General features: G+C 38.4%; 1 protein-coding gene across 1 annotated transcript; it reads right to left on the reverse strand.

Annotated features, from left to right (window-relative positions):
* Nucleotides 1-6,506: 6,506 nt before the first annotated feature.
* LOC124720360 (zinc finger protein 492-like) lies at nucleotides 6,507-70,259 on the reverse strand. The gene is made up of 5 exons (XM_047245691.1): nucleotides 70,235-70,259; nucleotides 61,675-61,737; nucleotides 51,984-52,076; nucleotides 31,771-31,808; nucleotides 6,507-8,925 (listed from the first exon to the last, which is right to left on the reverse strand). The coding sequence occupies exons 1-5, from the start codon at nucleotides 70,235-70,237 to the stop codon at nucleotides 6,945-6,947; spliced, it is 2,178 nt and encodes a 725-aa protein (XP_047101647.1). The 5' UTR covers nucleotides 70,238-70,259; the 3' UTR covers nucleotides 6,507-6,944.
* Nucleotides 70,260-144,179: the final 73,920 nt, after the last annotated feature.

Below are 144,179 nucleotides of genomic sequence, written 5' to 3' on the forward strand. Positions count from 1 at the left end.
ATTGTTAAATACATTGGCTACCTGTGTACTGTTGATTAAGATGGTCTCATTCTCTTTAACAGTAATACTACCTACCCTGGTGGTTACTTTTCCTTTCTCCCTTGTAACAACATTCCATATTGATTTGATTTTATTGCTAGAGTTGTTAATTTCTTCTCTAACATATATATTTCTTGATTTCCTTACATTTTTTCTCAGTGTGTTACAATAATTTTTATGGTGTAAATCTACTTTTGAATCTTTACTAGTTCCTGCTGTCTCATACAGTTTTCTTTTTCTTTCTGAAGACACATTAATACCTGCAATAATTCAAGGTTTCTTTGAAAAGTTTGTAGTGTTACATTGAGCAATTTTCTTTGGAAAACAATGTTCAAAAAGGGATATAAATTTATCAGGATATATGCTGCCTTTATCATTAGCATTTGGCTCATTATATACATCTTCCCAGTTTACATTTCCTAAGCTTTCTTTGAGGTGATCTATAGATACACTTTTACTTAATGGTTTCTGAAGTGTACACCTCTACATCTACATGACTACTCTGCAATTCACATTTAAGTGCTTGGCAGAGGGTTCATCGAACCACAATCATACTATCTCTCTACCATTCCACTCTCAAACAGTGTGCGGGAAAAACGAACACCTAAACCTTTCTGTTCGAGATCCAATTTCTCTTATTTTATTTTGATGATCATTCCTACCTATGTATGTTGGGCTCAACAAAATATTTTCGCATTCGGAAGAGAAAGTTGGTGACTGAAATATCGTAAATAGATATCGCCGCGACGAAAAACGTCTTTGCTTTAATGACTTCCATCCCAACTCGCGTATCATATCTGCCACACTCTCTCCCCTATTACGTGATAATACAAAACTAGCTGCCCTTTTTTGCACCCTTTCGATGTCCTCCGTCAATCCCACACCGCGCAGCAATATTCTAATAGAGGACAAACGAGTGTAGTGTAAGCTGTCTCATTAGTGGACTTGTTGCATCTTCTAAGTGTCCTGCCAATGAAACGCAACCTCGGGCTCGCCTTCCCCACAATATTATCTATGTGGTCTTTCCAACTTAAGTTGTTCGTGATTTTGACACCCAGGTACTTAGTTGAATTGACAGCCTTGAGAATTGTACTATTTATCGAGTAATCGAATTCCAACGGATTTCTTTTGGAACTCATGTTATGTTTTATAAGTTAATCAATTGTGCATCATGGTCAGATAAGATAATCCATTTACCACAGGGTAAGCATGTGTTTGTTCTATATCCTCTTGCTGTACAAATACATTATCTATTAGAGTACTACTGTCCTGAGCTATACGTGTAGGGAAAGTGATCAGTGCTTCTAAGTTATATGTTGTTAACTACACTTCTAGTTCAATTTTCCTATCAGAATCGCTTACAAAGTTAACACTGAAATCACCACAGATTAGTAACTTCTTTTTGTCCGACAGACAGCATAATGGGGAGTCAAACTTTTTTATGAATAGCTCCCAATCTCCTAGTGGAGACCTGTACACTGTTGCTAGTATCAACACAACATTATCTAACGGAAGTTCACATGCACAAACCTCAAAGTGCTGATCAACACAAAATTTGCTTACTTCAACAGTTCTGTATTTATACCCTTGTTTTATGAAAATGGCAACTCTTCCTTTATCCATACTAGATCTACAAGTGTAAGATGCTAAATTATACCCATTTATACTGACATTTTCCATCCCCAAAGTTACATGGTGCTCAGACAAAGTATATCAATCTCATTCTTATTTTTGAGATCATCTAAACACATTATCAGCTCATCTACTTTTTTTTATTCCTCTGATATTTTGGTGAAGTAAGTTGATACCACCCTTCACTTTATCCCTATTTGCTGTGCATGAAGTTTCTTCTCTTCTATTTTCCTTGGTTGTTGTCTGCCTGGAAATTGGCTTTAACCTAAAAAACCTGTCTGCCTGGTCCCAATAACCACAGGGATCGCCCCCTTGTGTGACTGTGGCCCCCCTTACAGTATCTGCTAATAGAGAAGCTAACTTATCTTCCCCCTTCCTAATAAGGTGCAGGCCATGTGTAGTGCAACCCCACCTACCAATAACATCAACTGGAACAACAGTCATGTGAGACTTTGCCGGTGCCTGGAGCATCCCATTCAGTTTAGTTTTAACACTCCATACACAGGGCTGATCATGGCACTGAAAGATCTCCAAAAACCCAACATTTGTGTGCCCAGTTTCTGCTCCTGTTTTATCCAGGTCACTCCTAATATTATTATCTTTGATTCATAGCCAGGCTGTTTACTGCTCCCCCAAATATAATTACCTGACCTTCCTTCTCAAAGTCCTTGCTCAGCTGACCTAAGTTTTCTGTCATCCCGCTAAGGCTAGCACTTGGTTTCACAAAACTTGTGACCTGGTACTCTGTCCCTAATTTCTCCTGAAGCTGTTGGCCCACACCCCTCCCATGACTGCTACCGATAAGCAGAATTTTTCTTTTCCTATTCTGGTTTGATCCCGACCTGTCTTTTTTCCTTTAAGCTAATATTCTGCTTCAACCTACATTCAACTAAATCTGAATAAGGCCCTTCCTTCACTACTTCAGATAGGATGCCAAACTGATTTGCTAAGTGAATTTTATAAATTTTATCAATTGTTACCCTTTTTCGCCCTTTGTTATCTACCTTTTCCTAGCGCCCAAGAGTCCTTTTCCTCCCTTAGCTTACATTATTCCAAATTCGCGATTTCTAATTAAGCCTAAGCGACTATTGGCCTTTACAAAATACTTCCTTTTCGATGTAATTACGTTTAGAAAAGCGAAACCTTCAGTAGATTGATTAGATAAGAAGTAAATGCACTAGTCTAAAATGTAATATTAACTAACTTTTATACTACAAACTGCAGAGATTATAGGAAAAGTAATGAATCATTAATATTATTGAGCAAGACCTCCTTTTGTATGGAAATAACCAGCCAGCCTTCGATGATGCACCCATTTGATGCAGTGTTACAGCTTTTCATGATCTGCGAGGCTAGACCTTCACAACTAGTAACAACATTTGCTGGCCCCAATGCTGTCATTCCGAACCACAATACTCCATCACTGCCCACTGGCATCACCATTGCACCAGCTTAGCCGCTGCCCAGCTGATGTATCTTGGCAGACCTCATACTGTCCCTGCTGACTCAGTACATGGTCGGCACACCTGTTGCCTTGGCACCACCACCACACCACCGTATCAGCGCATCATTCAGTTGGCTGCATATATTTCTACAATAGCCAAAATTATTTCTACAATAGCCAAAATTATTTCTACAATAGCCAAAATTATTTCTACAATAGCCAAAATTATTTCTACAATAGCCAAAATTGGCAATCCAAACTCTAAATTATTGTACTATTACTTGTCGCTTCTTAAATACTTTGGAGTTTTCTATTCCTGTCCACTTTTTTTACTGCATTTTGGAAATTATTTGTTTCCCCTATTAGAACGTTGCATCCCTTAGCAAGAACCACCGGTCCAAAGGAGCATTTTCTAACATTAAACTACTACTTTTGTAATTTTGAAATAATTAGCCGGCTGGTATGGAGGGGGAGTGAAGTCTGCATGGTAGATTTGATGGACTGAGTGGGGAACACTTTATGAAATACGTTTCACTGCAGAGCTGTGGTTAGGCAGCGGCTGGTTCTGTATCAGTTACCACTGTATATGCGTTGTTCACATTCATACCTTTCTGACGGTGAGGATGCTGATGGGGAGACACTTCCAAGAAGCATCGCTAGTGAGGGAAACCACCTAGACAACCATCCAGCAACCAATCAGACCGCTGTTAATGGTCACATGGGGCCATACAGCATAGCTGGGATCAATTAGGCTCACTATTGGCAACCAGCTTTCAGTCTGATCAGAGGTGTGCTTCTATCCCATTCTCCAGCACTATGACCTCAGTCTGTCAGTGGCCTTAGAAGTAAAGTTCTGATGTAAACACCAGTCAGTTGTTTTAAAGTACTCTATTTTCTTTAAACAATATGCTTGATTACCCTGTGCTCCTGGATCCACAACCTACAACTGACTTGTCCTTGCCAACTCTTATACAATAGTTTATTCTGTAGTTATTAGCTTAGGTTATTATTTTAATACGTGCAGTTACACTTTTAATTTATGGGTATGTACTGTGTTTATGTAGACTCAGTTCTTTGGGTGGTTTTCCACACAACCACTGAATGTGCTTATTTTCTGCTTACATCTCGTGTACCAGAGAAACACCATATGACCCATCCATAGCTGATGCCTATAGATATTCAGGCCATATTGTGTAGCTTTCTTAACATTTTACTACAAATTTTACAGTTTCTTAGAGATTCATAAATGTATAGTCATCACACTTTGTAGTACATTTTCAGATTCATCTGAATATAAGGCTATTGTCCAGAAACCCCGTTTTTCTTTCCTTTTATTGGAAAATAATATTTAATACAAATTTAATATTTAATACAAATGTATATGGATGTTTGCTATTATGAATAACCTATACAGCAGTTGTGGATATACTATCATGAGAAAGATGGGATACAATGTAATCACATCACTACAAAGTGTCACAGCTAAAGTGTAGCAACACAGAACAGTGACAATCAATTACAACTATCTCCCATTGTTACACATATAATGGAACATACTAAACCACTTTCAACAATAACAAATAGGTAGAAAATTAAAAACAATCGTTCTGAAATTAAAAATGAAGCGTAAGTACAGATTTCCAAAAACCTCATGTATATTTACACAAATTAAGAAAAATACCCACAATGGAAACATCTTTGAATATAACAAGAAATATTTGGTGCTCACGTTCTGAGCTCTCCAAAATGTTGTTCTTGTGTATACAAATAACTGGAATCAAATCATAACACATAATGTTTGTTTACCTATTTCATTTTTTTTGTAGAACTTACACAGTATTAAATCGTGAACAAATAATTAAGAGCTTTGGTGCATAACACTTATCTACATTATCTCTGAATCATGTGCAGAGCTTTGTGAAACAAAAATATTTCACAAAAAAATGCAGCTATTGTGCACTGGTGTAAATGGCAACCAAGCATGACGAATTTCTTAGATTACACAGTTTCGCATCTGACCCATTTACGTGAAGATGTACTGATGGGCAAAAATGTCATGAACACTGCCAATGAGGAGAATGAACGCCACATGTGTGCACATGATGCAGTAAGCAGACTACAAGTATATAAGCAGACTAGAGATTTACAAGGAATTGTTCTACCAGTTAGATGGGTTGCAAACATGTAAATCCAATGACATAAGTGACTTTAGCAAACGTGAAGTTACAATGGCATGGCAACTGGAAACTAACAGCTCAAAAGTGGTGAAGCTGGTGGGCTGGATCTATGATACTGTTGTGAACATCTGTGGATATGGCTGAAAGGTGATAAATCCATAACCTTATGAAATGATGTAATACATATACACTTCAACACCAATCATGGAAGTCAGATGCTACCCTGCTCTGTAAAGCTGGACATGAGGCAATATGTGGCTTATCTAATGAGGGATAACAATGCTAGAGCAGCCATACACGTTTTTGAACAGACAATTCAATGTACATGTACATTGTTGAACATGGGGCTCTACAATATATATGGTCACTGTATGTTTCCATATCGATCCACCAAAATGTTCAATTGCGACTGCAGTGGGCAAGGGATCACTGAGGCTGGAATGAAGGTCATTGCAAATGTCAACTATGAGGATAGGTGACATTTCCTGTTACACCAGGTCAGTTGTACATCCAGATATGCTATATAGGTGAATGGCACCAGATGGAGGGCGCATTATGCTATGGGGCAGTCACTTTGGCTCCTTTGGGACATTTGGTAGTAATAGAAGGCATCATGATAGTTGCAGACTATGTGACCTTTATTGCAACTGCATTCCTGGTGAGCTCTCCCATGCTGAAGGCATCTTTCACAGCAGGATAATTGTCCATGTCACACGTGCAGAATGACTCCACATTGGTCTGAGTAGCATGGTAACTAACACCGATGTCTGGACCACACCATTTAGCTGATCTAAACGTGTGGATTACAACTGGTGCAACATAAACCCAGATACATGTAAATGATGTGTCAAGTACTGTGTTCCAAAGGTGGACAAACATGCTATTAAGCAGGTTGCTATATTTGTTGTTACGCGTACTTATGCAGGATTAGTACTAACAGAACATAAATGTACACACTATTAATGACACAGCAAATCTCTTGAGAAAACATGTCCGAGTAAAACAATTATTATAATTGTGTTTCTCCAGTTTTGAGGTTACCGTTCTGAATGAATCAAGTGCCATGAATATATTTTTACTGTCACTGTTTCCAAAATACAGAGATACAAGTACTACATGATGACTTTGTTTGGAATAATAAACAGCAAGTCATAACATTTCCTTGGCCTTATACTGAATATTGCATAGTACTTACGATTACTGACAAATGTAAGGATTTATCACAATTCACAATCTTCTTGTCTCAAGATCGATGGGAAAAAGCAGCAGTGCTAATGACAAAAACACATTTGATTCATGTTTCTGGAGTATTTAAGATTACCATTTCTTGACATGTAAAGCGGCAGATACGGATTTATATATTGTCACATTATTGCACATTTTTTCACAATCCTACCACATTTTAATTTTATTTCACAGGCAATACAATTTACTGTCACCCTGCCACATCCATTGTTTTATAGGCCTTGAGAGCACCAACCAGGAAAATCTATTTGTCGTAATTTCTTTTTGATGTGAAGTAGTGCATGTGTCTTGAGAGTTCCCACCTGAATGAAACTTTTGTCACATCACATTTGTGAGGTCTCCTCCTAATGTGTTCTAAAGTACGTGTCTTGAGATCACCTGATCTAGCAAATGATTTGCCACAAATCTTAATTGTGCGGTTTCTTTAAAGTGTGAATTAATATGTGACTCTCGAGATGACCTGACTGGGCAAAAGACTTCCCACAAATCTCACATTTGTAAGGTTTCTTTCCACTGTGGATTATTGTGTGTGTCTTGAGAGAACCTGATGTGGCAAACGATTTGCCACAAATATCGCATTTGTGGGGTTTATTTCCAGTGTGAATTAATGAGTGTGTATTGAGATCACCTGAGCTAGAAAAACATTTCCCACAAATATCGCATTCATGGGGATTATTTCCAGAGTGAATTAATGCATGTTGCTTGAGAACGCCTGACCTAGCAAAAGATTTCCCACAAATCTCACATTTGTGAGGTTTCTTTCCAGTGTGAATTAATCCATGTTGCTTCAGATGAGGTGACTGGGCAAACGATTTGTCGCAAATCTCACACTTGTGAGGTTTCTTTCCAGTGTGAATTAATACATGTGTCTTGAGATTTCCTGACAAAGCAAAAGATTTCCCACAAATCTCACATTTGTGGGGTTTCTTTCCAGTGTGAATTAATATATGTTTCTTGAGATCACCTGACCTAGCAAAAGATTTCACACAAATCTCACATTTGTGAGGTTTCTTTCCAGTGTGAATGAATGTGTGTATCTTGAGATCATCTGACCTAGCAAAAGATTTCTCACAAATCTCACATTTGTGAGGTTTCTTACCAGTGTGAAGTAAAACATGTCTCTTGAGAACACCTGACCCAGCAAAAGATTTCCCACAAATATCACATTTGAGAAGTTTCTTTCCAGTGTGAATTAATGTATGTCTCTTGAGATGGTGCCCCCTAGCAAAAGATTTCCCACAAATTTTACATTTGTGAGGTTTCTTTCCAGTGTGAATTAATACATGTTTCTTGAGATCACCTGACCTAGCAAAAGATTTCCCACAAATCTCACATGTATGAGGTTTAATTCCAGTGTGAATTAATGTGTGTATCTTGAGATTGCTTGACAAGGCAAAACATTTCCCACAAATCTCACATGTATGAGGTTTAATTCCAGCGTGAATTAATGTGTGTATCTTGAGATTGCTTGACAAGGCAAAACATTTCCCACAAATCTCACACTTGTGAGGTAACTTTCCAGTGTGAAGTAATACGTGTTTCTTGAGACTGCCTGAGATCGTGAAAGATTTCCCACAAATCTCACATTTGTGCGGTTTCTTTCCGGTGTGAATTAATATGTGAGCCTTTAGATTACCTGACCGGGCAAACCATTTGTCACAAATTTCACATTTGTGAAGTCTTTTCCCGGTATGAATGGAACAATGTCTCTTGAGATCACCTGACCTAGCAAACAATTTGCCACAAATACCACATCTGTCAGTTCTGTTTGCAGTAAGTAGATCAGCCTGGGCACTTACATTAACAGCTATAGACGAAGTTCCATAATTACTTTTTTTCTCTCTATCATTTGTCATGTGTGTGTTACACATGTCGTTAGAGGGCTTCTTTGACACTTTCCAAGTTTCCTTACATGAAGACTGCTCACTGTGCTGTGTGACAGAAACTTCTGGCTCGCTATCCAACAAGGTACTGCTTTGACGCTCATCACTATGGCCATATCTTTCATGACCATCAGCAGTTAAAAATTGACAATTCTCACTCATTCTCATATGCTTTTTCAAGCCAACATTACTGTCAAATACCTCACCACACCACTTACAAACATACAAAGGTGGTTGCGTACCACCAATGTGCGTAAACACATGCATTATGAGTCTGTATTTGGAAGGAAAGCTTTGTAGGCAGAAATTACAGCTATATACATGAAATTCCTTTTCCCTTGTACTGCAGTCATATTGGGTGGCAACTGAGCATTCCTTATCAATAGTCACATCTTCTGTATTGGTACTGAACCCATGTGTTGACTTCTCCATGTCTATCACCAGTCTATGGTGACAAGTTTCCTCACATGATACGCTGCCGCTCCCACCAGTAGTCTGAGTAAATCTGAAGAGTGAGGAGGATAATGTTAAATAAAATATACAACAAAGAAACAATATTTGAGTGATCATAAATTCAGTACTATAGGCCACAAATCATAAAAGTGAATAAGAAATTACATATTCAGTAACTGTTACTGATGTAAAATTACAATATTCCAGCAGAAGCTAAAGACCGATGAGGTAAAAATGGTTTAAAACGAAAATAACCAGATGGAATTCAATAATGATTAATCTGAGTCACAGCCTACTTGATCTGAAATTTTTAGATGAGAATTAAAATACTTCACTTTCACGTGTTACAATCTTTCTAAAATACAGTGCTAATAGTTAGTAATCTACACCAGTTAATTAAAGGTATCAAAAATGTATCAGTTACAAGTTTTAATTCAAAATTCCTAAGTTCAAGGTATTTCAGATTTGTTTAAGAGAAATAATTTTTAAATATTACTCTTCCATTATCTTAGCTCTGTAAGTGCATTCTCTTTGTTTTGTCAACACTTTCACCATTAGAAACGATAGATTTATTTCACCTAGTTAACATTTTTTTTTTTGTTTGATTCCCAATAGGTCAACAACTAGTGCAAGCATCAATATTTTGATTAAGTATCTAGAATGGATGTTGAGCAGCTGGATAATGACGGTTCATGAACAAGAATCAATGTCACATCAATCAAGGGAAAAATTTGCATACTGATGAATCAATGTGAATGACACACTTGCAGTTAATCTAAAACTGTTTTTGGCACTGCAACTTATATGAAGCCTTCCACAAATGGAAATACTGTCTGAACAGATGGAAATGGTTGCAAATTTTCCAGTTCACTTGGAGTGAGCCTTTTTGAAAATTTTTACATATTAAATTTTTACATCTTCCCAACATCTTGTCACCTAGCATTGCAGAGAACTGTTGACTGAACGATACATATAAATGGCCACATCATCACCCATCAAACAATGAAGGCTAACACTACATATTGAGAGGCGGTGATAACAGCTGATGCATGAGCTACACCTGTAGTATCTGGGTTTCGTTATTATACCTGCAGTTAAACCGTTTCCCACAGAACAGAAACGTGTGATGCATTTCAGGTCCCCGGTATGTACATCGTGTTGGACATGAAAGATTAAAAAATACTGAGGGCCTGCATGCTTCAGTGGTTTCCTTGTATTCTGATTGTGACATCTGAATTTTTTTTCAATGTGTTTGATGTATAGTTTTGTTTGGTATGGTATCTGACAAAATTCGAGTGTTTTTAACTACTAACTGCGATCACACGTTTTTTTTTCAAAGTAACTGGTATTATAATGAAGTGACAGATTCCAGAACTTAACAACCGTAGATGACAAGGGGTTATTTTTAAGAAATACAGTGCGAAATTGTGATTTAGTGAGTTTCAGTGCACGATGTGCCAGCCTCACGGCAAACAGCTGATGAAGGCCAGCCAGCATGTTATGCAGGTGACACAGTTTTGCAATGAGCGTCAGTATGTGTGTACGTACGCGGCAGCCATCAGAATGCAGCATTAGCAGAATTACGCAGGTGCGGGCCGCGTGTGGCGAAGTTGCATTAGCCAACTCATCAAGAACCCTCTAATGAACACGCCGCTGTGTAACCAGCCGATTCAGCAGTGGTCTACACTATTTAAGGACATCAGAGGTGGGCGTCGGCATTCGGTTCGACCGATTGGGCGTTTGGTTGCTGTTAAGACGTTATCAGTGATGCTGTCCATGTCCCTGTCCCTGAGGACCGGCCGCCGGGGGGCGTTGCCTGCTGCTGCACCGTCGACTCCCGGCGTCATCACGAGCCACCGCGTCTGCGAACTGGGCCGTGCCTCGTGCTGCTAATCTCCTGCCCGCACAACTGCTGACCAAGCACAGTGTCGCATTCCCCGGACTGCAAGCATCAGCACGTCTCCACCACAACACAAGCAGTGGGGCTGAGCTACCGGAAAATGTATTGGAAGAACCAAAATAAAGAGGAAGATTGTTAAAAACAGCCACCTTCTTCTACCCAGCCACGCCCTACAACCCTGACCATGTCACCCGCTCCAGTCATCCTATAACAAGTGGTGTCAGTCAGGCAACCTGCGTATCACACACTCCTGTTACGATTGGTGACAGTAGTGGTCTTCTCCCTGTATTTGCACGAAATTGTGGTTGGTAATCGACGAGGGTATGTGGCATTTGAGAAGGGCAACAATGGATCAGCAACTCCTGCAACATGACAAGTGCCAATTTTTCGTTTGGTGGTTTGTCTGAACCTGTAGCATAGTCCGTCTTCACTTATTGTTCTTCTTTCTGGGCTTACTGTAGTCTTGATTCGATAGCTGGTAGTGATGGAGCAGTCTGTGTCAGCCGAGGTGGCTATTCAGCAGCTAACTGAGTGAGTGTCGGAATTAGAGATAGAGCTTGCTTGGTCTAAAGAGGCGAGCAAAGAATGGTTTCCTGTTAATGCAGTAATTCTTGACACTAACGCTGCATCTTTGGTCACTCCTTTCTCAGGAAAAGCTGGGGAGGATGTTATGATTTTTTTTTGAACCATAGCACGGCCGCTAAACTGGGGTGCAAAAACGCTTTTGCATGTGGCTAAGTTGAAAGTAACTGGGGATGCCAGAGTGTACGTTACATGCCATGAAGCATTAAGGGATACTTGGACATTTGAAGTATTCAAAAAAGGGTTGCTGGAAAGATATCAGAGGAAAAATACGTCTAAATATTATCGGGAACAATTGAATAGAATGTATCAAAGGAATGGGGACTCCATAGAAGCTTTTGTAGATCGAATTCGAAAAATTAATGTTAATACCTATGAGCTAACGGATTCTGATAGGGTTAATGAAGCCATTCTCCAGGAAGCTGAGCAGAGGTCACTAGACGTATTTTTGCAGGGAATACAACCCGAAACCTTCCACAAGATTAGGATGGAATTCCCTAAGACTTTCAAAGAGGCAGTCGGAATCGCTGTGGCGTTAGAGGAAGTTGAAGCAGTAACAAAGACGCAGGACAGGAAAGCAGTGTTTAATGCAGAAATAAAATGTTTTGGATGTGACCGGATGGGACACATTAGACGCGTTAGACGCGTTTGCAAGGAAGTGCAGTGCAGGAAATGCAGACGTTGGGGTCGTATGGAGCGTAATTGCAATGGGTCCTGGCAGAAACATGATAGGAAACCGCAAGGTGGGCCTCACCCCCCTCAGTTAAATGGGGCATGGGGCGGTGTGTCCACTGTGCAACACCCCCGGTAAGAATTAATGCTAGTGCAGAATCAGTGGCTGACTTTTTTCTGACCGGCTTGGTGAGGGGCAGACCATGCAAATTTTTATTGGATACCGGGTCTCAGGTATCTGTGGCGAGTAGAAATGTACTCGGTACAGTAGAATTAAAACCACCACGCTGGGCGTTAAGTGGCGTGGGTGGGGGACAGGTGAAGTCACTCGGATCAGCGGTGTTAAAATTCCAAGCGGAAATGAGGAACTTCCAGGTGAAGGTAGAAGTTCTTCCACCTGTTGGCAGCAGCCACGATGTCTTACTCTTATTGGATTTCCTGGTTGCGCATCATGCAAAAGTTAACCTGGAACGGCGTACAGTAGAACTGGATGGAATACAATTTTGCCTAGGTTCTGAAGCCAAAAAACCATTACTGTCAAAGGAAACGCCCAGACGTCGGGTGGGCCACCTAAACTACGTACAAGGTCTCTTAGGGTTAATTCGCGGGATACTATACCGAATGGTACAGGGAAAATAATCTGGGCAGATGTTGGAGCTAGCGTGCCGGTAAATTCGTTGTGTGTCGTTGAACCTTTGAGATTGAGCCACTGGATAAAATGAAGTGTTTCACACGCCGTAGCATGACCTCTGAAGGCAAAAGGTTGCGACTGTCAGTATTGATAATTTTGGCCTTGAAGAGGTGCAGTTAGCATGGGGTACTGTAACAGCGAATCTGAAGATAATAGGGGAAGTTGAACTGGATAAGGATTTCACAGCAGATTACACAATGCCGGGATAGTGTCAGCTGGTCCGCACTGAGGGATAAAGTAGCACATTTAGAAGGGCAAAACAGAGAAGTCATGGAGAACCTTTCGACAGAATATAAAGAGTTATTTAATTCTCATGGTCCACTGCCCGTCATTCAGCATTACATCTCCACTGGGAATGAAGCACCTGTGTAAACGTCCGTATAGTGTTCCAAAAAGTTTACAGCCTGTCACAGAAGACTTTATTAATCAATAGCTTAGGGATGGGATAATAGAAACCAGTAGTAGTCCCTGGTCTGCTTCTGTCGTAATAGTCGGTACAAAAATCACCTGATGGGGGGCAAGGCATATCATTGTGGTTATAGTTTCCTGAGTCAAAAGACTGTATCGGATGCATACCCAATGCCTAACATCACTGAAACTCTGGATAATTTGGGTCAGTGTCGGTACTTCATGACCTTGGATCTTCGAAGCGGGTACCACCAGTTGGTGGTCTCCCCGAAAGACCGACCGAAAACAGCTTTTTCAACACCTACAGGTAATTTTCGTTGTCGGTGATTGCCTTTCGGACTCAAAAATGCTCCGGCAACCTTCCAATGGTTACTACATAGCGTGTGACGAGGGCTGAAACCTAATCAGTGTATGGTATATTTGGACGACATAACTGTTTTCTCAAAGGACGTGCAAGAACATGTGCGCTGTTTGCGCGAAGTTTTCGATCGTCTGAAAGCAGTGCAGTTAACTCTTCATATGGAAAAATGTCATTTTTTGTTGCACGAAGTCCGTTATTTAGGTCATATTATAGGACAGGAGGCCGTCCGCACGGACCCAAAACTTGTAGAGGTGGTAATGAATTTTCCGACACCTACAAAAGTAAAGGAGTTGCAGTCTTATTTAGGTCTCGCTAATTTTTACGGGAGGTATATTCCAAAATTTTCGGAAATTGCAAGGCCCCTCACGCAGTTGTTGAAGAAAGGAGCAAAATTTCGCTGGTCAGCAGCATGCGGAGAGGCTTTTCAAAAGTTAAAAAAGATGTTACCATCTAGTCCGGTTTTGGCTTTTTCAGACTTTAGTAAAAAAGTTTATATTATCTTGTGACTAGCAATTTTGCTTTGGGTATAGTATTACCTCAGGAAATAGATGGGTAGGAGCACCCGATAGCATATGCTTCCAGACATTTAAACAATGCAGAAAAAAAATTACTCAACAACTGAGAAGGAGTTATTGGCATTAATTTTCGGAATAACCTATTTCCGGTGTTATTTGTATGGACGACGTTTCACGGTGATTACTGGCCATGCAGCACACATGGTTTCATACATATGAAAGTGAAGTAACTGAACATTAAGAAGGAACAAAAAAAATCCAAGTAATATGCAAGTAAGGTTTCAAAGAAATATTTTCGTATGTTTCTCAAAGTACTACAAATAAAAATTTTTAATTAAAATTGTTTTACTGTGCCGATCTTTCTGGGAAACTTCAAGGATAAATAAATTTTGATGTTAATTATTTATCAATTGTTTGAGAGACCTCCATGTAGGCATTGTGTAGGTACTGGGTACTTGTGTCATATCCTTAAAATTTACTGCACAGCATTTCGTGTGGCAGGTACATTGATAAACTATTCATCTACATCTACGTGATTACTCTGCTATTTACAATGAAGTGCCTGGCAGAGGATTCAATGAACCACCTTCAAACTGTCTCTCTACCATTCCACTCTCGAACAGCACACTGGAAAAACGAGCACTTAAATTTTTCTGTGCGAGCCCTGATTTCTCTTATTTTGTCGTGATGATCATTTCTCCCTATTTAATTGGGTGCCAACAGAATGTTTTCGCAATTGGAGAAGAAAACTGGTTATTGAAATTTCATGAGAAGATCCTATCGCAACGAAAAACGCCTTTGTTTTAATGATTGCCACTCCAATTCATGTACCATGTCTGTGACACTATGTCCCCTATTTCGCGATAATACAAAACGGGTTGCCCTTCTTTGTACTTTTTCAATGACATCCGTCAGTCCCACCTGATGCGGGTCCCACACTGCACAGTAATGCTCCAGAACAGGGTGGAGAAGTGTGGTGTAAGCTGTCTCTCTAGTAGACCTGTTGCACCTTCTAAGTGTTTTGCCAATGAATTGCAGTCTTTGGTTTGCTCTAACCACAATATTATCTGTGTGATCTCTCCAATTTAGGTTACTTGTAATCCCTAAGTATTTAGTTGAATTTAACGCCTTCAGATTAGTGTGACTTATCACATAATTGTAATGTAGCTCATCTCTTTTAGGACTCGTGTGAATAACTTCAGACTTACTTATTCAGCGTCAATTGCCACTTTTTGCACCATACAGATATCTTATCTAAATCATTTTGCAAGTCGTTTTGATCATCTGATAACTTTACAAGACGGTAAATGACAGCATCATCTGCAAACAATTTAAGACGGATACTCAAATTGTCTCCTATGTTGTTAATATAGATCAGGAACAATAGAGGGCCTATAACACTTCCTTGGTGAACGCCGGATATTACTTCTGTTTTACTCAATGACTTTCTGTCTATTACTACGAACTGTGACCTTTATGAAATGAAATCACGAATCCAGGCGCACAACTGAGGCGATATTCTGTAGGCACACAGTTTGGTTAGAAGACGCCTCTGAGGAACAGTTTCGAAAGCCTTCTGGAAATCTAAAAATATGGAATCAATTTGACAACCCTTGTCGATAACACTTATTACTTCATGAGTATCAAGAGCTAGTTGTGTTTCACAAGAACGATATTTTCTGAAACCGTGCTGACTGTCAAATCGTTTTTCTTCGAGGTACCTCATAATTTTTGAATACAGTATATGTTCCAAAACCCTACTGCAAATCGACGTTAGTGATATAGGCCTGTAATTCAGCGGATTACTCCTATTTCCCTTTTTGGGTATTGGTATGACTTGAGCAACTTTCCAGTCATTAGGTACATATCTTTCTGTGAGCTAGTGGTTGTATATAATTGCTAAATATGGAGCTATTTTATCAGCATACCCTGAGAGGAACCTGATTGATATACAATTTATTAAGTGATTTAAGCTGCTTCGTTACTCCGAGGATATCTGCTATGTTTCTCACCTTGGCAGTTGTTCTTGATTGGAATTCAGGAACTTTTACTTCGTATTCTTTGGTGAAAGAGTTTCGGAAAACTGTGTTTAATAACTCTGCTTTAGTGGCACTGTCATCAGTGACTTCACTGTTCTTATCGCGCAGTGAAGGTATTGATTGCGTCTTGCCACTGGTGTGCTTTATGTATGACCAGAATCTCTTTGGGTTTTCTGCCAGATTTCGAGACAGAATTTCGTTGTGGAAATTATTGAAAGCATCTCGCATTGAAGTACGCGCCATATTTCGAACTTCTGTAAAACTTTGCCAATCTTGAGGATTTTGCATTCTTCTAACTTTGGGATGCTGTTTTCGTTGCTTCTGCAACAACGATCTCACCCACATAGTGTACCAAGGGTGGTCAGTACCATCACTTATTATTTTATGTGGTATATATCTCTCAATTGCTGTCGATACTATCTCGTTGAAAACATTCCACAACTTTTCTAAACTTACGTCATCAGATCAAGGTTGGAGACTGTCTTTTAAAAAGGCTTAGGAGCATTTTTATCAGCTTTTTTAAATAGATATACGTTGCATTTCTTTTTTATGGTTGCAGTAATGATGGAAGTGAACATGTATTTTATCAACACACATACTACAGCCTGGACAGTAACACTGCTGATGGTTTACACCACATCTGTTAAAGATTTTGGCATGATAGCTATTACCTCTATTTTATTCCTTCCTTTGTTCTCTCAATTCTCCAACTAAAGAGCTGTCAGTATGAACAAAAACAGTCTCTCATATTCGATCTATCTACGCCGGTAACCTTCTACCCAACAACTAGTTGGGTTGGGGGAACAATGGGACTTCCCAACCTTTACTCAGTCTTTCGGCCAAGGCTGGTTGCGATGTGCCATTACATACAGGCTAGTATTACGATGGGGTCGCCACTCCCGAAGACATGCCCCTCCCCACCTCGGGGACATAATTAGTGTACCCAAACTGTTTGCACCTAGTGTAACCCATTGTAAAATGCGAATGTTTGCAAGCTGTGTAACTGAGGCAGTATATGGGGACCAGCCTGGTATTCACCTAGCAGGATGTAGAAAACCACCTAAAAACCACATCCAGGCTGGCTGGCTGCCACACTGGCCCTTCGTTGTTAATCTGCCAGGTGGATTCGATCCGGGGTCGGCACGCCTACCGGAATCCACAAAGTAGTGCGTTAGTGCTCTCCGCTACCCTGGTGGGTCGTTTCTTACATTACCATGAAAATATTACATCTGGTTCCACCTACTAAGGAAAGATTGTCAATGCACTTGAGGCCAGGGTTGGAGACTGTTGTGAATACAAGCAAGCCTATTAAAGCTTTTTCTCAGAAACATCAATATCATGCAAAGAAGGTACATTCTTTTGAACATTTTTGTATTATCAAGATTTTGTTTCATCACTGTTGAACCTCATCTAAAATACCTTCAAGGAAAAGTACACCTGATTTCTAGTTCAATGTCTCGATTCCTGCCCAACGCATTACCACTAGGTCACAGGGCAGGAATCTGCAAAGCAATGTCATATTGTCTAGCATTAACATTGCTTGGATTGTGCATTTATCCACTTGAGTTTCCCCTACCATAAAAGCAGGAATCATGGTGATATGACTATGCTCTCTGTTATCATTTCCACGACGACCACTACTACCACCACAAAGACATTTTCTGAATTTGTATCACCAATTTCCATCATGTAATCTTGATGAATATTACTACCATTCACAACTTCATAAATCAATTATCCAAATTTACGTTGAAGTACAGTTCTCTTACTCTCGGAATTCATGTATGATTCTGATGATGATGATGGCTTTGTCAGGCACTCAACTGCATGGTCAAAAGTCCTGTTCCTCACACAGTCCTGTTCCTCACACAGTCCTGTTCCTCACACAGTCCTGTTCCTCACACAGTCCTGTTCCTCACACAGTCCTGTTCCTCACACAGTCCTGTTCCTCACACAGTCCTGTTCCTCACACAGTCCTGTTCCTCACACAGTCCTGTTCCTCACACAGTCCTGTTCCTCACACAGTCCTGTTCCTCACACAGTCCTGTTCCTCACACAGTCCTGTTCCTCACACTGTTCTTTTTCACACTGTTCTTTCTCACACAGTACTTTTTCACACAGTCCAATGTAGCCACTGTCACGAATGATGATGATGATCAAATGATGAGGACAATGCAAACACCCAGTCATTAGGTAGAGAAAGTCCCCAACCCAGCCAAGAATCGAACCCAGGATCCCATGATCCAGAAACAACAATGCTAGCTACTAGACCATGAGCTGCGGGGCAGAACTCGTGGAGAATAATAAGTCCGATCAGGCTGGTTTGAATGGTTACAGAGACATGGGGCACACTGCATATTGTAAAAGACACTGACAGAGGTCACCATAATTATTATACCTAAATAACAATAAACAAAAGCTGTTGATAAAAAAACGAGTGTGGTATCTGCAAGACGTCATAGCAACTTTATTATGAATTTACTGAGGGTAAAATTTTTGAAAAGCACCCTGTTTTCATAACAAGAAGTCGATCCAAGGTGTTTTAAGTGATTATAATTAAACACAGTGTTGCAGGTGCTATAGTGTGCGCTCTATACATTACAGGATGCTGTAACACTGTAGGATGTATATTAAATGTTCTCACCGAGCATGCTGAAAAATAATTTTTCACTTTCCGCCACCAGGTGAAAATATGGGCTAAAAGGAAAGAGAATGAGGTATTAGATAGGAAAAGAGAAGAACCATAGTGCAGGTAAAATAACCGAGGTTTAGCCTGAAAGACTGAACAATCTACTTCTAGAATATATAAATTATGGTAACTAAATGGAAACATAGATCGATTACGACTGTTTACAGCTTAAGCTGGTGAAGAGAATGCAGATCACATGAACAAAACATTATCGATCTTACCTAGGCTTCGAAAATTATGCATTGTTGAGTAACTGTGGAGAGAGTTGTTCATGAGCTTTACAGACCTGCATGCAGAATATATCTGATAATACGAGGAATGGATTATGCATGGCAGGCTGATCGCTTGGATATGCAAAACTACTTACTATCACATAATGGCTGCAAGTACGATCTCATAGTCACAGACACATACACATTCCAATTTCGCTTGGGCCTTACCTTTGAATGTAAAGACAGGGAAGGAGGTTTGAGAGCTTTCTGAACAATTGTTGCAGACAGGACTAAATCGACTGTCCATCAATCTTGAAGGCATATGATGGAAGTGAATTTTACGATAGACATTTCTAAGCAGAATTCGAGTTATGTGGGATAAATCACTATTCAACATTCTCCCATTTGGAAACTAGTATTGTCATATGGTTGAACTGGGCCATCAAAAATGGAATGTGGAAGCAATTTAATCTTCAACATATGTTCAAATGTTCAACATACAGCCACAAATCATTGACGAGTATAATCCCATTATTCACAATAGAATTAAGAGCAAACCTATTGAAGTCACAAACGAATTACAGGAAAGCTTTGAACCCATTATGTTCCTCATAGAGCGGGTCATAAAATGTCAATGGAACTGGACACTGATGAAATGGATTAGTTTCTCATCAGAGCTCAACAGCTGTGTAAACACCCAGAAATTGCTATGTAATTCGAAAAGCAAAGCTCAAACCGTGCAGTAGTGTGAGATGAGTGCTAGGAAACGTATCAAAAAAGTTGGAGGTGGTATTCTCGAGAATCTGCGATCAGAAGTTTGTATCTCTAGATACAATTTCTGTGGAGCTGGAACAAAATTGAAAAAGCACCTAGCTTATGGTGACAAGGGTTTTAATGCATTGGACAATGTATACAAAGTGCACACCATTGCCTACACTACAGATAAAGATCACCATATTGCAGGTATTTCAAGGACCAGATATTCATGTAGCACAACCTATTTCTGAATATGTGGTTGATAAGGCAATGTTTGCTAGAACTTAAATTGGATACTGGACTAACCTTCAACCAATACTGAATGCAGTTCACTGTATTCTAAAGAAGAAGAAAAACCTATGGGATGTTTAAAAAATTGGTGACAGCTGCAAAAGGTACCTTAAGGAAAAAAGAAGAAAGGAAATGATGTGTTAAAAAGCCCAGGTTCCTACAAATACCAAAGACATCTGGTGGAATAATTTTGTTTCTGATGCCTCCATTTGCTGGGCTGTCAGCTACTGCTTTCATTAAGAAAGAGAACTGATATATTTCAAGCAGTACAGAACGCCTGAAAAAGCGAAAAGTAATTACAAAGCAGCTAAAAGGCATAATATGACCGTGGAGGCCATCGCTATAGGTAAATGCCTATATTTACAATACAGGAAATGGCTTTGGTTGTACATAAAAAAGCCCCACAGCAATGGTACTGGAAAAAAGGATTAAAAACACAGATTTGGCAAAACTCGTTAGCAAACTTAAAATCATGAGATTTTACAGTGTCTTTATGAACGGTATGCTGCCTGAGAATGTGGAAATTCAAGAAACATGGAACTGTCAATTTAGATGTTGTTCGGGGTATGGAGCTATTTGTGATTTAAGGCCACCTGAAGAACTGTGTTGTCACTTCACCAATAGGAACCAGCTGCTGTACAATGTTCGATGCTCCCATGACTTCAGTTCATACCTCTGAGGATATTTCTGCCTGATATTTTTCCTCAAAATTGCATAAAAACAAGCAGTATGCAAGTATCCACGTCATTTGAAGCTGCGATGTAATTATGTTCACTCTAATCCTAATTGGTTTAAATTGAAAGCAAACTACTTTCCTCCAATATATGAGCAGGGGGTAGTGATGTACAGCATTGACTGGCTGGAAACACATGAAAGCATAGCTAACATCACTGATTTAATAATACATTGAATCTAGGAAATTGGGAAGTTGTGTCAATACCTCCTGGCACTTGCAACATTGACAATTCATATGTATACTTGAAACGTTTTGTTAAGGGATTTGAAGTATGGGGTCCACGCAAACGTTCATATGTTTAAATCAGAGATAGAAAAAAAATACATTGAGGACTTCAGTCACAAATATTTAATAGGATGGCTAATAGGTTTCTCAGAGGGACAAGTGATGGTGCATAATACTGAAAATTTGAGTTATCAACTGGTGAACCAACTGCCAGTCAGTACAATTCGTGTAGAGTGTAATATTGCAACGAATTTTGTACCTTGACGACAGATTGGCCCATACTATTAATGTATTTTTTCCTACAGTGGGTCCTGCATATAAAAGTGAAGAAAATGAAGTCCACAATGAACATGGGTTGCTACACGAAGCTAAGGTGGCGAAGGGTTCACAACCATCAGGAATGTGGCAGGTACTGTGAAGTTAAGCTGCAAAGAAGAAGCCAAAAGCAAACTCCAAGAGGTAACTGAGATGAATGGCATGACCTGTACTAGCAGGCTGGGGAGTAATCGAGTAAGAGGGAATAGGATGAGTGGTGAAAGAGAAATGGCATACCTATCCACTGAGGAAGATGATATGCCAATATGACTAGTTGTGCAGCATCTTCTGCATAGACTCTAAACCGGGCTCGGGTAAAAGCCACCAGTGGTGAAACATACTCCATGATGGTGGAGTGTGTTAAGACAGCAAATGATGGACAGAGGTGCAGAGGAATGAACTGACCACCCACAGTCTAGTTATGAATGGACATGGGACTTTTTTTTAAAAAAAATGGAGGAGGGTTGTCTGAACCACTCCCCTGGAAGTACCACTTAGGAGATGTAGGACACTGAGGAACTGGGTACCATGTACAGCCAAGTAAGAATACATGGGAGGACCAAGGAAGTTTCCTATCAGACATGAGCCCCAGGAATTTTCTAGTTTCAATGAATGAAAGAACAAAAGGAGCAAGATGTAAAGATGGTGTAAGAAACTCATTACGCCGCCAAATATTCATAGAAAAGGTTTTGGCAGTGGAAAATTGAAAACCACTGCCCATGTTTCACGAGAAAAGACGATAGGAACGACGCTGAAGACGCCACACAAGGAGACAGGTTGGTGTGGAACTGTAACAGACTACAAAATCCTTGGTGAAAAGGAAGATGCCTATTGGGTAATTCCATAATATAGGCAATGGGGATAGCAAAGACAATGATACACAGAACGAGCATTCAGGCACCCCGTTTCCCTGGATAAATGTGTGTGACGAAGTCAAACAATATAAACTTTAAGAAAACTTTGTGTTTTCAAAACTTCCTCTAGTAAATGGGGCAGATGGCCTCTAAAGTCCCACATGTACAGACTACAGAGGATACCAGCCCTCCAGCAGATGTATTAGGATGTGGAGAGCACATCTCTGCAAGTGAATCACATCGCTGCATGCCTCAGTCCACCAGGGACCAGGACACGCTACAGTAAACTTGAAGTGCACGGTATGGAACATTCTTCGGCGGTAAGGATAACATTTGGAAGATACTTTACGTGGTCATCACAGCTGTGTAAAGGTCGTGAGGGAGAGGTAAAGCCCCCAGTCGGCCTTAGAAAGCTGCCAATTAAATTTGCCCTCAGGTGGGGTAGGAATTGGCGCATGGATAGCACACAGGAAGTGATCACTTGAGTATGTTAGAGGGAATGGGTCATTCCAGGTTGATATGGCGTGCATTGCTATGCTGTCATCTTGTTTGGAGCGCGTGCTATAATCGGTTATAGTTCGCTGTTCTGGTGCTGGTGACACTCCGGTGGTGATTTGCTATTAAGTCGCTGGCGTGTGTTCATGGTGGCTGGTGGAAAGCGAGATGGTAGTCTGTTTCCGGGTATTGCATGGAACGTGAAGTTCGCTCTGCTGACCTGCTGGTGAATAGCGCTAAGGTGGTTGTGCCTCGCAATATGAGCAAAGTGGTCTGGGGCGGAGGCGCCTCGCCACTGTGCTGGCCATGCGATGGTGATTAATTGGAGTCGGTGTACTTGTTCTGCCTGCCTGTCTTACGTGGAGGTCCGGTGGGGTCCTGTGATACTCTGGCCCGGAGACAACTAGTTGCTAAATTTTGGAGTCGTCTGCCAGGTTAGGGTATGGGCTCGGTTGGCTCTTCGTATTTTCTGCTGGAAGCTCCAGCAGCGGTTTCTGAACTTCATTCTGATGTGGGACGGCGTTCTTGGAAGTTTTTGCTTTGTGTGTGTGTGTGTGTGTGTGTGTGTGTGTGTGTGTGTGTGATGTTACGATATTTGTTGGTACTAATTTACTTGCTCAACTGGAGTATCTTATGGTTATCGTGCTGAGTGGGTCGTTACCCACCCGATCTGCTCAGTGTAACCTTTGGTGGTGCCTGTATGATCCTTTTTGAAGGAATTCACGTAGGTGGTTCCTTCCTGCCCGGGGTTGCTTTCACCAATGGTATATTTGGCATTTGATGTGTTAGGTAAAGTCTGCGTAAGAAAAGCAGTTTATCTTGTGTTGATATCTGTCGTGTGTTACAGAACATAACCAAGGTGCATAAGTGATGGGCAGATGTGGGAGGCATGTCAAGGAGCTCTCAGCGTTTATTTTGGGGACCGTTTCTAGTGGGAAGCCTCTGAAGTGTTGAGAGCTCACTCATCTGTGATTGCGTTGGGAGTTGCCCTTGCCTTTTGTTCGTATCAAATTATTAATTTGTTTGGAATACACATGAAAGATCAAGCGACAGATATTGGGAGCGGCGTTGTTTTAGTTGCAGATCGTGCGATCATCTTATTCGGGCCCGTCCGGTGCCGTGGACACCCCGTGATGCTAAATGATGCAAGGGGAAGAGGAGAAAGATTCGGAGATGCAGGAAGATAAATTGGCCGGTTAATGGCCGGGCCATTCGTGTTGTCTCTCGCCCCTCCTCTCCTTACATTTGTGTGAAGATTGGGGATGAACAGATTTGTGCCCTATTGGATACTGGTAGTGCCCATTCTATAATAGATACTAACTGGTATTTTGAATTTAATACATCGGCCCGTAGTTAAAATTTGCTTCTTATTGAGGTAAAACATCGTGCGGCCAATCGACAGTTGTTGCCTATCCTCGGGGAACGTAAGGTTAGCATATGTGTCAAAAAATTTTCTTGGCCGGTGAAGTTGTCGGTCGCCGAGCGGTTAAATATCCTATTGATCTTGGGATGTGATTTCATATACAAAGCGGGTCTTATTATAGATTGTTCTAGAGGCACATTTCATTTTCAGTTCCGACCTGGAACGAAAATTGCCTTCTGTGATTGTAGACAGGGAGGAGGTTGCCAGGTGGTCTCTATACAGGAACAACTCCCAGTTACGGCCCATTTAAACCATACCTCACTGACGCATTACAAGCGTTGTTGATGAATTACCCTGAGGTGATGACTGATAAGCTCGGGGTAACTAGCTTGATCCAGTACAAGATCCGACTTATTGACAACACTCCTGTGTAAGACACCGTATAGACTGTCCCCTCTGAAGGTGTGCATTTTGAAAGACAAAATTAATCAAATGTTAGAAGTGGGGGTCATTCATTATTCCACATCTCCGTATGCTTCGCCTGTGTTCTTGCTCCCTAAGCCAGGTAAAAGCGATAACCGGGTCGTGGTGGATTATCGTCTTCTTAATCAGAAGGTTATATTAGAGTTGGTACCCTTGCCTGATCTCCATAATTTTTTCACCTGGTTTTGCAGTGTGAAAGTATTTACTGTAATAGATCTAAACCAAGAGTATTTTCAAATTCCCCTTAGTGAATCTTCTAAAACCGCCATGGCATTTACCACTGATTGGAGCTTATTTGAGTTTAATAGAGTTCCATTCCGTTTGGCTACAGGTGCCGCTGTTCTTTCTGGACAGAGTCTTGGGTGATCTGAAGTTTCAGTGCATTTATAATTATTTAGACGATTTGGTAATTTACAGCGTGTCGTTTGAGGAACACCTTACACATGTGCAGTTGGTATCTGAAAGATTGCATAATGCAGGTCTGACGGTTAAGCCTTCCAAAATAAGTTTGTGTAAGACTAGTATTGTCTTCTTGGGGTATGTTGTCTCTGAAAGAGGTGTGAGGTAGATCAGGTACGGACACGAGCTATTAAGGAGTTTCAGTCTCCCTAAGATGAACAAGGTGTTGCCCATTTCGTGGGTATGTGTAATTTTTTTCTTAAGTTCGTCCCTGATTTTGCCTTGTTAGCGGATCCCCTCAGTTACGAAAGAAAAATGTAAGTTCCATTGGGGCTCAAAGCAACAAAACTGCTTTTCTCGCTTTGAAACAGGCAATCGCTATTCCTCCAGTCCTTGCAGTACCCGATTTCAATTCGCAATTTATTGTGCAGACTGATGCCTCCCGGGGAGAAATTACCACCTTATTACTACAAGACCAAGAAGGTAGTCGACGGCTATTGCTTATGCATCGCATTGCTAATCCGATCCAGAACGAAAGTACTCTGTTTATGAGTGCGAGACTTGGGTGGTGGTGTTTGCCCTCGAAAAATTTTCATTTGACCTGGAACATCACCCGTTTGTACTGGAGACCGACAATCAGGCTCTCAGTACGGTGGGCAGTTCGCATATCTGCCTTTTGATTCGAGGTTAGACACATTTGTGGTGCGGATAATACTGTCACGGATGCTCTCAGTAGGATGTTCGTGGATGGGGAAACAGAGGAGGGAACTGAGATAGGAGTGGGGGCCTTACTGACGGAGGTTCTGGGGTTATTTTGGGATGTACCCCAGAAACAAATTGATGATCTATATTGTGGACCGTTATATCAGCGTCTTAAAGAAGGTGAAGAGGTACTGGGCCTTCAATTTCGCAATGCTATTTCATGTAAACAGGAAAAGGGTTCTAGGGAGAACAAATTGTGTATCCCTAAGTAGCTAGGAACTATGGTTATTAAATTTTTCCATGACACTGTGTCAGGAGACCTTAAACCACGTGTGAGAGCATTTGTACTGGGCGGGTTTGTATACGAACGGTAGGAGTTTTGTTGCGAAATGCAACGAATGTAAGTGAGGCAAACCTGATGTAGGCCCCCGTACTGGATTTCTTCAGTCAGAAAGAGAGTCCAGTCCCATGGAGCGTCTCTATTGATTACATCGCCCCCCTACCTCGAAGTAGGAAAGGTAATAAGTACATGTTGGTGGTAGTTGACATATTTTCGCATTATTCCTGGTTGTTGCCGACCAAGGGAGTCATGGCAGATATTACTGTTCAGCCATTTTTTTGTGTTTTTTTCTTCGTTTGGCCCTCCGAGGATCTTGGTTAGTGATAACGCCCCGGCTTTCTTGTCACGGTGATTTAAATATTTTTGTTTCTCTCAAGGGGTAAAACATATAACCACAACACCGTATTATCCCAAGGCCTCCTTTGCTGAATGAGTCAATCTTAACTTGAAAGCCACCTTGTGCATTTTTCATACTTGTTCCCCTAAAAGCTGGGACACGTCATTGCCATAGCTCAATCAGGCGTTTCACTCAGCGTGTCACGAGTCAACCGGCAGTACGCCTAATGTGTTGATGTTTGGGCATTCGATAAATTCCCCCGTGTCTAATTTGATGAATATTAATGATTTACTGCCCAGGGAAATTACTCCAGCACGTCTTCGTGAGAACTGGGGCACAGCGAGGCGTAACATTCTGCGTGCGCACAATAGACAACCCAATCAGTATAATCGTGGTAGATGCCCCTTTGGAGGGAAGGTGGAGGGGCTTAGTTTTTGTCCGTAACGCATCCTCTTTGGGACATAATTAGATAAAAGGTAAGCCGCAACCTCCTTTCTGTGGGCCCTATTGAATAGAAAGGATTTTAGGGCTCGTTAATCTTTTGGTTAGGCAGTTGAGTTCTCGGAAGTTCTACTGCATCCATATAAGCCAAGTTAAGTTGGCTAGGGAACACGTGTAGGCTTGGCACAGGCGTTGTGTCAGAGGGAGCTCCATTCTGGACATTATTGCTCCCCCCCCCTCCCCTCGCCAGCCCGCCCGTGGGTTTTTGGGGGAGGAGATTGATATGGTGTGTGATACTATCCTGTGATCTTGTTTAGAGTGCACGCTATAATCGATTATAGTTCGCTGTTCTGGTGCGGGTGGCACTCCGGTAGTGATTTGCTATTATGCCGCTGGCATGTGTTTGTGGTGGCCGGTGGAAAGTGAGAGGGTAGTCAGTTTCCGGGTATTGCACGGAACGTGAAGTTCGCTCTGCTTGACCTGCTGGTAACTAGCGCTAAGGTGGTTTTGCCTCACATTATGAGCAGAGTGGTCTGGGGCGGAGGCGACTTGCCGCTGTGCTGGCCATGCAGTGGTGATTAATTGGAGTTGGTGTACTTGTTCTGTCTGCCTGTCTGATGTGGAGGTCCATTGGGGTCGTATGATACTCTGGCCAGGAGACAACTAATTGCTAAGTTTTGGAGTCGCCTGCCAGGTTAGGGTGTGGGCTCGGTTGGCTCTCCATATTTTCTGCTGGAAGCTCCAGCAGCGGTTTCTGAACTTCATTCTGATGTGGGATGGCGTTGTTGGAAGTTTTTGCTGTGTGTGTGTGTGTGTGTGTGTGTGTGTGTGTGTGTGTCGGGTTACGATATTTGTTGGTACTAATTTGCTTGCTAAACTGGAGTATCTTTTGGTTATCCCGCTGAGTGGGTCATTGCCCACCCGGTCTGCTCAGCGTTACCTTTGGTGGTGCCTGTTCATTTCTTTTTGAAGGAATTCATGTAGGTGGTTCCTGTTACCCGCCCAGAGTTGCGTTCACCTATGGTATATTTGGCATTTGATGTGTTAGGTAAAGTCTGCCTAAGAAATGCGGATTTAGACAGTATATGAATAGTGAATTGCTTCTGCTTGGTATATATGGTCTTCTGGGACCTAAACAACATCATCGCGTCAATTTGGTTTGTGTCACAGCATTAAGTGGTATGTTCTGTATTTTTATCTCACTGTGTTATTATTAACTTGGTGGAATAGTCGCGTTTGGTGTCGTTAAGGCACTTCTAAGACTGTGGTTTGACCATTCATGTGCACTTGGCTTTTATTGTTTTGTTTTACGAAGTGAGAATTGCTTATTAAGATTTGTATGTGTTGGCTTCTGGCACCTGTTAAGAGCACCTGAGTTCATGTCACCATGGTTATGTTCTGTCAGGATGTTATATTGTTATTTGATTTTTTAATTTTATCTTTTGATATTATCTGTCGTGTGTTACAGAACATAACCAAGGTGCAGAAGTGATAGGCAGTTGCGGCAGGCATGTCAGGGAGCTCTCAGCATTTATTTTGAGGACCATTTCTAGTGGGAAGGCTTCAAAGTGTTGAGAGCTCGATCGTCTGTGATTGCGTTGAGAGTTGCCCTTGCCCTTTGGTTGTATCAAATTATTATTTTGTTATTATGTTTATTGGTTGTGTGTTGTGCTTCTTTTATTTTATGGCGCCAAGTGCCATTATCTTTCTCAAAGTTCTTTTATATAAATGATTTTAAACTGTAATGCCAAGTTAACTTATTATTGGATCTTGGTCTGTGGTGTAAAATCTTTTAAAGCGCCATTGTAATTTGTTCTTGCTGAATAAATTTCTCTTATTTTATGGTGCCAAGTTGCCATTATTATTATTGTTGTGTCTAGACAAGACAGCCTAGACACAATGAGAGGAAGCCGAAAGGCACGTGCTTAAACTCACGCAGGCCGGTGTGAGGTCTGAAACAGGATACGTAATGAATGCTATAAAGAGAAGTACGTAGCTTCTGGAATACTTAACTTTAATCCACATTTGTAGAACATCGCTCTTGATGATACATTAATAGAAACTCAATATCAATTGAATACGGCGCCTTGCTAGGTCGTAGCAAATGTAGCTGAGGGCTATGCTAACTATCGTCTCGGCAAATGAGAGCGTTTTTGTCAGTAATCCATCTCAGGCAAAGTTGGCTGTACAACTGGGGCGAGTGCCAGTACGTCTCTCTAGACCTGCCGTGTGGTGGCGCTCGGTCTGCAATTACTGACAGTGGCGACACGCGGGTCCGGCGTATACTAATGGACCGCGGCCGATTTAAAGGCTACCACCTAGCAAGTGTGGTGTCTGGCGGTGACACCACATTTATTTTCTTTTTTTAGTTTATTACTGCTCTTAATGTTTCCGATTTTATGGTGCCAAGTGCCATTATCATTCTTAAAGGTTTTTGTAAATGATCTTAAGTTGTATTGCCAAGTTAACTTATTATTGGATTTCGTCTCTTGGGTACACTCTAAAAGCTGTTTGAATATTACTGGGTGGAAATCCTTTGATAGTTGTCCTATAAGAACACACATCCAAAGATGACAGGCGAGCTGGACAGTGCAGAACGAGAGGTCCAAATGGTAATAAATGTGCATGGAATCTGAAAGGAACGTGGGTGCTCCAGTGGTAAGAGATGATTCAGAAGGTCAGCTAAGAGGGAACCTCTTGGACAGGTTCTCTAAGAGCCCCAAAGCAGGTGGTGGGCAGTAAAGTTGCCAAGCAGCAAAAAGGAGTGAGGGAGCTGACAAATGAGGTAGAGTAAGTCCAACTTGGTAACAGCAAATGATGGAGGGGTGTAGATGTTGCAAAGAGAAAGGGTGAAATGAGGAAGGCAATGCTGACTGCAACAGCTAGCAGTCGCATGTTAAATCAGATGGATGGCCAGCATGGCTACCACGTGAGGTGGAGTGCCGTCATTGGGGGTAAAGGTCACAGAGGACCAGAAGGAAACATGAAAGGTCAAATGGGTTGGGAGGACAAATTTTTTTCTTGGAAGCAGAAAATAAGCGGACACTGCAATTCCAAAGAGCAGCTGTAATTCCTCCTTGGATCTAATGCCATGAATGTTCCATTGGAGAAGTCATCATGGGGATTGGGGAGGAGGGAACAAATTAAGATTAGTCACCTTGGTGGCTACTGAGTGACACCCCTCAAAAATTCACTGCTACAGGGGGAAGAGGCAGCAGAATCCTGTTCCATGAGATCTACAAACATATAGGCACTCTCCCTGGGTCAGTCGGAATACTAGGGCAGAAAATCGGTAGGCAGTGGGCACCAGCAAAGTGGAGGTCAGCCAGGTAAGGGTACATATGCCAACACCACTGAAGTGGATCTCCAAGTCAGGGAAGGAGAAGACCATTTGTTTTTGCTTCAGTTCTTAGAACTTTCTAGTTGACAGATGAAGACTTGTTTTTAGCTGTAGAAAGTCTTTGCAGGAGTACCGCTTTTGTCCTTTCAGCCTGACAGTTGTGTAGCAGGTTATTTCACCACCAAAGGTAAAGATTTGATGGCTTGTTGCGTAGCTGTAGGAGGGGACAGGGATGCTATTGTGACCTGTGTGATTTCACTACTGCAACACTGAATTTGAGGTCAGGAGTCTGGGTGAGCATATCCTCCATTATACATGGCATTGCAAAAGCGATACTGTAAATGCCAGCTGGTAAAATGCACGCATTTTGACTAGCTAAGAACTGCAAGTGACAGGGTGGGGTTTGGTGTCCTTCACTCAGATCTGCTGGATGGTGTGCTCATGAAGACAGCAGAGAGGAGGCAAACAGCTGCCCTCACGAGCATCTCTGCCAAAAGTAACACACTTGGCCATGTTTTTACAGGACACCCATTTTATTATAATGTTGACACTTGTAGGAACTCAACTGGTTTGGAATGTATGGTTGGACTGTGTTGACTTTATAGCTTGCCTTAATCTTTGAGGCAAAAACTACTTGAGCAAATGGTAGAAAATGAGTGCATGTGGGCATTAACTTTGCATCATTCTTTTTCATAAATCAGAAAAAAATTTCACAGAGCCTCCAACTGCAACACCTTCCAGAATAAAGCACGCATTAACCATAGTAAAGAACTGACCCTCTGCAATATGTGATACCACGAGGAAACAAGGTGCATTTGGGAGGGCCTTCAAATTTATAGCCTCATTCTGTTTATGTTTATTGACACACACTAAGGTGGTGATTGATACATTGCAAAAAAATCACCCATGACTGCCAGCATCTCCAATGGCATGCTCTTTCCAACTGGGAACCCCCCCCAGAGGGGGATTCACCTACCGTAAATGATTGTTCACACATCAGGTCACACCTTCCGAACTCCTTTCAGAGGGACCAATTGGCATTTGGGAAGGTAACAGTTCAGGCACTCGCCCTTCTGGGCCTGACCTGTATCAGAGGGTACATGAGAACCTTACCCGTTGACCTGGAGCTGCCAATTATGCATTACCTTGTCACCTGTAATGTGTCTAATGAATGGGACAGCCTTCAGGAACACACCAGGACTAAGGAGAAATGGAGATAATGAGGATTCACCAGCTAAATCTTCACAACCTTACTGAAACTGGCGCCATCTACTTACGTTTTTTCTTGACGGTGGCCTGTAATGTCACCACTACAAGCTTGTGTGTTACCTGAGCACCGCTGTGGCACCGCATTGAAATGGGTGTTCAACACTATATTCATTAATCTGTAAGGCTGGGAATCATCTCCAATTTTTGGATATATAACCACTCACCCTTTCTTCTTACTTTTTCTACTGCAGTATATCAGCTTGTGCCCATCAATACGAATCTGTTCAATTTGCAGTGATTTTCATGTGACGTTCTGCATTAAACACAATACAACTGCTGATATGCCACCTGAACTTTTATTTTCCTGTATGGATATCAGACGTTTGCTCTATTTATCTAGGAATAGTCACACAATGGTTGTTGCAAGGAATAGTATTAATGAATAATTACAGTAGTGCATTTTATATCTGAAGTACTCTCACAGTTAATAAACAAAAATTTATATTTCTGAAAAAGTTCTGCAGTGAATTATAAAAACTTACCTTGCACTATCAGATGCGAATTTTGTTGAGGTTCCCACCTGAAATATTTGAAGAAATGGCCAGTGATTTACAACTGATGAGACAGTAAATAAATAGAATTCTATTAACGCCCACCAACATGTGATTAGTCCACAATATGCTGTAAGTTAGGCTTGAAAATATCATTAAAGAGGACATGATAAACTGTTGCAGTTAATGAAACAGAATGTTAGTAAGAATTCATTCTCCATTTTCTCACTGTGTTCAGTACTGTAACTAACTACACAAGCCAGTAATTTGTTTGTAGCCATACTTCCTACTAGACACTTCACAAAGGAAAGTGACCAATAACATCTTTAACCTGTCATACACTTACGCCTTGTGTAAAATTTTCTTTCAGTTTCTTTCCATTATGAAAACTGCCATTCAATGACAGATGAATCCATCATCATAAGTGACACATTTGGGCCTTTGTGATCTGGGCAGCCCAGACCAACTTGCAGAGGTGAGGAGTGACTTCTAAACTGAACCTTAAGTTCACAACCGGAACTACATACAGGCTTGGACCATTAAGTATACAAACATTAATAAATATTGGCAAACTCAAAATAGTTTCAAACATTGTAAACGCACAACAAGTTCAAATAGCATTACAAAATAACACATTCACAGATGAAGAAATACCACAATCAGAAAACTGTAGATTCTTAACGGAGAACACATGGAAGAAATTCGCTTAACTACTCCAGAACTAGGGTCTGCATTCATAAATGGCAATTATGATGCAAACGGTACCAAATTTTTCATTACCTCTGGAAAGTCTCTCTTCCCTGCAATAATTCAGTATTTAGGTGAGAGGTACACAATAATTAATGCACATGCACCAATAAATCAGGATAACAGGAACAATGCAGAAGGTAAAACAGTCCTCAGAACAATGTTGAGAAGCATCTGATGAAGTTCCAGAGGAAAACACACAAATTTTATTAAACTTCTGTCCTCAGACTGGTACAGAATGGAGACGAGAACATTTTCTGCCTAGACTGCTATTAAATGTATTTATTCACAACTGGAATTTTGACTTTATGCCATTCTCAAATGACAGCACACTATGAACTAAGTCAAAGTTATTAAATGCCATGCATAGTGCTTGGGGAGTGGATATTAAGATGTGCAGTATGATATGACTGTGACAGAAATTAGTACATGAAGTACTACCATTGTCTAGGCATACAGATTACGAAGATTCCCATCTTGTAATGAATATGGAATTTGTAAACAATGTTAACACAAGGAAAGTATTACCTCAAAAGGAATTATAAAGGATTCAGACATCACACTGAGCTACCACTTGAGAATTGTACAGCTGCCAAATTAATTTTGAATAAGTACATTCCGTAACACTCCTGGGAGAAAATGTTTTCATTTACGAATTAAATCCAGCCTGACTGGATGTAAGAAAAAAGGAAAATTGACAAGAAAAAGACATTTAGCATACACCACTAAAAAGATATGAGGACAACAATAATATGATTTGAGAAAAATCAGACAGCTTATGTGCCAGTAGCAAAGCACAATTCCAAAAAATGAAGAATTCTAGAGTCAGAAATAGATATCTGTTGAAATTGACCATTACCACTGAATAATAAAAGTAAGATTCCTGGCCTAGAATAACTGATAACCATGTGCACGTAGGATTCAAAGAAATTCCATGGAAAGTGAAAGGAGAAAACTACAGCAGTAATTCTGATATACGAGATATATCAGAGATGGCTTAGGGCAGAATGGACCTGTGGAGGCCAAATTGATAAAGGACTGAAGGAGCAAAATACTATTGGAATACATGTGTAAAATTTTAGAAGACCTTTATTCAAAATTCTTAAAGAATCTGAAATACAGAAGACAACACAGGTCATCTTAAAAGAACTACAGCCTCATTTGAGATAAGGACAGACTTTAGCCAAGGCAATGTACTAACTCCATTATTCTTTCAGACTATACTAAAAAAGTGAATATTGAACAGATGGAGCAGTTGTCAGAATCTAATACCAGAAGTTGACTACTACTTGGTTAGAAAATGGACAATGTCAAAATTGTTTGTTCAACTTTTGTAGATAATTTAGCAATACTGACAGTGTAGAAAAACCACAGAACAGAGAGAAAGAAAGACAGTAGGAAAAGCATGACTACCCATCTGTTCTGATAAGAAGCAGTGAAGCAGTATTGGGTAACAACAGGACTGGGAGGGTCAGGGGAAGACAAATTTAAGGATCTATGAGAAGTCATATAGCCAAATGGTGGGGAAAATGGAACCACAAGAGGAAGACTACGAAAGACTGACTTTGCATTTCAGTTAACAGAAGACATTTATAGTAAAAATTCATTCTCCAAAATTGCAGAGCCTCCAACTTGCAAGGCAATCAGTTGGCCAGAATACACATCTGTATCACAAATACTAGCTTTAGAATCAACAAAAGATAGTGAAAATTACGAAAAAGAAAAGATATTAGGAAACAGAACACCAGCACAAACATTTAAATTCAGAAACAATACAGAAGTATAGATAAATATGCAGGAAAATAACTGGAGACAAAATTTGGTAAACAAGGCTAATGAGTCTTAGCATACTGAAAAGAAAAACTGTGCAGCAGTACTAAAACCATAAAAAAAGAACTTATTGGCTTACAGGAGTGCACAAAGACCTATAAGAAACTTGTATAAATTAGCAAGATATTTAAAACCAAACCAAATCCAGAAACAGGATTGAGTTGGTAAATTGTCCACAGCATAACAGTTCCAAAAAGAGAAGATAGAAACGGGACGTCAGGTGCGTGGAAAGAAAAATGTGTACAGATGAAGGAGTAGCATAAATAAATGTAAAACCTTAGCTGGACTGTAACTGATCAGGAAAAAAAAAAAAAATTGTTGCACAGTTGTACCTTCTCAGTAAAGCATAGCAATTATGTATGTACTGCAAACAAGTTGCAGCAAGCAGGTCAAAGAGTCTCTGCAAATATGCAGATAACAGTATTTGGAGTCCTCAGAAATATTTTGCAGTGGTGGTGTTATGCTGTCAGTACTGCTTGCATGCAGTCACAAAAGAGCAATGCATGTAAGTGTCACTCCATCAAGAGCTGCATGCTGCTGTGGTTATATATCTAGTGAACAAAAAAGATCATACAATAACAATATAAGTATATATTCCTTTAGCTTGAAAGTATGTAACTTGCCTTGATGGTATGGTATCCATTAACTACTATGACTGGGGTATTTACTCAGTGATTGTTTACTTGTAGAGAACTAGAAGTATAGCAAAACAACACTTGCTTGATGTGAGACAAGCTGTTTTGCATGTCTTCAAGATTGGGAGGTAGCAGTGTAGTACTTCTAGGGACTATGGCATATCACAACCACAAACAAGTGTGCATAGTCAACGGCAAAAACAGGAAACAAAAGTAACCAATAAGCCAAGGTCAGGTCATCATTGAAGAGCGATGAGGAAGGACAAAATGGTTCAAATGGCTCTGAGCACTATGGGATTGAACTGCTGAGGTCATCAGTCCCCTAGAACTTAGAACTACTTAAACCTAACTAACCTAAGGACATCACACACATCCATGCCTGAGGCAGGATTCAAACCTGCGACTGTAGTGTCGTGCGGCTCCAGACTGTAGCACCTAGAACCGCTCGGCCACTCCAGCCGGCAAGGAAGGACAGAATGATTTGTAAGCAATCAGCTGCTGCTCCAAGAGAAACATCTCAACAAATCAGAGATGACCTGAAGCAACATAATGGACTGATTTGATGCACATCTACTGTAAAAAGTCACTAAGTAACAAAAGATTTACATGATAAATGACATAAAACCATTCATAAATTTAAAAAAATAAGGACAGGACAGAGTTTGCAAGGAAACCTCAAACTTGGAATGCCAAAGATGAGTCTAAGATTTCATGGAGTGAAAAAAATTAATTTAACATATTTATTTCCTGATGGTGTCCAGTATACAGGGTGAGTCACTAAGAATTGCCACCAAGAATAACTCTTGAAGTATGGTAGGAGTTGAGAAGTTTGTGGAACAAAAGTTTCACGATACAACAGGGCCCATAATATGACGGTTTTTACTTGCTTCAGAGATATAAAGGTCAACTTTCTTTTTTTAAATGAGATGCTATAGTTTGTTACATATTTACTGATAGCGGCTATAGATACAAATCCAATGATGTGTAACAGTAAGGTCAACAAAGGTCAAAAAAGGTGGCATGAACGTCCATTTACAGACGGTGTTCAAAGTGATGATCATTGGTATGAATGTAGTGGCTGCAATCTTCTTATCATGAAGTGAGTGGTATTTCTTATCACATTGGCACTTATCGAAGCACATCCTCTGGCAATTCTCTCTCACATATCTTCAGGTGTAGTTGGAACATCGTTATAAACAATGTCTTTTACAAATACCCACAAGGAATGCTCCAGAGGCATCAAGTCTGGTGAACCAGCTGGCCATGACACATCACCTCCATGTCCAATCCAACGATTTGGGAACTGTCTCTGCAACTCATTTCTAGCCGTCAGCGAAAAATGTGCTGGGCACCCATCGTGTTGATACCACATAATGTTCCTTGTTCCTAAAGGTATTTCTTCCAATAACATAGCTAATGTTTCTTGCAGGAATGTGGTGTACTTCTTACTACTAAGACTGACTTCGATGAAATAGGAGCGTATAATTCTGCCCTCCAGAATCCCACACTGTATCATCACTGACTATGGTTTTTAATGGGCAACTTGCAGCATCCAATATGGATTTTCAGTTGCCCAATAATGCATGTGATGCAAATTAACACTTCCATGGTTCATGAATGTAGTCTCATCAATAAATAAAATTAAATCAATAAATGTGTCATCCCTCTAAATCTGAAGTTGAGCCATCAGTATAATTTAATGTGACACAACAATCCGTACTAGATGATTGTTGGTGAAGAGTGGTATGGTAAGGATGATGTTTATGGCAATGCAGAACACGAAAAACACTACTCTGGCTCATGCAAGATTCCCTTGTGATTTGACACAAACTAGATCAAGGATCTCTAAACACAGTGCAACAGTACCAGCTCACTGAATTTCGTTGGCATTCTCCGTAAATGAGAAGCATATCAACTTGTTCTTCAAAGGAATACATCATTCACATTTGCTTGATTCGATGCTAGTCTTACTGTTACTGTTAGCGTTTTATTGCAAAACCATCGAAAGGCTTTTACATGTCAGTGGTATGTTAGATGGATACACCCTATTTGGCGAATATTTACTATTAGTACGAGATAGGAGAGAGAATTGTAAGAGCAAGTGCTTTGATAAGTGCTGATGTGATATGGAATACCACTCAATCCATGATAAGAAGATTGGAGCACTGCACTGATACCAATAGCCATCACTTCCAACACATTCTATAAATGGACATTCGTGCCATCTTTTTGATCTTTGTCAACCTTCAAAGACCTTATTGTTGCAAATCATTGGATTCACCTCAATAGCCGATATCAGCAAATAAGTACCAAACTATAGGATCCTACTAAAAAATTAAAAAACAAAGTTGACCTTCATGTCTCTGAGGCAACCCAATATAGCAACACAACACCAATGTCATATTATAGCCCTCCATTGTCCCAGGCAACATTTGTCCCACAAACTTTTCAGCTACTCTCATATTTTCAGTTATTCTAGGTGACAGTTACTCACCCTGTATACATCACAAAAAAGCTAAAGGGGCAATCAGGTACAGATCACTAAGCATGGTATTTCACTGTAAAAATACAGCAACCAGCTACTTTTTAATGCGTTTTATTTATGCCAATATGCATTTCGGGTTTGCACCCATCTTCAGCTGGCAAATTACATGGATCTTCAGTTACTACAGTAGTACAATCTCAACAGCAGTTTGGATGCTGCAGCAGGCCTGTGCAAAAGCAACGATTCCAATCATTTACTTTAATTTTGCGAGTTTAAAGTTATGCACTATGAGTTGTTCATTTTACTTACATTCTCCTCTCCTTGTTTTTTCTTGGCTTTTCTTCTTTTTTGCAACAACACAAACACTTTTTATCATGCATTTTACACAGGCGCACTGCGTTATCCGCCATGTTGTCGACTGACAGTTTTTGTTCACATACAAACGGTTTATCTATGGACAGAGTTATATTTTATGAAAGTTTTGAGGTTCTAAGAGAAGCTACTGTTTTCCAAACATTGACTTGGGTGATAGAAGTATTCTAAGTACGATGTATACTTTTTTTTTTGCAGCATTGAAGATAATAAAGTAACATAACACATTTATACAAAGCAGTACTTCATACATTTACAATATAACAAAAATAGAATTCAGATTTTTATGTTTTATATTATTACATGCATTTGTTGGGTTTATATTAGATTATGATATTTCTTGATTGTGCTTAGTAAGTGGTTTGATAAGTAGAGTGTGGAAGTTTTTCAGAAATATTCGGTTTGGCAGCTCTGTTTGGTCGTTAAGTATGTCAGAAGGGGATGCATATTTATGTGAATAAATTTCGATTTCTTCTAGGATGTTCATCCTTTTTCCTTTGTTGGCTAGGTGGAGAACTAGTACGTTATGGGATATGTCTGTTACTTGATGTTCTTCTTCTGCTACATGTTGGGCGAATGTGGATTTATTTAAGTTTTTTAAACAAAGAGCATCCATGTGTTCTCGAAACCGTATGCTGAAGTTTCTCCCTGTTTGGCCTATGTATGTATGTATAAAATGGACAAATTGTTACTAAGCATGGTGGTGGAAGTGTCATGGTGTAGGGATGTTACCTGTACAGTCACATTTTACGAAAAAATACGATTCCTTGCAGGAGAGACAATATGTCACATAATTGGATATTTCAGCTGGTCCACAATTTGAAACACACCTCTGTCTATTTTCTAATTCTTTTCAGACCAAAACTGAAAATTTTTGAGTACCTAAGCCGGAGCCTGTGTCTAAAACCAACTGAACACCTCTGATCTGTGCTGAATTGATGTGTTCATGGTAGAAGCTACTTAAACAAGGATCAATTTGCTGGTATCTCATTGGACCCATGGTCTGAACTCCCAATTAACCTGTAACAAAAGCTTGTAGATTCAATGGCAAATTGATGTGCGGCCGTGATCAAAGCCCCTAGGTATGCAACAAATACCAATTTATTCTTCAGATCCCAAAATAGTTTTATTCTTATATACTTAGACCCACAAATTATTTTTGACTCAAAAGAAATACTTCTCTCTTGATGCAACATAACCTTGTTTAAACTTGTACTAAATAGATCACGAATTCATATTTTTGAATTACCTAATGGCAGCTTTTTCTGTTACACACTTACGTTTACATAATTGTAATTAATGCTTCCTATAAAACATTTTTGAGTGATACTGTAATTGGACTGTATTTAGATGCATGGTGAGATGAAAGGAGCAGATAGTAAACAACAGTGGCAGAGTACAAATACTGTTTTGTTCTGCAGATCACTATATGCAATCTGATAACCCTCAGGGCAGCAGCAACAATTCTTAAGTACAGTGTCTGATGTGAGCTCATCAGATCAAATCAAAATGCATTCAAAGAAAACAACTAGCATATTATACAGACTGTAAGGTGCACCTTAATTTTCAAGCTATTTTTAAGGAAAGTACATTTTTATAATTTTTTATTAGATTACAAAGTCCGCATAAAAATTTTACTTTATTACCAAAATGACCTTTAAAATCACTGAAATTCATTATCTGAACCGTCCTCTTTCCTCAGCATCATTGTCCTTTTATATCTAAGATGGTCTTCACTACCATTAAGAGCATTATTTATGCTGACCTATTAAAAGATTTAACAATGATATTATCTCTCAGCCTACATCATAACCGCTTTGTTGACTGACACCTGTTAGTTTCTAGATCATTTTAGAACTCCCTTTGTCATGAATTCTTGTTGGGCTTAAACCATCATCCATTTGTTCCAATCCTCTTCCATAAGGAATTTAAACACACTGAAGTGCCATGGAAACTGGTATATGCATGCATATTCTAAGATAGAGATATGTAAACAAGCAGAGTATGTCACTGCGGTTGGCAATGCCTATATAAGACAACAAGTGCCAGACAGTAGATGTATCAGTTACTGCTGTAACAACAGCACATAATTCAGATTTAATCAAGTCTGAATGTGGTGTTACAGCCAGACCATGAGGATAAGACACAGCATTTCTGAGGTAGCAATGAAGTGGGGATCTTCCCATATGACCATTTCATGAGTGTATAGTGAATATTAGGAATTTGTTAAAATATAAAATATCTGACATCGCTGTGGCCGGAAAAAGATACTGCACGAAGGAGACAAACAACAAGTGAAGAGAATCATTCAGCATTATGGAAGTGAAATCCCTGTGCAAATTGCTCCAGGTTTTAACACTGGGCCATCAAAAAGTATCAGTGTGCAAACCATTCAACAAAACATCACTGATACGGCCTTTTGGAGCCAAAGGACCACATTATTGAGTGTATCAGCGATGTCTTGCAACAAGCTCTTCAGAAAAGATTTCCACTCCCTCATACGCTTTCTGAATTATGGTCAGCACTGCAAGATTCATGGTATCAATCCTCCCCCAGCACTACTTCAGACGTTAGCCGAGTCCATGCCATGTCATGTTGTGGCACTTCTGTATGCTCACTGGGGACCTACATATTAGGCAGGTGTACCAAATTCTTTGGCTCTTCAGTGTCATCTATTTGTCAAGACATCAAAAAGTTGCAACTGTGTAGTAAGCCCTCCTGCAATAACAGCAAGTTCTGTATTTAACTGTCTCAATTTCTCTTTCACCGAATTTTATAAATGACTACTAAATTGATCTAGCACAAGAAGAGGACTCTTCTTCAGTGAAGTGATTTTCCTTTGCTTCAACACACATTTAATCCTTAATTTCATACCAGCCTCATCCATCCAACCTTCGTCACATATGTTAACAACATCTGGCAGTATTTCATAACGTTTTGACATTGTTCAGCACTTGGAAATGATCACTGGATTAAGTTTAGTGCCATGAACACAACACGAAAGAACAACAATGTAGTGCATTTTTTCAAGTTCACTGTTTTTATAGTTCCTGTTTTATCACCTTTCACGACAAAAAATTTGTTACTTGGCACATCAAGTCTTTATTCACTATTTAAATTAGTTCCACATTCGTTTTCTTTCAATGTTGTATAATAATGTGATCGAAACATAATATTCTCTCTTCATACTCTTATGGCATTTTATGAGATGCTTGGGTCTTGGTTCACATGCTAAGCCCATGACGCTTCGTAAACCTGTAGCACCAAACATTTTCACCCTCAATATCTGTTAAGTTCCACTGTAGCACTAGCCTACAAGCATATATTTGAGTAATTTTTGTAGTAATTCCAACACCATTTAGATGGTGTGCTTGAATCCATTTCAATACATCATCATCTAGTTTTGGCCATTTTGTATTCAGTCCTCTAATGCACATTTAGCCTTGCTCATGTTTCTCAGTTCTCCGTTATTAGCCTGCCAATAGCAAGTGGTTTTTTTCTGTTGCTGGAGGACTGAAATGCTGCTCAGTTGATCTGTTTCCACGTTGTTCAGCATTTGCTATTACTTTCTATTTATAGCCTGCATCATATGAATAACTTTTATTTTTTCCGTTGTGAAACTAGCTACTAAAGAAAATATTCTTCTGTTGCCAATAACACAAATCACTTTCAATTCAAGTTCGCTGGCACTGTGGACTGCCATGACACATCACAGGCTAGGCAGTGCTCTGCGTTTGTGATTACTGGGCATGTGGGAGACACTGTTAGCAAGCTTGTGAATCCCTGTAACATGTTCATTACACTGGTGCATTTCTTCTGCCAATTGAATCCAATGTTACTAGATAGAAATAGATTTCCTGCAGCATTGAATATATGGCCATTTTTAAGGCAACTGGGAATTTTGACTGAAACACTGGACTTGTTATATTAAATTTGAGTATAACACACCTCAATTTTGGAGGTAATTTTTTGAAGAAACAAATCAATTTAATAAACTGTAATATATGGTATCAAGTCTTTGTAAGCACCACTGGAAATTAATTTGAACAAATAATTAAGGTAACTGAAAATCTGTCATGCATTCAAACTTTCAAATACTACACGTGAGATAGTAATGTGAATCTACCATCAAATGCACAGGATTGATTGACATTTAACATTTCCCATTTAACATTGAAACACAAACATCTATACATTTAATATTTGGCTCTGGTGAATTATGTTCCTCCTAAGCCATGAGAATTGCACATAACCTGCTATCCATTGGGAATACTTGCCTGTGAGGAAAGGCAGACAACTGTGAGGCAGTATTTAAATTCACATTCATATAACTTTTGCAGTTGCATCTTTGAGCAATTTTAGGACTTTCCCAAGGTCGGTGCTATGATGGCAAGTAGAATTTTTGTCACACATTTAAACTTAATCATAAACTCAATGACAAACAAAAGATGAATGCGGCCAAAATAAGAGAGGGACAGCAATAAACAAAGGATGCAACAAATCAAATATTCTAACTCTGCTGACTGATCTCTCAAAAAATCAGATGCATAACCAACTGCTAATTTTTCACTTTCCAGCTAAAAATTATTATTCACAAATATTATATAGAAAAACGCTAAAATTGAATTCAACAGTACTATTTCAAACTGTGCAGCCCACCTTCAGGAGTTAAATAGAGCCCTGTATAGTTTTTCATTAATTAATTTTATAAACACTGATTACAATAATGCTAAATAGTACTACATGTAAGCCAAAACTGCCACAAGCATAAACAATACATCAAACTGTACAGTGAATACATAGTTTGACTGGAACTCAACTGGATCCAGGGTATCTACAATTTGATTAGAACTACTCAATTAATTTGACCAGAGCTAAATGTACTCCACAATTCCATACACCAAAAGACAGCATATTTTACACTACACCCTTATCCTTATCAAATGTGTATTAGACACTTTTTTGACAAATTAACTATTATGCAGTGTGATCAAGATGTGTCGAGTTCAATTGGTTGTAATTCAAACTTGGTAAGTGCTACGTAGTAACCTAAAGCACCATGTAAATGAGCAGGAAATTACGATCTCATCTGATATGACACATTTGTCTGTATAGAAATATTTCCTTGTATTTACTTACTGTAACAGTTGCATATGATGGCAGTTAATCATGTTTTCGCTGATATTTAATGTAATATTTATCTCAGAATGTTTCGTAAGGTTCTAAAGTGACCAGCATGGGAAGGTCCTTATCTCAACCCAGGCTTCACAAAATCCTCACTAGAGTACCAACTAATCCAGGAGGTACATTGAGGAAGGAGGGTGGGGAATATACAAAGACAGCACATGAGACACTGGAACTGCTCCTCAAAACTCATTTTCCTCAATATGCTCTGGCAGATAACATAGACCAGAATGCACCCCTGAAAGACAATGGTTCTCAGGCACTCTAAGAGAGGACTGGGAATCGGCCAAGGAGTGTGTCAATTTCAGTAAAATCCAGTGGGCGGTGGGAACATTCCTACCGTTCAAGTTACCTTCCCCAGACAGAATCTTTCCAGTTCTCTTGAAACAAGCACGAGAGAATCTTATAAGAGTCCTGTGCAGGTTATTCAGGGTTAGCCTGGCAGTGAAGGTTGTCTTTATTCCAAAGCCAGGGAGAATTGATCATACAAAGGCCAAGGATATGAGACCAATCAGTCTGGTTAATGTACATGTTGGGGAGAGGAGGCTAACTAGGGCTCCTCTACATTCAAACCAACACTCATAACCAGGTAAATCAAGTGAGACAGCTCTCCATCTATTTGTTGGAAGGGTGGAGAAAGCACTTTGCTTTCAAGAAATAGCCCTCTGCATCTTCCCGGGCACCAAGGGGGCTTTTAGTAACACAACCTTCAGTTCCATGGTTAGGTCCACAGAGGTGCACCCTAGTGACAACTATATGTAGATGGACTAGGGCCATGCTTAGTGGAAGGAGGGTAGGGGCTAAATGATGAATGAAAAAATGGTAATTAACACCACTAGAGGTTGTCCACAAGTAGTAGTTTTGTCCACTTTATTGTGGAATCTAGTGGTGAACGAACTCATTGAGAAACTAAATTCCAGACAATGCTTTTGCCACGGATACGCAGATGACCTTGTCATAGTAATACCTGGCAAATTTGCTGACACGGTTAGGGATATTGCACAAGGTGCACTGGACATTGTGAAAGATTGGTGCATTAAATAGGACCTAAACATTAATCCTAACAAGACTGTTGTGGTACCAATCATGAAGAAGCATATCAAACACTAAAGCTGGAATCTAAAGCTTTTCAATGAAACTCTATCTGTGAAGGGGATAGTGAAATATCTAGGGGTAATCTTAGATGAGAAACTAACATCGACCCCTCACATTAAAAGCATCTGCACCAAGGCGAATTTTACTCTAGTAAGTACCAGAAGGCCTTGTGGCAAAAACCGGGGTCTAAGATCCTGAAGTATGCAGTGGACACACGCAACAGCGGCTAGATTTAGAATCTCCTATGGGGCCGTAGTGTCGTGGAAGAAGGTCCAACAGCAGGTTGCAGCTAAGGAGTTTGCGAAGGCGCACATACTGGCACGCTTTGCCACAACAGGCAGAATTAATAGCACACCAACAGCTGGGATGTAAGCCATGCTGGACATGCCTCCACTAAATCTTTGGGTTAAGATGAAGGCAGCAGCTGGTGCATACAGACTCAAAACTGGTAAAAACTGGATCGCGTTGGGATATCCAGACACACACACACTAAAATAGTGAGGCAAATATAGAAATGGCATGGGAAATGCCGCCCGACTATGTAACAACTCCCAACTGTTTCAACAAGCCTCACAATACAATAATTGGAAGCAGGGAGCAGTGAGAAAACAGTTCGACACCATACAGGGGCGTTGTCTAGTTCACTGATGGGCTAAAATCAGACCAAGGTGCTGGGGTGGGGTATACAGGGTTCAGCCAAGACTGGAGGGCTTCATCTCTCTAGGAAAACTGGCCTCGGTATTCCAAGCTGAAATTACTGGAATCGAGGTGTATTTGGAGGAGAATATATATAGGTGCTACAAGGACCGTAGCATCTACATCTATTCAGACAGCAAGGTAGCCCTGAAATTATTGGGAGCTCCTGCAACACAATAGAAGATTATTGCATAATGTCACAGGGCTCTGGTGGAGTTAGGGGATTCAATAGCGGAAACTTAAAATGGGTCCTTGGTCACTCAGGGATCAGTGGCAATAAACAAGCTGACAGATTGGCCAGGATGGGGGCAAAGACTCCATTTAGTGGACCGGTACCTGTCCTGATAATCACCAATGCTGTGATCAAACTAGAACTATGGAACTGGCTTAGAAGCAGCACATAGAATACTGGACCAAGGTCTATAAGCAAAAACATGGTAAGGTAATGATTCCAAAGCTGTGCTTTAAAAGATGCTCTGTAACCCTGGGCCTGAGGAGGAAAGAGATTAAACTCATGGTTGGACTGATGATCAGTCATGGGAATTTAAAAAAACACCTACATACAATGGGTATAACGGAAGAAGACCGTAAATGTAGCATCTGTGATGGGCGTGAAGAAACTGCATCACACCTAATCTTCCAATGCGTGATATTGGAGAGCAAAAAGAGACAATTTTCAGTGCAACTAGAAGTGAAGAAATTGTGTCTAACAAACAACTGGTAGAGAGACTCCTTGCACTATCTAAGGGCACTGGTTGGCTTTACTAGATATACAGGGAGCAATACTGCACAATAAACTGTTTTAGTGCGAGGTTAGACCAAAGCTGTCTTAGCTTCTCTGCCAAAATCAAATTAAATCCATCATCCTTAGTGAATTGGTGTTCAGGTATTTTTGACAAATTAACTATTATGCAGTGTGATCAAGATGGGTCCATGGTATGGTTTCTGGAGGTTTTAAATAAGCAGTGCTGCTGTGCCTCATAGTCTTTGGTAATGTATGTGTGTTTCTCACATAGTCTGGGCCGGTGAGCTGTTACTGTTAAGTCTCCATAGGTTTTGACAGAAGTTGAATGGAAGTCTCTGGGCAGCCAACCAGTTGTGCCATTTCAACTCTCTAAAACTGTATGGATGATAAGATTTTGAGCAATACGTGAGGATTTTGACGTTTTATCACTACATTCAATTGTTGTATGTTTTTGTGACTGACGAACTTTCACTCTATGCAATTGATAGTTCTGTTTTGTACTTAGCTTTGATTGACAGTGACAGAGCATCACTGATGATTAACACTCAGTTGGAACGTAGATTTTAGTTCTGATTTCACATTAGCTTATGTAACTGGGGAATCTGTCAAATATTCATAATTATTCACATAGTTGAACTGCATTATCTTCAATCTGAAGTGTTCAACCTTGCTATGTGAGCCTATATAATTCAATTTAATGATTTTAAGTATGGCCATTTCTATTTTTGTGTCTTAAATTGACAGTACACACCATTCAACTTAACTTTGCCACTGTGTTTACATTTCCTTATTTAGTTTTCACTGCATTTAAATTCAGTTTAAACAACATGTTTAAGTATACATTAACTATTGCAATATATGCCTAACTTTATACTTTTAGATGTTGCTTGACTAACAAAATCTATTGTAGGCAGCTGGTGGTTTTAACAGGGTAGATACTCAGTGGTAGATGGCATTGACCCGTGCATGGGACTGCAGAGATACATTCCGAAATCAGCTCTGTTCACTACCCTGAAACTCAATACATCATAGGACCAATTTCAAAGCATTAAAATTACACATCTTGATTGAATTTTCACACTAAGGAATCAGCTCACAGTGTCAGTAGCTGGACTGAAATCACTTTCAGTTGCCCTATTGTTACACAAACTGACGATAACAGACAAAAGGCCAAATATTCAATTTTCTCTTTCAAATCTATTTGATCGTGGAATATTGTAATGGAGTTCCTCCTTTCAGTACTGGCATCAACATCAAAATGACAGATTTTGAGATGATCAATTTTTGTTGATTTTGTACTGTGTAACCACTTAATAAGAAAAAAGGCACCCGGGCGATATGAGATGACTGTACAACACTACTCATATTACACTAAACTTGTTCCTTCTCTAACAGCAGCATATCAAACATCTCTCAGCCCATGGAAGTTTCCTAGTGGTTGGAAGAAGGTACCAATGAATCATATTCTATATTAGTGTCACCTGATAGATGCACATAATCATAGCAAAATGAAGCATGTGCATGAATAATGCTGTATGGCACATTTCCAAGTTTTTAGGAAATCGACACAAACTGTTAATAATAAAGTAATAGCAGATATTTATTGTTTGCAGATGCAGACTGTTGAAAATAGTTGGTTGGGCTTTTTTAAAATTGCACTAAGGATAGGTTTTAGAAAATACATAACTATTAAAATGGAAAAACAGCGTATAGCAACTGATATACAGCATTATTGTATATCACACTCTACTATTACTATAAGGTTGCCTCGAGTCTCAAAGTTTTACGTAAAAATATTATAACAAGATACAAACTAATATTTATAGTAAACTGATTACTTTGGTCTTAAAAAAGTAATAGAACATGAGTTTGTTATCAAGTTGAGACCGAAAGCTGGCACATTAAACTTAGTTGGCACACTGAATGTTTTCATAAAATGCCTGGATTTTGATTCCCTGTATTTCGTCACATCCAATAGATTGCCTTTCTTCTCCTTACAAGTTTCAGTACCCCACTGTAGAGCAACCAAAAATCAAAATGCAACAGAATTTCTTTTACTTCATGTTTAAAACCATGTTTCACAATACAATGTCTTTTACATGGATGAAACATGCTTATGCCTTGAGGATCATCACTGCATAGCTTCAACCAGAGCACAGCAGTAATTTTCAAACTAAGTGGCATTTTGAGAACCAGCTCAATGGATCCAATGCTCTTGGAGTCTTCCATGATCTCCTAAATGGTAAACTTTGAAGGTTCTACAGAGGCCTAAGCAATGACATGCTTCCATTCTAAAGGAGCCATAACTTTTGACACTTTCTTTCCTCAATCACTGCGAAGTTCCTGTCACAAGGCAACTATGACTCTAACATAAGAACTTTTTATGTATTTCTACACAGTACTTGCAGTTGACCAGACAGAAATATAGTGCTAAAATTCTCCAGTTATTGTTCTGCCCAACATGGTGGTCAGACCATGTAATTAGTTTGTGTCCCATACCTTCTTCAAGCATCACAAATTTAATCAGATAGGAAACTATTTTGGCTGAACCAAACCTTGCACCAGATCCATCCCCTAAATTTACCGTGTTAGTTAAGTACCAAAGTCAAGAACCATTAAATTATATGACAGCAGCTGTTTCTGGCAGAATGCCACGGAATGTGCCAATGTATGACAAAGTAGAACGTCCACACATGTAACATATATATTGTTGTTCCGTTGTAGCCATTTCTGTGTTGTTTTTTAGCAGTTTGTATGCTCAGTTTGCTTTTGCATGACAACTGACTAAGTTTTATGTTGTGCATTTGTATCTCGTCTGAAGCTGCGATCATAAAGAATCATTAATTTCTGCACAAATTGAGATTGTGGTACAGATATTCTTTCGAAGATTTATTCTTACTTCGAGAAACTCAAACTGAGTTCTTGAATCAGAGACCTGTCATTTGATAGGACATGTGGCCTACACAAATATTTTCCTCAACCATCTTCAGGAGTGGTCACTCCACTCTACAGTTTATGTTGAAGAGTGAGTTTTCATTGCTGGGTGATGCAAAATATGTCAAGGAATGTTTTGTGACACACTTCTTTTGACTGGACTTCATACTTTAAAGTAGCTTGTTTCAATGAAGTACTGTCTGTCTTGCCTTCCTTTTGTCTGACTGGCACACCTATTTACATGGAGTTTATCGAGTAAATTGACTTTTCATTGTGCATCAAGGCATGGTATTCTTTGTACAGCCTTAAATTAATTTACATATTTATGCCCTAGAAACCTCCTTTTTAACACACTTCTATATTGCACACATGGTCTTGAATCATTCTGTCAATATAACTACCCAATATTCAACTGAATTATCATACTCCACATTCTCTTTCAATAATATAGCAGTGTGTATTCTACTTTTTCATCACTGATAAAGACAGAACCGCAGTTAGTTTTATTCGTGGTATTAGAATTATGGGGCAAATTTCTATGTCAGATCAACAACAAGTAATGGAAAATCTGGGAAGGAATGTAACAATATTATAAAGAGCAAAGTTGATTGGTTGGTTTTGAGTATAAAGGGACCAAACTACAGGGTCATCAGTCCCTTTTTTCCTGACGGAAGCAAGACTCAAGGTACAAAAAACTCAGCACCACACCTAAAACGAAAATGAATGGAATGAACAAATAATGTGGGAAACACAAACCACAAAGAAAAGCAGAAGAGGGTATTAAAACCATAGAGCATATGGTCTGCACTGGCTGATCACAATAATAAAAGAGGATGAGCCAGCCACTCTGCAACAAATTAAAACGTTCACCTCAAAAAGACAAGGCGAGATTAGCACATGTAGGGAAAAGATGAGCACAAAGACAAGCAAATGCAAAGGAAATGTGACAGAGTTACAATGGAGGGAAGGTGGCGACCTCAGCTCTGGCTAAAGATGGGGCGTGAACGTTATTCATTTGTTCATTCTTTGATTTACACATTGCATTCCATAAATGAAGATGTGGATAGATGTGGGATGAGCCAGCCTGCAAATCTTAAGGCAGAAGCTCCCACAGGAATTTACCTCTGTGAAGTATAGTGACAACCAGCTGCTTGTGACAAGTGCTAATCTACTCACATAGCTAATTATGAGAACTGTTAATAGATTATTTTGTATGTATGTACATGTACATTTACTACTATGAAAAATATCATTGTTGCTCCTACTACATTGGTCAGCCACTTATTTTACCTAGTATCTCCACAAACTTCTATACTCCGCTATCCACTTAATGGCGCATCGTGAAGGGTACCCCATAACCCTGCTGGTCATTTCCGTTCCCATTCCACTCACAAACGCAAGTGAAAAAGACTGTATATGTGCCTCTCAATCAGCCTTGACTTCTCAAATTTCACCTTCATAGTCTTTATGTGCTGTGTATGTTGGAAACAACAAAATCGTTTGGTAGTTTGCTTCAAATGGCAGTTCTCTAAATTTTCTCAATAGTGTTTCTCAAAGGAACATCACCTTCCCTCTGGGAATTCTCATTTGAGTTCCTGAAGGATCTCCGTCACACTTGTGTGTTGTTTGAACCTACAAGTAACAGATGTAGCAGACTGGCACTGAATTGCTTCTACAACAAAGTACTACTTTATCTTGCTAGCTTGCTCTAGCTTCTCATGCAATTACCTAATAAAATTCCCAATTCCACAATTAATACAGAATCTTGCTGGCCATGTGCCACTATCAAAATTGTCAGCCCTATTTTTCTGCTACATTATTAAGTTCTTGCATTTTATGCTCCTGAGACCACAAAGGTTGCATGTCACTCTAGCTGACAGAGCTAAGATATTCACTGCACAACTGCATGTATTACTCAGGATCACTGTTATGGTCACACACCCTATTCATAGATTTCTCAGGTGTCCACCACTCTTTAATCTAAGTTAAATATGTTCAAAGTAACAAGTGAGGTACACATCAGTGATTTCAGTGTCAACCACATGACATGGTTTTCCAGACCACACAACCAGCAACACACTGTTCTGAACACTTGCTATGGGAGCAGCACTCCATGCAGTGGACACTATCCCTGAACCTGTGGCCCTGGTGCCATGGAGACATCTCTATCGATCTGTGATCTCTTGGGCTGCATACAAATGTCAGTATGGCCTTTTGTATTTTCATGGTAAATGGTCACCAACTACAATCCAGCCACTTTCACAAGTACAGCTATGCCCTAGGACACCCTACAGATCACTCTTTTAGCCAAACTACCCATATGCACATCCCTTACTACTATGCGTGGCTTTCTCATTTCTGTAAAACCCTTCTTGTGGAACAACACTACTACTGTTTCACTTACTGTCCTGTCTACTTGTGATGCCAATGCATCCCTTTCATTTGTTTAAAATGGCATAACATGAGTCTCTGTGACATTAAGTCTGGCCTGTTAGCTGTGAATCAGCTACACTCCTATATATACTCTCTGAGCTGTCCGTAGCATGATAGTTTGGATCCTCGACCTGTATGCTTGTGTAATCACCACACATTCCAGTGTCTGACGAAGCCAACGTTTCGGTGCCTGAAAAATCCTTTATAACTTCAGAAAGTTTGTTTATTAACAATGAGATCAAGAGTGAGCCAGTACCTAACCTTCAGCAATTGTGTGTTGAATGTTCCCAAATCTTTGTCTAATTTCATTCCTGTGACATGTTTATCAATGTGAGCATCTCCTTCCCTTAGCAAGGTCATAAAGCATACTTAAAAACATTATTTTTTTTTTCTTTAGATCTGCCAGGATTCTAATGGTGAGGTCATACATGGCTTCAGCTATGTACAATCATTCACCAAAAGCCATATACAGAGGTTTTCTATTACTGAAAATGTTATAATTAGTACAACAGGTACCACAGAAGCTGCCACAATATGTGCCAACGTATTGGGGCTGATCTAGAACACACAAATTTCATCTCTGTTTTTCAAATCCCAAAAATTTTTTAGGAAAACTCAAGAATAACTATGATTCACACAAAAGATAAGACAGCCAACGTTCTTTTGAATTCTATTGATCAGAAGTTGTTGAAAGGAGGAATATTTCTCAAATGACCTACACTATTGGAACTTACACTTCATCTAAATGTAAATTTCGTGACCATCACAGACAACCATTATACAACATTATATCAACAAAGGCTACAGAGAACAGGATTGTACCAGCCACTAGTCCCGTTCCACTTCTATTTAAAACAGTGAGAATGTAAGAGGTGATATGACAGTCAAGTGCACGAGTACAAGAATACTCTACAATTATGAACAGCAACAAATTCCAGAAGACTGACAATCTGTGACAATTCCACTGCAATACAACTTTTACTCTACACACTTACCAAAAGACTTATTATTTGACTACAAACAATACATCAGAGATGTAAATACTTACAGTATTCTCAGTTATATTCATTTCCAAATTTAATTCAGGATCCTCCTTGATGAAATCAGTGAACCAAGATATTCCCAAAGGATCTTCAACAGACTGAAAGAAGAAAACAATCTGTGAATTATAACTACTTGCTATCCTCTCTGTGTATATGACAGCTCTCAAGATTCCTTTCTCATGAGTATCATCCAACTATGTAGAGGTTCTTACTGATTGGGAAGAGTGTGTCAGAATGCATCCAAATCAGTTCTATGGGCCCTGATTTTGCTATCAGCCATTGTGCAGTATTTATTTGGCATACCGTCACTTTCTATTCCTGTCACATAATCCACTCTGATTTTAGAGACACTATGGCCTACTCTATCGGATGGTCATACTCCCATATACAAATTTGATATATGTGTGCGGCAACATTTCAAAATTAAACTCAGATAATATAGAGATGCAAATAATCTTCCAGCTGTAAACCCATAAACAGGAGGACATTTTGGTCATTAATCAAATGAATATGGCATCATATCAAAATTAGCCAAATTTAATGTTATTTACACAGCTTCTTGCCATATTTGTTTTCATTAGGGAACAATGCACATTTGTCATGTGTACTGGAGGGAAATCATAAGGAGTTACACACACCCAATGCAGGATTTCAGTAATGATGTAAATACTACAGTGAATAGTGACTGGGAACTCTAGAATATACACCCATCACATGTCTTAGTTCCACATCGGTTACAGCACTGTGACACCGACATGTAACAAGATTAACAATTACTTCCAAGAGGAAGTCTTCCTTGCTCCGCTGACACCAAATATGTACTTAAGGCATTCATTACATAGAATCATAACCAAAACTTCATGCAAGGGTAATGGTCCGTACAGATATGCTTGTTACAAGTGCTGTTAAAATACTATTGGTAATAACCTACAAATAACACATCTAACTAGAGTTTCTTACTACACTTCCTACACATTACAGTGCTTGTGTGAAAACTTACATTATGCTCAGATCCAGCAGCATGTTGTTTCAGTTCGGGATCTTGCTTTACCCAAACACTAGGGTCGTCAGCCCTTAATGGGTCTACAAGAAACTGAAAAACGAAGAAAGTGAAGTATCAGGACATCTGTGTCTTGTTCCTACATGGCACTGTCATAGGGAGGTGGGGGAAGAGGGAGGGAGGGAGGTGGGGGAAGAGGGAGGGAGGGAGGGAGGGAGGGAGGGAGGGAGGGGGTAGGGGGAAATAGAGAGGGAGGGGGGAAGTTTCTTATGAATGTGTTTACACTAAGTGACATGCGCATAGCATATCCAGTCAGCAAAATCTTAAAAGACCCTATCTTGGACGTTGCAAATGGCAAAAGCAAAATTTGATTCGATGCTCATGTGTACAACAGCATGAGAGCTAATGCTGACAGCCACTTTGCTCATTTTGTTGAAGAGGCAAAGGGAGTTATTGAAGAGTTAAACGTGGAGATGAGTGTTCCTTGTCTTACAGGCAGACAAAGACACAGGGAAAACTGCAATCATAATGATGCTATGACATATTGGAAAGTAACTTTTTATTCCAACACTGGACCATGTTACGACTGGCATGAGAGAGCGTTTTGCTGAAGAAAATATTTATCATTTTAAATTCAACATCCTTTTCCCATCACTATTACTGGAACATGATGGTAATGATCTGGTGCACAAACTAAATCAGTGCTTAACTGAACTACTGTATTTTGAAGACGACTCACACTTTGTGATTAAAAAGAGACTAATGGGACAGACTCTTCAATACAAGCAATGAGCATAAATGCCCTTAATGATTGTGATTTTGTTATGCAAGCATTGGCTCTCTGTCCTAGATCTGACTATCCTACTTTGCACACACTGTACAAAATATTTGTCTATTGCTACAGTAGAAATAAGTTTTTCAACAGTGTGGTGTACAAAGACATAGCCGAGGTCGACAGTGAAGGAGGGTTGACTTAATGGCTTACCTCAGTTGGACACTCACCCTGGCACTGCTTGTCCTGCTGACAATGTAATTAACCAATTTGTCAGGAAGAATAGGTGCATAGAATTCATCATTTAAGGTACAGAACCACGATTCTAACTTTTTTAACATCATAAGACAGCATTGTCTTGTATATGTGTATAATTGGTTTAAATAAAACTTTCTTACACTTTCCATATGACTTTATTACCTTTTATTACAGTAAAAGTAAAGGTAGCTCAAGATATCTGTAGTGAACCCTCCTTGAGGTTTTTCTGTATCCACCACTGTCTGATTTGGTGCAAGTGCCATTGGCCAGCTGTGAACTGTGGCTCGTGTGCAACAACAAAATCTGTTGGTTGGGTTCAGAGGACATCCTAGGCTCACTTTTTGACTGTTGGCTGAACAGGCAATGAACATTTGTTAGTGAGGCAAGAGAACATCTTTTAATTTGTAGAGTCAAGCTGCAGATGAACTACTATCACCTAATTTGGAGCTGAGTTTATGACTCAGATCAGACCTTTTATTAGTTTTGTGATCTCCACTACACATTCTCTGGAAAATGGTAGGGTCCCTGTGAAGCAGCAATGAGCACATTTCAGAGATGTAATCTCGCATTTACAAAGTGTAATGCATAGATGCATGCAGTCTATTACACAGTTGTCTTTTGTTTGACTTGAATGGCCAGCAACTGCTTGTCTCAGAGGCTCAAATTGCAGTATGTGACACCAGCAGAGCACTGTAAGGGATGCATAATTGCCTACTGAAAGATAAGCATATTTTATTCAAACCAGTAGAAGATATCAGGTATCGGTAGTCAATCACTTAATGCTCCTAGTATGCATTGTTGCTCCTTTCAGATGCAGTGATGAAGCAGCACAATGAGTGAGTGTTGACCATAATAGCACAGTGAGAGCAGTAATATCACACTGGCTGAATGTTTGTCCCCATTCTTGTTGGTTGATCCCAGCAAGCAAAATTATACCATATTGTGACAATTGTTTTGACCAAGAAATGATCACAAATATAGAAAGCCAATATTACACATTCATGTCCACAACGCTGGCCAAATGATTGCAGTAAGGAAAACATGTTCAGATTGTTGGAACAGGATGTGACGATACATCGACATATCTGAAAGAATGGACACCACATATATAATTAAGGTGATGTCAGCCAATGATCCTTTCAGTGTAGATGCACACCACACTTGAACTCCTACAGGAACCAGTGAGACACCATGTGTAATGAGGATCATAAGCATGAGAACTGTATCAGTGGTGTGCAAGTTCAAAATTTGGGTCTGACAGGAAGCATGCTAGAGTAGTCCATGCAGATGTGATGACCACTGTGTCCAGATGGCATAGTTGTCACTGCAACTGCCCAGTCTGCATGAGACGCTGGTTCAATTCCTGGTCCAGCACAAATTTTCAATCCTCCCCATTGATGTAAATTAATGCCTACAGACAACTAATGTCTCTACTTCCTTTGTCCCTGGCTCATTGTGGCTGCAGGATCAAAATACTGCCGGTCCCCTTGGACATGTCCAAAAGAACAGACAACACATGCATATTTGACATGTTGGGAATAGAAATGAATAAAAGTTTATTTTGCAGTGATAGTGACTCCGTCCATTTATGTTTAACCAAAAATGTGTAACTTTACTTCGGGCTAACTTTCATGACCTTTTTTAGTCAACAATCTCTGCTCCTTGAATGTAGCATTATTGAGCAGCCAAATTCTGCCTGAAATAACAGCCATAACACTAAAAATCAATTAGCATGTATGCATTGGGTTACTGTTACTTGAAACAAAGATGAAGCCGGTACATTATTTGACTGCTAAAAATACCATAATTTAATCAGGGTTGTTTCAGAATCAAGTTACATACGAAGGGCTTATTTCAAGAGAGGTACAAGTCCATTTTCGTTCATCTTCAGATACAGAGTCCTAAAGTTAAATGAGAGCTGAAAAATCTGCAGTTGAGATACCACAAATATTCAAGCATATGGCTTCTTGCTAGACATGAACCTTTCTTTCTGTTTGTTTGGATCATTAATTTCAGAAGCATTATAGGCAGAAAAGTGGGTGTAATGGACTTTTACCACTATTGAAATAAGCCCTTCATATGTAGATCTCTCTCTCTCTCTCTCTCTCTCTCTGTGTGTCTGTGTGTGTGTGTGTGTGTGTGTGTGTGTGTGTGTGTGTGTGCGCGCATCTCATTTTATGATTACATTCCTTCCATGCTTTTGTAGTAAAGAGGTGCAATCCCATATTTTAGTAACTTTAAAGTGTATCTGTGGTCTGTTGCACAGCTCTTAATTCTTTTGAATGAACAGCCACACTGTGCAATAGTGAATTAGCCTTCACTGGTGAAACATCAGAACAATACCCAGCTAGATATATTATTTCTCTGTGTGTTTTATTGTTAATTCTTGAATAGTAGTACTGGAATGGATATAATATGTGCATGCTGTGTGCGGATGGAGGAGCTGGCCTCCGTTCACCAACAGCTGAAGATGCTTTTTGCCACATTCAGCAGCATTCAGGCTGCTGCCTATTGTAGTAGTGGGGCCGAGAATCCGTCTCATCACATCGAATGCCTAAGGTGCCACCTATTTTGTCCAATGGCTCTGCTGTCAAGACACCTTGTGGTGTACCCAATGTGGCTGAGTTGTCCTCACCAAATAGTGAGGGATGGGTCATAACAGTTAGCCCTGTTTGAGGCAGAGAGTGAATGTAGAGGCTGCCTCACCCATTGACCCTGTGAGTGGACTGGCAGGTGTTCATTCAACAGGGTCCAGACAGGTCCAAGTGAAGAGAAGTTTTTTAGTTAATGAGGAGCTCCAACATCAAATGCATTATGGAGCTTCTTAGGAAAATGGCATCCAGGACTGGAAATGAATCCTATGTGTATTGAATGTGTCTGCCAGGGAGCCCCATCCGAGATGTGGAAAATGTCCTGCCTGTGCCTACCAAACACACAGGGTGTGGCTGTCTACAAGTTGTGGCTCATGTTTGGGTTCTGCAGCCATCTTCATTTTGTATTGAGAGGTAGCACAAATGACAAAGAGCCCCTGTGTCACACATGAGTGCATGCAGCACACACAGTTTGTATCAGCATTCCCAGAATTGATTCAAGTCCTTTGGTTTGGCGTGAGTGGAGGGTCCCAACCAAAGGCTTCATCGATTCTCTGACTGACTGAACTGCAGACTGCTGGAAATGCATTATGAGGTGGAGAATTGTAGAAATACTTCGTGGGTCAGTGGTGCACTACACAAAGCAAGCTTTTTTTTAGGCTAGGCAGTAGTTTGAGGTCCTCTGATGAATGCACACTAGTCAGACCTCATACAAAGTAATGACCATACTACGATCAACATGTTAACAGTAAATTCTTGATGTATTTGTAGTCCCTGAATTTAATGCCCTCCAGAAAGTTGTCATGATCAAAATACTCTTGAAACTGAAAGCTGGTTGAAACCTGAAGTACAAACCCTTCAAATATTTAGCAAGGCAAGGAATGTACACTAAAGAGACAAGTGAGACACCACTGAGATGGGAGTGCCAGAAGAGTTGAGGGGAGAGGAACGAAAAGAATGGATATGGATAAAATTTATGCAATAAATGAAAGCACATGCTATTGGTGATAGCTCCTCAACCACTAGTGAAAGTAGGATTCTCAGATTCAATAATATTTTTATATTTCCAACATATAACTATACTTAAAATACATTTTGCGACAAATAGGTAGGCAGTTATGGAAACATTCAGTTTCATTCCACAGGTTGTGTGTGTTAGCTATGACTGACTGACTGACATAATCACAAGAGAAGGTATCTGTATAGTTTACATGTGGTAATGGCAGGTACTTCACACCTATCTATTTGTACCATTGAGTTCTAACGCATCTTACTGCTTGCATGTAATTTAAGGCATAAGGTAACGATTAACTGCATGGCACAAGTGCTGAGTCATTGAAAGGCACATCAACTTAGCTAGCTTTCCCACAGATACTACTACAGAACTATGGTCTCATTTTACAGGCTGACTACATTGTGGCAACACTGTGAAAAAGCAGAGTAAACAGTTTCACATGACTGATAATTATGGGATCCATTTCCGTTCTTGCAGATGAATTGATTTTTTTCAAGAGCCATCATAAAGGATCACAAAATCATTCAAGAAGACTTTTGCACCAACCTGGTATGTCTGCAGATTTGCACGTATTTTCTGCGACTTTTCTTACAAACTGGAATGATCTTTGACTTTTCCTGTACATGTGACAAACCACTGTTCCATAAATGAACAATTCGGATGGCAGAAAGGTGTCTGTTCAGCACTGTTTTTTGTGTAACTGAACCTGCTAACTACACTTTATGGCCATGTGACCTCTGATGTGTTCAGCATCTACTTTTGGAGTGCATTCCATATGGAATTATATGGATTATAGCTCTGGACTTTACTGCTAAATGCTTCTGCCTTTTTCTAGTACTTGGTGGCTCAATGGGTAATTGTGACACTACAAATCCAAAGATCCTTGATCACTGAACGGCAGGTACTTCTTAACTAGTTGGGTAAATCAGTTCAGGGGTGGAAAGAGGGTAACAGCAAATGGTAGTCAGCAGGACTGTGTGTAACAGAGAACTCCAGTGTTCAAAATCTCCAGGCAGATGACAGCTTTACCTCTAGTTCAATATTATGGTTCCCTTTCTGTCATGTATTCTCTTCATGACACAAGCAGATGACCGATCCTTGGCTCTGTCATATACTCCAGTTAACAACGTATTAGCCTTACAAAGGGGCTTTCCAAACGTATACAGCTTGAGAATGCATTTCACATGGAATCTGCAGCTTTATTAGCTTCTTTCTGGCTGCTGTGCATGTATGTTTGGAAGAAAGTTTGCAAGCCACCAAACGGTGCATCGTTGATGGCATCTTGTACCACAGTTTTCCCAATACAAAAAAGTTGATCATTTCCCATCCTACCACCATCCTTATGTGCTTGTTCCACTTCATATCACTTCACAATGTTATGGTTCAAATGGCTTTGAGCACTATGGGACTTAACTTCTGAGGTCATCAGTCCCCTAGAATTTAGAACTACTAGGATTTGAACCTGCGACCGTAGCAGTCGTGCGGTTCCAGACTGTAGTGCCTAGAACAGCTTGGCCACTCCGGCCGGCCCCTGTAATGTTATGCCTAAACATTTTATTGACCAGACTGTCAATCTGTGGAGTACCAATGTTGTATTCTAACATTATGGGATTGTTTTTCCTACTCATCCGCATTCACTTGAATATTTCTACATCTGCCATTCATCAAACCAAATAAAAAGTTTGTCCAAGTCATCTTGTATCCTCGCAGTCACTCAGTGATGACCCTTCCCCACACACAGTGCCGTTAGCAAACAGACACAGAATGCTGTTCATCAGATCATTTCATATATAGATATGGCACTATTCTCTGTGGCACTATTGATGATACTCATGTCTCTGAGAAACAGTCACTGTTGAGGTCAAAGTACCGGCCTCTGTTACTCGAGAAGTCTATGCACTGTTCACATCTCAGGGAACCTATTCCATATGCTAATACCTCTATTTACAGTGTGCAGTGATGCACTGTTCAAATGCTTTCCTGAAATGTAGGAATATGGAATCTAGCCTGTTGCCCGTCATCCATGGTTCACAGTATGTAATTTGATAGAAGACCAAGATGAATATTGCACAAAATCAATGCTGATTTGTGGATAAAAACTTTTCTGTCTCAAAGAAATTAATTATATTTGAACTGAGGATATGTTCAGGAACTCTGGAGCAAATAAGCATTATGATATTGTTCTGTAATTTTGCAGGTACGTTCTTTCACCATTCTTATATATAGAAGCCACCTGAACTTTTTCCCAGCTGCCTGAGTCTTTGCACTTGGAGAGAGAGATTTGCAATAAATGCAAGCTAAGTATGAGGCCAATGGTGTAGAGTACTCACTGGACAAATGATTTGTGATTCTGTTTGGACATGGCAACTATTTTGTTTTCAACTCTTCCAGTTGCTTCTCTACTTCAGGGATCCTATTACTACGTTCCCAAACAGGAGTCTGTATGGGAGTGAAAGAACAATATGTTTGTATGATCCTCCTGTACAAACTTGAAAACTCAATACAGAGAGGGGTTAGTGATCATCATCTGCTTTCCTCCAAAGTCACACCAGACTGGTCACTGACTGCCTGGATAGAAGTCTTTGACCCGAAATGTCTCATGTTCCCTGTAAAATCTGTTGTTCATGTTTGATGGTGGTAGTTGTATGCTTCACACATAGATCTTTTTACAGACAGAAGAATTTCCATTAGCACTTGCCTGTCACCACTGTGCATACTTTTATGGACTGAGTGTACAACAGTCTGCTTCCTCAGTCTTTTCTGAATTCTGACATTAAACCACAGTGGGTCTTTTCTGTCTGTAGTCCAGTTACTCACCACATACTTATTTAGTGTGTGATTTACAGTAAATGACATTCTCATTGTTTAAATGGGATGCTAACAACTACTTACCGGCTCTTTCAAGCAAATCTATTCTCCTAGCATTCTTAAAGGATTCATTAACTTCATTTACCATCCAGAATGAAATTTTCACTCTGCAGCGGAGTGTGCGCTGATATGAAACTTCCTGGCAGATTAAAACTGTGTGCTGGACCGAGACTCGAGCCCAGGACCTTTGCCTTTCACGAGCAGGTGCTCTACCATCTGAGCTACCCAAACACAACTCACACCCTGTCCTCACAGCTTTACTTCTGCCAGTACTTCATCTCCTACCTTCCAAACTTTACAGAAGTGAACCTTGCTGAAGTAAACCTGTGAGGACAGGGCGTCAATCGTGCTTGGGTAGCTCAGATGGTAGAGCACTAGCCCGTGAAAGGCAAAGGTCCTGAGTTCAAGTCTCAGTGCAGCACACAGTTTTAATCTGCCAGGAAGTTTCCTTTACGATTGTTGCTGTGCTGGCATCATGATCACTATCCCCTCTCTGTACTGATACCATTTGTAAGGACAACCCTGTTTATAGTTACAGTGTCTAAACTATTTCAATTTTGCGTGGGCTGTTAAACTAGCAGGTTACGACAGCTTTTAGAAAACTGTTCAAAAGTACTTCACAAGACTGCCTGTCCATACCAATTGCAATGTATGCACAGACATCTTAGTCTTTACTCAGTAGGTTAAGATCACCTACTTTTTCTGCACTAGTTTGTGTAGATTTTTCTTGAATGATTCTGTAACTGTCACAGCAGTATCACGTGGCGAATAAATACATCCAATGCAGGAGTTCACATACATGGAACCATTAAGGGAACTGCTCATTAAAACAGGAAATCATAGCTTAAGTCTTGGTACCAATCATCATAACTTCATCAATGCAATCTCATTTAATTCTTATTTGTGCTTATAATGTAAAGAAGCAATTCTACAAACTCACAAGCTGAACTTCACCTGCTGAAAGATATGTTTAAATCCAGATGGGTAAAGTGTAACAAAATATTCAATTTTACCTGTTTCCTCATTTCCAACCTGGGGCATACTGTAATACTGTAACTCTTGTCCTCTTTACCCTAAAGTAAAAACAGGACTGTTAAACTGAATACACGCAAGCAATTGATTACCATCTCATTATTTTCACCACAGCTCAGCAATGAGTAATTGCATGTAGTCATATAAATTCTAAAATTACCTCTTTATTCGCACCCTCCTCCAACTCTTCTTTTACATTCATGCTGCATGGGTAAACTTGGGCCTGTGGCAAAAATAAACTGTAATAAGTACATTTAAGCAGTCATAGTCCTCCCACATTATATAAAATGTATCACACAGATAAACCCCAACTGTCATACTACTTTATAACTAAATAAAAGTTATGGTTAAGTGTTCTCTTTTGAGTTCAAAATTCTGACTGATCAGTTCACTATGCTATACTTCAATGGGAGGCAGCAAAAAATTGCAAGGCTGATTAATGACAATGCCTTTGAAAATTCATTATGTCATTATGATCTTCAGCTTGAGCCTTCTCCCCCTATGCTATTGTTTTCAATCATATTTTCTAATTTTCTAGCTTCATTATCTACACACACACACACACACACACACACACACACACACACACACACACACACACACACACACACACACACCTTGGCACACTATGTAATACTATTCTAACTTCATGAATTCCTTTTGATGGGACAATAACAGAGAGAGTAGGCTACAGGCTACACCAGTCCTATTCTGTGGATCTGAACTATGGGTTTTACTTGCCGATCTCAAAAGAAGACAAATTTCTGGAAAGATTATTTATGGAGCAGCACCAGCATACCAAGACTGAAAAACCCATAATGTCAAAGGAAGTGCTGGAATGCGAACAAATGAAACAGTGATAGCATAGGAAGAAAATCATTAAACTGATATTGGGATCTGTTGAGGATGTTAGATAATTAGCAGCCAAATAATAATTTTTGATTGGAAATCGCCTTACAGATAGAAACTAAGTAGACAACTTAACTTTAAGAAAGAGCATAGCGACAAAATAATGAAGCAAAATGGTGTATGCAAAGAAGATGCCCTGAAGAGAGATGCTAGACAGAAGATAGAAAGAATACAGCAACATGTTATTAATTGATCTTTATATTAATTAACTGCCTACAATAATACTAATATACTAGTACAAATAATGATTATGATTTTATTATTATTACTATCTGAGCCATGGTGGGCTACCTCTTTGAATTCCCATCCTGCACTTGGTGATGTCGCTTCTTTTGCTTGGAACTTGTGGCGTCATGGGGCACAGTAGAGCCATGCAGGGTATGTAAACAGTATTTGCCATTCAGCCACAATTGACAGAATGGAGTGACTAGTAGCCCTTTCAAAGTTCCTTCAAGTCAATAGTTGCAGGCACAGGTGTTAACAAAAGACGGAACATTGGTGTGATCTTGGCTATCTGTATTTGCTATTGGTTCTCCTCTGTGGAAGTCACATTACGCAACAAGCTTTCTCATCTGAAAAACTGCCCGATTTGAGTTGTGTTGCATGACTTAATACCTTGTGGCATTGCCTTCGAAGGGGTTAGGGTAGTGTCTAGCAACCAGACAAACTATTTAAAATTTCTACTAAAATTTTGTACATTTTGATTTTTTTGGGGGTTTGTTGGGTCGAGTGCATTTGTTGTACATACCGTCTAGCACTGTTATAATGGCCACATGCCGATCGTCTTTATGTGAATCTCACGTCATATTCAGATGTCATCCAGACTTGTGAAAATATAGCCTGTTGCTATTCAATTCCCCGCATTCAGCAGTGGATTCGATGATTTGGCAATCCTGAACACTGCTTTAAGTGTGACCATGTTTAGCCTTGGACGAAGTTTTTGATGAGAATCATCTGACGAGTCCATTGATCTGCCCAACTATCATGGCCATGTGGTTGTATTAAGTGAGAATGACAGCGGAATTTAGATGCTCGTTAGTCTGCTCCAGTTTTCTACTGTCGTGGCACACTTTGATTGTTTTGGACTTGGACTCAGGGCATGCTTATCATTCTGTGGCTGTTAATATTGCCTCTGTACATCAGCGTCATGGAATTCACCACTGCCAGCTACTGATAGGCTGCCTTCACTCAAGTTACATAAATCACTATTTAAAATTTCTACTAAAATTTTGTACATTTTGATTTTTTTGGGGGTTTGTTGGGTCGAGTGCATTTGTTGTACATACCGTCTAGCACTGTTATAATGGCCACATGCCGATCGTCTTTATGTGAATCTCACGTCATATTCAGATGTCATCCAGACTTGTGAAAATATAGCCTGTTGGTAAGTAACAGGCACATTTGAGACTCACAGGCTGGAACAAGCAAAAGTGTGTAAAATCATGAAGTGTTACTGAGCTCTGAATGTTTTTTGTGTTTGTTCAGTGGCTATTTGTGAGCTGGAGAGTGAAAGAAATTTATTCCGCTCAGGGCTAGTAACTGCTTACTACATTTAATTGTTCAACTGTTTGTTATATGAAAGTTGTCATGGAGTGACCTTTTAGCACCTGTTATTTATTTACTGCTACAAGTTGGTTCTGACTACTAATTACAGGTTCTCCTATTTAAAGGGCGTTCTTGAGCTGCTATGCATGCACATTCACATACTGAATCACTTACACATCTTCTACGGTATACCTTAATAGAATTTTCACTGTGTCTGAAGCCAGGTTTATCAATCTGTGCACACTCATTCTCTTATTAATTACTTAACTGCTCACTGGGCCAAGATTTAACGAGACTTGCTGTGTCTGCCTGCAAGAAGGCAGCTCTAGAAATCAGTGCACCTGTTTACTTTATTAATTTATCTAGACGCACTTGGAGGTGTATTTTAAGAATTTCCTTTTTCTATTGGTCCCGAGGCACTGTCTTCCAGTGTAGCTATTCAGTTTTAATCTTTGAGATGAGTTATGCTTCTATGTTGTCTTGAAGAGCCATCTGTTTCCAAATAATTATTTATCCATTTGTTGAAGCATTTTCTGAGTTGCGGTTTGTGAAGATGGAAATTTTGAATCTAAAATCTAAGAACTGGTGTCAAACACAGCCTTTGTCTTTAGCTATTGCCTTATTTAAATTGTCACTAAACTGAGGTTTGTAATGTCTTCAATCTGAAAAGTTCAGAGTTTTGTTTGTAATCCTGCAAATGTATCTGATTTTAGTTATTTTTCTTAAATAAATACATTTTAATAAACAATGGAGACTCATGTGAACCCCAATCCATCCAGTCCTTTCACTTAATTTCCCCTTTTCCTGCTGGATGTTGCAGAATTACCTAAGTTGAAACAAGGCCCTAGGAGTAGACAACATCCATTAATACTACTGATAGCCTTGGAACAGCCAGCCTTGAAAAAACTCTGCCATTTGATCAGCAAAATGTCTGAGACAGGCAAAATACCCCCCAGAGTTCAAGAAGAATATAATAATTGCAACCCCAAAGAAAGCAAATGTTGACAGGCGTGAAAACTACCAATCTATCAGTTTAATAAGTCACAGCTGTAGTTGGGAAGGGAGTGAGACAGGGTTTTAGCCTATCCCTGGTGTCACTCAGTCTGTATATTGAGCAAGCAATAAAGGGGCCAAATGAAAAATTTTGAGTAGGAATTAAAATCCACGGAGAAGAAATAAAGACTTTGAGGTTTGCCGATGACATTGTAATTCTGTCAGAGACAGCAAAGGGCCTCGAAGATCAGTTGAACAGAATGGACAGTGCATTCTAAGAGGGATATAAGATGAACATCAACAAAAGCAAAATGAGGATAATGGAATGTAGTCTAATTAAATTGGGTGATAATGACAGAATTACATTATGAATAAGACAATTAAGGTAGTAGGTAAGTCTTGCTGTTTGGGGAGCAAAATAACTGATGACGGTCGAAGTAGAGAGAATATAAAATGTATACTGGCAATGCCAAGGAAGGCATTTCTGAAGAAGAGAAATTTGTTCATATAGAGTATACATTCAAGTGTCAGGAAGTCTTCTCTGAAAGTATTTGTATTGAGTGTATCCATTTACGGAAGTGAAACATGGACGATAAGTAGTTTAGACGAGAAGAGAACAGAAGTACTCGAAACACGGTGCTACAGAAGAATGCTGAAGATTACATGGGTAGATTGTGTAACTAATGAGAAGATACTGAATAGAAATGGGGAGAAGAGGAATTTGTGGACCAACTGAACAAGAAGGGACTGGTTGGTGGAACACGTTCTGAGCCATCAAGGGATCATCAATTTAGTATTGGAAGGAAGCATGGAGGGTGAAAATCATAGAGGGAGACCATGGCATGAATATACTAAACAGATTCAGGAGGACGTGGGTTGCAGTAGTTACTCAGGGATTAAGAAGCTTGCACAGGATAGAGCAGCATGGAGAGCTGCACCAATCCAGTCTCGTCACTGAAGAGCACAACAACAACCAGTTTACAATACTCCTTTTGTGACGTAGTGCCTCGCACGAGCTCCACTGGACCCATGGGTGCCCACGTGGTTGTTTCCCGGAGTATAACGAAGGCCCCAACAGTGCAAGTCAACGGGCTGTTCCCCTTGTGGGTGACGGAAATGCACCCTCCCAAAGGCATGATGAAGGTATCAGGATTCTTCAGACCACGCAGTGCTCTGCCATTGTGCCAACATCCGGCGCCAATAGTTACATGCCTATTTCAGTTGTTGTCGATGTCATGGCGTGGGTCATCAGCTGCACAGGCTCATCATTAGGAGTGTTTGGAGCATTGTGCATTCAGGCACAATTGTACTCTGCCCAGCATTAATGTCTGATGTTAGTTACAACACAGTTTGTTGCCTGTCTTGTTTTACCAAACTGCCCAGCCTATGATGTCTACCATCTGTCATGAGGGGTACGTGCCCAACCCCATAATGCCTGGCCATGGTCTCACCTTTGTTTTGCCATGTGTTGAAGACAACTGCCACAGTACTACTCAAACACCTGACAAGCTGTGGAGCTTCCAAAATGCTCATACCAAGTCTTCAGCCCATCAAAATCTGCTCTCGGTCAAACTCTGGTTGTGTGCATTCCCTATTTTACATCAAGACAAGATGCTCACTGATACTCCATGCAACATGCGTGTGTCTGACTAGAAGACAAGGTGAGATGCTATTGCCTGGATGAGTTTATACTGATAGCAGATCAGTGGTCATAATGTTTTGGTTGCTGTGTATATGGATTTAGTATTATGACTTCCAAATGGATGCTGGGCAATGCCAAGGGAACCATTCCGCAACATTTGAGGCAATTGTCAAATGCATCAATTTATTACAAGGGTGTGCCAGAAAATAATGCCTCCAAAATTTTGATTCTGTTCTTAATATCAGTTGTCATGCATATTACACTGTTGATGTTACCACTTTGCTGACACAATATGGAGCACCCTCCTGTTGCAGTGTTTAACATGTGTGTTATTTAACTGTGTCAGCACGTGAGAAAACCCTCAGACAACATAGCACCAATTCAAATAGTTCATCCACATGTGGAGCACCCTCTCTTTCAGCATGACAATGCCAGACCATACATAACTTTTTTTGCACCTGCAACAGGCCGACACCTTTGATTCATAATTATTGATCATCCTCCATATGGTCCCGGTTTGACCCAATGAATTTTCAACTGTTTCCAAAACTTAAAGAACACCTTCAAGGACTTAACTCTGATAGTGATGAATTAGTGTGAGCAGAGGTGAAGCTGTGGGTCTGCCAATGAAGTCAAACATTCTACTTTGACAACACCAACAACCCGGTGTCTCACTGGGAGAAAGGTGTTCAGTGCCACGGTGACTATGTTTGAAATAAATATATAAACTTGAAGAATAAAGACGTAAAATGCTAATAAAGTTTGTATTAATTAAAAGGCTTCAATCATTTCCAAATAAAAATTTTGTGCCATTACTTTCCAGCATGTGCTTATGCCCAAAATATACACCAATTAAAAATTAAGGTTTAATTAATTTGGCAAGGAAGGTGGCTTTCAACTGATATAATGTCTACATTTATCTGTTAAGGTCATAGGGAAGTTCAGTTCATCAACTAACACAGCACAGTGTATGAGAAGACTTCTTGTAGGTAAAAGTTAACATTATGAGCACCATTTGGATTTCTTGGTTAACATTAGGCTGTGCTACTGGTCAATTTTTTACCACATCCTCTACTTGGCTTTCACATTTCTAGGGTTTTTCAGTTCACAGCCACCTGTGAACATAGGCTAGGCCTTGAGCTGCACTATGAATCAGTCTCCCTCCACAACCAATATTTCAAGGGGGGAGTGGGTCTATCACCACATTTTAACCTTGTAGCCTTTGAATAGTTCTCCAGTTTAGGTCCAAGGTCAATGAGTCTTAAAATTGATTTTAATTTACATGACTTGTGTTGTGCATACATATCATTCTGTATGCCAAACCATCATTTCGTCAGGGGTGAAAGCCAAGGCTTTAACTATGTTGGGTCTAACCACTCTTTTACTGTATTTCATAAAATTTACTAAATTTACTTTCCTACCGTTTCCTCACTGTGATGGTTTAGAATTCGTGTTGTGATACAGCTTGTCAAATGAATTGCAAGCTGATCACATAGTTTGTACGAACTATAATGAAGCACTCACATATATTCAAATGCAAATGCTGCATTACTGCTATCACAGTACTTCTGCAGTTGCACCTAAGATGTATGCTGAAGCAGACTTTTTCAGGACAGACAGTACACAAGTGGTTTGTGTTATTGTGTCAGTACCCTCAATTCTGGTTGGCAGAATAAAAATATAAGTGGCACCATGTGAATTTGTTTCCCTGCTGATGGCTGAATACCTTACAAACAGTTGCACTGCATCAGATTTTAAGTGACATGTATATGTAAGATTATTTACACCAGTAACTTTAACACTGTGGCTGTTTCACAAATGATATGAGTAACAATGTGCAGCAAACGCAGAAAGTGGTTATGAACAAACCTGTCAATATTTGATGTGTAACCCCATGGCTCCTTCAAAACTTTGCTGCCAACATACAAATTCATTCTGCTGCGTAACAATTAATGCTTCCATGTGATATTTGTCTGAAATTTAACTTTACTGCTGACAGTTCTACTTACATATTGTTCACATATTCAAAGCCAACAAAATGTATTTCTCAGAATAGTGACCATGCGAGTGTCACTTCAAAATTATTTACAAATTAATGTATTTTGGAAATACAGAAGTGTCCAATTCCACCCGTCTGCTTTGACCCATGATGCCAAAACTACGACTTCAATATGGCGCCTATGACGCCATTATGTAAACATGACCACGAACACGAATATACATTGAAAAACCAACACACACATATTCCACAAAAAAACCTAATTAGACTAACGTGACAAGCGTGGGAAATTGGGGGTTTTTGGGTGGGGACAAAGTAAATATAAACAAATTTAGACACACACCACCATACCAAATCACACAAAACGACAAAAAAACAGACAAAACAAAACTCCCCAAATTATCCTCTGGAACCTGACACTTCCCTTGACCTATATAGATCAACTGCAGCTCCCAATCCCACAAATTGGAATCTAACACTTCCCTTGACCTATATAGCTCAATATCAGCTCTTGATCCCACAAATAACACTTCCCTTGACCTATATAGCTTAACAGCAACTCTCGATACCGGAACACCCACAGCGACCACAGATTGGAATCTAACACTTCCCTTGACCAATATAGGTTAACAGATACTAGCGATACCAAATCATAAAACCCAAAACTACAACCATGTCCACAATCATAACTACCTCAAAAAAACACAACAAACCAAGAAAATTGGAATAAAACACTTCCCTTGACCTGTTATCCTTACGATATCTCCCTGGTCTGAGACGCCGGAACTTTAGTTAGCCTCATTTCTTCACGACACACTGAACACTTCACAACATCATCCGAAACTCTGAATAGTTGAAGAAATTTTACTAGAGACCCATACGCCACGTAACACGCTACCCATAAACACACTACCAGAAAGAGCCAATGACCACAACAATACACCACCTATAAACGTGCCACACACGCAAACTAAACCAAAAACATCACCTAACACACAACATGTAAACACACAAGAGAGCACCACCGATCACATCAAAACAATAACTACAAACACGCCACTCTCATAAGCTAAATTCCACTAAGTCGTGATGTCACACACCACAACAGCCTTACGTCATGGGTCAAAGCCGACAGGTGGGATCGGATGCTTCAGTCAACCCTTTATTTTACATCAATAAATAAATTACAATTCTCATTCCATATCACGATACACTGCAATAATTCGTTAACTGCAGCCATACCATTTACAAATTTAATGGCACTCCTAACTTTCACTATAGTCACAGTTATTCTTAAGTTGTCTTAGGTTGTCATTTAAAAGAAGCGTATCAGAGCAGAATATACCAAACCAATGGCAACCACTTTATCAGTATAATTGGGTTGTGCATTAAAAAAGTTTTCCATGTTTACTGAACATTAAATTGAAACCCTTGCTCAATTCTATGAGAGGTTCAATACAAGGTTTACTTCAATGCTCTGTGCAAAATGTCATATTTAAGACTGGAAGTTCATCAGTTTAGAAAACAGAATTATTCATGTTTCCAGCTGTATGACATCATTGTATGTATTCACACATAATACTGCACACTGAAATTAATGAAACACTTATGAAATACAAGTAAGCCACTTACCATGAAGCATAACTCAGTTTGTACTTCATCTGTTCCCTCTTTTTTTATCCACATAGTTGGCTCCTGGTCCATGGCTTCAGTTCTACAGTCTGAAAAGAAAAAGCAATCAGATAAGAAAAGTTTTACTCAGTTTCTGTTACCATGAGGTATAGCTCAAAGGTAGTATTTTCATTCATATATTGCGTGCAGTAAAAGGCTGATTACACAGGAAACAGATTCAAAGTGGCTGAGGAAAAGTGTGTTCAGTTACATAAACTCATTTACATTTCTAAGGTCATGAAGAGTGAGAACAATCATAAAGTAACATGCACTGGAAACTGAGCATTTAAAGTTGCTACTGCTCCTTTGTAACACTGGCTCATGGATACTGTCCTGTAGTAACAATTATGGCACATGTGCAATTTTTGCGTGCATGCATTAACTTCAGCATTACAAACAACCAAAGCAGTCAATAGATTGCAGCGATATTACTTAACACCAAATATTCCATTTTACACTTGGTTCATTGTGTTAATTTCAGTGTGATAGGGACATGATGAAAATCCAGACGTACGGATTGTTTATCAGTGAATATGCATTTCCAACATAGGCGTTACCTTAAAACTTCCTTCATCTGTATTCTTTCACGGGAGTATGCTCAATTTAGTACAGTAAGCATCATCATTTTAGAATCTTTACCTGCTATTTAAGAAAACCATATACCTGTGCCCTAGACTGCACATTGCAACACGTAAGTTCTCATTACCATCAAGATTAAACATTGGTTAGCATTTTCTAACAAAACTGATTTACTGAAAGACTTCATACTAACTGTAACTGTGATGAATGAGCTATTGAGTTCTGATGACATGTAATGCTTTATGTTAGACAAATTACAGTTAATCTGTACCTTGTATTTCGCCAGTTCGTAAATAATGTTACAGTACTCTTATACAGAACTCCATTAAAACCCACACACTACAACAAACTGGTATTTACACATGATTAGACGAATACTAACGACACGAGTAACCAAAGCACAGTGAAAACTAACAAAGTGCAACAGAATTACTGCATTTCCTTTCATGTGAACATACTCATAACATGATATGCTGTATATAGTAACTGTGGGCACTTGAAAAAAATGCTTACATTAGCCCTAAAATATGGAGCCGCTATGTGTCTACATCACATCACAGAAAATTATCATCACAATCATTACTGCTAAGTAAGTCAACATAACCGTACTAACATAGCCAATGTTTGAATTTCACTGTCCGCCTTTTATCGTTAGTCACGAAGTACATGATGGAGATCTCTATAGAGAAACTTCCTGACAACACATCACCCTCTCAGCCGTTTCCTTTGCAAAGATACACGTAGCGATATTACCGGACAGGCCAAACACAAGCATTAACAACTCAGGTATTTAGTTGTTATGAACATAACCTGAAGAATTAAAACATTCAAACACCGTCACTAAGCACACTATAGGTGATGTGATCACAATTAAGTACACAATACAATCTCATCCTTGTGTACCCATTAAAAATAAAAAAATAAAAATAAAAAAAGAAAAGAAAAAAGGCAGCAGCCTCTAGCACAGCGTCATCACAAGATATTCGCGAACTATTACAGTCATCAAACTCAACAGTTCCTGTGATAGAAATTAAGTACCATGTTAATTTACTCCCGATACACATTTCTTCACTGATTCTTGTTTGCACTTTATAAACGCTTATAAATTACCTGGAGAACGTCACACAAATTCCCACAACACCACGAGGTTGCCGCAGACTACACAGAACACGAAGCAGTGGTGGGCAGGAAATCGCGTATGTTAGAAATCACAGTGACTGAGAAGTCACAAATAACACAATAGAATCTAACTGCGATTTCAGTCCTTGTTAGCAGTCGCGAGTAGCATTTCATATTCAACGCCGTGAGCCATCTTTTGGCCAAATTCCGTACTGCTTTCTGCGATTTCAGTGACAAGTCGCGGCTAGAAGTCGCAAGTAGCAACTAAAAAGCTCAGTTACAGTGCCATCTGTTGGCTAAAGTTCGTACTACGCTATTCGCTATCGAGTCAAATTGCGATTTCTGTGACAAATCGCAACTAAAAACCGCAGTTAACATTTTTTTCCTAGCGTCATTTGTTGACCGACGTACATACTTCGTTATGAGAGCCTTGTACCTCACGAGATCGATGTGCTGAGTGTGCATATAAAGGGCTTATTTCAATAGTGGTACAAGTCCATTTTTGTTCATTTTGAGATACAGAGTCCTAAAGTTAAAGAGCGCTGAAAAATCTGCAGTTGAGATACCACAAATATTCAAGCATATGGCTTCTTGCTAGAGATAAACCTTTCTTTCTGTTTGGATCATTAATTTCAGAAACATAGACAGAAAAGTAGAGGTAATGGACTTGTCCCACTATTGAAATAAGCCTTTCATATTATATGACTACATGCACATTCAGCATCAGCAACAGAGCTGTGACTCTGAATGTATTATATTAATAAAAAGCAACATTGCCTTTTTCTACTGAAAATATCAAGTAACGTAACAAATGTGTTTGAATTTGCTTCCAATATGACAGTTTTGGTTAATACTCCACATGCCTACAGGACTTTGCAATGTTAACACAGCAGAACTCACATCTGTATAAGTGTAATCAAATGAAACCAGTAGTATTGAGTCATATGAATGCCTCACTTTTGTTCTGACACAGTTCAAGACTCTGGAGAAAAGTTTTACACTTGCTGTTCTACATGGCAACTTCATACACATGAACTTTTTGCCGACACTACTACCACCACCTACATAAGTAAGCTTTTCCTGTGTTACTTTCAAGTAGTGCACTTAAACTATTCCTGATTTAACTGGAAGATCTGTGCTTCCCACTTTCATATCGACAGCCTCAAAATGCATATTCTAGACTTCAGGATATGTTACAGGTCAGCGTCACACCAAGATTGTGGCCAAAGTTGGAGGGGGGGGGGGGGGGGGGGGACATGTCACTCTCCAATAAGTGTTTACCAATAAATAAGTGGCGGAAAATTTACGGGTATAAGACAGCTTAACATGTGTAAAATGAGATTTTCATTATTCATTTACTGTATTTGACATTTATTATTCCTTTAAAATTGCACAACTTCAATAAAACACAGTTTAATCACTCATCTGCACACTTATTTCATAATTATGGCACTTTTAAACTGCAAATCCTCTAAGAGCTGTCTTGAATCTTCACGATTCGCTCTTAAGAACTTTGCTGTGGTTAGATACGTACAGCAACCAGTAATCAGTCGGAGCTGCGTCTGCAAAACCACAAGGATGATTATTATACATTTTTGCTGTCACTAATTACAAGCAATGTATTTGACAGAATAGATTGCTAATATTTGCCTTAATGAAAGCCACTCAATGGGGTATATTTCACATTTGCAAGAACGATCTCACTTAAGTAATTAAGTTCATCGAAACGCTTAGGAACTAACCTCTCATCTGGCGAAGACAGTCTAAAGATGCAGTGGCAATTTCTCCAGATCTGTTGACGATAATATTTTGAGTTATAACTTTACTGGGTGACTGAAATATACCTGTGAACATAACAATATGTTAGAATTCATTTTCTGAACACAATCTATTACGGTAATGTATGGCTACTTACACATTAATTACACTATTAATATTTTCACAGTTGTTTCTTTAATACAAAATTAAAGTCAACGGAAGAACAAACGTAAAACATACTTACTAATGACAGTTTCTTTGAGATGCAATTTTCTGTGTGGACAGATGTAACTTTTTCATGCGGTGAGAATTCGCAGAACAGCAGAAGTAGCAGAAATCGCAGAAACAGCGGTGGTAGAGTGCGGAGGGATACACGACCTGGGATCTCTAAAACTGCGACAAATCACAATTAAGAATATCAGATACTCAAAAGTATCATTCACAGAAATCACTTATATCGAAAAATCGCAGTTTAGCCCATCACTAACACGAACTAGACTCTTGCGACAGCGAAACACGGTAAGTGACGTAGTTCACAGAAGTTACCACATCCAGTTGAAGGCGCTGAGAGTTAGAAGACGAAATTTTGGGCGGGCAGAAAGATCTGTATTTGTTATTGTTTTCGTCCAGGTGGTAGATGCCGCGTGGAACTTTTGAAGTAATTCAGTAATAGGCTTTGTGGTATTGTGAATTCTAAGGCGAAAAACGGAACGCAAAATTGTTGGAGAGAAAACAGGAAACCTAATATACATTCGCATTCTGGGTGGCAAACAGGCTGATAGGTTAAAATGATTGTGGTGAGTATCGTATTTTCCCATAGAATATAAATGTATATGATTTATTTAATACTGTGGCATATGTACTCAAGCTGCACGTGTAGTGTTGTACTCATGAACGTTATAAACGGCAGTTTTAGCTCCATAACTGTATTGTATGCTTTGTAGTACTGTTGTAGTGGCTGTTGGAAGGCTTCTTCAAATGTTACTCTCGTTTAAACATGTTGAGATGTTAATTAATGGAGTTGTTGAACTTTATTTTTAGTCACTGAAGTATATGGCGATGAAACTCGCTAAAAACAGGAATAGAAATGCAGCGAAACTGGAGATATTGTGGGAAATTCGCATTTGCAAAATAGGATGCTGAAATAGCAGGTAAGGGTTCATATGAATGTCTCGCCTGACATTCAGAAAATTCTTAAATCAAATCAGTGTCTAGTAAATTCACTCATGATTATTAATCATTAGGGAGTAAATGATTTAGGATGTAAGTGTTAGAATGGACAATTTTTAGATCTTAGCTTCGCTACTTGGAAAGAAAATGCTGTAGGATAGATTGAATAATAGTATTCTGTTTGTGGGCCAGTACAGTGAGCAAGAGCTCCTAAGTGCAAAGCAGGCAGTGCTGGCCTTTTTGGGTTGTACCAAAAAGATGCAAACTCTGAACAAATGTTGCAACAATAATTAAGTTTCATTCTCGATTATTTAGTCCTGTTTTCTTGCCAAGTGGCGGTCATTATCTCATCTCTGTTTCCTACCTGAGGCTAACTTCAGGTTATTCGCACAAGGTCAGGTGCTGATGCTACACCCATCTGCTTTAACCCGTAATGTCATGGTGAGCCTTGAGGTTTTTGAGTCTTTGTGTGTGTTTGTAGATTGTGTTGTAGTATTTGGTGGTTATCTGTTGTGCTGTGTGTTTGTTAGTGAGTAGTTTGACATGAATTGAATGTTTCATGTTGGTACTGAAATAATTTGTGCTGGCTTTCTGTTGAGTAACTTTGAATTTGCATATTTGAGCTGATGGATTCATTTGTATGTTTGGAAATATTAGTGCCATGTGTTTCGTGTGGTTGGAGATTTAATTTATTTTTTTTTTTTTTTTTTTCCTTCTGTGGTGAAGATGATATAGATATTTATGAGTAGTTCACTGCTTGCTGCAATGGGTGAAGTTGTGTGTGTATATTAAAATTGGTGGTGGTGAAAGTTTTCATGAGATTTTGGGATTTCCTTGTTAGTCTTCAGTAATTGTTGGAATGTTATTGCTGGGTGTCATGGGTACTGATGTACCATCATTGTTTAGGATACATTTCTGATAGTAGTCATGTGAACATGGTTTGGTTTGTTGTACTGATAACTTTGGTTTAGATAGAGTAAATGAAAGTGTTGTATCTATGGCTTTGTTTGAGGTAAGAGAGTGAAGTGAAATTTGCAACACCATGTTTTAGAGTGGTTGGTTCCTGGTATTGATGGCTTTGTTGGAGCTATGTAGGTCAAGTGAAAATTGTTTTGATTTTTTGGTTCTGTATGGGTTACTGTTATTGAGGCCTACATTAGAGATATATAGGTCATGTGTGATTTACAACACCAATAGTTTCCATTTTTGTAATTTTTGTGTTAAATTTTTAGGATTTTGTGTGCTTGATGTTTGGGTGAATACTTGATTTGCAGTGATGTTATTATTGCCAGCGAGTGAAAATTGTGATTGTTTATGTCATGCCACATTAGTAAATGTATATATTGTGAAGGTGCTGTGAGAATGCTTAATCCCTTGAAGATGCACCCACAAAATGACAGTTATTACATTCTAGTGTCTGTCTCCAGCTTCTCACTTACAATTTGATGCAATATGTGATCAGATTAGCTGGATCTGTGCTTCAGCATTTGATACCTTATTATTTGTTCAGATGTAGAAGATTTTACTCATGGGTACTTCATTAGATGTTGATTTGTATCTGATTGGTGACAGAGTGGTGTACTCTACATACAAAATTCATGTTGCTAATCAGTACATATTTAATACTTTTCTAATTTGGCATGTAGTGATGATATTCTACTTATGTTTGATTTTTTCTATACTGCCAGGTTCTATCAAAAAGTATTTCATAATTCATTTGGTATACCTTTGATTTATTTTCAGAAACACATCACAAATCCAGTATCACAGCAGAACTACAGGATTGTACAACCGAACGTTCTCTGCCACAACTCTGTATTTTTTGGGATGCTTACTAAGAATAGGCCATGGCGTATACCGAAGACCATTAACTTATATTTTACCATCTGTGCCAAGTTAATGTGTCTGTTAATATATCAGTGTTATGGCACTGTCAATAGTAGGATCACAGATACACTTTAAGAAAATGCAAGTTTTCATTCCACTGTGAAAACCCACTGTCATATAATGTTTATTGAAGTGGATAACACTTGTATCTCTTGTATTGGAGTTACTGTTGCAATGAATGTGATTTTTTTAGTATGGCATGTAAAAACAACTGCAGTAAAATAAATTTGTTTATTGCAAAAGGTGCTATGTCTTTTACATATGTTGTATTGTCCCATTTTGTGTGTGTGTTGCTCACAATCCCTGCACCCATCCCCATCCAGAGAAAGTAATTACAGAAACATTTGTGTTTGTGTTTTTGTTTGTTTGTCTGTTTTGGGGGGCGGGCGGGGGAAGGGAGGGAGTGCACACACTTTTGAGAAGAGTTTATTGGTCCATCCACTAATGATTATAGGTCCAAGGCTAATATTGACGCATGGTGCAGGGAATGGCAATTGAATCTCAATGTAGACAAGTGTAATGTGCTGCGAATACATAGAAAGAAAGATCCCTTATCATTTAGCTGCAATATAGCAGGTCAGCAACTGAAAGCAGCTAATTCCATAAATTATCTGGGGTACGCATTAGGAGTGACTTAAAATGGAATGATCATATAGAGTTGATCGTCGGTAAAGCAGATGCCAGACAGATTCATTGGAAGAATCCTAAGGAAATGCAATCCGAAAACATAGGAAATAGGCTACAGTACGCTTGCTTGAATACTGCTCGGCAGTGTGGGATCTGTACGAGGTGGGGTTGATAGAAGAGACAGACAAGATCCAACGGAGAGCAGCGCGCTTTGTTACAGGATCATTTAGTAATCGCGAAAGCGTTACAGAGATGAAAGATAAACTCCAGTGGAAGACTCTGCATTAGAGACGCTCAGTAGCTTGTTACGGGCTTTTGTAGAAGTTTCGAGAACATACCTTCACCGAGGAGTCAGGCAGAATATTGCTTCCTCCTATGTATATCTCGTAAAGAGACCATGAGAATAAAATCAGAGAGATTAGAGCCCACACGGAGGCATACCGACAATCCTTCTTTCCATGAACAATACAAGACTGGAATAGAAGGGAGAACCGATAGAGGTACTCAAGGTACCCTCCGCCACACACCGTCAGGTGACTTGCGGAGTATGGATGTAGATGTAGATGAAATATTTTTTTTACTGAGTTGCTTACATTTCTTCAAAAGTAAATCTCTGAAAAATATGAAATTAAAGTATTTTGCCATTGGCTCTGCATGGAATGTTGAATGTTTCGTTATAATATATTCAGTCACTCAACATCTATTCGTATACTGTGGACTGTTAGACATCAGCAGTATTAGGTACAAATGTAATACCTATTGGTAACATGAAATTTTCTGCTGGACTGCAAATTGAACCTACATTTCTCTCTTGTTGTGAGGAAATTTCCGTGAAGTTCTGGGTTTGCAGACGGATGTTACTGAACCAGTGTTCTGACTGCATAACGTCCAGCAATGTGAACAGGATGAATACGTACTGAATATTCATCTGTCCTAGAAACCTCAGCAAAGATTCACTGTTTGTATGTTTGTTGTTGTTGTTGTTGTTGTGGTCTTCAGTCCTGAGACTGGTTTGATGCAGCTCTCCATGCTACTCTATCCTGTGCAAGCTTCTTCATCTCCCAGTACTTACTGCAACCTACATCCTTCTGAATCTGCTTAGTGTATTCATCTCTTGGTCTCCCTCTACGATTTTTACCCTCCACGCTACCCTCCAGTGCTAAATTTGTGATCCCTTGATGCCTCAAAACATGTCCTGCCAACCGGTCCTTTCTTTTTGTCAAGTTGTGCCACAAACTCCTCTTCTCCCCAATTCTATTCAATATCTCCTCATTAGTTATGTGATCTACCCATTTAATCTTAAGCATTCTTCTGTAGCACCACATTTCGAAAGCTTCTATTGTCTTCTTGTCCAAACTATTTATTGTCCATGTTTCACTTCCATACATGGCTACACTTCATACAAATACTTTCAGAAATGACTTCCTGACACTTAAATCTATACTCGATGTTAACAAATTTCTCTTCTTCAGAAATGATTTCCTTGCCACTGCCAGTCTACATTTTATATCCTCCCTACTTCGAACATCATCAGTTATTTTACTTAATAAATAGGAAAACTCCTTTACTACTTTAAGTGTCTCATTTCCTAATCTAATTCCCTCAGCATCACCCGATTTAATTTGACTACGTTCCATTATCCTTGTTTTGCTTTTGTTGAAGTTCATCTTATATCCTCCTTTCAAGACACTGTCCATTCCCTTCAACTGCTCTTCCAAGTCCTTTGCTGTCTCTGACAGAATTACAATGTCATCGGCAAACCTCAAAGTTTTTATTTCTTCTCCATGAATTTTAATACCTACTCCGAATTTTTCTTTTGTTTCCTTTACTGCTTGCTCAATATACAGATTGAATAACATCATGGAGAGGCTACAACCCTGTCTCACTCCATTCCCAATCACTGCTTCCCTTTCATGCCCCTCGACTATAACTGCCATCTGGTTTCTGTACAAAGTGTAAATAGCCTTCGCTCCCTGTATTTAACCCCTGCAACCTTCAGAATTTAAAAGAGAGTATTCCAGTTAACATTGTCAAAAGCTTTCTCTAAGTCCACAAATGCTAGAAACGTAGGTTTGCCTTTTCTTAAACTTTCTTCTAAGATAAGTCGTAATGTCAGTATTGCCTCACGTGTTCCAGTATTTCTACGGAATCTAAACTGATCTTCCCCAGGGTCAGCTTCCACTAGTTTTTCCATTCATCTGTAAATAATTTGTGTTAGTATTTTGCAGCTGTGGCTTAATAAACTGATTGTTCGGTAATTTTCACATCTGTCAACACCTGCTTTCTTTGGGATTGGAATTATTATATTCTTGTTGAAGTCTGAGGGAATTTCAGCTGTCTCATACATCTTGCTCACCAGATGGTAGAGTTTTGTCAGGACTGGCTCTCCCAAGGCCGTCAGTAGTTCTAATGGAATGTTGTCTACTCCTGGGGCCTTGTTTCAACTCAGGTGTTTCAGTGCTCAGTCAAACTCTTCACGCAATATCGTATTTCCCATTTCATCTACATCCTCTTCCGTATCCATAATATCGTTCTCAAGAGGTTCTAGGCGCTACAGTATAGAACCGCGCGACCGCTACAGTCGCAGGTTTGAATCCTGCCTCAGGCATGGATGTGTGTGATGTCCTTAGGTTAGTTAGGTTTAAGTAGTTCTAAGTTCTAGGGGACTGATGACCTCAGAAGTTAAGTCCCATAATGCTCAGAGCCACACTCAGCTGATGATACACAGCTTCTTATTTGTCGTGTGTTCAGTTCTTTTCCTTTGATTCTTTCCACACATCACCTCTCCTCTGCTTGTAACTTCAGATTGATCAGTCTGTGTGAGTACGTAATGGGCTCTGAAAAGAAACACTAAGTTCTTCTAGATATGCTGTTTGGTTTGTCATTTCGGAATGGCATGATCTTGAAGAAATTGAACAAGCAGAAGTAGCAACCGTTATGACCAGTGCTTGATTTGTAAAGTAGTAGTAGTACCAGTACTGTGACCTACCATGGACAGTTTTTTAATTAATGTCTTAAAACATTATTTTAATGGTTTTGTATCAGTATGGTATACCATCACAAATCAAGCACTGGTGATAACAGCAAAAGCAACTGTCTGGTTTAAAATAGTCACACTGACAGTACCTGGATTGCCCTGTCATCTCACAGCAATAAAGAAGGAAGATTGTTTGACAATATTATAGAAAGGATAGGTGCTACTCATTATATAATGGAGATGCTGATTCACAGTTAGGCACAACAAAGATTGTCAAACAAAGCTTTCAGCCAAACAGGCATTCACCACAATTAGACAACATATATTTAGTATCTCCACTATGTCATGAGTAGCAACTACCCTTTTCATAACATTGGCTTTATTACATAATGGATTTTCCATTGTGTGAAGATTAGTGTTTAATGTACCAATGACGACAATAGGAAGGACAGACTATCAGGTGTCTACGGACAGAGCTTATCTCTTACTATGTGGTCTCCATCAAGATGGACACAATCTTCCTCAAGGCTTTTTGCATCAGATCTGTGACTGAGTAGGGGCCAACTGAATGTTGCCTCATACTAAATTAGTGATAAGTAAAGAAAATAAACGGGGGAAATTTGTTCAATGCATAAATTTGAAACTAATATTAAATTAACAGATTCTTTGACGAAAAGTTGGCTTACACTACACAAAGTGGTTTTGTAGTAGGTTTTCTTCTTTATTGAATTTCAAGACTGTTTCTGTTCGTCAGTATGTTTGAGAATTATTCCCAAACTAAATGTATATACAAAAAAGATTTTAGTGGAAACTAGTAAGTTTGATTTCATGGCTATTATTTATTTCCATTTATCTGCTTTCCTATCCTGATTTTCTTCAGCTGCCATATGTGGCACAGCTGTTTCTGCCAGAATGATGGATTTTCATTTCCTTAAAATGCAAATGAAGGTGTAAAATATACTGCTTAAGTCAAACAAGGTTAAAAAAATATGGAAATTCCATGTAACTGCAACAGAATGAAATACTGTATAACTGTAGCTTCAGTAGTTATATGAGGCTATTTGTCTGTATGGAGGCTGAGAAGCTGGAAGACTGCAGTGAAGTGTAGGAAGGCTTGCAGAGAATCAACAATTGGTGGAGTGTCTTGCACTGTGAATATCTGTCAAGACAGATCTCCATGTTTATGCACCACTTTCTAGTGAGCAATAGTTTGCCATTGAAGAGATCATTCCAATTTCCATCAGCTGAAATCTTGGTACAAGAACTGCTCTCCACACAACAATGACCTGTGTCTGTGTAAATTTTTCCATTCATGCAAAAGCAAAATCAGTTATGTTGTATTTGTTTCTTCAGTGATAGTATGTTTATAGGTAATAAGTTTCCAGTGATATTACTGTGAGAGAGTTACAGAATATGAAATGGGTTGTTGCTAAGACTGTGAGTTCGTTTGTTTATCAGGTGCATAGTACAATGGTGTAATTTCTTAATCAGAGGCCATCAACTGGTTTGGACATAAACCTACAAGATTGAAGTCACTTCTTTTGTCTTAGATGAATACAGTTTAAAATAATGTAACACATCATACAGATATATTACTTACTTGGTTTATGCTTCTGGAGCAAACGTTGTGAGAATTTCAGGTCTTCTGATGGTCTTGGCAATAATTTACTTATTTCTGCAAACATGTTTGGGAAAAATAACTTCCTAATAGAGACTCTGCTTCTGTGTATTTAACAAGATAATATTAATGACAAAATTTCTGTGATTGAAATGGAAATGTCTAGTTGGGGGCACTGACTTGATTGTGTAACTTAAGCTATAGCTATTGTAAATGTAAATGATGTGGTTGAGAGATGGTTATGACAGTTCACTTCATGGTGTATGGCTGGTGAGTGCCATGACTAGACTTTTGTGAGGGGATTTTTCTTTTTTTTGTGTGTGGCGGTGGGGGGGCTCATGTGAAAGTTTAAATGGTCATCTCATACCTGTAACTGAGTAGGCTGATGACAAAACAAAAATATAGTACCACTGTAGTTTATTTGTTGCAGTAAACGTGATGCAGCAATAGGGTTTCAATGGCTGGCTGATAGCTCTCCTGCTATGCAGTGCTGTGATGGGAGACCTCAGCAACATATTTTGACATGCATCTGGCTGCTGGTGTTAGGCACTTTTCCAGATCACTGAACCCCATTCACAAGAGTTTCACTAAGATATTGATGGCAATGATACAATTAATTTTGAAACACACACTGCCTGAGAAAGGAGAGAAATATAATTATGATTTTGGCTGAGAAGTTGCTGAACATATCAACAATGTTTTGTGTTCAGTAGCTGCAGAAGACTGTTATCGTAAAGATTGCTATGCTAAATTAGTGTCTAACCCCTCCTCTGTTTGAAATGGGGACCACTCTCTTGGTACCAAGTTTGATGCCACTTTGCAAGAAGTATGCAATTTTCTAGATTCTTCAGAGAAATCCCAATTTTCAGTGTAGGATTTATTGTAGAAAGTCAATGAATGACTCCCAGACTGAGATACAATTACTATAAAAATGCTTCGAATACAAATTGACTGTACATTACAGTTATGGAGTCATTTCACAAATATTCAATGATCTGAACTCAGGGCAAAGGCAACCTATCCACATTCCTTCAGAACCTCAATACCATTTCTCCTATCTGCTTCACCTGGTCCTCCTCTACACAATGTACCACCTTCCTGGAAGTTGACCTCCACCTCTCTGATGGCTCCATCCACACCTCAGTCAACATCAAACTCATTAACCACCAATATTTCAACAGCTACTATCCCATTAACACAAAAACAATTTCCCCACATACAGCTTAGCCACCTGTGGATGACATATCTGCTCTGAGGATAACTCTCTTGCCCTGTATGCTGAAGGGCTCACAAAGGCCATCGCAGACAGCAACATTCCCCCAATCTTGTCCACAAATAAATTTCGACTGCCATATCCTCACACACCTGCAATCCTCCCACCATCCTCATGAATCATTTAAAAGGAACGCCCCCTCATCACCCATTATTACTCTGGACTGGAACAAGTGAACCATATTGTCACCAGGGCTTCATCTCTCTGCCTGCCTTGAAAGAAGAACATCCTACCCAAGATCCTTCGCACCCCTCCTAAAGTGGTGTTTCATTGTCCACCCAACCTACACATCATCCTACTGAATCTCTGTGCCACTCCCACTCTCAACTGCTTATTACAGAGATCATATACATGTGGTAGACCAAAATACAAGTTCTGCCTCATCCACACACCTAGCACCTACTAATCTAGTCATGTCACTGGCTTATCCTACCCCATCAGAGGCTGGGCCACCTGTGAAAGCAGCCATCACATACCGGCTCTGGTGCAGTCACTGCACAGCTTTCTTTATTGTATGACTATCAACCAGCTGTCCACCAGGATGAATGGCCACCCCCAAACTATGGCAAAAAGGAAAGTAGACCATACTTGTGGCACAATGTGCAGCTGAACATAAAATGGTTGATTTTAATGGCTGGTTCACAACCCAGATTATGTAGATCCTCCCCTCCACCACTAGCTCTTTTGAACCACACAGACCAAAATTATCCTTACAACATATTCTGTGTTTATGAAATTATCCCGGCCTCAACCTACAGTAACCTGCTGTCCCCACATCCTCAACCCAACAATTTTTGTCCCCTCCATCCTGTCACACCCCCCAAGTTAAATTGCTTTCAGCATGTGCCCCTTCCCACTAGCTGCTACAATTGTGCCAGCTCATATACCTGCCACCCCTCCCTCCCCACATTCCTAGCTGGCAAACTGGCCATCTCTGTCCGAGCTACTAGCTACCTATTACCAGATCTCCCTGCCCTCCCACCTCCTTTCCCTCTACCCACCCTGCTTGACACTGCCACACCGCAATCAGCTCACCTGCCACAAAATCAAAATAGCACTTACACTGTCAGCGTGGAGAGAGGGAGAGAGAGTGAGTGTTTGTTTTTGTTAGTCTAGCTCATCAAAGGATAACTCTTAAAGCTAGCAAGTTTTCTTTCTTTTGTTTGTGACAATCAACAACTCAATACTTCTATTTTTCAGTGAGTGGTCTCCTGTAATCCTAATGTGTTCATCTTGGTTAAAATATGCATATGAACTTCTTTGAACAGAATTTCACTATAAATATTTTTTGTCATAATAGATGTTTTCAAAAGATGAACTGTTTTTCATAAAAACAGAAAAATGAATGTCAAAAAATTGAATTAAGGGGTGGTGGAGGTAGACGCTCACCCACTAGGGGAGAGAACTTTTCTGTTTCTCACCATTACATCCAGTATGACTATTTTCCTAAGGTTTCAAAAGCTTATAAATTATTTCCCCTATTGATCTTAATTTGCCTGGGGTATAAGAAAGGTGGCAAGCTACAAGTTTTCCATTGATTATTCTTAACTGTTTTTTTAAAAAATAATGTTATCTCAAGGAAATAACACAGATAAATAACTATCAACTATATTCCCTGAGTAACACAAATTTAGAACCATGGGTATGGCATGTCATTAACAACATTGCTTAACACTGTATCTTACTTTTATTGATATTAGCAAACACAAATTGCTCCATTGCTATCCTAGCCCCCACAAAATTCAAGGTAAGGACATTATCATCCTTATCCCCCCGCCTTCCACCATCAGGAGGAGGAGCAAGATGTTTGACAGCATACAAACTACCCTTTCCAGCCATAAGTTTTAAAATCTTTTATTTTTTTATTTATATCGCTTTTCTTGCAAAAAGCGGGGAATTTCTCGTGTCAATCTTCCCACTGTAAGTTATTTCTTTAGGTTGCTGTTACAAATTTTACACACAAATAACACATATAGCTAAAGAAAAGACAAGAACAATGAATTTGTATGTGGTACATGCATAGCTAAATAAAATATTATAAGAAAATGGGAAGTGAATAATGTTATGCCTTTGGGTTTTTTCATTGGGTTCCAGCCTTAGCTGGGACTAATATTTTCCTTTCCAGTATGGTAGCCAAAATGGTCTGCCATGCTGTAGCACAGATGACTGTCTTCAGTGTGTTTTTTTTTCTTTGAAGTTGCTAATATTATGATTCAGTTCTTCCTGCTGTGCCAGTTACACTTTGTATTACTTTACTTCATCAGTTATCACTGTTTCGTCAATCTTCGCTATTCAAGTTGAACTGACTCTATCCTCTCAAGTCGTGCAGTTGGCCAACATCATCTTGCCTTTCATATCAGAGTGATCATTGTGGATGTCCACCTGGGATGTCAGTGTCTCTCATTTGCTCACAGACCTGCATCAATCACGATTCTGCTTGTGCTCGCCAGTGGTGGGCTGATCAGTAGGTGGCAAGCCTCCTTCGGTAGGGGCCAGGCTGCTTCCAACTCAGCAGATCGTATGCTCCTCACAATGAAATTGTATAGGATTCCCAATGAAGTACGTCAATGAATGTGAGGATTCTCATTGTAAATACGTCAAATCCATGTTCACCTACAGTATATTAATGAACTAGAAATATGTAATTTAAAAGAGGTGTATTATTTTAAATTTGATTACACAGAACTTTACAAAATCAACATAAGACTGTTCCCACACCTAAACATGGGAAGTAACATTATTATCAGATGTTGCTCCATCCACCTCAACTACTGAGTATTGTCTCAACGCTATCAGACTATGCCCAAAAACTGATGCTGCATGCTTGAGGAATGTGCATAAAATACAGCAGAAGACATCATTAAGTGCTTTAAGAATGGCTACAGATTTTTGGCTTATTTAAGATACACGGGCAGGAAGAATATGTTATGGCAGTGCTCAAAAAATGACTGTATTCCAATCATGGGATAGTAAGTAAAATATATAAGATTTGCAAAATGAATATCTTACAATGTGCACATTTAAGGTAGTTTTATTGTTCCTGTCAACATGTGAAGAATAGTTCTTGGTACATTTCTTGAGTTTCATACTTTGTGGCCATTATTTGGATGCAGTTTTAAAGTCTTATTCTGAAGTGTGTATAAAGATTTTTCTTTTATTAACGACTCATTTTCTGAAGAATTTGCTTCTATTCTACATTAAAGTCATAAACATGCTAATCAACAATGGTTAATGTAGTGTCTATTCTTGTTAGCAGATAACAGTACTCACTGTAATTTGTACAGTGTTGATAGCATATCTACACATGGTAATGTGATAATTACAATTATATTTTTACAGATTTATTATGCACCAAGAGTAAAGATGAGCAAAATGTGGAGTTATAATTGTATTAAACATTACAGTATTGATTGAGATTTTATTACACTGGCATTCATTGTCTAATATTCCACGTTCAACTTGGTTTGCAGGGACCAAGGGCATAAGGTATATTGCATTAGTAACACCACTGACAAAGTACTGCCAAAGGATGTGATTTTTGCCTTGAGGGAGTATCCTGTACAGCCTGCTTCCTGTGTTGAAATACATATCTAATACTCTTTAATTGTGGGAAAGCAATTTCTAAATAGCCAATTTTTTTTAATCAGTGATTTTGTAACACTGAAATAAAAAATATTGCAAACATACAAATCTGCTGGGAGTGATAATACTACACAGGAAACATAAATATTTGGAGCCCATAATGATTAAAAATTATTTTCCATTTAATGTTTTTTGTGTAAACATGCTGAAGTCTGTGAGTTATGTAATACACCAAGGAACATGTGGAAGACAATTGTGCCCTAGTTTCCTTTGGCCAGAACACAATAAAAAATGAGACCAATATTATTTTTGGCCAGTGGCCTTGCTGCAGTAGTAACACCAATTCCTGTCAGATCACTGATGTTAAGAGCTGTTGGGCTCGGCTAGCACTTGGATGTGTCACCATCCGGGTCTGCTGAGTGCTGTTGGCAAACGAGGTGCACTCACCCCTAGTGAGGCCTATTGAGAAGCTGCTTGACTGAGAAGTAGCGACACTGGTCACGAAAGCTGACAATGGCTGGGAGAGTTGTGTGCTGACCACATGCCCCTCTGTATCCACACACGGTGATACAAATTTATATTTGATACCCTTTAGAAGCAGTCGTGACATTTTGTACTGATGCACAAATCCATGAGGATATCACACTTAAAAGGATTGGCTGCAACTGCAATTAATTTATTCGGGAATCTTGGATACATTTAGTTATACAGCACAGCATTCATTACATTTTGTTATAAGGGTAAACTTCCATCCATTTGAACCTTTCACAGTAATCAAACCTAGTTGCATCTCTGTAATTTTTATCCCAGCCACTTCCCCCCAGTACCAAAATGACTTGGTGGTTCCTTGCTGCCTCGGGGTGTCCCAACAGTCAGTCCCATTTTTTAGTTGTGCCATTAATTTCTCTTCTTACCAAATTTATTCAGTACCACCTATTTAGTTATCCGGTAGACCCATATAATCTTCACGATTCCTCAGTAACACTACATTTCAGATGCTTTATTCTTATGCAAATTGATTTTCAGGTTATGTAAATGCCTAATTTATCACCCTAAGTGAACACTGACATATGAGATTGAATAGGCATTTTGTTGCAATGACTGATCAGTAGTGTAAACAGAGGATTAGGTTAGGGTGACTAGGTGACAGTTCGGTTACTTGTGGCCAAGCTGAATGTAAAAGCAGAGTGTTAAGAGTATAGTATGGTCCCATACCTGTGCAGATAGTATTGTATGAGTGGGTACAGTGGAAGTGGTGGGGGTTTCGTTGTGTGTGAGCTCTGTCTGGTAGGGGGGATTCAGTTCAATGAAGAAGGCCTACTCAAAAGCAAAACTCCTAAGCTACAGTTAGCGAGTCTGCAAAAGATCATACAGACAGTTCATCACAGTATGACTAATAATATAACTGACTGAAGTGGCTAATGAGAAAATCACCCTATCAACAATTAATGCAACTGCTCATAGTGTACTAAGCACACTGCTCAGCAGATTACTGCATACTAGGATGGTCACTCCTTCGTAACAAAAAGGTAGACACACCTGGGGCTGTGTGGCTGCCAAGCTATGTGGAGCTAGATGTAAGATATTGATCTGTAGAGCAGCATGATGTCTATGTTCATGCCACATTTAGTGCACTTTTTGTTATAAAAATGAACTACAAGGTAAATCAGAAAGCACATACGGGATAACAAACAAGTATCTCGTGAGTGCACGACATACATTGTATGTGATCTACAAAAAAATGCAGTGGGGGAATGTCATACTGCCTTTTAACCACATACAATAAATAGTTCCAGTTTATTTCATGATAAATAGTTGAGAAGATCTAACTGTTATTATTACATGACTTCAGTATATCACTGTTTGTTTATATTCCATACAATGACTAAAAATTTAAATATTACATTCTTTGGTCATGTTTTCGTATTTACTGTTACTGCTACAAATGCATAGACAAATCCATGAAAAAGGAACCAATTACATTTCTTTCATAGGACAGTACTGCAAATGTTCAGTTATATTAGTAGGACATTGCAAAAAACAATTACACAGAATTTGGATGAAAACAAAGAAGTCATTGAATGAAAGTCTGCCAGAACAAGAAAGGAACAGTGTTTTTTATGAGTGGTTCTGAGCAAATTACTTTGCTGGGAGCATCTGGATTCAATGCAATTGAGGAGGTAGCTGCCGTTGTATGTACACAAAGTCCTTATAACAGAAGACCAATGTATAAAGTGAAGACAATCATGTGCTGCTGCCTAAGAATCCACCTTTACCAATTTGTGGTGATTACACATGATTACTCTTATATATAAATGTCAGGTCATTAAAAAATAAAATTGGTATTCTTAGTATTCTGTTAGGTGTAAGCAAGAAGACTACATTATGTGTTAACAACACTGGCTCAGTGAAGATAAGCTACAACTGTACCTATCACAGGGGATGGTCTTGGCATACTGCGGCATATCGAGCTGGCATCAACCACCTGCTATAAATACACCCCAACTGCTACCAATAATTTTTTCTCTCTTTTATGTCTCTGGGTGTCATTTGGTTCTGATTTTCAGTAATATTTGTATGTGATGTGGGCATAAATCTGCCCATTTGTTATTTAGTTCAGGTTTCATTGGTACAGTTGTAGGCTCAGTACCCAACAGCAAAAATACAATTAGTCTTGTTTAAAACCATGTTAATTAAAAGTTATGTCTGATTAAAAATTTTACTATAGTAAATAGCAGTGAGAATATTTTGAGCTACTAAATAGATTTGGTAAGGATGATACCACTGATTGTAAAGAGTAGGATTCCTACTCTTCATTAACATAGTTAAAATTGTGTGGAAAAAAGTAAATTACAAGATAATTATCAATGATGTTCAGATGTAAACATATCTTACATTGCAAATTTCGACTCTATGCTTATTAGATTTCATCTCTGAGTGCTGTACTTCTGTTACTCCAATTGTTATGCACATGGTGGCTCACTTTATTAGCTGATTGAGCCATTAGTTATGAAAATTGTGTAATCTCCCATGATGTTCAGTATTGCACTTGTACCCATAAACGGATTAGTGCCAATGCAGATGTGTAAAATTATTCAATATACTATTCCAAAATCCTAGATCACTACACTTTTTACTAACCAAATTAATTGTTAATAATTATAGTCTATCCTGAGTAGTTTTTTTCATATGACCTAAAGAAATTGGTCATCATCCAACAATGGGACGTTGAAAACAATATATGAAAAAGTGAAACCAAAATTGTTGTGGTGTGTACATTTTTGAGCAAACACCATCCTGAACTCATTAAGATTTTCCACTTTATGACTTCAGAATGATGTGCTACAGATGAGTCATCATAGAAGAGACTACACAAAGCAGGTCGGTGGGCTTACAGTACTTGTGCAATACAGTGTCCTTAGTGTGGATGATACAAGCCTAAAAATGCAATGGAAGCAGCTGCACTGTTATAGCCCATGTTGAAAATCGTAACTATATTCTTTTAATGTATACCAGACACTAATATTGAAGCATTTGGGCAGTCCCTGAGTAAAATTTACTTATTTTTTGCAAAATGGTCTAAGGAAAGGATATATATTCTTGGAGACATAAATACTGATTTAAGACTAAGGAAACAACACAATTTAGTATTCTTAAAATGCTAAGATTGGATGACTTGCACTGCATTAATGATAGTTCATAACAATTGTTCTGTCATCACCAGGGTTCAGTAATGATACTTCAGAGAATGGCAGGGTTTTGACTACCTCCTATCATGCCCTGAAATCAAAAGTACGTCCCCCCCCCCCCCCCCCCACACACACACACATACAGACATATTCCACTGCCTACCCAACTTACGCGTTGTCTGGCCCTATTCCACCCCCGCTCCGAACCAATTGTCCCATGGGGCTTATCCTGTAATAGATGCAAAACCTGACCCATACAACACGCTTCAGTCCTATTCCTGGCATCTTCCATCCCATGAAAGGCAGGGGCAAATGTGAAAGCAGTCATTTCATCTACCAAGTTATCTGCATCCACTTTCTGTCATACTACATGGTCATGACCACTGCCAAGTTATGTGTCCACATGAATAGCCAGTGCCAAACTGGCCAAGAGACAACTAGATAACCCATTTGCTGAGCAAGCCACCCAATATGATATGCTTAAATTCAATAACTGCTTCACTGAGTGGATTCTTTCCACCCACACCACTACCCTGATCTCAACCTTCCCTGCTGCCACTCCAACCCTACATAACCTTCTACCCCACCAGCACACTGGCAGAATCCTTTTCCCTTCTCTACTTTACTCCACTTCCCCCACAGCCCCACCATAGCCTGCATTTGCTGCAACTAGTAACTCATTATCCTGTCTCTACTATGTCCCAGCATGCTCCCACTCTCTCTTTCTCGCCTGCTCAGTTTCCTTTTTCCATTTGCTAGATTCACCAATGACTCGAAAATATTGTTGTTCACATTTCACAAGTGTGATTTCAAAATGTTTACACAAACAATTTTTGTCAGTTCTACCTAAATACATAAAGTGCACATAATTTGATTTTCATTGTAAGTGTCAATCACTCATAGTGATATCTCAAACTGAGATCATGATTTAATGTATAGTTTACTGCAACAGGTGTGCAACTGGTGCCACTTGCAGAATTGTAAGATTCAGTTTTTGGATTCTGCTATCTCTCAATTGTACAATCACAGTTCTTTTATTTTGGATTATGCAATACAGTACTGAGAAGTTCACAATCCATGTTGCTTATTCACTACATTTCAGTTACTGCTCTTAAAATGTCTTGGCAGGCTGTTCTACCACTTGTGTTTATTCATAAACTTTTGTGTGTTTGAAGTAATGGTATTGTGATCAGGTATCTTATTACACATATTTGATTAATCTTAATGGTACATGGAAAATAAAAAGTAACTGTGAAAATAAATACCTTTTTTATGTTTTCTTGTAACATGTCCTGACATGAGGTCCTTCCTACACAAGATTATACCCACTTAACCCAGAGTCCTTTTTTGTAACTCTTTGTCTTAGGTACATATCACAAAATATTTATGCTGGATAGGACCTTTGTGGATTTAGATCTGGTGCAAGTGTTACTGCTCTCATTTACAGCAGCAGTGTTCGAACATGCTACTATTTTGTACAAAGGAAGGAGTTATGATTAATCCAAGCACTATAATGCTTATCCCTGAATTAATTAAAATTGTCATGATTAACACAAACTGAATTCAATATTATTCATCTGTGAAAGACAATTTTAATCCTGAAAGTTATGCAAATGCAGTGATACATTTCATGTACTTTTTTATTTATTCTATTTAGCCTTCAGCAGTATAACACTATTTAGCCAAGGTTTCCTGTACCTGGAATGTGTTTATTTTTTTATGGATTCATCGCCTCAACAAACTCATTGCATTAGTATGTAGACTACTCCATAATTTAATTGTAAGATATTCATATTAACACTTTGTATAGGTATCTATCTCCCATTTGTAATTTTAGTTTTCCTAAATTGGCCTGATGAACTTATAATTGACTTAACAGTAACTCTTACAGGCATATCTTGTATATGAAGAATAGAAATATTTACAAAATGCACTCATTCCTCATACGATTTGTTTACTTCACGAAATGGAAACAAACACTTCAAGTGTCAATGAGTGCACTGTACAGTATAGCACTTAGTATTGCAATTGTGGGCAACCTGTTTTTCCAGTTGGAAAGGTAGTCGCTTACAAAATACTTTTTGTAATGTGCACTCCTCTCATACTTGGTTGTATAGGTAGCCACATTTTATGTTTAGTGCATCATTAGGAAGCTTTTCATTATCATTAGAAATTCTACAGTTGCCCAGCAAAAAGCTAACCACACCATTTAACATTACTGACCTGGTTATATTGCTGATATTCTTTCATAATTCTAAACTTTTGAAGTCTCATTCTCTGAAATTGGTTGAAGATGTAGTCTAGTTCAGTGACGGACATGACACCATTGATTTAAACTTGAGATTACTTCACATTTCTTAGTGCCAAAACACACAATGATGAAGATTACTTCTGCTATAACTATTTTTATAGTTCAAATAGACCAAGTCAGCTACTACACATGAACTCTAAACAGTGGCAGGTTCTTTCCATTACAAAGTTTTCATCCAAGTCTACAAAAAAGTAAATCTTCAGAAAATAGCATTTGAAAGAACTCAGTCAAATTACATATTTCTCTTAAAAGAACACATACAGTGTTGGCATTAGCAAACTCAGTTAAACAGATAGATAATGAATTTTACTGAAACATCACATAAATAGGAATTTTGGTGCTTTATGTAAATGTGGTACATCTACTACCAGCAAAATATAAAAAAGAAATAAGAAAGTTATCTAAAGAGTATATTTATTGCAAATGGAGTTACTCCAACTTGCTAGTTTCAAGTTCATCATCTGTACAAGTGAAGTATGTATACTACTGTCCCCACCTTAAAAAAGTGAGTGTACAGTTCTCAAATCCAAAATGGTGCATGCCAATCAGAGTTTATGAAGGTACTGTTGATTGCTTTAGCACTGTAGATAATGTAGCTGTATTATAAAAACCTACCCAACCCAGCACACAGCTGCAAGTTTCTGAGGGGAACACGGTATTAAAAAAAAAAAAAAAAAAAAAAAAAAAATGCTGTAAAATAATAATAGAGCACTTGTATACATAGTACACAGATCTATAAAAGCAAACTTAAGAGAGCAGCGTACAAGGGCAGTCAAATTAATACGAAAAAGGTGGAAAAAAGTGAGTAAACGATTCATTATATATTGAAATACTTGTCATAGTTGTTAACACATTTATTCCACTGTAATTGCCTTACAATGGTCAATGCCTTTGTGGAAAAATGTTGCCAGGCACACACCTCTTTATCTGAAGCAAGGGGACAGCCATGGATGTCTTTCTTCAGCACTTTAAAAGTATGGAAATCATATGGGGAGAGATTGGGACTTGATGGAGAACACATTTCCCAATGAAACTTCTACAACGTACTCTATACAGACTTGCCAGGCATTTTATTGGCAGATAGCTTAAACTTTGCTGCTGAGTTTTGTCTGGGAAGGCTTCACATTTCCATATTTTTGGAGCCCTAAAGAAACATTCTTGGCCATTCGTTTGGTTCACACGAAGAGGTGCACACATGGGTGTAACGATGGTTTCGTAGAACACCGCAAACATTTTCCCATGAAGCAATTGACCATCTTGTCTCACAGGGGCATAAATGTATTCACAGCTCTGGTGATTACTTTTGAAATACTAAACAGTTAACTTACTTTTCTCCATCAGTCTTGTTTTCATGGAGCTTTCATCTTGTGTACACATTCTGAAGTTTTGCATCAGTGTAACGAAATGTATTACAACAACAAAAGGCAAATGTGACACGATTCAGATGCCACACAGAGCCAATCACAAAATATTTTGATTTCATTCATCACTTTCCGAATTATTTTTTAGTTCTGCTATGTTGACTCAAAGATAAAGCTATAATGTCAGATCAATGATTAGGTTGGGATTTCTTAATTAACACTTACTAAGGTAGATTTTTCCATGTGAGCAGTGCAAACCTTCCTCTTTGCCTCCAACCCCACCACCCCACCCACCCTCCACCACACAAAAATTCATAAAACCAACTTTATTTATCAGTTTCTTTGGGTGTGGCGGTGGCAATGTGCGTAAACACAATGCAAACACACATACCTTACCACAGTCTTTGCATGTTGCGTTTGTGTGTTGTGTTGTGTGCTGTCTAAATCTAATTAAGACCTGTTTAGCCGAAAGCTATGTTTGACAATCTTTTTGTCAGATGGATGGCAGGTAGTGTGTTGTAAACTGTCCTATGTAATTACATATTTAGGTTACTGTATTCTTCGAAAAAATACTTGTTTAATGAAGTAAATATTAAGTTTCTTATAAGCTACCTAATATAACTGAAGTAGCAGCAGCTTTCTTTCTAATTCACTAGAACATGTTTAACTGGCATAAACAGAACTAGAATTCAGCAGTACTGTGATCGTTTCTTGTTAATATAGTGTACAGCTTAAGCAATTTTTGGTTGTCTTTTGTTAGTGTTTGAGAATATGATGAATGAGTGGAATAAATTTCTATTCTTTTGAAATTGTGATGGTTTATTTATGTCAAGCCACGTTAGTAAATGTATATAATTCGTAGTTGCTATTAGAATGCTTAATGCCTTGAACATGCATCTACATAGTGACTGTCAGTAAATCCATAGCATCACTATCTTCAGCTGCCCAGTTGCAATGTGAATGCAATACATGATCAGATTAGCTGATTATAAGTTCCACCATTTAACAAATTAATATGTGCTCAAATGTAGGAGTTTTTACTCCTAGTTACTTCATTTGAGATTGATTTGCACCTCATTGGTGACAGGGTGGTGTATGCTACACACAAAATTCATGTTACTGATCAGTACATACTTAATTCTTTTCTAATTTGACATGTAGTGATGTTATTCTAATGTTACAACTAGAGATGTTACTCTACTTATGAAACTTCCTGGCAGATTAAAACTGTGTGCCCGACCGAGACTCGAAGTCGGGTCCTTTGCCTTTCGCGGGCAACTGCTCTACCAACTGAGCTACCGAAGCACGACTCACGCCCGGTACTCACAGCTTTACTTCTGCCAGTATCTCGTCTCCTACCTTCCAATCTTTACAGAAGCTCTCCTGCAAACCTTGCAGAACTAGCACTGCTGAAAGAAAGGATATTGCGGAGACATGGCTTAGCCACAGCCTGGGGGATGTTTCCAGAATGAGATTTTCACTCTGCAGCGGAGTGTGCGCTGATATAAAACTTCCTGGCAGATTAAAACTGTATGCCCAACCGAAACTCGAACTCGGGACCTTTGCCTTTCGCGGGCAACTGCTCTACCAACTGAGCTACCGAAGCACGACTCACGCCCGGTACTCACAGCTTTACTTCTGCCAGTATCTCGGCTCCTACCTTCTAATATTTACAGAAGCTCTTTCCATCACTGCCAGGTTCTATCAAAAAATATTCAATAATTCATTCAATACATCTTTGATTTATTTTCAGAAGCACATTGCAAATCCAGTACCACAACAGAGTGACTACAGGATTGCACAACCAAACGTTCTCTGCCACCACCCTATATTTTCTGGGATGGTTACTAGCGATAGGCAACAGCCAGTGCCCAAGATCATTATTTTTATTTTACTATATGTGCCAAATTAATGTGTGTGATAATATATTAATTTTATGTCATTGTCTGTAGTAGTATCATAAATGCACTTTAAGAAAATGGAATGGTTTACATTCCACTGTGAAAACCCACTGTCATAAAATGTTTATTGATGTAGATGACACTTGTATCTCTTGTGTTGGAGTTACTGTCGCAGTGAATGTGATTTTTTAGTATGACATGTTAAAAACAACTGCAGTAAAATAAATTTGTTTATTGAAAAACCTCTCCTCTGCTTGTAACTAGATTGATGAGACTGTGAGAGTACATAATGGGCTATGAAAATAACACTTATTTACACTGTTTCTTCTATATATGTTCAGTTTGGTTTGACCTTTGGGTGTGACATGAACTTGAAGAAATAAAACAAGTATTAACAGTTTTTACCAGTGCTTGATTTATAAAAAAGAAGAGGTACCAGTACTGTGACTTACCAGAGGTATCGGTATGGCATATCATCACAAATCGAGCACTGGTTAAACAACAAAAGCAGTTGTTTGGCTTATAATAGTGATGCCAGTAACTGTATCTGGATTGCTTTGTCTTCTCACAGCAACGAGAGAGGCAGATTTACGTTGGACAGTATTATGAAAAGGATAGTTGCTACCCACCATATAATGGAGTCACTGATTTGCAGATAGGCACAACAAAAAGACTGTCAAACATAGCTTTCAGCTAAACAGGTCTTCATTAGATTTAGACAGCACACAACACAACATGCACAGATGTGGCCACAATCTCTGGCTGCCAAGGCAAGACTACAAGCATCTTGCACTGTTGCTCACATTCTGGCTTTGGCAGCCAGAGACTGTGGTGTGGTATGTGTGGTTGCACTGTGTTTATGCACACTGCCCCCGTCACACCCAAAGAAACTGATAAACAACATTGGTTTTATGAATTTTTGTGTGGTGGAGGAGGGGGGGGGGTGTTGGAGGCAGAGGGGAAGGTTTGCACTGCTCACATGGAAAAAACTACCTTAGGATGTGTTAATTAAGAAATCCCAACCTAATCATGGATCTGCCATTATAGATTTATCTTTGAGTCAACACAGGCCTTTACAAATGTCTGCTTTTGTCTGTGTATGTGCGGATGGATATGTGTGTGTGTGTGAGTGTATACCTGTCCTTTTTTCCTCTTAAGGTAAGTCTTTCCGATCCCGGGATTGGAATGACTCCTTACCCTCTCCCTTAAAACCTACATCCTTTCATCTTTCCCTCTCCTTCCCTCTTTCCTGACGAAGCAACCATTGGTTGCAAAAGCTTGAATTTTGTGTGTATGTATGTGTTTGTTTGTGTACCTATCGACCTGCCAGCGCTTTCGTATGGTAAGTCACATCATCTTTGTTTTTAAATACATTTTTCCTGCGTGGAATGTTTCTCTCTATTATATTGAACCATAAAAATAGTTATAGCAGAAGTTAGTCTTCATAATTGTGTTTTGGCACTAATAAATGTGAAGTAATTTGCATTATGAAAGAATATCAGCAAATAACCAGGTCAGTAATGTTAAATGGTGAGGTTAGCTTTTCGCTGGGCAACTGTAGAATCCCTAATGATGGTGAAAAGCTTCCTAATGACACACTAAACATAAAATGTCCCTACCCATACAACCAAGTGTGAGAGGAGTGCACATTACAAAAAGTATTTTGTAAGCAACTTTCTTTCCAACTGGAAAAAAAGGTTGCCCAAAACTGCAATACTAAATGCTATACTGTACAGTGCACTCATTGACACTTGAAGTGTTTGTTTCCATTTCGTGAAGCAAACAAATCGTATGAGGAATGAGTCCATTTTGTAAATATTTCTATTCTTCCTATACAAGATATGCCTGTAAGAGTTACTGTTAAGTCAATTATAAGTTCATCAGGCAAATTTAGGAAAACTAAAATTACAAATGGGGGATAGATACCTATACAAAGTGTTAATATGCATATCTTACAATTAAATTATGGAGTAGTCTACATACTAATGCAATGAGTTTGTTGAGGCGATGAATCCATAAACAATAAACACATTCCAAGTACAGGAAACTTTGGCTAAATGGTGTTATACTGGTGAAGGCTAAATAGAATAAATAAAAAAGTACATGAAATGTTTCACTGCATTTGCATAACTTTCAGGATTAAAATTGTCTTTCACAGATGAATAATATTGAATTCAGTTTGTGTTAATCAAGAAAATTTTCATTTATTCAGGGATAAGCATTATAGTGCTTGGATTAATCATTATTCCTTCCTTTGTACAAAATAGTAGCATGTTCTAATAATAGTATTTCTTTGGTTTAGTACACACAGTAAAAGAACACTGCTGTTGTAATTGAGAGCAGTAACACTTGCACCAGATGTAAATCCACAAAGGTCCTATCTAGCATAAATATTTTGTGATATGTACCTAAGACAAAGAGTTACAAAAAAGGACTCTGGGTTAAGTGGGTATAATCTTGTGTAGGAAGGACCTCATGTCAGGACATGATACAAGAAAACATAAAAAAGGTATTTATTTTCACAGTTACTTTTTATTTTCCATGTACCATTAAGAGTAATCAAATATGTGTAATAAGATACCTGATCACAATACTATTACTTCAGACACACAAAAGTTTATGAATAAACACAAGTGGTAGAGCAGCCTGCCAAGATATTTTAAGAGCAGTAACTGAAATTTATACACGTAGTGAATAAGCAACATGGATTGTGAACTTCTCGGTACTGTATTGCATAATCCAAAATAAAAGAACTGTGATTGTACAATTGAGAGATAGCAGAATCCAAAAACTGAATCTTACAATTCTGCAAGTGGCACCAGTTGCACACCTGTTGCAGTAAACTATACATTAAATCATGATCTCAGTTTGAGATATCACTATGAGTGATTGAAACTTACAATGAAAATCAAATTAAGTGCATTTTATGTATTTAGGTAGAACTGACAAAAATTATTTGTGTAAACATTTTGAAATCGCACTTGTGAAATGTGAACAACAATATTTTCGAGTCATTGGTGAATCTAGAAAATGGAAAAAGGAAACTGAGTAGGCGAGAAAGAGAGAGTGGGAGCATTCTGGGACATAGTAGAGACAGGATAATGAGTTACTAGTTGGAGCATCTGCAGGCTATGCTGGGCCTGTGGGGGAAGTGGAATAAAGGCCCGACCACACGCAACGATCTGTCTGCGCACATCACATCTGCACAGACTGATCGTTGCGTGTGGACAGAAGATTTGCACCAACGTCAGGTGTGTGCAAACCTGGAAGTTGGAGTTGGAGGTTTGAGCGAAACCTCTCAAATCTGTGGGTTCAAACCACATCTGCACAGTCAAGTTGGAGCGTGTGGACAGGAGATCACCGCAAATCAGGCGCGAAACAGCTGTTTGCTCAGTCTAGTGTTTGTATTTGTGCGCATAAGGCATTAAAATGGCTGATACTCATCAGTGTTCTCGAGAGTTTGTAAGTGAATTCATTGAAATATATAGAAATCCCCCATCTTTCTGGAACAATAAAAGTAAAGAATATAGTGACCGAGACAAAAAGACAGCAGCATACAAAGCTCTAATTTAAAAATTTCAGGCAGTTGACGCCTCGGCAAACAGAGAAAAGGTAATAATAATTTAAAAAAATAATTCGTTGCGAATTGCCGAAATTATTTGCGGATGGATGTCGAAACTTATAATTATCTCTTAAAGCTTGTAACCTGTCATCTTATGAGAAAACATACTTGTATGAGAAGGGCAATTTCTCCTCATGAACGGCTGGCGGCAACATTAAGAGTCCTACCAACAGGAAGGAGCTACAAGGATTTGGAATTTTCAACTGCAATATCGAAACAAGCGTTGAGTAAAATAAAACCCAACACATGTGAAGCTGTTTACGCTGTCCTGAAGGATGAGTTCATGAAGGCAAGTAAAGTAAATTAAGTCTGTCAGCTAACTGTTTACCGAAAAGAGTTATTCAAAGTTCAGAAATCTAGAAGATCTGGTGTAAGAGTAGATCAAGTATTCCAGCCAACGTTATGGTATTTTGATCTGCTTGGCTTTCTTAGTGATCAAGAAACGCCAAGACCAAGCAGGAGTACAATTGAAGATGAAATTGGTGTGTCAATGTACCAGGAAATGGAACATGAGGTAATGTAAAACAAAACAGGTTCGCCCTGCAACTCTCGCAGTAAATGTACGTGAGAAAACTGCTTTCACTTTATCAGCCACTGTCTACACCATTTTGACCGCTTTCTCTGTTTCCTGCGGTTGGTCTGAATGTTTTTTGCAACGCAATTTGTGAACACAGACCACAACAGAACTTCCTCCATTTCTATATTTCGAAATAACTGAATTAAATTTTTTAAGTTTACGGGGAGCGTAGTCGCTTGCCACTGGTATTTCTTTTCTACACCGACAGATGGCGGGCGAGTAGTAGATTGGGGTTTATGTCATGTGAACACACCACATTTGCAGCAATCTTTTGCATGTACAGACATCTGCGCCAATGTCTGCGCAGACAGATCGTTGCGTGTGGACCGGGCTTAAAGTAGAGATGGGAAAAGGATTCTGCCAGTGTGCTGGTGGGGTAGAAGGTTATGTAGGGTTTGAGTGGGAGCAGGGAAGGTTGAGATCAGGGTGGTGGTGTGGATGGAAAGAATCCACTCAGTGAAGCAGTTATTGTATTCAAGCATATCATATTGGGTGGCTTGCTCAGCAAATGGGTTATCTAGTTGTCTCTAGGCCAGTTTGGCACTGGCCATTCCTGTGGACACACAACTTGGCAGTGGTCATGACCATGTAGTATGACATAAAGTGGTTGCAGATAACATGGTAGAGCACATGACTGCTTTCACATTTGCCCCTGCCTTCCATGGGATGGAAGATGCCAGGGATAAGACTGGAGCATGTTGTATGGGTCAGGTTTTGCATCTATTAAAGGATAAGCCCCATGGGACAATTGGTTCGGAGCGGGGGTGGAATAGGGCCAGACAACGCGTAAGTTGGGCAGGCAGTGGAATATGTCTGTACGTGTGTGTGTGGGGGGGGGGGGGGGGGGGGGGGTACTTTTGATTTCAGGACATGATAGGAGGTAGTCAAAACCCTGCCATTCTCTGAAGTATCATTACTGAACCCTGGTGATGACAGAACAATTGTTATGAACTATCATTAATGCAGTGCAAGTCATCCAATCTTAGCATTTTAAGAATACTAAATTGTGTTGTTTCCTTAGTCTTAAATCAGTATTTATGTCTCCAAGAATATATATCCTTTCCTTAGACCATTTTGCAAAAAATAAGTAAATTTTACTCAGGGACTGCCCAAATGCTTCAATATTAGTGTCTGGTATACATTAAAAGAATATAGTTACGATTTTCAACATGGGCTATAACAGTGCAGCTGCTTCCATTGCATTTTTAGGCTTGTATCATCCACACTAAGGACACTGTATTGCACAAGTACTGTAAGCCCACCGACCTGCTTTGTGTAGTCTCTTCTATGATGACTCATCTGTAGCACATCATTCTGAAGTCATAAAGTGGAAAATCTTAATGAGTTCCGGATGGTGTTTGCTCAAAAATGTACACACCACCACAATTTTGGATTCACTTTTTCATATATTGTTTTCAACGTCCCATTGTTGAATGATGACCAATTTCTTTAGGTCATATGAAAAAAAAACTACTCAGGATAGACTATAATTGTTAACAATATTTTGGTTAGTAAGAAGTGTAGTGATCTAGGACTTTGGAATAGTATATTGAATCATTTTACACATCTGCATTGGCACTAACCTGTTTATGGGTATAAGCACAATACTGAACAACATGGGAGATTACACAATTGTCATAACAAAAGGCTCATTCCGTTAATAAAGTAAGCCACCATGTGCATAACAATTGGAGTAACAGAAGTACAGCACTCAGAGATGAAATCTAATAAGCATAGAGTCGAAATTTTCAATGTAAAATGGGTTAACTTCTGAACTTTATTGATAATTACATTGCAATTTATTATTTTCCACAAAATTTTAACTATGTTAATGAAAAGTAAGAATGCTAGTCTTTACAATCAGTGGTATCATCCTTACCAAATCTATTTATTAGCTCAAATTATTTTCACTGCTATTTACTATAGTAAAATTTTTAATCAGACATAACTTTTAATTAACATGGTTTTAAAAAAGACTAATTGTATTTTTGCTGTTGGGTACATACAAATATTACTGAAAATGTAATTGGTTCCTTTTTCATGGATTTGTCTATGCATTTGTAGCAGTAACAGTAAATATGAAAACATGACCAAGGAATGTAATATTTAAATTTTTAGTCATTGTATGGAATATAAACAAAGAGTGATATACTGAAGTCATGTAATAGTACCAGTTAGATCTTCTCAACAATTTATCATGAAATAAAATGGAACTATTTATTGTATGTGGTTAAAAGGCAGTATGACATTCCCCCACTGCATTTTTTTTATAGATTACGTGCAATGTATGTCGTGCACTCGTGAGATACTTGTTTGTTATCCCGTATGTGCTTTCTGAATTTACCTTGTAGTTCGTTTTTATAACAAAAAGTGCACTAAATGTGGCATGAACATAGACATAATGTTGCTCTACAGATCAATATGTTACATCTAGCTCCAAATAGCTTGGCAGCCACACAGCTCCAGGTGTGTCTACCTTTTCATTACAAAGGAGTGACCATCTTAGTATGCAGTAATCTGCTAAGCAGTGTGCTTAGTACACTATCAGCAGTTGCATTAAATGTTGATAGGGTGCATTTTCTTATTAGCCACTTCAGTCAGTTATATTATTAGTCATACTGTGATGAACTGTCTGTATGATCTTTGTAGCTTAGGAGTTTTGCTTTTGAGTAGGCCTTGTTCATTGAACTGAATCCCCCCTACCAGACAGAGCTCACACACAACAAAACCCCCACCACTTCCACTGTACCCACTCATACAATACTATCTGCACAGATATGGGACCACACTATACTCTTAACACTCTGCTTTTACATTCAGCTTGGCCACAAGTAACCGAACTGTCACCTAGTCACCCTAACCTAATCCTCTGTTTACACTATAGACCAGTCATCGCAACAAAATGCCTAATTAATCTCGTTATGTCAGTGTTCACTTAGGGTGATAAATTAGGCATTTACATAACCTGAAAATCAATTTGCATAAGAATAAAGCATCTGAAATGTAGTGTTACTGAGGAATCGTGAAGATTATATGGGTCTACCGGATAACTAAATAGGTGGTACTGAATAAATTTGGTAAGAAGAGAAATTAATGGCACAACTAAAAAATGGGACTGACTGTTGGGACACCCCGAGGCAGCAAGGAACCACCAAGTCATTTTGGTACTGGGGGGAAGTGGCTGGGATAAAAATTACAGAGATGCAACTAGGTTTGATTACTGTGAAAGGTTCAAATGGATGGAAGTTTACCCTTATAACAAAATGTAATGGATGCTGTGCTGTATAACTAAATGTATCCAAGATTCCCGAATAAATTAATTGCAGTTGCAGCCAGTCCTTTTAAGTGTGATATCCTCATGGATTTGTGCATCAGTACAAAATGTCACGACTGCTTCTAAAGGGTATCAAATATAAATTTGTATCACCGTGTGTGGATACAGAGGGGCATGTGGTCAGCACACAACTCTCCCAGCCATTGTCAGCTTTCGTGACCAGTGTCGCTACTTCTCAGTCAAGCAGCTTCTCAATAGGCCTCACTAGGGGTGAGTGCACCTCGTTTGCCAACAGCACTCAGCAGACCCGGATGGTGACACATCCAAGTGCTAGCCGAGCCCAACAGCTCTTAACATCGGTGATCTGACGGGAATTGGTGTTACTACTGCAGCAAGGCCACTGGCCAAAAATAATATTGGTCTCATTTTTTATTGTGTTCTGGCCAAAGGAAACTGGGGCGCAATTGTCTTCCACATGTTCCTTGGTGTATTACATAACTCACAGACTTCAGCATGTTTACACAAAAAACATTAAATGGAAAATAATTTTAATCATTATGGGCTCCAAATATTTATGTTTCCTGTGTAGTATTATCACTCCTAGCAGATTTGTATGTTTGCAATATTTTTTATTTCAGTGTTACAAAATCACTGATTAAAAAATTGGCTATTTAGAAATTGCTTTCCCACAATTAAAGAGTATTAGATATGTATTTCAACACAGGAAGCAGGTTGTACAGAATACTCCCTCAAGGCAAAAATCACATCCTTTGGCAGTACTTTGTCAGTGGTGTTACTAATGCAATATACCTTATGCCCTTGGTCCCTGCAAACCAAGTTGAACGTGGAATATTAGACAATGAATGCCAGTGTAATAAAATCTCAATCAATACTGTAATGTTTAATACAATTATAACTCCACATTTTGCTCATCTTTACTCTTGGTGCATAATAAATCTGTAAAAATATAATTGTAATTATCACATTACCATGTGTAGATATGCTATCAACACTGTACAAATTACAGTGAGTACTGTTATCTGCTAACAAGAATAGACACTACATTAACCATTGTTGATTAGCATGTTTATGACTTTAATGTAGAATAGAAGCAAATTCTTCAGAAAATGAGTCGTTAATAAAAGAAAAATCTTTATACACACTTCAGAATAAGACTTTAAAACTGCATCCAAATAATGGCCACAAAGTATGAAACTCAAGAAATGTACCAAGAACTATTCTTCACATGTTGACAGGAACAACAAAACTACCTTAAATGTGCACATTGTAAGATATTCATTTTGCAAATCTTATATATTTTACTTACTATTCCATGATTGGAATACAGTCATTTTTTGAGCACTGCCATAACATATTCTTCCTGCCCGTGTATCTTAAATAAGCCAAAAATCTGTAGCCATTCTTAAAGCACTTAATGATGTCTTCTGCTGTATTTTATGCACATTCCTCAAGCATGCAGCATCAGTTTTTGGGCATAGTCTGATAGCGTTGAGACAATACTCAGTAGTTGAGGTGGATGGAGCAACATCTGATAATAATGTTACTTCCCATGTTTAGGTGTGGGAACAGTCTTATGTTGATTTTATAAAATTCTGTGTAATCAAATTTAAAATAATACACCTCTTTTAAATTACATATTTCTAGTTCAGTAATATACTGTAGGTGAACATGGATTTGACGTATTTACAATGAGAATCCTCACATTCATTGACGTACTTCATTGGGAATCCTATACAATTTCATTGTGAGGAGCATACGATCTGCTGAGTTGGAAGCAGCCTGGCCCCTACCAAAGGAGGCTTGCCACCTACTGATCAGCCCACCACTGGCGAGCACAAGCAGAATCGTGATTGATGCAGGTCTGTGAGCAAATGAGAGACACTGACATCCCAGGTGGACATCCACAATGATCACTCTGATATGAAAGGCAAGATGATGTTGGCCAACTGCACGACTTGAGAGGATAGAGTCAGTTCAACTTGAATAGCGAAGATTGACGAAACAGTGATAACTGATGAAGTAAAGTAATACAAAGTGTAACTGGCACAGCAGGAAGAACTGAATCATAATATTAGCAACTTCAAAGAAAAAAAAACACACTGAAGACAGTCATCTGTGCTACAGCATGGCAGACCATTTTGGCTACCATATTGGAAAGGAAAATATTAGTCCCAGCTAAGGCTGGAACCCAAGGAAAAAACCCCAAGGCATAACATTATTCACTTCCCATTTTCTTATAATATTTTATTTAGCTATACATGTACCACATATAAATTCATTGTTCTTGTCTTTTCTTTAGCTATATGTATTACTTGTGTGTAAAATTTGTAACAGCAATCTAAAGAAATAACATACAGTGGGAAGATTGAACACGAGATATTACCCGCATAGTGCAAGAAAAGGGATATAAATGTAGTAAAATTAAAGTATTTAAAACTCATGGCTGGAGAGGGTAGTTAGCATACTCTCAAACAGCTTGCTCCACCCCCTGAAGGAGGAGGGGTAACGATGATAATGTCCTTCCCTTGAATTTTGTGGGGGGCTTGGATAGCAATCGAGCGATTTGTGTTTGCTAATATCAATAAAAGTAAGATACAGTGTTAAGCCATGTTGTTAATGACATGCCATACCCATGGTTCTAAATTTGTGTTACTCAGGAAATATAGTTGATAGTTATTTATCTGTGTTATTTCTTTGAGATAACATTATTTAAAAAAAAAAAAACAGTTAAGAATAATCAATGGACAACCTGAAGCTTTCCGCCTTTCTTATACCCCAGGCAAATTAAGAAAAATAGGGGAAATAATTTATAAGCTTTTGGAACTTCAGGAAAATAGTCATACTGGATGAAATGGTGAGGAACAGAACAGTTCCCTCCCCCAGTGGGTGAGCGTCTACCTCCACCACCCCTTAATTCAATGTTTTGACCTTCATTTTTCTGTTTTATGAAAAGCAGTTCGTCTTTTGAAGACATCTATTATGACAAAAAATATTTATAGTGAAATTCTGTTCAAAGAAGTTCATATGCGTGTTTTAACCAAGATAAACACATTAGGATTACAGGAGACCACTCACTGAAAAATAGAAGTATTGAGTTGTTGATTGTCACAAACAAAAGAAAGAAAACTTGCTAGCTTTAAGAGTTATCCTTTGATGAGCTAGACTAACAAAAACAAACACTCACTCTCTCTCCCTCTCTCCACGCTGACAGTGTAAGTGCTATTTTGATTTTGTGGCAGGTGAGCTGATTGCAGTGTGGTAGTGTCAAACAGGGTGGGTAGAAGGAAAGGAGGTGGGAGGGCAGGAAGATCTGGTAATAGGTAGCTAGTAGCTCGGACGGAGATGGCCAGTTTGCCTGCTAGGAATGTGGGGAGGGAGGGGTGGCAGGTATATGAGCTGGCACAGTTGTAGCAGCCAGTGGGAAGGGGCACATGCTGAAAGCAATTTAAATTGGGAGGTGTGACAGGATGAAGGGGACAAAAATTGTTGGGATACCATACGTGCAGATGGATGTGTGTGTGTGTGTGTGCGCGCGCAAGTGTATACCTGTCCTTCTTCCCCCCAAGGTAAGTCTTTCCGCTCCCAGGATTGGAATGAATCCTTACCCTCTCCCTTAAAACCCACATACTTTCATCTTTCCCTCTCCTTCCCTCTTTCCTGACGAAGCATCCGTTGGTTGCGAAAGCTTGAAATTATGTGTGTGTGTGTGTGTGTGTGTGTGTGTGTGTGTGTGTTTGTGTGTTTTTATATATGATGTAACATTATGCAATGATTTTGCAATTACTTTCTCTGGGTGGGGATGGGAGCAGGGATTGTGAACGACACACATATAAAATGGGACAATACAACATATGTAAAAGACATAACTCCTTTTGCAATAAACAAATTTATTTTACTGCAGTTGTTTTCACATGCCATACTAAAAAAATCACATTCATTGCAACAGTAACTCCAACACAAGAGATACAAGTGTCGTCCACTTCAATAAACATTATATGACAGTGGGTTTTCACAGTGGAATGTAAACTTTCATTTTCTTAAAGCGTATCTGTGATACTACAGTGCCATAACATTAATATATTAACAGACACATTAACTTGGCACAGATGGTAAACTACAAAATAATGATCTTCAGTAAACACCATGGCCTATCCTTAGTAACCATCCCAAAAAATATAGGGTGGTGGCAGAGAACGTTTAGTTGTACAATCCTGTAGTTCTGCTGTGGTACTGGATTTGTGATGTGTTTCTGAAAATAAATCAAAGGTATACCAAATGAAGTATGAAATACTTTTTGATAGAACCTGGCAGTATAGAAAAGATCAAACATAAGTAGAATATCATCACTACATGTCAAATTAAAAAGAATTAAGTATGTACTGATTAGCAACATGAATTTTGTATGTAGAGTACACCCCTCTGTCACCAATTACATACCAATCAACATCTAATGAAGTACACATGAGTAAAATCTTCTACATCTGAACAAATAATAAGGTATCAAATGCTGAAGCACAGATCCAGCTAATCTGATCACATATTGCATCAAATTGTAAGTGAGAAGCTGAAGATAGACACTAGTATGTAACAACTGTCATTTTGTGGGTGTATCTTCCAGGCATTAAGCACTCACAGCACCTTCACAACATATACATTTACTAATATGGCATAACATAAATAAACAATCACAATTTTCACTCGCTGGCAATAATAACATCACTGCAAATCAAGTATTCACCCAAACATCAAGCACACAAAATCCTAAAAATTTAACACAAAAATTACAAAAATGAAAACTATTGGTGTTGTAAATCACACATGATCTATATATCTCTAATGAAGACCTCAATACCAGTAACCCATACAGAACCAAAAACTAAACACAATTTTCACTTGACCTACATAGCTCCAACAAAGCCCTCAATACCACGAACCAACCGCTCTAAAACATGGTGTTGCAAATTTCACTTCACCCTCTTACCTCAAACAAAGCCCTAGATAGACTTTCACTTACTCTATCTAAACCAAAGTTATCAGTACAACAAACCAAACCACATTCACATGACTATGATCAGAAATGTATCCTAAACAATGATGGTACATCAGTACCCATGATACCTAGCAATAACATTCCTACAATTACTGATGATTATCAAGGAAATCCCGAAATTTCATGAAAACTTTCACTACCACCAATTTCAATATACACAAACAACTTCACCCATTGCAACAAGCATTGAGCTACTCATGAATATCTATATCTTCTTCACCACAGAAGGAAAAAAAAGAAAAAGAAATTATATCTCCGACCACAAGAAACACACGGCACTAATATTTCCAAACATAAAAATGAATTCATCAGCTCAAATATGCAAATTCAAAGTTACTCACCAGAAAGCCAGCACAAATTCTTTCAGTACCAACACGAAACATTCAATTCATGTCAAACTACTCACTAACAAACATACAGCACAACAGAGAACCACCAAATACTACAACACAATCTACAAACACACACAAAGACTCAAAAACCTCAAGGCTCACCATGACATTACGGGTCAAAGCAGATGGGTGTAGCGTCAGCACCTGACCTTGTGCGAATAACTTCAAGTTAGCCTCAGGTAGGAAACAGAGATGAGGTAATCACTGCCACTTGGCAAGAAAACAGGACTTAATTATCAAGAATGAAACTTAATTATTGTTGGAACATTTGTTCAGAGTTTGCATCTTTTTGGTACAACCCAAAAAGGCCAGCACTGCCTGCTTTGCACTTAGGAGCTCTTTCTCACTGTACTGGCCACAAACAGGATACTTTTATTCAATCTATCCTACAACATATTCTTTCCAAGCAGTGCAGCTAAGATCTAAAAATTGTCCATTCTAACACTTACATCCTAAACCATTTATTCCCTAATGGTCCTTATGATTAACAACGAAAAGTGAATTTACTAGACACTGATTTGATTTAAGAATTTTCTGAATGTCAGGCGAGACATTCATATGAACCCTTACCTGCTATTTCAGCATCTTATTTTGCAAATGCGAATTTCCCACAGTATCTCCAGTTTCGCTGCATTTCTCTTCCTGTTTTTAGCGAGTTTCGTCGCTATATACTTCAGTGACTAAAAATAAAGTTCAACAACTCCATTAATTAACATCTCAACAGGTTTAAACGAGAGTTACATTTGAAGAAGCTACCAACAGCCACTACAACAGTACTACGTTGCATACAATACAGCTATGGAGCTAAATCTGCCGTTCATAACATTCATGAGTACAACACTACACGTGCAGCTAGAGTACATACGCCACAGTATTAAATAAATCATATACATTTATATTCTATGGGAAACTACGATACTAACCACAATCATTTTAACCTATCAGCTTGTTTGCCTCCCAGAATGCGAATGTATATTAGGTTTCCTGTTTTCTCTCCAACAATTTTGCGTTCCGTTTTTTGTCTCTTAGAATTCACAATACCACAAAGCCTATTACTGAGTTACTACAAAAGTTCCACGCGGCATCTGCCACCTGGACGAAAACAATAACACACATCTTTCTGCCCGCCAAAAATTTCGTCTTCTAAGATAATACTCTCAGCGCCTTCAACTGGATGTGGTAACTTCTGTGAACTACGTCACTTACCGTGTTTCGCTGTCGCTAGAGTCACAGTCATGGAGGTAGAATAAGGGGAGATGGCGCTACAGACTTACGCTGTACGTTGTTTTGAAGCCAGTGGGTGGGGCCTGCCGCCATCTTGGATCCCCCAAAACATTAGCAGACGAGTGTTTACAATTCTTTCGTGTTCGTTATTTCTGTCGTGTGCACGCGATATTTATTTTATATAGTAAATGTTACACTGTTTTAGTGAACAACACAGCATAAGGAATGCAACTTCAAACGTTTTTCTGGTCTTAAATGCATATTCGATGCAGTAATACGACACCAAAATATGAAGCTTCTGGCCTCAGTACTGTAATTCCTTTTTGTTTATACAACGAATAACCGAGAAGAGAAGTATGTGCTGTGAAAAGCGTGCTTTCATAATCCATTTCTGTTCACTTTCATTGTGTGTGTGCCGATAATTGATAAAGCCAGAACTCCAAAACAATGCTTGATAGTTTACAGGCACCGATTTGTATTCGTTGCATTTTCAAATGTTCAGGTTTGCAAGAAACTTGCCTTATTTCCTTTGGTGTCCCATAGATGTATGCAGGGACGATATAAACAAGCCAGCTGTCATGTCAACAAAGTGAAAGGTTCGTTAAATTACGAAGGAAAAGAACGGAATTTAAGATTGTCAGGCCCATCGTAGTTTACACATCTACTTTGTTTTTAAATTGTACCTACCAAGTGACATTCAGTGTGGCAAATAACAGCAATTTACAGGTTAACACGACAACACAGTGATTAATATAATGATCTAAGTAGCCTGGACATTGATAGGGAACTTTGCTTTAACAAATATGTAAACCTTAAGTACTCATAATTTAACCACTGTAACATGTGTTCCACAGATTTTACTGAAGATTTAATTAACTACATGAAGTTACACTACTTTTATATTAAATTATCGCATTTTAAAACATTAGCCTACATTTCCAGGATATTTATTGCCAGGACTTTTCAGTTACTTGGGAATAACCAAACAATGAAAACCAAGTGTATTGCTCACCTCCAGAGAGTTCTTCGCATTGGACTGATAGGAAATCTAAAGTCAAATCACAGAAATAAAACCATACTGTATTACTTCACAGTGCATCAGAATTTCAAGTATATATAAGAAAATAGCGATTAAAGAAGTCCACTTAGGGATGAAATGTGATTTGTTTAAACTTTAGACTACAATCAGAACGATTAGTACACCAGTAAGCGACGCAAGCAGGCATTTTTTATCAAAACACTTCACGACTACACGAAATCAAACTACCAGAAGCGAATGTTTTGGGGTAGCTAACATGGCGGATCTTGACTTGGGTCGGCTTCAAGTTTGTGACGTCATGACAACTCCTCTTATTTTTACCTCCATGGTCACAGTCTAACTGTGCTAGAGTCGTGTCATTAAAATGCATTGTGGTAAACGCTGCTGCTTGCTGGATCGATGATGTGTCTCGATGTTGATTCTGGCTCTGAATATTGTTGTCTAGGGGTAAAAAGATGTGGTCCCGTGTTTTTGATGTGCTTTTGATGATAAATGACGAGCGTAACCAACAAATATTTAAACTTCAAATATTTATTACTTTAGTGGCCATCTTAATTCCAGTGTCCACTAAAGACAATGACACAACACAAAGTAATCTTTTATATCTTCTTTGCATTGTTTATCCACTTCGAACAATAACACACATACACACTAGAGTTGGGCCAAACAGTTATTCTGGAGTAACCGTTATCACAGTTCCAGTTATTCTTTGATAACCGTTATTGTTAACTGTTACTAATAAGAGCCAAGTTATTTTTCGCTAGCGCATACCGAATACTCCGAGGAGCTACAGTTAAATAACGTCATAGTTGGAATCCACATGGTGGTATAAGGAGGGGAGATGGCACTATGACCGTCTGCTGTACATCTGTTTGAAGGGGGTGGGCGTAGTCGCCCGCCATGTTTGATTGGTCAAAACAGTGACAGGGCACTTGTTAGAATTGCGTGTTCTTCATATTTAACGTTATGTTTGCGAAATAATTTTAGATGATGTTGAGTGATACAATATTTACATGCATAACACAACGTCAGAATAGCTTTTTCAGGCGTTTTCGTTTTGTTTTTAATGCGTTTTTGCCCCAGCAATACAACTGATTTGATCTCGTTAACTTAAGGGGCTCCGGAACGCCCTATACTTGCAATGTTAAAATATCGCTTATAAATTACATCTTTCCTCACAAGGTATTTGAGGTAGGAAGTTGAACTTTTTACAGATTATTTATTGGAATATGGGCTACAACTTAACACAGGGATTTTACAAAATTTTAGTTCAGTCATTAAAGATGATTTTTTTTCAATTGTAATGAAAATTGACAACATTTTTTTGCAATTTTTTATTTGTATATTCAAAAATATACAGTTTTTTGGAAAAAGGCTGTGTTAAATTATGCAGAAGCTACTGTGTAACATTTACTGAAAGTTTGAAACAAATATGTTTGGAAGATCCTTAGAAAACATGTAATTAGTATGAGAAAATAATAGTTTTGGGAATCGAGCGACAAAGATTGGATTAACTTTTTAGTGCATTCGGGGTCCATAGGATGGATTATCTTCATCCTCTGCAAACTCCTCCTCCAGCTTCCTCTTGTTCCTCCTCCTGTTTACTCTTGCTTGTATTTCTAGACTCTTTACAGCCCTGTCTGCAGCCCAAAGGCGTTCCTTGTCTAAAGCAAGCATCGCTCGTACCATGTTAGAACCTATCTTCATTCCCATATTTCTAAATACCTTGCAGCTTACAATGTTGCCATCATTGAAAGTCGCAACAGCATCATACACACCAAAGCGAAGTGTTTCTATTCCAACAAATACAGTCTTGGGGATTCTCGACCATATAACACTATTTACACTTTCATTGGGGTTTTGAGTTTTTCCGTGAATACACTTTTTCAGCAGTTCAGGTGCTGCTAAGTCTCTGAAAATAGGTTTTATCACCTCCATTATTGCATGAGGCAGACTATACTTATGAGTGTACACTTCACCAGTTAGCAATCCTTTGTTATATTTACACCAACTGTCTTCTTCTTTGGGACACAAGCTATGTTGGGGATTTTCATCGTCTTTATTGTTTACAGTAATAACACATACCTCTGGCTTTCCAACATTTCTCCTTTTCTTAAAAGCCTTCAGAGGATTTCTAATAACTTTACTTTTACTCATTATTATACTGCAACAAAACAGAGACTCAAGAAACAGAATTAATTACGAATATTTTCGAGATAACGACTGAGTAAATAAACATGAAACAATCGACAATCACACCAGCGATATATATTGAACCATCACAGGTAAGCCACAACACATACTTTATTTCATATCACTAAAATGTACCTGATGAACACGGACGTTAATAATAACACCATTTGACAGCAGTTTAACAACGCCACAGTGGGTCACGCCCATGTAGAACACATTTCAAAAGAAATTTAAAAATAGTTGTAGTCTTCGGAATTGAATAAATTATATGTCTATTAAAAGGTAATAGTCTGCAGATTCAGAAAACGAAAAAAAAGTAAAAATTGAACTTTTCATGATTTTGAGCCTTTCCGGAGCCCCTTAAGTGTTTCTTTTGGATACGAACTTCGAATGATGAAAAATAATAGTGCACAAAGCTCTTTTCAAACTCAAATCACCTTCTACTGTATTTGTGTCGATGTAAACTGAAAGCAGAAGCCGAAAGCTTGGCTTGTTTACATACTGGATGATATTTCTTACTCGTTTACACACTTATACAAAATTTCATTTGTAAATAAAAACATAGTTCGTGCTTTGTAAAGAAAAATAAGCATATGATAGTGCTTTTGTGAATGTCAACACAGCAAACTTGTACAAGTACACACAATGGGATTTTCAGTACCATTGTAGTTTAAACATCTGAACACTGAAATCACAACTGTTGCTCTGTGTGTGATTATTAATAGCACAATAGGCCTACTTGTCAGATGATAATTAGGAAACCTTCCTTTTAGTGTATAAGTCAATACATGTCATTAAGTAGCAGTTTTGATACTAATCATGAACTGTTAAACAAATCTCAATTACACAAATTTGCTGATGATAGGTACTTATGTGCAATAGTCTGAAATTTCACTGCAATGTATAAAACATAATGGAAAAGAGTGAGGCACCTTGACTGTTTTAACCTACCTCTTTTTTTTTATTTGCTTCAATGTTGGATAAAGCAAAATATCTTAAAGCAGTGCTACACTTGGAACCATTTCTTGCACATAGCATTTAAACTAGCATTACATTTACACAATATTGTTTTATCACTTACCTTTTACAATTACTGTAACATACCACAGACTTCCGTGGGATAAAGTTGCAAAAGTAAAGCATAAAATAGGAGAGAAAAAAAGGGCATACTATGATGTTTTGTACATTTCAACTCACTAAAACACATTTTAAAGTACAAATTATCAAGCTGAGTTCTTGCATTATCAAATCGTCAGTGTTTCAATCTCATTATAGCTTATCCACTAACATTCCATATAATCATATGTGAAGTGTGGGACTAACAAAATTTTTGGGAAAGTTATAAACAATGTAGTTTTGAGAAACATTTTAATTTCTTGGGATACAGTACAATATTAACATTGACATTTGGGTTACAACAAAGCACTTACATATGTTCAATGTCCTTTGGTTACACAACATGTTTTGTGCCAATAACAAGACAATTATATCTGGACAGTGTAATAACAAATGTAAAAATAAGTAAGTATGAAATGGGTTTTTTAATATTATGTATCTATCAGAACATGAAGTAGTATGGCTAGAATTGACGATAAAAAATCCCACAGAACAATGTGAAAAAAAAACACTTTCAGATCACAGCTGTGTATCATAGGAGTGGTCCAATTTCCTGGATCAATTTACAAATGAGCCCTTGAAAGCCTTAGTGGTGTAAGTCAAAAAACACAATTTTCCTTCTGAAACGACTAAACTCTCATTACAATGAACTCTGTTACTAAATGCAGTACTCTTTAAACTACATGTAGCTACAAATTAAGGTAATCATTTCATCATCAAAACACACGTCACAAATAAAAATTGACCAGCCCTTTACAAAATTCACAATGGCTATACATACCCTGGAGAAGAATCTGTTTAATGCACTGCCACCAGAAGCACACACTACCTCATTAAAGTACTTCAGAAATGTTCTCCAAAAGGGGGTAAAGCTTTCATATATGTACCCTCAAACACAGCTTTAAAAGGGAAAATTAAATAACATAGAGGAAAGAAGTGTGGAAAGCAAAGTTCACAAATTCATTGACCTTTAAAAAGAACTAATTTGGTGTATGCTGTTCTCAATTTTTTTTCATGGAGTGAATCTGTTACACATTTTGCAGCATGTTTATGATGTGTCAGCAGGTACTTTTTCGCAATAGCTTTGATCAGCAGTACCAAGTGATTATCTAATGGGTGCTGATCCTTCATGTGCTCTCCCAATTCCTCAAACACAGGCTTGAACAGAAAAGTGCCAAGTACCTCTGACACACATTTAGTATTAAGATCTTTCACAGGAACCCTCCTATTTCCAGTACTGTATTTTCTAAATACTTTTTTAGAACACATACAAATGTCCACAACATTGTCAGATGGTGAAATCAAACCACCTCTACTCTTTCTGTGTATAAGAGAATAGGCAGTACGACTCCCTTCCCCTCGCAACACTGACAAGCATGTTTCACACTGTAAAGTTCTCACTAAGTGACGAACCACAAATCCTGAAACATAAACAACAATATCGGTTGCCACTTCAGAGAGAATCATTTCAGCTTCAACGTAATCATGATCATGGCTCACCAAATGTGTTTCCATATCTAATAATTGCCTACGTTCAGTGGTGAAATTGATTTGTTGTTCTATAATCTGACCACTGTATGTCAAATCAAGGATCTCTTCCAGGGTTATACAGTTGCCTCTGTCTGATTCACGAATTTCATTGTGAATCAGGAGTCTCTTATAGGCAGATATGAACTGTCGAGCTGTTGGATTGTTATTCCACCCACCACGACTACGGATTGCACTAAAAAACATCTCCAAATGATCTTGGGAGCACTTATAAATGGGGAGGAACTTCAACAAAGGTGCAGAGGATTGTGGTCCAAGCTTTGTATAGAGGTGCTAGACACTAGAAATACACACTAGGAAGCCAAAGAAACCTGTTTTCCTGTTACTGTCCACAACCAGTCCCTGACACACAGTAAGTGTTTTGATGTATGCCTGAGCCTCCATTAAAAATTCTTTAACAACCTGGAAATTATGAATATTCACAGGCTGCTTCCACTCATTCTGCAGAAGGCTTCTGGAATTTAATATATCAAACAGGCAGTTGAATATCCTTATAAATTTTATTGTAGCAGAAGCATCTTCAAAGCCTGGTATCTTCATATCGCAGCGGTACTGCATTGCGTCTGCCACAGAAGTGCTGAGCAGCTGTGCTGCTAACCTAACTTTCATTTTGTTATTCACAAAATTGATGTGGCTACTCGTAATGCTGTTGTGTAAGTGGAGACCTTATTTCACTTGTAACTTATGCAGAAGGTCAAATAGGTACCATGAAATTACATTACCTTGCCCATCCCAAAAATGTTTTCTCTCCCCTAATGGATTTCTTACAAGTTTTAGCATATGGGGTGGACCTAACACAAATGCAACTTCAAAATTGTTACCCTGAACAAAAAAGGTGGTCTTTAATCCATCAACATCAGTAATGCACCCCAAGCATTTGGTCATAGACATATTGGAGGCACAACCATCACACGAGAGAGACACTTCTTGAATGCCACTGGCACTGGCAAGGCTAATGCATTGTTTAACCAAATGAGCTTTCTGCTCCCCAGTCAATCCACGTGTCAAAAAATACCCTACTGGTAGCTTCCATGACCCATTAATTGTGACTAACATTAATACAAAGGCCTCTTTAGCTACAGGTAAACTATCCATAGCAACAGAGGACCCCATATCTATGTACCCATAATACTGTGTTCCATCAAATTCTATGTGTTGCCTGATTGCAATTTTATCCATTAACAAACTGCATAGAATTTTATTAGTCAGGCCCTGATGAGAAACTTTTGCTTTAATAATGGCAAATGACTCCGTGGTAAAGCCAGGAGCACCATCCACACCCTGGTACCACCTTGCTAATGTTCTCGGATGTGGTAGACATGTGTCGTAGCAGCGTCTAACATATTTATACGCTTGTGGGGAATAAAAGTTTAATGTAAGAGCAAACGAACGTAGCTCAGGTCTGTAAGTTCTAGGTACACTCTTACAGTTTGCCTTTGCTGCCTGTCGTTGCAACAGCTGCTTGTGCATTCCAGGTATGCTTGCAATAACACTTAGACTGTCTTCATCCACAAAATGTTTTTTTCTCAGTTCTTCCATCACTGTTCTCAAACATGCCACTTTTTTTATTAAACAACACTTGGATTGCTGAAGAACTTTGACTTTCTTCCCATAATTTTCATTTTTTGTCAGCAGCACAGACACATCCCTCTTAAGGTTCCTCACTATTGGTGTTTCTTCGGGATTTACAGCCAATGGTGTGGTGGAATTAGCAGGATGAGAAGCTTCAGCCTGAAAGCCACTGGTAGTGGCTTCATCTTGAGTTCTGCATGTAGCAGTTAAATTAAATGTACATTTTGACGTCTGCTGCCTTTGTGTTGGTGGTCATCTCTTCTTCTGCTCCTACAGAAAACAAAGATTGAAAACAAATAATAACTGTTCAATTACACCTTACAGCCTACTTGTAATTATTTGCATTCCATAATGCATTTACAATATTTGCAGATTCTGATTGGACTTGTTACTATTTACTTGCACTACAATGACAGTACAGAAACACCTGTGGATGTGAGGGGGTAAGAAACCTGCCTTTATGAAAAGCTACATTTGGGGGGGGGGGGGGAGGGGGCAATGTACTCTCAGTGCAGTAAGAAAGTGCCAATTTGGTGGTTTTGGATCCACTGTATGTTTTGAAATAGTAGCAATATACACTTGAACATATGATATATTAGACAAACTATCTTACACAATTAAGCACTTTTTTCCAATATGATAATTTGTCACTGCCCCTAACAAGAGTAAATGCAATGCTGTTATTGGGGCATTTAAGTAGTGTTCTTTCACTACAGACACCAATGCTTACAGGTGTGAAACTATTATCTAAGAATACTGATTCAACTTGTTGAATTTTACAAAATGGATGACTAAGTAATTAACAACCGAAAGAATTTAAATTAAATATGACAAAGAGGAAGAGCAGATTATGACAGTTATAACTTGACGTAATGCCTGAAGTCTTATTACACAGAAATAAAATTACACAAAACACACAAACTCTCATGAAAAAATAGAAATTTATGCTCGAAAATGTGATAAAACTATGAAAATATTGTTACATGGATTAACTCCACTGCAATCCACACGTTATTGGTTATAGGCAAAAACACAACTGAAATTAGAGGACTAATTAAAACATTCATACTTTATGGCATTGTACGTTTATTTCCTAGTTTTACAGGAATTCAGAATCAATATGCTGATTTCACGTAGACTACCTTTTGTAAGTGAAGTTGAAAGGCAGGAAAAATTGATGGTACAGCATTTTCCCTGATCCGAACACTCGAAACTGAAGTTCGGTCAATATCTTCTTCTCGAAAATGCTGGGAACATATTTTACTCCATTTGTTAGGTATCCAGTATTTCCTTTTTACCATATGAACCCACAGAGCTCTACGAGCTTCATTGATCGGAAATCTGAAATAAAATAAGAAGAAAAAAGACGACCATGGAGGTAGTGGTCGAAAGCTTGGAGTTTTATCCTGATTTGACGTGGCATGTACACCGAGAGATTTTTACTCAAGAAATACGTCGCGAAAGACTTCGTAGCCATATTCGTAGCCAAGAAGAAAACAGTTTAACGAAACGTAAACAAGGCCGCACATCACGAATATAAAAGACAATATTTTACGAACGGGGCCACTTACGCATGGAACGTGATTCCTTTTAACTTGGTAGCACTATTCCAACAATTAGTACACCCGTAAACAACGCAAACCGGCATTATAAAATGGAAAACACTTCCGCAGCTCTACACAGTAGCACAATCACAAACGAGTCTTCTGACCAAACTGCAATGGCGGAGCTCGGTTTCTGTCGGCTTCAAGTTTATGACGTCATGGCATCTCCCCTCCTTATACCTCCATGGGAATCCATCAGTTTAGTTATCAGTATAACTGCGAGTAGTGTGAAATGGCAGGAATGTCGTATGAATCGTGTCATAACGTTAGCTTATTAACTCCGAGTACATTTTAGTTGATGTTAGAACGATTATTAGTGTTTCATATTATATGTTTGTAGGTTATAGGTCGCTATTAGAAATATTACCTTCGCAGCTGCAACAGAAAGTGCGCGGAACTTCGCCACAGCACTGTTTAAGTAAAATTTAACAACGTGCGTTTTTTAGTATGAAGTAATATGTAAACTGAGTACTGTAGGTTAAATTCGAAGCTTAATTTCTTGTACTGCTCACATAATAGAATAAAGAGTACAGCCTTGTAATACAACAAAAAATCTACGTAATGTGACAGATTCGTTTACTCCTGTGCTGTAAAAGATAGTCCTATTGGGGAAAGTGTGAGTACACTAATCCAAGTTTTATATGAGATTTGGAAACTGCTCGATTTCTTCGGCTACAGCATGTTTGTAACATATGAAGACATGCAGATGGAAAAGGTTGACAGTGTTACATTTCTGGGATTACAACTCGATAATAAATTCAGTTGGGAAGGGCATACCACATTTTTTCACTCTATTATTTCATAAGGGAGCATATTCTGTGGTAACTCATGAAACGTGTTTTATTCTGACAGTGTATCAATTCTGTAATTATTAGCAGTTAATGTAATATATTCACATATTTTGACACTCTCCTGACAAATGATGAGGATAATAATTATTATATTCAACTGTATTATGTTATGCTTCCTGACATGTTATTTGTCATTCGCGAAGGCCAGCGGCTATTTCGGAAGAAGTACGTAAATATTTGTTCGCTCCAGTAACTATCGTCTCTGAAATATCACCGGGGTCTAAGACTGGTGTCACTGTGTCAGGAACACAGACACACAGTTATTCCGTTACCAACTTCCAGGTTACCTGTAATTGTAGCCCGATAACTGCCAGAGAGCGAGAACTGTGAGCCAATAACGATAACTGCCAGAGGAAAATACCGATCTCTGACACTTATTTCTATATTCGCTATAATTCCTTATGGTACCTCTCTTTATACTACCCGTCCAAGCTAAATTGACATATGAGACGGTGGTTTAAGGGAACGACCATACTTGTTAATGCCTGTACTGCAGCTCCTTGGGGTGTAAGGGGTGTCCCAAGAGTATATGTCTAACATATGATGACAAGAAGATAGAAGAAGTGGACGGTGTTAAATTCTTGGGATTACAGCTTGATAATAAATTCAACTGGGAGGAGCACACCACAGAACTGCTGAAGCGTCTTAACAAATCTCTGTTTGCAATGCGAATTTTGTCAGACATAGGGGATATAAAAATGAAAAAGCTGGCATACTATGCTTACTTTCATTCCATAATGTCATATGGGATTATTTTCTGGGGTAATTCATCAAGCCAAGCTAAAGTTTTCCGGGCACAAAAACGTGCAGTAAGAATTATATGTGGTGTGAACTCAAGAACATCCTGCAGAAGCCTGTTTAGGGAACTAGGGATACTAACTACAGCTTCCCAATATATTTATTCCTTAATGAAATTTGTCATTAAAAATATATCACTTTTTCAAACCAACAGCTCAATTCATGGAGTCAATACTAGAAATAAGAATAATCTTCACAAGGATTTAAAGTCACTTAGTCTTGTACAAAAAGGTGTGCATTATTCAGGAACACACATTTTCAATAACTTGCCAGCAGCCATAAAAAGCTTAACAACCAATGAAATTCAGTTTAAGAGAAGCCTAAAGGATTTATTGGTGGCCAACTCCTTCTACTCCATTGATGAATTTCTGAGGAAAACCAACTGATTTGTATATAAGTACAACATAACTTCTGCACAATTTCAGTGCAGTAATGTGTTCACTGAAAATTTGTGTGTGTGTGTGTGTGTGTGTGTGTGTGTGTGTGTGTGTAAGTATAATCTAACTTCTGCACCATTTCAGTGCAGTAATGTGTTCATTGTAAATAAGTATTACAGTAGTTGTATTACATGTTTCTTACCTTATAAATAAATATAAAACTTTTTTATTTTAAATTCAGTGCAATAGTATTTGTAAAATGACTCTTAGTGTTCATTAAAAAATGACGATCATTCCACTTGGGACCTGTGGAATGGCAGATTAGCTTATTTGTTTTAGTTTAAATATTTGTCATGTATTGTTGTTTTTCTGACATGTTCCACATCCTGGAGGACCTCCTCACTACGGATCAATTGGAATGAAAGTAAATCTAATCTAATCTAATCTAATCCTATCAGCCACCGCTCGGACATTAGCTTTATTTTAGAGGTGGCAAAAAATAACGTAACTGATAAAAATAACCGGTTACTGAGAAGTAACGGTTACTGCAATAACCGTTCCTCTGATACAGGCAGTTATTTCAATAACTGTCTCATGTCAACATCGCCTCACGCCATCTGTTGACCGAAGATCGTACTACGCTTTCCCGTCAACTCATCGGAGATCTGGCTAGGAACTAGGGAGAGGGTAGACCATTTGGAAGGCGTGCTATAGGCCATGGGAATAACTGTGAGACTGTGCGCCATCTGTTGATAAGAACTGTGTACTATATCGTGCGTCATCGTTACTTTTAGCACAAACAATTAAATAAAGTTAATGTCCGAACGGTAGCTGAGAGGAGCTGTAGTACAGACATTAACAAGTACGGTCGTTCCCTTAAGCCACTACCTCATATGTCAATTTAGCTTGGATGGGTAGTATAAAGAGAGGTACGATAAGGAATTCGAGCGACTATGGAAATAATTGTCAGAGATCGTTATTTTCCTCTGGAACTTATCGTTATTGGCTCACAGTTCTCGCTCTCTGGTAGTTATCGGGCTACCACTACAGGTAACCTGGAAGTTGGTAACGGAATAACTGTGCGTCTGTGTTCCTGACACAGTGACACCAGTCTTAGACCCCGGTTATATTTCAGAGACGATAGTTACTGGAGCGAACAAATATTTACATACTTCTTCGGAAATAGCCGCTGGTCATTGCGAATGACAAATAACATGTCAGGAAGAATAACATAATGCAGTTGAATATAATAATTATTATCCTCATCATTTGTCAGGAGACTGTCAAAATATGTGAATACATTACAGTAGCTGCTAATATTTAGAGAATTGATACGCTGTCAGAATAAAACACAGTTACGCACTTTTAATAAATTTATCATACACAGAATACCCGATCTTGAATGTAGCAACCAAGTGCTGTCAAAACTGAAATATAGCAGAATTTTTACCTAAGCTGGTCTATCAGTCTCTGTTACGATATTCATCTACAGAGTAGGAGGAGGAGTCAATGGAAGCGTCCGATTCCACCTGTCTGCTTCGATGTAAAATCGTGTTGTGGTGTGTGAATGTCATTACGGCACGGTGTTTATGAGTTGGTTTTTTGTGTGTGGGGGAGGGGGGGCGGGTCTGGCCGATCTAGTTTGCAGTGCCTGAATTTGCTGGTGGTAATTAATTTTTTTTTCTAGCTGTGATGTTTTGTGTATTTATGAATATTGAATGTGATTTAATTTATGTAGGGATGATTGATTTGTGGAATTTTGGGATTGTGGTTTTATTTTTCGCAGTTGTAGGTGTTAGCATTTTGGCATCAGTAGTTGTGGTGTGCCTACATAGGTCACCGGAAATGACCGATTCCCATTTTCATAGTTGTACGTGTTGATGTTTTGCTATCGTCATCTGGGGTTTACCTATGTGGGTCAAGGGAAATGTCCGATTCCAATTTTCGTGCTTTTAGTTGTGGGTATTGGTGTTTTGTTATGGTCACCTATGGTTGACCTATAGTGTTCAAGGGAAGTGTCCGATTCCTGCAGATTTTTGTTGGTGTAGCAGAATGCTGTATTTTTTTCCTTTTGGTCTTCATTTTGTGTTTTGGGATCATGGTGTGGTTTGTTTTTTACTAGCTTGTCCTCACCCTAAAACCCCCAACTTCCCGCAGTTGTCCCATTGGTTTGATTGCATTTTTGGTGGTTGATGTTATTGTATTATTTATATGTATCTTCGTGTTTGTTGCCATGTGAGTGTGTGAGTGTGTGTGTGTGTGTGTGTGTGTGTGTGTGTGTAGTGACGTCATGGACACACTTAAAATAGCCATTTCCGGCATATTGATGACAGGTGGAATCAGACACTTCTGTATCAAAAAGTCTTTCAAACACACTGTAAACCATGCTTTAACTGAAATCAAGTTTTTAATGGTTGCTGACTCCGGCAGTTTATTGAAAATGCATGTTCCTGAATATTGGACCCCTTTTGGACCAAGGTAAGTGATTTTAGGTCTTTATGTAGATTGCTGTTCCTATTTCTAGTACTGATATTATGTATTGAGCTATTGGTTGGAAATACTTGTAACAAATTTCATTAAGAAATAAAAATACTAGGAAGCAGTGGTTAGAATACAAAGTTCCTTGAACAGGTTCCTACATGATGTTCTTGAATTTATACCACAAACGATTTTTATTACACACTTTTACATGCAAAAAACTTTTGCTACGTTTCATGAGTTACCACAGAATACGCTCCCTTATGAAATAATAGAGTGAAAAAATGTGGTATGCCCTTCCCAACTGAATTTATTATCGAGTTGTAGTCCCAGAAATGTAACACTGTCAACCTTTTCCATCTGCATGTCTTCATATGTTATAAACATGCTGTATCTGGAAAAATCGAGCAGTTTCCAAATCTCATATAAAACTTGGATTAGCGTACTCACACTTTCCCCAATAGGACTATCTTTTACAGCACAGAAGTAAACGAATCTGTCACATTACGTAGATTTTTTGTTGTATTACAAGGCTGTACTCTTTATTCTATTATGTGAGCAGCACAAGAAATTAAGCTTCGAATTTAACCTACAGTACTCAGTTTACATATTACTTCATACTAAAAAACGCACGTTGTTAAATTTTACTTAAACAGTGCTGTGGCGAAGTTCCGCGCACTTTCTGTTGCAGCTGCGAAGGTAATATTTCTAATAGCGACCTATAACCTACAAACATATAATATGAAACACTAATAATCGTTCTAACATCAACTAAAATGTACCCGGAGTTAATAAGCTAACGTTATGACACGATTCATACGACATTCCTGCCATTTCACACTACTCGCAGTTACACTGATAACTAAACTGATGGATTACAACTATGTGGTTATTTAACTCTCGGAATATTCGATATTCGCTAGCGAAAAATAACTTGGCAGTTAACAATAACGGTTATCAGAGAATAACTGGAACTGTGATAACGGTTACTCCAGAATAACCGTTTGGCCCACCTCTACTTTATTTAATTGTTTGTGCTAAAAGATGGCGCGCAGTTTCACAGTTATTCGCACGGCCTATAGAACGCCTTCCAAATGGTCTACCCTCTCCTTAGCTCCTAGCCAGATCACCGATGAGTTGACGGGAAAGCGTAGTACGATCTTCGGTCAACAGATGGCGCGAGGCACTATTGACATTAGACAGTTATTGAAATAACTGCCTGTATCAGAGGAACGGTTATCACAGTAACCGTTACTTCTCAGTAACCCGTTATTTCTATCAGTTACGTTATTTTTTCACCTCTAAATTACACACTTTACCAAAGTGACTGCGCTCCCGTCACCTCCCGACCTTTCTTGCTGCTTGTATTTATAACCTTGTCAAAGAACTACTAAAAAGAGAAATAGTTTATAAGTCACAAGTACATCTGTTATCGTAATTTGTGCAGAAAAGTTATAAATTGATATCAAATGACATAGTTTAACAGGTTATTAAAATGACAGACAGATTTTTTTGACTTGACAGAATAATTCTTTGTTACAAAAAGGCCGTTATTTAGAAGTTTGTCAATTGACTGCTCTAATTTGCATAAATAAGTAAATAACATGAATTATTATTTCGTCTAAAATAGGAGTGTTTACGTGAATACTGAGTGAAAACGGTCCTAGTGAACAAATAGGTTTCACTGGGTGATTTTTATTTAAGGAGATCCGAAATACGTAAGTTGGCCACTATTTTTCGTACTTCATATTAATTATTTAAGATGAACTTAGTGTTTTTACATGATGACATTTGCTGTATCAGTGATCAAGTGATATTAACTTTTGTGTGGGTCAGTTATTCAGTATAATTTAATGGGTTGACTGTTTATGGAAACATGTTATGCAATCATTGTTAACACAGACAATAACTTTTCTATAATCATAAATACTCATTAAACCAGTTGAATTTGGAGGGTATCGCATACTTCGGTAAAGTAAAGCCTTTAATAGGTTCCGTTACAAGTGCAACTTTTCTTCTGAAATGAAACTTTCAAATTGTTTGTGACAGTAATTGCCACATTCTCAATTTTTACATTCAAAACAAAAGGTCTTTTTTCTTCACTTAGTTTTCTAATTGTACCAGCTGGCAATACATAGAGGATTTCACAATCTGAATTTTTTTTTTTTTTTATAGTTTCTGATAAGTAACAAAATTATTTATCTAGACCATCACCCACCCTTTCTTCGTTAATGACAAATAACTTAGAATAACATGTTAGACATAATGACTTCCTTGGTATTATGCTGATAAAAGGGATTTTTTTAAAAAAGATAATTATCAGATGTTATTTCTCTCAGACCTTTTTTTATGATTCTTAAAAGGGTCCAAGCAAGAGTGGTCAAAAAGGTGATTTCTGTAAGTATATAATTTTATGGTACTTGCAAGTTGAGTTAACCTCTGAGACAATTCATAAGTAAAGCAACACTTTTTCTTCTTCACTATAATCTTCAATTAATGTAATGTCTTTTGGAAACACTCCATACACACCTTTATGCCAAGCTTCATTAATAAGAACACCAATAGAACACTGAGACTCCACAGGTAAATGCCACACTTCAAGAGCTCATTGTTAACTAAGTTGAGTCAACAGATTATGGTCAAAGGTGAAGACAATGCACAGACTTGTACAGGCTCATCTGTGAGCTCGTACAGACTTTCAGATGCCATCTGCTAGCCTAGTGAAACTGTCTGCAGAGGATTGATTCAACAAGTCATCATTTGTTATTTTAATTTTATGTGTTTTTGGTGTGTGTAAATTATCTAATTGATCTATTTTATTCCATTACTTCCGATATTGCAGATATTAAGAAACTTATTTTTGACTAGTCATGTGCATTTTTCTCCCTCTCTGTAAGTTCCCATTCAATCTCAAAGTTGAAATTTGTACTGAAGTTTGATATCATGAAGATCTATTAAGTATGTAATTTACAGATCTTTATCTAGTCCCGTAACAAAGACATTGCTGGCCAAAGAATGAAAAAATTCTAAAATCATTTTTTGTCTTAGTGTAAGTTTTACGTGTAAGCTTCTCACTATTGATACTCTATAAAAAGTAACTCTAATGTCTAATGTAATAGCAAAAAAATATTAAGGCTGAGAAATTCCTCGTTTGGAGGAATACTGTTAAAAAATTGAGGTTTTTAATTTGTGACCAGTAGCCTTGAGATATAAAAAAATTAAGGAATACGTTTTGGTAGGTGATCAGTTTTAATTTATAGTCCAATGTGTGCTGAATTAAATGCTTCTTGTTTGAAAGGTCCGGGGCAACTCATTACAGAATAATTTAAAAAAGCCTCTGATGCATGTTAATGCAAAAAAACACTTACAGCATGAAACAAAAATGGCCACAGTTTCCAAATGATGAAAAATAAAAAGAAATAAATAATTTTTGAGCCGACCAAACATTAGGGAACTCACACAGCAAATATCAAATTTTTTGAGATGGTCGAGCAATCAATTATTTTTTTCCTGGACCACTTGGTATGGAATAACCCTATAAGGTGCTATTCAGTAAACTTTTTGTTCATGCCCCAAGAATTATGGTATTGTTTTGGGTCTAATAATTTTAGTATCAATTTCTCTTGAGTGCTTGGAGACCAGTACTTGGATTTAATACTCTCCTGAAAATCATTCCACAACTTAGTCCTCAGATTGGGTGTTACCCCTTCTGCTGAATTTCCCGGTGTGAGGTCTACCTTTTTAAAGTCATCCCCCTTACAAGGTAGTGAACATCAGAATACACCTAATAAATACATCAGTTGAACAAATCCCCCCCCCCCCCTCCTCCGACTACCACCCTCAGTTCACGGTTTAAATTTGGGAAATATGTTTTCACAAATTCATACTATTTCCTAATTGTAAACCTCCAAAAAATTCTTGCAATACTGCCTGACTTTGATCAAATTTTTTAATTTCTAGAGCTCATTTAGTTTTGTCTAAGACATCCCAAATCTTTTCAAATTCATTTTTGTGATCAGTACTGTTTTCCACATATGTGGCTTTGCTCTAGCGGATTATACCTCACATTCAACAAACATTTGCAATCTTTCCTCTAAGCTAGTTAAGGTAGACTAAGGACTCGACTGTTTCATGTTGCAAGACTCTATGTGATCTTTCATATATGAAATATCAGTTCGTACTGTACGAAAATGTGTATTTCCATCTGTGAAATAATCACAAAACTCATTACAAACAATGTTGTGTACTCATGATGGTAATTTCTCTTCTACTACATTAACTTTATATTCTAAGCAATTATTTTGTTTTGACAATTTAGACACAAAATCAGACTTAATTTGGTCTCCCAGTTTTTAAGGGTCTTGTCTTATAATACTTCGTTGTTATCATCTAGTAACTTTTTGAAATTTTGTACTTCTTCTTTTTTATTACTCCTGTAATTTGTGACATTCCTCCTGTAATTTCTTATTTTTGTCCAGTATTTTCTAAATTAGTGCTCTAATGTCATCACTTTGTGACTCAGCAGCCACTATTTCCCATGATAATAGGCATGCAGTTAACATTAAATGACAATGTACCTTATCACTGACAAATTGTAATCACAAAACATAATTGTAATCTCAGTCACAGATGTGCAATCATGTGCAGCACAACATATAGGAGAAGTAATTGGTCACTTCTCACAGAATTAAGGTGAGAAGTTATGTTGTGTTGGTTGTGTTGGCGATAACTTGCAACCACAGTGCCAACATCTGCTCAGTGGCTACTGGTGCAATGAATATTTCAGAGGGGTTGTTAGACATGTAGTCTCATAGTCGACAGATGTGCTGAGGTGGTAGATGTTTCGTCCACCAGCTGTAAATAAGTCAGGCTGTCTTCTCTGCCACACTCACCAAATTTTCTTCTAAATCGTAGCCTTGTTATATCTGTGTTGCATATCGGTAATGCATCCATGCAGTTGTTATTCGTGGCTGCCAGTTTTCTGTCCTCTAGTGAAGTATTTTGTTCACGAATGATTTTATTGTGAACTTTTCAGTCCTATTTCCTCAGTATCTTTCATTAATTATCAAAATATGTAGCCAATGTAGTGGGTTGAGCAATATAACTTTGTTAATTCTCAGTTGCCACAGGCAACAAATGTAATCTTCTCAATATTTCTTGAAAATTGTTATACTTTCTTGCAAAACTTGGAATCTTTCCAGCATAACAGATTCTTCTCCCCTCACGGTTACCTAGTACAGCGTAAAATTTGAGAAATGGCTGTGGTAAAAGCTGTGGGTATGTATTATGTAGCTTGAGTCTATTCCTTGAACACCATTTTAGATTGTCGTCTGTTACCTCGTATGTCTCTTCTGGATGAATTATTGTCTTGCTACTTCATTCTAGTGGTCTGTATCCTTCAGGCCATGGCCATGCTCAAACATCCAATTGTTTTGGACTTTGTTCCGCCTTGTAGGGAACACTAAGTGGAAGATAGCAATCTCTACTCCGAGCCACAAAATGACTTCAAATGAACTCTCATTTCAACTCTTCTATAGTTTAAAGTACTTTACTTCTTATTAACATTTGCTCAAATAGGCTATGTGATAACAGACATCAGTCATTAAAACACGCCGGGCTTAAAAGGCTGTACAGACAGTCAGTGGTACAGTATAAACTAATTCATTTGGCATGATGATGAAACTTGTATTTTCGGTAAGCCGTGTGTTCCAGGCAGTCTGTGACAACTTCAACTGGAGGCATCATAACACGTGCACCCAGCTGTTACGTGCTGTGTATTCATTGCCAATTTCTGTGCCAAAACTGAGCAGCACAGACAGTTTGTAATTTCGCATCACACAGTATTTGTGCCTATTTCATCTATTATGATCATCTATTGCTCGGCTGATTCTTAATAGTCGACCAGGATACTTGCTAAAACATTCCGATACACTACAAATTGTAGCTGAGAATGTTAGTGTTAAACACAAAGATGTTCGTGTACTTCAGACTTCAGTTGCTGCCCATGTATCTGTCTATTCTGCTGTCTTGAAACTGCATGTCAGAGTGCAGTGGCACATTTACCTTCATCTACGAGTAGCATTTGAAAGATTTGGACATCCCGTCTATCTAGATGTGGAATTGAATTTGCATGGGTTATTTATACATCTCTGAGAAGTCTTATCATGTTTCATACTGAACCACCCATGTCCAGCTGATTTTGCAGTGGAGTGATGTAGCAGACTAACACAGAGTTCAATGATTTGATGGTCCTTCAGTACAATATGAAATATTGACTTATATTGTAAATCTTTTAAAAATGTGAACTTCAACTACTGCATCAATATATTTTTGAGTCCCACATACGTCTTGTCATTCTGACAGCGCCACACAGCATACATCAATCGGACTATGCCCAGCCACATGACAAGGAATGCAGAAAAGCTCTTTGAATAACGTCAGATACACAACGTACTTTACTGCACTTTCACATGACACATTACCTGGAAAATGTGTCCTGGATATGTTTTGGTTAGCAACTTGTTTGTCATGGTTACTTGATCGAACACTGTAGACTATTTGTAGACTCTCATAGAAACTGTATGGAGGGAGAGTCCCCAAACATGTCCAGTGTCTTCTTGATTGTGTGCTGCAGCATTTATATTTCCTGATTTCAGTGTGCAGGGTCTTCACAATCCTCAAAGCCAGAGATAATATTCGGTGCTGTGATTGTAATCATTTGTGTGTAGTAGCATACATAATTGGTGGTAGAAAATGCAAGCACATGAGACTTTCTTGGCGTTACAATTTTCAGAATTGTTAGTGCACATAATTTGTGCATAACAGTTCTTTAATAAAGTAGTGATTCTTAAGGTATCAAATCTTGTTTAGTATTTTTTCTACGTATCCATAAAACAAGTTTGTTAATCATATCAGTTGTTCTAAATTATCCCTATTTTTCTAGTAGACAATTCTTAAAACCTTTATTGAAATTTTCTCTTTTTTGTGGCTTTTTCTTTTGAAATAAATTCTGCTCTGATGTTCCGAGAATTTTGCACTGCAAGGGAATGCATGTTAACAAATTGAGTACTACTTTGATTCTGTAAAGCATTAATGATGATGATGTTTGGTTTGTTGGGCGTCCAACTGCGCGGTCTTCAGTGCCCGTACAAAATCCCAATTTTTACACAGTCCAGTTTTTTGCACAATCCATTGTAGCCACTGTCACAAATGATGGATGATGGCTGATGATGATACCACGAACACCCAGTCCCCGGGAAGAGAAAAATCCCCAACCCCCACCAGGAATCAAACCCGGGATCCCGTGTAAAACATTAATGAAAATGAGCCAGTAAAACGCGTAAACTTCACTCTTGCTCAGGCCATGGTTTTGTGATTAATTATATTTTCAGCTTTAGAAAGGAATGCTGGTATGTAATTTGTTACAATTTATTTAATACTGGCTGTGTAATTAGAAGTAAATCTTGCATTACACTATGTACTGTATGCTTATTCATTCATTTCGGTATCTGCTCCTGATGAACGATTGCCACCTCGAAAAAGCCAGAATGGTTTCTACTTAGGAAAACTTGAAGGTTAGCCAACTAGATACACACTACAATGCAAGACAAGTCTTCTGTAACATCTGCTTTCCCATCATCACCACTTTGTTCACAACAGTCTAAATGCAGTAACTATAGCTATGCTGCAAGTTTATACAAAAGCGTTATAAATGACCGTATTTTATACAATGACTCAAAAGTTCTCCATGATTATTCTGAATTACACAGTTCTGTAAAGAAGTTTGGTGAAACTCTGTGGCTTGAGTATTTAAATACTGCCAATGAGGTAAGTTCTTTTTGTATATAGCTTTATTTTGTGATTTAGAAAAACTAATTTCTGTATTTCTGCATAGTGGCCAGACATTAATGTCACTAGCATTGCCCAGAAGAGAAGGTTGTTACATATTTTGCTGTTACACCTTCTTTATTTGTGAATTATTTTCAACATTCCACAAGTACTGCTAGGACATTTATGCGTATGGTATTGAACAATGATGTAGTTGTCAATCCTTGTAAAGTTTGGTGGTATAATTCATACTTGATGCATAGTGAACTACTTTGCAAGATCTGATTTAGGTGTGCAGTTTATAACTAAAAGGGTAACATGAAACTTTTCTCAAACAAGTGAAAACTTTGGTCTGGACTAGGAGTTCATTCCAGGTACCTGTCTGGTATGGGCAGATCTTCTCCAATTGTACTGTATAAGTAGGGCCTTAGGATTGATTCAAAATGTCAGGTTACTACAAAGACCTATCCATTCATTTCCAACAAATGCCTGAATTGGAAATGCACTGTTAACAAAACGTGATTCTGGTTCAGGTCTGCACTCTTTATAACTTGTAGCAAATATTTGTATCAGTATATATTTAGCATCAAATGCTGCCTCTAGACTATCTGCTTAGGCCATTAGCAAGTACTCTAACATTTTAATAGAGTTTAACATAAATTGTGTATGTTGGCCTCTTTGCTCATGGACCACTGAACCCAGTAAAAGGAAAATATAAGGATCTTCATAATCCATGATTTTTATTTGCCTTGTGCATCGTATTGCAGGTTTATCAAATTGTTAATGGATGTGTTGTAATGTCATGCACCAATTTTTACTTAATTTTGAGGTTGTACCAGTGCTATTATGGACTATAAAAAATACATGGAAGTCACAGCTAACTACTTTATGTAACTGTCCATTCTGATTTACACAACATTCCTAGATTAATCACGATTTGGATTAACATGTCATACATAGGTGTGGAGTGATCTCTATCTTATCCATAAAACAATTTACATGACTGGATGCTAGCTTTTACAAGGATGGTCAGTAATCACTTACTTTTCAGTAAACACACTGTGAAATGAGCAACACAATCTAGTGAGAATTATGAACATTTAAAACTTAAGATCTTTGTGTACCTATGGGATAAAAACATAGTGGTGCTGGCAAGCACAAAGAGTTATTCTCGTGTGTAATCATAAAATTTGTCATTTTGTTGTACTTTGAAGCAAAATATTTGTGAAATGTAATGAATAATAAAAAAACAAAAATACAAAAATATGTAGTGGTTCTTCATCCTTGTTACATGCTTCTTCAGAGTGAAATTAGAGATTCAACAGTAACATTAATTAACTAGAAAAAACTTCCACAAAATACAAATGGGTTTGTTTAGAGTTATCTTAAAATAAAATACTTATTAAACAACCTAAAAGTTTCAAAATCAGTTGCCAGAGACTGCAGTTTTTTTTTTTTGCGCGCGCGCGCACGTGTGTGTGTGTGTGTGTGTGTGTGTGTGTGTGTGTGTGTGTGTGTGTGTGTGTGTGTGTGTCTGTGTAGCAACCTTCCTTTCCATAATATTGTTACATTCCCTCCTGGATTTTCCATTGTTTGATAAAATTTTGAAAAATTATGTATTGATAGAGACAGGGAAATTGTGTGTCAACAATAAAACAAAAACATAATGCGAAATCTGTGATTTTTGTAACATAATGCAAAATGACTTAACTAATATAAATATAAAAAGACAACTGGAAGACCTGATGCTTCTATGACCTAATAAACAAATAATAAATCATTTACAATAAACAACAAAGGGTGATCCCTCTGATTTAAATTTGTGTGATAACAACAGCACGGTGATCAAGTTCAGTTAAATTTAATAAACAAATTGTAAAAATAACTTAATATCAAATGAACAAATAAGCACAATAACAAGAGACTGTTGTTTGAAACAGTAACTCAAATAAACAGTTTACAAGACAGATACAAAATAATAATACAGGGTGTACATAAAGTCTGAGAACACTTTCAATTATTTATTGCACAAGAACTAAACATTGTACAGATGTCATACATATTGCATTTTGAGTAGAAACTCTGAAAGTATTCTTTTTACAAACATTCACTATACGAGCCATGAGTGACCCGGCAGAAGTCAATACGGTAATAGAGTTCTTGCCATACCTGTCCCAGCTTGACATCGTCGACTGTGGCAGTCACTTACCGTATTCTCTTCTAGAGCTCTGCTACATCACATGGTAGAGGCGGTACAGAAACCGGATGTGTCCCCACAGAAGAAAGTCACAGAGTGATATCTGATGATCGGGAAGGCCATTTCATGAAATAGCTGTCCCTTTCTGTAGCACAGCCAATCGATTGATGCGGCATCTCCGTTTTCAGGTACCCATGAACTTCACGATGAAGATGTGGTGGAATTTGTTGTGCCAGTGGTAAATGGCTTTCCTTGTTGGTGGCTTCTTACCATACTTGGTTCTAAAGATCTTTGAACAGCTGTAGCACACTTGTTTTCATCAAACTCCAACAGACAGAAAGCTCGCTCTGCATCTGAACTGACCATGTTTGCAACTAGCACTGACTATCAGCAAATTACCAAACTATGCTGTGACTGTATACATGGAGAGAGAAAAAAAACTCTCTGGGTGTCTCTTCAAAATGACATTTGTATGATATCTGAACAATGTTTGGTTCTAAGGCAATAAATAATTGAAAGTGTTCCTGGACTTCATGTGCATCATGTAGATTAATTAAAGAAAACAGTCCTAGGTGAAATAACAAGGTGATAGTTTATGGCAGCAGAAAAATAAATCTTATTAACCACATGGAGTAGTTTATCCACCTATTGAATTGATCAGTATATGGTAGATATTATAGTTTTTATGGTTGCCTATGATGTGAATTAATTGTGATTTGGACCTGCTGATCAGATCCAAATAACCGTGCTTCTGTTCCTCTTAGTGGACTTCATTTCCTTTGCAGTATCTTAAGTGCTAGAAGGTGAGAGAGAGATGGAATCTGTGACCAAGAAAATTAAAGCTCCTTTATTGATTGAAGGTATCTCCCCTAAGATATGTTTAACACAATCATATTACAAATGTTTGAGTTGTAGATGTCTTGTCTTGTTAGACTGCACAACAAAAATTCATTTTGACAAAGCAAAATGTCAGATTGAGAAATAATATCAGAATGACATTTTAAAAACACATTTGTTTTTGCTCTTATATCATCTCTATAGTTATTGTGAGCACGATTCTTTCATGGTTGCAACACATCCCAAAATTTGACTTCTATGAACTAGTGGCCCACACTGGGTGCAGACACTGAACGTCTCATCCCATCTTGCAGATATACTGCACCCATATAACCCGTATTACCTGCACATATTAATAAACTATTTCTCCCACAATTTGCTGTCTGAAACTTAAGTATTTTTTTATGAACTATCTCAATCATATTTCATACATTAGGACAGAGAGTGTAATTCATCATTTTCCCTAAAATGATGTGTTATATCTCAACTTTTCCACTCCACCTCACACAATGTGTTGGAACTTGCCATGAAACATAAGCTGGACTGGCTGTGTGTGTTCTGCTACATACCTTTGGGTGTGAAACAGCAGTATAAAGTAGTGCTGAGTATCATAATAGCAAGCAGGGTGGAAGTGACTACTGGGCCTGTTATGTTAGATAAAATATTGGGCTGGTGGAATCCATAATACATGTGGCAGCTCCATCTAGTGACTTGTTGCTGCTCCTGTGTCATCAACTATTTTAAAGACTAGAACAGTTCATCGTTGTTAGTATCTGGAAAAAGTGATAACACACGATGTGTACTGAGAGGGAAGCTAATTTTTCGAATGGGTAACAGGTGTGGTTCGATAGTGATATTTGAAATTTCTTTCATTAGTGCTGAGAACAGAAATTCATGTCGCAGAGTATTGCAACAGGATGCTTTGAATAGAAGTCTACTACTATTCAGTGTTACTTGGTACTTGTGGAGAGTGAAATTCCGATTAGAAAACACAAGTGAAACCAGAACGACATAGGGATTGGATTATATCTTGCCAACGTTAGGTTGATTCAACTACCAATCTGGGATCAGTCGAGTTTGTTGTGTAAGAGAGAAACTGTCTTCAGTATGTTCCAAGAAGAAATGGAATCAACATAAGGTGCTGAATTGTGCCACTCATGTGTAAGTAAAGGGACTACACTGTATCATCAATGTCTACTTGGAGGCCAGGTGTGTGGAGCAGTGCTGGATTGTGCTTCTTCGGCCGTGGTTTAACAATAGGTGTTTTGGTTCACGGAGAGTGCGATCTTATTTCTGCAGACCTTTCCTAATGACACGATAGTCTTATCCATGATACTGGCTTTTACAATCTGCACTTGTGTGGTAATTCAGGTTTTCAAATTTCATAAATTTTAATGTAAATTCACAGCACCAGACAACCTAGACGATTATGTAGTGACAATGTCTCTACATAGTGAAATAATGCAAACATGTGACAAACCATTTAGTTGTAGAGGCAGGTAATGAAATATAGAGGAATAAATAAGAGTGAAATGAGGCTGAAGAGGCCATGAGGCAAAAACACAGAGCAGAATCATCAATTGATTGAAATAGTGTCCTTTCCCACGTAAGATAAAAAATGTTCTTAATACATAGATTGTAAATTGATGGGGTAACAGAATGTAAATTACACAAACATCTGTTCTAAACATTTCTGCGTTTTGCTGGATCCACTACAGTAGATGCTATATACCTTTATACTTGGTCAAGCAATCAAACTGAGCTATAATCCTCTGATCTGTAATTCATCGTTGACAGGAAATGTGAAATACAGTATCTGTACTGGTCCAGTGCAGGGGCATGTACATTTCTTAGTTTTGCCCGATTTCATGGCAGTTTGTCATAACATCTCGTGATCTCCTAATTGGTATATCAGCATCCTAGCATCCTTTCAACTATGGAGCTGTCTCCATGTTCAGCTCCATTGTTCTGGTGAATTTTCTTCAAAATAGATGTTAATCTTTTAGCAAGTCTTGAAAGATGCATTTTGTGATGATAAACAACCTCAAAGGGAATCGGCATTGGTTTCATGCACTCGCGTGTTGTATGACGAAATTACATATGGTAATAGACAATCCCAGTCTGAGGTCAAGCTAATCATGTTATAAGGTAAGATTTTAGGTACTGTTTTATGAATGTGTTCAACCCTGTCATTACTGTTAGGATGAAATGACGTAGCTCTGAAGTTCTTTATTTTAAACAGTCAAGATAACTGTATGATAAGATTGGACATAATGTTTGTCCCTCAGTGTGCTATAATGGCCTCTGGACTTTGTAGTGCAGAATAAGCTACCAATGCTCTCACAACCATCTCAGCGGCCATGTCTGCAGTGGGTCACACAATAAGATAATGAGAGAAATGGTCAGTGACAGATAAAATGTATGTTACTTTTTACTTTTAAGGCAAATGGTCATGTATATATGGTGTGCTAAGACATTGAAAGGTATATAGTTTGAAGAGGTACATTTGGTTTTTGTTCTGGCACTCTCTGCAAGGAGACAATTTTGAACGTAATATCTTACTCTTTTTTTTTTTTTTTTTTTTTTCGTTTTTGTTTTGACCACCAATAATGGCCTGCCATCTGTGCTTGCATGGCACTTTCCCCATTACGATGTATCTGTACACACTCATGACTTTGTCACAGTATGCACTTGCCAGTAGTCTCGGGATTCTTGTGCCTTCTTTAATTCCTCAGTAAGCACATCATCTACTTGCAGGATCTTAATTTTTGTACTCAAGGCACCTGGATTCTGATTTAACTTTCCAGACTTAAGTCTGGTTATGTAGTCATATTCAGAGAGTTTTTAGGCCAATCTAACAAGTCCACTGCTGGGATCCTTTAAACTCAAAAGGCACTGTAAAGTAACACGATCTGCAATTACTGTGAACTGTCATGCCTATAGGTAACACTGACAGTAAAGTGTGCCAAAAACAAGAATCAGAAGTTCGTTTTGTGTGGTGGTGTAATTTTGCACAGCTGATACAGCTGACGTGAAGCATAACCAATTGGTTTTTCTTTACCATTTTGTATCTGACTCAAAATGCAACCAGCTCAAACATTACTAGCATCACACAACAAGATTAAAGGCAGAGCAAAATTCCGGTAACCCAAGACAGGTGCACTTGTTAAGAATGTCTTTCAGTTTTAACATGGTCCTCCTGCAATCTGTTGTCCAGACAGGAGCAACTCCCTTCTTTAGTAATTTTGCAAGGTGGCTGGATAGTTCTCCACAAAACGGCGATAGTAATTTATTAAACTGAGAAATCAGTTGCAATTCTTTAATGTTCCTCGATGCTGGAAAATCATTCACTCCATTTTTTTAATTGTGGGTCTGGTCTTAACCATCTGATAAAATTATATAGCCTGGATAGTGCACTCATGATAGTGCAAAATTGCAGTTTTTGAATTTCAAATTTAGATTAGCATCACTATACTGGGCTAGTATGATTGATAGTTACTTGCATGTTCTCTCACTGAATTTCAAATGACAACTGTGTTGTCCAGGTGTACTAGTCACATGGTTGGCTTTAAACCTCCTAAAAGTAAATCAGCAAAATGTTAAAATGTTGTGGAGGGGGAGAGGCGAGTGTTTGGGGGGGGGGGGGGGGGGAAGGGCTTTCTTTGATATTCATAATGCCCACAGGGCACAACAAAAGCTGTCTTTTTCTCCATCTTTAACAGCTACATGAATCTTATAGTAGCTGGAGCATGGTGAAGAATTTGCATTTGCCAAGGTGATTGAAAAAATCATCAATCCTTGCAAAAAATGCTGCAAGCTTTTCCTCTCTAACTGGTTTTGTTAGGGACTACCACTGTAAAGGGTGTACATAAACGGGGTGTATACGACCGGGACAACCAGGAGATCCGGGAAAAACCTGGGAATTTTTTCATCCAGGAGAAAACAGGGAAAAACCAAGGATATTTTAGAATTCCAGGAATTTTTCATTGTTTTCAGTTAATTTTTTGTAATTTTGACTGGTAAGAACTGATACTCTAACAAAGGATATTACTGTACCCCACTACTGCAGAATAATACTTCAACAATAAAAGATAAATGAGAGAAAATGAACGAAAATTACTTAAATTGCAAAGGAAATGCGCCATATACAACGACACACAGTGCTCATGCAAGTGTCTGCCAACTGCAAAATGTGTCAAAGGCTTTAAGAAGACTGTGCAATGCTTCATAACAACAAATTGCCTCCGATGAGCTTGAAGTCACAACTGTTTACATTAGATTTGTTTTAGCAGTTATGAGCAGACTCATGCGCATGCGCAATTGAGTCGCTTTTGAGTAGTAGATTCTCCCGCTTCTGGCTACAGGGGTGTGGCTGTTGGCTGTGCAAGCAGTCGCATCAAGCAGCTAGATGCTACTGGGTAAACGGGGTGCCAAATTCATATTCTTGAGGAAAAAAACTTGTATCAAAAAGTGGCTAGCATGAAGCTCTTGTTTGTCTGTTGATTATTCATATGATTTTGAAACGCTTCCCTATTGCATTTTGAATATTTTTGAACACATTTTAAGTTGATTTCTGACTGAATCATAAGTTGATTTTTGAATGCATGCATAGACTGTGTGATGTCTCATCACATCTAGAAATAAACTTCCCGTAGACGGGCCAGGGCTATACGATCTGGGCAGACTAAATCCAAGCAGATGAATGCCAATCGCTGTCTGATTATGTGGTTGATTAGGTTTGTTAATGATGAGTGTTGTTATAATTACTAGCAGAATCCATAGATTCAGACTACCAGAGTGGAAATAAACGACTGACAGGAATAACAGGTGAGAGATATTACATATTATCTTCTCGGTGTATCCAAGGAAATGAAATTTTGACAGAAAAGTTTTGGCCAGATCGCTACACTAGTAAGGACCAGTAGAAACAGCTCTTGTCTAGCAGCCGATTAAGTTCTATTCTGGAAGTAGCGTGGAAAACGTGCTGTACGAATACGTAAAACGCCTAACCGGAAAATAATCGCGGGATAACTAAACCCGTAATTCTGGCAGGGTTAGTGAAGTTAATCAGCGAACAAATTTTGACAATGGCATTAATAGCTACAGAATTGGTGATGACAAGATTGTTTGTTAGAACGAGGAAGGAGAAGAAACGGGGACATCACATAAATTATGGGAGAATAAGACGATTCCAAATTTATGTAAAAATTTCGTAATACTACTTTTCGATCTCATGCTTGAGAAACTGGTGCGTATGAATGAAAGTGAAACTATTTCCTAACATAAAGTTTTTAGTTTGTAGTAGGCCTAATAGGCATTTGATATTGGTACTTGGTGAATTATATTCTGCCGTTACAAAAAAGACCGTTTGTGCGAAAACAGTCTCGTTTATTTGGTGTGTATTACAATTGTTGCAGTATTAGAAAGGCCTATTTTGTTTTATCTAGCAGACAGTGACAAAATAGATGTAATGAGATCGAGAAACCACGCCAGTATTGGGTACTATTTGTATTCGTGGTCACGCAAAGCGGTTGTCCTTAAACTGATACGTGCAAACTTTAGTATTTAATAATGATTTTCAGAATTTACTACCAAAACAGTACTATTGCCAGTAATTACTATTATTCAAGCTTCAATAAACATCAGGATGCTCAGAATAAATTCGTTTAGGTAAGGAGCCTACTGAGGTAAATGAAATAAGAAAATTACGGCTAAGCACAAATGTACATTTAACACTTATATTCCACTGATTGAAGAAGGACGGTTCATACTGTGATACACTTATAAATAAAGTACTTTGCCTGTTACTGATGTCGAAGGTGGCATGAGGCAGTGCTGCTTATTAACATTGCACAGCTATGGCTCTTGATGTACATACCTCTGTCTTTCTCTTGGTGGCGACGATAAAATTGTAAATTTCTAAGCTATTAATTTATTGCCGTACTGTACCAATCATGTAGAACACATCTGAGGCCAAAACCCAGTCCTGCAGGTAAATTCTGGGCCTCTAGTGCTTGACCAACGTAATGCGTGTTCACCACTTTCAGGGCAGCTACCGACTGTGTGTCTCTCTTGTGCCCCAGTTCTCACTCGCGCGCCCCACTACCTTTCCCATTCCTCCACAGAACGGAGTTTCACTCTACCTATGATCCCTACACCTTTTCAGTTTACACTTCTGCTTACAAAAACCCTAAGTATGAACCATCTACAATTGCATGACAGCATATACATACAAAATTGACTTAATTAATTGCAGGTGTACTTGAAACATTACATAATTATTTACAAAAGTTGTTTTAATACATTTATTTCACCTATGTCAAAGAGGATACTTTAAACAGATAAACAACTTAACAAATGCTTACTCTCGTTATAGTATTTGCTTAATTTTTCAAAATTATTACGGAACCAAAAAATGTAAAATACACAGATTAATGGCAGTATTGTATTTACAATAGCATTACATATGCTCCTGTTTTGGTAATGATTTCTGTCAAGACAATCTTAGCAAAACATCCAAATGCTATTTACTATAAAGAGGACACTTCTTTAAAACTTATTACATTACATTTTATACAAAAATATCTCAAAGCAATAGTCGACAAAATGATTTTTCTTCGGTAGCAATCAACATTTTTTTTTCTTTTTTTTCATGTTATAAATTCTGGTGTTCAAGAGAAAAATAATATTAATAAAATTTATATGTTTACCAAGAAATCCTAAACCTGTACAAATTACTATACATACATTCCAACGTACAACTACAAATGAAGTTCCATAACATAGCTTTACCATTAAATACACAAATTTTTACCTCCAGCAACTTATCAGGTAATCATTTTCCAAGAAATTTACTAACCTACTGTTTTTCTCGTAACTTTCATTTATATGCCAGATCTTTATGTATACCTTAGTTTCAACTGTATTTCAGTAACCTTATTATGTTTCATACGAAAATTCGGTTGCAATATGAAAAAATTAAAGCAGTCCATTTACTATTCTCTTCATAAACAAATAACCACTTTAGAAAATTTTCAACTTTATGCTGCACAGTGCAGTCCTTTCAAATTACACATACACGAGAAAAGCAAAACAATTTACTTCCAAATCCAATTACATTATACTGTGCAGTGCAAAGACATTTGGTACCACCTTTTTCGCCACTTTGTGCAGTCCATTGGGTACTACAACAAACACATTTTACTGCATTTAGTTACTTTGCTGCCTCTGGCAGTCTTTGGCAGTCCATCTATATTTTACAATTCTGTACTGTTTGTTTCATGTCATAGGGTCCAATTAGTAATGACTAATTCGTTATGTATTTAGCATTCAACCTGGAACTTATATACCAGTATTAGAAATTTTGACATAATTAATTTTCTACGCTAATATTTACAAAACCTAGATATCATATACTAGTCATAGTAAGGATTACAATCACATTAGGTGTTAGCCACATAGGGCTTAAGGTCTACAACGTTTCTTAACCCCAATTGTCTTTTAGTTTCTGGGTACACCAGATAATAAGCTTTGTTATGGCAAACATTTTCCACCAGAAAGGGACTGTGATGAATGAACTTAAATTTGGCAATCTCATGATTAATTTCACAGGATTTTTCATGAGTTTTAACTAAGAACAGGTCGCCTTTGTCAAATTTCACAAATTCAGCTTTTGCATTGTGCCTTTTGTTTCTGGCATCTGCTTTCTTCCTCATCCTTTTCTCACTAACTCTTTCTTTTCATCTATACTTAATTCATTACTGGGAGGGTATTCTAACATCTCTTCTACCACACTCTTGCTCTTTGTACCTAATAAAATTTCCTCTAGTGAGAACCCTGTAGATTCATGAGGCAAATAGTTGATAATTGCCTCAAATTTGGACACAAACTTGCCCCAGGCTCTATGATTGTGGTGGCAATATGTCCTACATAAATGTCCTAATTCTCTGTTACAACATTCAACTGGGTTGCTGGCTGTATGGTACGCTGAAATATGTATTACTTGTACACCTAAACATTCCATTCCTTCTTTCCAGATCTATGAAACAAACTGGGGTCCATTATCTGACATTACAAATTTAGGTTTTCCGATGTTGTCAAAATATTGAACCATTCTGTTAAAAACGGCTTTTGCACTAGCTTTCTTCAAACGATACAACTTTATGTGCTTTGAAAATACTTCCAGCACTACTAGTATACAGGTACAGTTTCCGGATGTCTTTGGGAGGGTTCCGTACAAGTCAACAGAAAGCAATTCCAAGGTATCCTGCGGAATAATGTTTTGCATTGGCCCTTGGCTTATTAGATTGGGAACTTTGGCTCTCTGACAAACATCACAAGATCTCAACCTGTCTGCTACCTTTTTAGCTGCTCGGTTTAAAATTACTACTGTACCAGACAATTTTTCCAGACATTGGACATAATCAATTATTTCAGTTTCAAGTTGCGAAGGCCAACACACTCGCCACTCTTCAGTTGTCAGATTTTTCCTTTGGTAAAGTATGCCCTTGTATATTTTATAGAATTTGGCTATCTGCGGATGTTGGGTGGAATCCAATTTGACTTTTACTGATTTCCAATTTTCATCTTCATTCTGGTAATGGCTCATACTTTTACTATGGATTCAATCTTTTTCCTACCAGGTACTTCCTTAAGACAGAATATGTGAAACTTCCCTTCATCTGGGTTTTCTCTGGGGACAGAATCCACATCCTCTGGTAATCTAGACAAAGTGCCTGCAACTATGTTTTCCTCTCCTCTTACGTAATGAATGTCATAATCATACTGTTGTAAAGACAGCACCCAACGTGTCAATCTCCCATTCAACAGTCTGCAATCTTTCAGAAAAGTTAATACCTTGTGATCTGTATGAATGACTACCTTGTGGCCCCATAGATAATGCCTGAACTTTTTAAGACCCCATACAATTGCTAAGGCTTCCTTTTCTGAGATGATATAGTTCTTTTCATATTGTGTCAGAGTTCTGCTAGCAAAAGCAATAATCTTATGTAAAACTTTTCCTGACTCTAGAATTTCCTGAAATATTTCGACATCAATGCCATAAAAACTGCTATCTGTTCCCATATGGAACTGTTGAGATAGCTCCGGATGATGCAGTACATTATCTCTTATTAATTCCGCTTGTAACCTGTCAAAGTCTTCTTGACATTCCGGCGTCCAAACGAAAGCCCAGTTTTTTCTCAGGAACTTATTCAAATGTGGACTATTGAATAGTTGTCCTTTGCAAAATTTCTATAAAATCCAAACAGGCCTAAGCAAGCTTTGAGCTGCTTCCTGTTTTTAGGTGGAGGACAATTTTCTATTGCTGTTAGTTTTTCAGGATCTTTGCAAATTCCTGAAGTGGTAATGATGTGGCCTAAATATTTTATTTGCTTCTACACGAATTCACATTTCTTTAGCTTCAGAGTCATACCGCCTTTAACTAGTGCTACAAAGA

The sequence above is a fragment of the Schistocerca piceifrons genome, chromosome 11 (assembly GCF_021461385.2).
Source record: "Schistocerca piceifrons isolate TAMUIC-IGC-003096 chromosome 11, iqSchPice1.1, whole genome shotgun sequence".
Lineage (NCBI taxonomy): Eukaryota > Metazoa > Arthropoda > Insecta > Orthoptera > Acrididae > Schistocerca > Schistocerca piceifrons.

Bases quoted from the DNA above. Each gene is read 5' to 3' on its own strand.
- LOC124720360 (XM_047245691.1), bottom strand. The intron at 52,077-61,674 runs GTAATTTTAGAA...TTCTTCTTTCAG, and splicing joins AGGAGGGTGCGAATAAAGAG to TCTGTTGAAGATCCTTTGGG. The intron at 8,926-31,770 runs GTAAGTTTTTAT...CTCACTCTTCAG, and splicing joins TTCGCATCTGATAGTGCAAG to ATTTACTCAGACTACTGGTG.